The 108,920-nt window shown below is 42.2% G+C and overlaps 5 protein-coding genes across 7 annotated transcripts; 1 reads left to right on the top strand and 4 right to left on the bottom strand.

The window, feature by feature from the left end:
- Positions 1 to 1,521: 1,521 nt before the first annotated feature.
- Positions 1,522 to 78,405, bottom strand: nell2a (neural EGFL like 2a). The gene is made up of 20 exons (XM_088287207.1): positions 77,992 to 78,405; positions 77,720 to 77,848; positions 66,308 to 66,458; positions 64,409 to 64,582; positions 63,094 to 63,190; positions 60,664 to 60,736; positions 60,068 to 60,150; positions 59,329 to 59,457; positions 57,127 to 57,229; positions 54,703 to 54,794; positions 51,820 to 51,925; positions 50,329 to 50,457; positions 35,557 to 35,682; positions 25,251 to 25,373; positions 24,605 to 24,700; positions 10,213 to 10,353; positions 9,036 to 9,229; positions 6,194 to 6,370; positions 2,883 to 3,107; positions 1,522 to 2,164 (listed from the first exon to the last, which is right to left on the bottom strand). Exons 1-20 carry the CDS (start codon positions 78,041 to 78,043, stop codon positions 2,123 to 2,125), a joined length of 2,442 nt encoding a protein of 813 aa, XP_088143333.1. The 5' UTR covers positions 78,044 to 78,405; the 3' UTR covers positions 1,522 to 2,122.
- A 2,901-nt stretch (positions 78,406 to 81,306) lies between these two features.
- LOC148315858 (DCN1-like protein 5) lies at positions 81,307 to 85,161 on the top strand. Its single transcript, XM_088287167.1, has 9 exons — positions 81,307 to 81,380; positions 82,134 to 82,272; positions 82,417 to 82,516; positions 82,791 to 82,926; positions 83,006 to 83,099; positions 83,438 to 83,544; positions 83,659 to 83,763; positions 83,838 to 83,940; positions 84,858 to 85,161. Exons 3-9 carry the CDS (start codon positions 82,449 to 82,451, stop codon positions 84,911 to 84,913), a joined length of 669 nt encoding a protein of 222 aa, XP_088143293.1. The 5' UTR covers positions 81,307 to 81,380; positions 82,134 to 82,272; positions 82,417 to 82,448; the 3' UTR covers positions 84,914 to 85,161.
- A 525-nt stretch (positions 85,162 to 85,686) lies between these two features.
- On the bottom strand, positions 85,687 to 88,136 carry LOC148315857 (prolactin-like). Its single transcript, XM_088287165.1, has 5 exons — positions 88,054 to 88,136; positions 87,810 to 87,982; positions 87,237 to 87,338; positions 86,594 to 86,797; positions 85,687 to 86,023 (listed from the first exon to the last, which is right to left on the bottom strand). Exons 1-5 carry the CDS (start codon positions 88,061 to 88,063, stop codon positions 85,814 to 85,816), a joined length of 699 nt encoding a protein of 232 aa, XP_088143291.1. The 5' UTR covers positions 88,064 to 88,136; the 3' UTR covers positions 85,687 to 85,813.
- Positions 88,137 to 89,528: 1,392 nt separating this feature from the next.
- On the bottom strand, positions 89,529 to 95,788 carry szl (sizzled). Its single transcript, XM_088287164.1, has 5 exons — positions 95,705 to 95,788; positions 90,973 to 91,355; positions 90,720 to 90,886; positions 90,151 to 90,243; positions 89,529 to 89,842 (listed from the first exon to the last, which is right to left on the bottom strand). The coding sequence occupies exons 2-5, from the start codon at positions 91,251 to 91,253 to the stop codon at positions 89,529 to 89,531; spliced, it is 855 nt and encodes a 284-aa protein (XP_088143290.1). The 5' UTR covers positions 91,254 to 91,355; positions 95,705 to 95,788.
- On the bottom strand, positions 91,307 to 106,835 carry mov10l1 (Mov10 like RNA helicase 1). Of its 3 annotated transcripts, none has more exons than XM_088287162.1 (27): positions 106,469 to 106,835; positions 106,199 to 106,317; positions 105,939 to 106,126; positions 105,202 to 105,361; positions 104,984 to 105,096; positions 104,040 to 104,227; positions 103,039 to 103,179; positions 102,134 to 102,403; positions 101,778 to 101,978; positions 101,059 to 101,173; positions 100,816 to 100,993; positions 100,661 to 100,731; positions 100,300 to 100,391; positions 100,181 to 100,236; positions 99,877 to 99,971; positions 98,947 to 99,022; positions 98,696 to 98,877; positions 98,425 to 98,571; positions 98,238 to 98,359; positions 98,056 to 98,155; positions 97,381 to 97,527; positions 97,110 to 97,283; positions 96,874 to 97,023; positions 96,141 to 96,248; positions 95,905 to 96,045; positions 95,705 to 95,796; positions 91,307 to 91,355 (listed from the first exon to the last, which is right to left on the bottom strand). In XM_088287162.1, exons 2-27 carry the CDS (start codon positions 106,284 to 106,286, stop codon positions 91,352 to 91,354), a joined length of 3,399 nt encoding a protein of 1,132 aa, XP_088143288.1. In that variant the 5' UTR covers positions 106,287 to 106,317; positions 106,469 to 106,835; the 3' UTR covers positions 91,307 to 91,351. The 3 variants fall into 3 exon arrangements, with proteins under 3 accessions (XP_088143288.1, XP_088143286.1, XP_088143287.1); XM_088287160.1 differs by lacking the exon at positions 91,307 to 91,355 and adding an exon at positions 94,242 to 94,415; XM_088287161.1 differs by lacking the exon at positions 91,307 to 91,355 and having other exon boundaries at positions 95,701 to 95,796.
- Between the last annotated feature and the right edge of the window lie 2,085 nt (positions 106,836 to 108,920).

Here is a 108,920-nt window from a genome sequence, read left to right as displayed (position 1 = left end):
ATTTTCTGCCATTGATGGCTAAAGACGTCAAAGATCCATTTTATTTACTCGGCTGGTAGTTGAAATACAAGCACCGTCGACCGGCAGAGTGTGTCATTTCTTCACATTTGATTTAATTATGATCATGTCGTTATGAAGTTCAATTTCGAGTACACGTTCCAAAAATATTTTGTGGGCGTCGTCTGATGGCATTTCTATTCATTTCAATGGGGAAATAGGATTTGAGTTGTGAGTCTTTTGAGTTACAAGCTTGGTCAGTGGACCTAAGTGAACTCTTATCTCAAGGCACCATTGCATATTTTTTTCTATTTTCAGTTTTTATTTATGTATTTATAATTGTTCTATATTTTCCAAAATGCCCGCTCCACTTGCTTTGGAAAATTCTTTCCTTTTCGCCAGCTTATGCCAACCTTCTCCATCAAAGTGGAGAAACACGCTTTTGCCTTGTTCCAAAGTGCCTGCTTTTGGCCTTTTTCACCCCATTTGGTGTCTTACAACGTGTCTGCACATTTATTTCTTGGAAATATTGCTTTTGATATGCTGCAACATTTCTATTCGCTCGACGGCTTTCCGCCATTTTTCTCTCTTGTTTCCCCTCCATTTTAACTCTTGAGCTAAAAGACGAATTTGCAGACATTTGTGACAAGCTCATAGAGAAAAAAAAGTCGAATTTAATAACAAAACGTATTACTCACAGACACAAGTGCAATAATAGGATTTGCTTTTGCATTCATCTGAATTATAATGCACTCCAGCATAACACTGTAATATTCTGGAATGTGTTTCCCTTTTAAAAGGTGGCAAAAAAAAAGAATATATCAAGAAACATTCATGCAGTTACGGGAATACTAACAGCTGATTAAATATTGACTTCTGTGCCATCAAAGCACACACATACACACACCCATATATATATATATATATATATATATATATATGTGTATATGTATGTTGTATGTGTGTATTCACGTTTGTAGGTAGGTAGGTTATGAGCATGTTCTTTAATTTGCAGGTCTTTACATTTGAAAGAAATTTCATCAGTCAGCTGCGACGAGCCTTATTTTTCATTTTGCGTGTGTGTGTGTGTGTGTGTGTCCATGTAGTGAAGAGCTGGCTGTTTTTTCCCATTCATATTGCGGAAGCGCTCGGATGTGTAATTTAAACATGAAACGGCCCTATGAAGATATTAGAGAACATTTTGCAGGAGGCGTTTTAATATGTTGCTAATGTAAAAACATGTTTTTTGTTTGTGCATTTTTTTCCCCCCAACACAGGCGAAAAAGTTGTCATTGTTTGCTTGATGTTTTCAAAATGTTTGCTGAAGCAATAAATTTGTACATTTTTCGATTGGTTTTACGCTGTGATTTTTTTTTTTTTAGTCATTCTCAGGGTGGCGCTAGAGCGAGCGACTTTCATATAAATTAATATAATGAATACACGAGCGAGAACAACTTTCGATCCTAAATGTTGAACAAAAAGTGAAAAATATTCCTCGCACTTGAATCCACATCACATGAAAGGCAATGTAAACGGAAATACTTTATTTCACTATTGCACAATAACAAGCTGTGAAAGAAAAAAATAAAATAAAAATAATAAAAACTAACAAACGTGACCAAACGAGAGGTGCAATAAAAAGCTACAAAACAGCACGAAATACAGACGACTGGTAAGTGGCAAAAAGAACGCTAGCAGGCCGCTAAGGGATTCATCATCAACGTCATTTTATCAGTTCAGAAATTTGCAAAAAGAAATGTTTGGACATCGAGCACAATCATGCCAGTTAATATACTTTACAAGATTCCTGTGGATGCTTAAACAAAGAGTGAAGGCCATCATCATCATCATCATCATCATTTAGTTAGCAACATCATGTTAGCCATCATAAACATTTGGTAGAAAGATGACTGTGTTTTTTTTTTTTTTTTTTTTTTTTTAATGGACGCACCAAACCTGCTGGCATTTACAATGAAACAATAACAATAAATTTGCGCCCTAAACAAGCCTGACGCGATCATTGAGGAGACATTGAAGTGGTGGTGGTATTTTTGTCGTCTTCTTTTATTTCTTTGCCTTGGTTGTATTTTACACGGAGAATGCTGTACAGGTGCCTTCGCAGCCACTAAAGGCACATGGGGTCCACTGAGCAACAGATGTGTCCGTTCTGTCAACACAAAGACCAAGACAAAAAGCGACATGCTTGCTTATACACATGGCTAATAAACAAGTCTTACTTACTTGATAAAAATGTGTTTTTTCTTTTTAGCTCATTTTTGTTAGACAAATGCTTATATTTTTATAAATTATGTCAGAATTGTGTCTACATATTTTCTATTTATTTTTTTATTCATCTGTTGTTATTTTTACTATTTTCAATATAACTAATTTGTCATGAAAAAAAATGTATACAATTTTCGGGGGGGGGGGATTAATTAAAAAAAAAAAAACACTGTCAACCAAACGTTAAATTGTATGATCACTTCAGTTAAAATTGTCTCATCTGTATGATGATAAAGATTTATTTTTGGATATAATTGTCAAGTTTGTGTGCAAAACATTTTGTCCAATATTTCTTTTTAAAAGAATTCCATTAAAATTGCACGTTTTTTTTTGGGGGGGGGGGCAAATTTGTTTGATGTGATGAAAAGATGTCAGGTTCTTTTTGTTAAAATTATTTTGATTTTCTTGTAATAAATTTCTTTTATTTTTGGGTGGGGGAATTAATGGTCCGCTGTTGCTTTTGTGAACTTAAACAAATTGTCTTGACAGTCCAGAATGGTTTGATGCATTGGATAACATTGTGCTTTATTATCGAAGTTATATTAATGAAAATTTTCTATTCAAGTGAATCTGCAAGTGTTTTTTTTTTCGGCGGCCATTACCTTGCACTGGCACAGGGTGCACTCGGTGCCGTGTTTGACCCAGGAGGAGCCACTGAAGCGCGAGAGGCCGTGCTCGTCGGCGCAAGTCTTGGTGATGTCGTTGCGGATGGTGTCCGCCTGGCAGGGGTCGCTCACGCACCGAGGGCAGCACTCGCCCTCGGGCACCGCTGTGAACTCGCAGTCGACGGGCGGGCACGGCAGCGGCCAGCAGTCCACCTGCCCCTGCTACGCGACACAGACACAACACACCGATTAATCATAAAAAAAATAAAATAAATAAATATATATATTTTTTTAAATAAAATAATAAATAAATAAATATAAAAAATTAAAATTCAGACATTTTTTTCAGATTAATTAAGGGGGTGTTGGATTTTGAATCAATCTTATGATGTAATGTGTTACAACGGAAAAAACGGCAAAAAATCTGCATAAATATTAGCCGATTTTCGACAATTTAAAAAAAAAGCCGACATCAGCCGATTAATCCGTCTGGCCCTCATTTCAACCCGGCAGTAACATGATGTACAAATTTGTACAAACGTGGCCGAGTGTGCTGTGGACCTTTTTGACTGCAGATGATTTCTATTCGTTGTGCTTATTAATATTGCGCAAGGTAAATAACTGTCCAATCGAGTTGAGTCACACATGGCTATTTTCAAGAAACGAGTCCCTAAGAAGCCCGATGCTTCAAGTCAGACTGCAGGTTGCAGAACGCATCTCCGCAATGAGACCCGCTGACATGAACCATCAAGCTTCCTTTTCGAGCTCGCACAGCTGCAGATGCGAGATAGGACACAGCAGGACACTTTTTGATTATCTGGCCATTTCCTTCAAATTGCAAATTGCCAGCAGTTCGCTTCCTGGTAATGGCGAGCGTCTTCTCGGACTTTACATGGTGACACGTCCTTATGCAGATGTGCGGAAGCTGCTAGGTGAGCCACCACCTCTGAACTTTCTTGAACTTTTTAGAATGTTTGTAAACAAGACGCGCCAGAGCACTTCCTGCAGCACAGAAGGTTGACGGCCGCTAACTTTGCAAAGATGAACGGTAAATATTCATGTAAAGTTTGGAAAGTGCTTACCTTAATGCTAACAATGCAAAATCCATAAAACGGGCCAACAAAATTAGCTGGCGGGTCACCGTGATATAAGACTTTAAACAACGGATATTTGAACACAACAATATAAATTTTTTTTTTTTTAATTGTGTCACTACAGCATGTTACAAAATGTGTAGTCTAGTGAGCTAGTTTTCTTGTTAACAAACAATCAGACGGATTCATGGCATTTCTATGTATACATTTAAAGCAACGTGTAGTGGCATTTTACACCGACTCAGCTCATCATTATTTAATTCCACATACTTTTTGTGATGTTTTTATAAGGTGGCATAATAATTCTAGACTAAAAAAACTGTGAAAGACCACAGAGGTGTCCCTAATGAAGTGTCCAGTCAGCGACTAGCCGATCGGCGCGTTACTCATCAGACGGCGCGAGACACAAAACGTGGGAGTGACGCAGCGGCACGTCAAGCGTGACTTTGCCACTTGCGCATTCAACAGGAATCCCTCACGGGGACCGCCCACGTGCTCCGTCTACAACGGTGGCAAAAGGTCAAAGCCAGACGAAAAAAGGAAACACCACGCGCTTGACCTGTGAAAAGAGTCACGTGGCGATCAGAGTTTGTTGTACAAAGAACCCTCGGAACACACAAGCTGGACGAACACAAAACTTGGTCCCGCCCACACTCTCGTCTTCCTGCTGTGGAACTTCAGAAGCGTGTTGGGCCCATCAAAACACACGACAGTGCAAAAAGGTCATTTGGAATCCTCCTACATGTCTCCAATAACTCCTCTTCCCTCGCGCCACACACCAAAAGCTTCATTTTTTTCCCCCTCCCCTCCTTTGACCTTCGCCAAAACTGGAAACGCTTGCTTTTACTGGTTTCTATGGCGACAGCAGCGTTGTCAAGTGTTGCAATGTGAAGTTATTTTTCGCAGTTAAAAACAACGAAATCATAGTGGAGCTAAAGCGGGCTGCCTTCGGTGCCAGTGTCAGGAACCCCCCACACATTGGGCCCTTGACTCGCGACTAATATCATTTCACATCGGCGACACAACCGGAAACCTCAGCAGACACCGCAATGACACGTCCGACGTCCCAAACAGAGCCCCCTACTGGCAGGTTTGCAGTCAAACACACAAACCATAAAATCAAGTCAATTTAGTCGTCTTTTTGTTTTTTTTGGAGTGCCACCGTAGGCCTCCCTTGCCTGGGGCGCAACCGGGGAGGGGGGGGGTCTACCAACACCTCTGAGCGCAAACATCTGCGCTAATGTTGGGCTGCCAAAATGATGACGTAATGACTTCTATTCTGGTATTCAGGAACTCCATTGATTGGCTTGTCGTTTTTACCACATTACATTTTTTTCACTTGTTCCACAGGGAAATTATCTTATTATTTTATTATTGTCATCACTCATTCATAAAGTATACATGCAGGAGAGATATTATTACAATCAGTCTATTTTATTAGTTATTATTGTCATTGTTATGCATATTGGAAATTCTTTATTTAATAAACAATATATGATTTTATTTTTTTTATCTTTCCACCAGGTAATAGTATAATTATGATAAAATATGCATTATTCAGTATAATAATAATAATAATAACGCTCAATTAAAAATGTAACCAGTCGTAACATACATGTAAATAAATTTCCGTTCCGTTTTTAGAATTGTTTTTTTCATTTATCCTAGAGAGGAAATAATAACAATTTATCGCGATTAAATATTTCTATTGTTATAATAATGCAATTATAATTGCAATGATAATTTGTATATGTATTTTTTAAAATTATAAATATATTTATACTAATATGTACATTATTCTTCCTTAATATTATTGTTGTTATTATTATTAAAATTATTATTATAAAAAAATCACAGTAGGAAGCAGAAACTTACCAAAAAGAATAATGAAATTTGTATTCGTATTAACAAAATAGAAAGTATAATAATAATTAATGAATAAAAAATAATAATGTTGATAATTGCTATTAATCTGTATTCAGTAATCACAATTGTGTGCTCATGTGTATAACACGACTGCTATTATGAATTTTTATGATACTTATTATTGTTATTGCTGGCATTTCCACACTCACTTGTTTCTGGTGGCATTTCATTTACTATTTTATGTTAGCCGCTATGCTAATAGTAGCTTTGAAAAAAATCGTAGTTAAGTAAGGCTTGATTGCGATGTGATACGTCCACTCCTTTTGTGATTGGTGGTCACGCGCTCACCAGGCACTGGCACTGCTGGCAGTTCTCCACCCAGGTGTCGCCGCTGCCGTAGGTCAGCGCTCCGTTCTGGTGCAGACACTGGCTGCTCAGGCGCGGGTCGCACTCGGGGCAGCAGAAGAGGTCGGCGTTGGGGTTGTCGCAGTCGCACACCATCCGGCGACACATCACCTGGCCGGCCTGGCCCCATAAAAAAGAAGCAGAATCGAAGGTTCGGTGCTCACAAACAGATTGTTGCGTTACGTTAGTGAAAACGGTGTGAGTGATCAGGTCGCCGGATCGGGCGATGAAGCCTTCGTCGATGTTGACGGGATCTTGACGACAGCCGCAACGGAGACGATAACTGACTGAGCAATCTGTGTGACTTGTGTCTCCCTCTGGAGGGTTCATTTAGAGATGTGTTAAGAGTTAGCTCAAGAGATTAGAGTTGTAGTACGCACACACACACACACACACATCTTGTTACATTTTTCACAAAGCATGTCTGTGTCTGTATTTGCACACTTGAAGTACCAAGTCAAAAAAAAAAAAAGAGTGCCTAGTGAGTAACTTCGGATACATTACATTTTCTCCCCAACGTGCAAGTCTGAATCTTGTTGCTGAGGCATGAATTCCGAATGTCCTTGCCACCAATGGAGCATAGTTGGGACAGGAGTTTTCAATCCTGTTCCTCGACGTCCGCTGTCCTACCTGTTTTCCAACTCTACCTGCTGCAATAGTCTTGATTCAAATGCTTGCTGATTATCTGATCATTAGAATCAGGTGTGTTGCAGCAGGCAGAGATGGAAAACAGGACAGGACAGCAGACCTCAAGGAACAGGATTGAGGACCCCAGTTTTGGGAGTTGCCATCCAGCCACCTCTTCCTCCTCCTTGTTCCTTTTGCCTTTCATCCAAGGCAGGGGTCTTCAATCCTGTTCTTCAGGTTCGCTGTCCTGTCCCGTCCTGTTTTCCATCTCTGCCTGCTGCAACACACCTGATTCAAATGATCAGGATTTTTATCCATCTACCTTGCTGATTATCAGATCATTTGAAACAGACGTGTTGCGGTAGGGAGAGATTGAAAACAGGGTAGGACAGCAGACCTAAATGGACCCCAGTTGGAGAACCCCTGCAAAGTGTTACACACGTGTCAATAAAATATTTTGAGAGAAGCAGCCACCTGGGGCCGGCGAGCAGATTGAAATGAGCGACCATTTGCATACGCGGCATCCTCCATCTGGCCCGCGTCCACTCGCTTTTGACTCCTGGATGATGTTCGACCTTCTCGCCGCATCTCATCCCTTTGGATTTGCAGCCGCGCCCACCCGCCCGCCGCCTCGCAAACAATAACTTGTTTACGGCGAGCGCTCGGTGCGTCTAATTTTGACGGGCAGCCCTTCCATCTCGCAAATCAATTAATACGACTCATTCCATTAGGGAGCCACTCCTGCCCCACTCCTTTGTCATCAAATGAATAATTTGCCGCTTGATCATTCGCTACCGACACTAATCCGCCATAATCGCCTTTCACTCCCGCCAGACATGGCATTAGAGTGACTCACATAACTTCAGAAAATATACATCTTTAGGGAAATTAAAAAGAAAAAAAACACATTTTAGCAAAACTTTGCATAAAGGGACGCAGGAACCGAATCAAAATTTGGCCAATCAAAATTTGGCCAATTATAAGCCTGAGGAAATTCATTTGTGGAAAATGCTCCAAAAAAAAATTCGAGAAGTTTTTTTTATTTACCTCGGGGGTGCATTCCAGAGCAACAATTGTTTTGCTCCTCCCAAACAAAAGTAAAGCACACTTTTTCAACGCATTAAGATATTCCAAACAGACGCACAAAAACTGCAAGCACAAAAAGTACGTTGTATGTTTTTGATTAGATATATGTGCCTTTGAGAGGCGGGGCCCGCTGGGGTGTCCTGTGACATCAATGAGTCTGCGTGTGAGTGCGCTGCCGTGAGCTGTGGTCAACAGCAGCTCCCGCGTGAGTGAGCTCATCGTGTCTTTTAGTGTCATCATAGAATTCAATAAACAGCTGAAAAAACGCAGCGGGGATTGTGGCTCTCGATGTACGGTAAAAACACCAATATCACTTATAAAAAAAAAAAATACGAATAGTCAACAGCGATATAGCCAGGAGATTTTGGAAAATAAATATTTGACTCAAACTAAATGAATATAATTTTGGACATTTTTTAGAGAGACAATTGTTTAACGTGTGTTTGTTAGGGGTGCGTACGGCCAGATTTTCTACATACCGATTTGTTGACGATGACTGAACATCATTTTGGTCATGAGCAATGCTGTTTATTTTAGCAGCGGTGCTCAAAGTGTAGTACTAATGCGACTAAAGCTATATGGGCTCCCTCTAGTGGCCACAACGATTATCGCCACCGATGATAGCACGTTGAACATCTAAAATTGGAATAAAAGCAAACAAAGTGGCCCGATGTCAGCTGATGTGTGACATTTTGCGAAGAAAGACCACCGCTCGCGCATCGTAAAGATGCGCTTCCTCTCGTGCGCACACAAAGAGATGACGAGCTGCAACCTTGCAGCTTTCAACGCGACACAATTCGCCGACGTTGTTCTTTTTGCACCACGTATTGTTTTAAATGTCACTGATTGTTTCAACGGGAAGGACAAAAAAAAAAAAAAGACATTACAAGTTGGCATTTGCTGCTGATTGGCCCGGCAGGACACATCATTCATGCTTCTTTATTCCGAGAGAGAGGAAAGTCTCTCTTTCAGCGGTTTGGCACAAATAATCAGTCATCGTTTGTTTTTTTTCCCCCCCCCCCGCCCTCTGTCGTCTTGCCTGTGGCAAAAGTGCTCGGATGCGTTACCTCACCTGGCAGGAGCACACGGAGCAGCGGTCGCTGTCCAGCACCCAAATCTGCCCGCTGTGCTTGACCTTGTCGTCGTGGATACAGTCGCCGGTGCAGTTGTGGCCATGCGGGCAGCGACAGTCGTAGCCTCCGTCCAGGTTGAAGCAAACCGTGTCGTTGGCGCACGTGTTCCTGCCCGTCTTGCATTCGTTGATATCTGCTCGGAAGAAGGAAGAAGATGACCACAGCCTGATCTTTAGATTACCGACCTACATACGTACTTACACACATACAAAATGGACGTACACACAAACACACACGCATACATGTGTGAAAGCTCGCAAAACAAAAGTGTCCCAATATTTTTGCTCGCAAAGAAACCGACATTATTGTTCAAGAAAAACTAAAGCTTGTTTTTCCTTTGATGTGTTGCCCCAAACTGGCGCACCCCCCCCCGTGAACTCAAAGTGACAGAGGCAGGATGGGGTCAACGAGCGGCACAGCGCCAGCACTGTTGTTACAGAAGACGCTTGCATGTTCGTCAAGAACGGTGGGCTGCCTCTTGACAGCTGACACATCTTTAGACAGACTGCGAAAGGAGCAATTTCGGGCGCTCTGGGTGAATTCTTTCAAAAAGAAAACGTTTTTGTGTTTTCAGTGACTTGTTTTATTTTGAGCTTAAATTGCGTATTGACAGCCATTAATGAAATCTCTATTTTTTTTATTTTTGTAATTATGTCACTGATTTAATATAGAAATTGTATGTATCAAAAGTACGAGTGGTATCGGTTACTTGGTATCGGAGAATACTGAAGAGTTTATGTACTCCAGTGGGTTTAGTCTGGAAAAAAAAAAGGGGTATCAAACATCCCTGAATAAAATATTTACAAAACTAGGAGGGATGTAGACAATTTTGCGAGATACTGCATGACATTTGGGACGTTTTGTTTTGACGGTGTGCCATAATGTTTTTCTAATGTCAAATATCCGTGAAAAACAAAAAGCACAACACATCTTTAAACCTGAGGAGAATCAATGCCATGACACACATTTGAGAAAAAAAAGAGGAACTTCCGAATGAGTCCCCCTCCCTGAATGCGTCTCGTCAGAACTCCTGAATGGCGAGAAGGAGCCACTGGTAGCACACTCACACGTTTGCGGCACGTGCGACATCGTCTTTGCGCAAACGGGCCGACTCACCGACGCACGACTCTCCGTTGGCAGAAAACAAGCCGTTGTCATGGTAGCCGTCGCGGCACTCGCAGTGGTACCAGCCGGGCAAGTTGACACAAGTGGATTTACTATCGCACTCCACAAAGCCGTCCGCACACTCGTCGATATCTGAGGAAGGAAGGACATGACGAGAGGAGTTCAAGACGCAAACAAAATGGATTACTTACACTCCCCGGCCCGGTGGGCATCGTCGACATTGAGCCGTTCATAATTTGATAGCTCAACGTGTCTCGCATTGGAGAGAAATTCATCTTATTGATTAAAGCGCAGCTGCATTGTTGCGAAAGAAGGACGTGTACGCCAATAGAAGACGGCAACTAATAAATCGAATATTGTGTGAGGGCAGAGATGACGGAGACGTAAACGAGTAAAGTGGCGGAAAATACAACTCAAAATTTCTTGACGCGTCAGATTTATTTTCGAACATTTGAATTTCTCTACCCGGTATTCAGGAGCATGCGTGAATTCAGTATTGATAAAGACGCAATATGCATATTCTTGGACTCTGCGGCGTCGCAGTGACGCCAGATGGCGTATCCAATAGGAGAGCGGTCGGCGGCGTGATTTCAGAGTGCTAACGGTGATCAGCATCCTTTCTGCTTCCCGCAAGCCCTTCCATATATGGGCATGTGTTCACCGGAGCGTGGTTGTCCCCGCACGCTAACTTGATGTTAACACCCAAAAAAGAAAATAAAAAATAAGTGCAGTGTGAAAAGGCCTGAATGCTACCGGCATTTTTGCATGGAATACTCAAAGGGTAAATGAGGTGCTTATGCAGAAGTGCTTTGGTTATAAGTGAAACAGTGGCTGCACTGAATCAAAATGATGAGAAAGAGCAAAATAAAAATGAGGTCAAGGTAAATGGAAGTGAAAAAAAAAGAGAATCTTGAAAGGATGGCAACCAAGTGGAAGGAGACGGAGGGGCTTTTCTCCAGCTCGGTCGACAAGTGTCTTTTTGGAAAGGTGTCAAAGAGTTTTACAAGGCAACGCCAAATAATATTTGGCGGTGACAAAGCAATTCTAATTTCTAATTGGAAAAAGTGAACTCATTTGTCATCTGTCACCTTCATGAAACATTTATGAAGTAAACAGGCAATGTTTTGTTTAAAAGGAGGAAAACAGTATGAATATTACAGACATTTAGGTTGATTTATTCATTTATTTGGAAAAAGTTAATTTTTTGGGAGGCAGGGGGCATTTTAATATCCTTAACTGTCGTTCAAAAATCTAGACAACATTACAGCGGCATTAGGACCACAGTGGGAAGGGGAAAAAAAATAATATGACAAGGAAATAAACAGAAACACATGAAAAAAAAAAAGATAACAATCTTAATATTACAGGGATGAAGTCATTATTTAAAGAGGGAAGTCGGAATCTTGCCAGAATAAAATGACTATTTTTAAGGGGAAAAAGACACTTATGAGAATTTATGTCATATTTTCCCTCCCAAAATACTCAATCATGAGGAAAAGAAATCCAACAAAAAAAAAAAAAAAAAAATATATATATATATATATATATGTAAATTCAATAAAACAAGTTGAAGGATGATATGTTATTTTTTCTTCTCTCTTGGAAAATATTTTGCAAGAATAAAATAGTTTTTTTATTAAAAAGAAAAAAAATCCAATTTTATTAGATTTTTTTTTTTACTTTATTCACCCAATAGTTTGCCTGATTCCTCAATAATTTTGCTGCACCCCCCCCCAAAAAAACATAATTTTGCCGTGCTGTAATTTAAAAGTACAGCATTTGGTCATTAAAGTTAACGTTTAAAAAAAAAATGACTTTATGTCAAATTTGTTTCAGCTGTCATGATTTGACAGTCGCGCATGATAAATCATCTCTGGCCTCAAGAAAAAACACACGTCTGAGGAAAAACAACCAATCAGAGATTGAATGTGTGACTTACAGATGTGACAAAAGATGAGTTTTTATTATATATATATATATATTTTTTTTTTTTTAAATAGCAAACACCCCCTTCAAGTTCCCAAAATGTTCACTCCCTTTCAACATTCACCTCAAAAACATCCGCTCGGACTAAAATAGAGCAGAGCCCCGATGCTTCTCCGCAAGGTAAAAATAAACACAGACCGACACCACTGTGATGTTGGCCGACATTTAATTAAACTAAGGGCCGGGCCCATGTGAGATGTGAGGATTGGGGGGGGGGGGGAATCAGTGGCGGGGGCTTCGGTGGGTGGGGGACTAAAGCCAACAGGCTCAGACATGTGCGCCGATTAAATGTCTGCACAGCTGGCTTTTTTAAAAAAAAAAATAATTTTTCACCATGCATGATGCCCTCCTCTCATTATAATAATGGCACTGTGTGGCATGTGACCTTCGCCGCGTCGGGCTGCATCCGCCCTCACCCCCGCCGAGGTCCCCCGCCGCCCAGCCACTAATGGGATTAAGATCTATTGGCTAATGAGCTCTCAGCCTTTTAATAGAAATTCTGCAGCAGATTAAGTGTTGATCAAATGTGCCGCAGATTAGGGCCTTATCTATTTCAAGATTACCAAAATTCGTCTGAGACAGTCGCACCGACTGGCTGGAAACCAAATCAGTTGAATTCAAATGAATAGAAATTCTCCAAACACCTCAAGAAAAATCCACGCCAAGTGTATTACCTCATCCTCGTCTCACTACTTTCTAGCTATTTATAAGATTTAGCAGTGTTTAAAAATATGCAAATTGGATTATTTTCAGACCGTGGCGGGGTTACATCGGCGACAAAAGCGTTCTCTTTTCTTCTGCACAAGACTCGTCAGTTACAATTAGCGCAGAACCACGTTGTCGTTTGGGACCTCACGCGCGGCGAGAAGATGACGTTGGAAGGTCGGCGCGTGAGCATGAGCGGTTATCTTGTTCAAGAATGGTCGTGTAAAAAAAATAAAAAATAAATAAATAATAAAAATATTGGGTCGGATCAAATAAAAGTGAGGGAAAATTTGCAGCAGAGGTCCAAATGTCATCCCAAAATGAAAAGAGCAAAGCAAAGACTCTTCGAAACGACTGTTAAGAACCCAGGCTAAATTTTGAGACGAATCACTTCAAGATTTAGTGATGGCTTGACATAAGAGTTGAATTCATTCTGACACGACGCTTGTAACTCAAAACGCACATCTCCAAATCATTTTACCCCATTGAAATGGACATGGCCCCAACTTTTTTGCACTTTCTGCCGTGCACTCCTTGGCCACCGGAGCACAATGTTTCTGACCATTTTAATAATTGCTCGATCTTGGCGGAGGAGAAAGAATATATGCCTGTAAGAATTGTTATTTTGTCCGTCTACTTGTAGCAATCTAATGTTTGGGTTCAAATATCTGTTGCTTGAAGAATTCCAAAACTGCCACAGAGAAGTTAATCGTTAGCATGTCCATGCCGTTTTCAATTGTATGTTAGCATTAAGCTAACGTGGCCTTTTTAGATACTTGTTTGGAAGACACCGTGACACAAATTAATTGTCCATTTCCAGGTAACACGTAGAAGCAAACAACGTTATGAAGACGTAGTAAGAGGAGAACGGGGTCAAGGCTGGCTGAAGAATGGAATGACAGCGAGGTAGATAGATGACGGCTTGCCAAAGTCGTTCATCTTGAGGTTATGGCGAGTGGCAGCTTGGAAACGAGCGCGCCTTTACGGCAGCTTCCCCCGAGATAAACCCAAAGCACTAAACGGACGCTCATTTGTCTTTGCTTCCACTTTGCTGCCTGTTTCCCTTTTACCTAAGCTGTCTGTCATTGTCGCACCGAAGGCAAAAACAGTCATCACCTTTGCACCCTGCAGTTTGCCTTGAGGATAAAACAAAACAAAAAAAAAAAGGAAAAAGGCAGGTTAGAGTTTTATTGCGCTCTGCCCGATACTTTTTTTTTTTTTTTTTTTTTAAATCTCGCCCTTTTATCGTCCTTGCTGACCCGCTTGACTTTGTCGTTCTTTTCCTTTCCTGGGAAAGTTAAAGATTTCCTTTCATGCTCTCCGTGCGTTGACTTGCAGATAGCGCTGCAGGTCGAGATGCGGCTGCACTGCAACATTCTGTGCAGATCTCATGACTGCTGCCATACGCTAACCGCCCCGCCTCCCCCTTTCACTATCCTGATTTGCAGTGGCACAGAGGAACACCTGATAATCCTGATAAGACTCCAGCAGGAATGACAAAAATCGAGCATTTCAATGGAACCATTTCCTGTGCCTTCCGAGTTGGAATGGTCCGATTTCATTGAAACAGACGGCTGGGTAAAGGCGACGATAATAGGCATGCACGTCTTTGGCATTTTGGGGCAAAAGGAGCCGAGCCCTGCCGCAAATGCATAAAAATGTCTGACCGATATTAGCAGTTCGAACCCTAAATATACCACAAGCTATGATCGTAAATTTCTTTTCTATGCATCTTAAGCCTACCGAAAAATAAAAAATGTCGCGCTGTAGTGCGGGAAATTTCTTTCGAGCCTGCGGGAATGCTAGGTGCTAAGCTAGCTAGCGATGCAGAAGCGCGTTTTTTTTTTTTTTTGTACTATATGCAAGTCTGTGAAGCAACGAGTTGTGTGATGCGGATCATCCCCTCCGTGGTGAAAAATAAAATATGCCACTCACAAGTGGAGGCGAACAAGGAGTCGCTAAGCATGCTAATCGCTAAAGTGAAATACAGAGTCGGAAAAGACCCAAAACAAGTGCTTGGGTGTCCAGTCGACTTTTAAAAAAACGCGTTAGGGTGGAGAGCCAGCAGCTAAGAACAGAAATGTTGCATTTCAATCGATATGTATCGAGACATAAAATAAGACAAAAGCTACACTAGCAATTTAACAGACGCTTACAAACCGGAACACGGAAACGACTGAATGATATATTTTAATCAATTCAGCTTTGCTAAGGTACAATGATTTTATTGAGATATAATCTGACATTTATGTACAAAGAACAAGTACATTAGTATGAAATATAAAACGCTTTGGGAGGTAAAAAAAATTTCAAATACACAATTACACATAAAATATAAAAGATACTTGATGGAAGGTAGTTTTTAAAAACTTGAGAAAGAAAACTGCCCCCTCACAAAACCTCTTGCGTGCATTACTACAGTTTATTATTCCATGAAAATCGCAAATTAAATCGAAATCAGAAAAATTGCAAGGCAATTATCGCTCAGCCCTACTTGGAACATACAACGCGCGCGCGAAAAGTGAAAATCTTTGCAAAGTGCTGAGCAGCAACGAGTGCGCCGAGAGCGTCTCGCCATCGAGGTGCGGCAGCAGGTTGCTCTGGGCTAAGCGACAGCCCCCGCCATTAGCGGCATCTAATTAAGACACACTAATTACGAGTGATGGATGGATCCCTTTGAAAGGCCGTTGCTAAATAAATAATGAATACATAATTATTGCGCTAAAACAAGCCACTTGAACTTAAACAGCCCCCACAAGGCCTCGGAGGGGAGGCAGAGAGCTGCGGCGTTGAAATATTCACGTGGGAGGTGGCAGCTGGGATGTTTTCATCGGGAGCCACGCGTGATATGAAAAGCAGACGCGGTCAAATTCCCTTTTGACAAAGACACACTTGTAATCATACTGTCGCTTTGGGACTTGTGATTCCAAAGCAAATGGTTCGCCGGCACATGCTGCCCTTAAAGACTCATTAACAACGCCCCCCCCCCCCCTTCTTTTAGTTACTTTGTGTATCTTATTAGCGTCTTTGCCCTTCCTCTCTCTCATCCCCTTTCATCTCCACCTCAAATTACACGTTTATTAGATAGCCAATGTTTGGTCCATGTTGGTCAAACTTATGTGAGACTTCATTACCCAGGACCGAAATTCACTAAAATATACAGCGGTATATTCTGATTCATTCCAAGTTGTATATCGGGATTATTGTAAAAATTCTAGTCGGGGATCAATTGGGGAAAGTATGAACTGATGCGCAAATTTTTGCGGGGAAACCTATTTTATTCAAATTGTCACTTACCGCCAATGACCAACAATGGTACATCGACATCGAGAAACGAGCTGTCGCTCACATGCCTTTTGTTCCGAGTTACGAGCGCTAACTACGGTGGCAGTGAATTTTACAACAAGCAGCCGTGAAGAATTCTTGAAAGAAATGGGCAAAGTGCTTTCTTCAAGCTGTTTATTGCAATTCCTAGTTGAAGTATTATGTCAAAATAATCACATCTGGTGTATTCAACCAATGCTAATTTGTCTTTAAAAAAAAGTCTGCTAGCTTAATGCTAACACACAATGCAAAACGTCATAGAGGTGCTAACAAAACTAGCCATCTTGCTGTGATTATAAACCATTAAATAACAACTTTACTTAACTTGAATAAAACAAATAGCAGCAACAAATGCAGATCAAAGGTTATTATAATAATGAAAAGTTGAAAACGTCGTGAAAATGTCGGCCTTTTTTTTTGTCTTGGTCTAACATTAACACAAAGCGCCAACGTTGAAGTGAGTTACGGCGCTTCTTTAGACAAAAGTAGTGCTTTTCCGCCACCTTACTCACAGAATGAGATTATGAATGTTGTTTTGTCACCGTGTATGCTGCCGCTCGTCACCGCCAGCTGGGACAGGCTCGAACTCCCCCGCGACCCGAATGACGACAAATGCGCCGCAAAATGGACGTGAGGTGTTCGCAGTCGTCATCTGTGTCGTTCGCCTCTTTGCCAAATCAACAGTGCGGCTGAAGACGAGTGCTGCTCGAGCCTGACAAGAGTGAGTAGGAGGCACGTGCGCGTCTCGGCCAAATCATAGACCGTAAACGACATTTACGGCTCCGTCTGCCTCAACGCTTTTAAAGTGAACAAACTAAACCCGTTCGGAGCCGCTGATAGAAAGTGGCTGCGGACGATTCGAGAGAGCGACAAGATGAAAGACGCCCGTCCGTTTTTCGGTGATTTTCTGATAGACTTTCAGCCACCTGAGAGGCTCGCCAGGGACTTATTAACAACTTATTAGTTACAAATTGTATCATCGGAAAGAAAAAAAAAAAAAAACGTCAAAGTTCATCGCTCATAAAATAAAGAGTAGAGACTTCAGGTTTTTATGAGCTCCTCCTGTACACTTATCTGAATGAGGCAGAGCAAAATGCTTCGGTGTGTTGGACATCGTTTCCAGGCCAGCCCACTGGCGTAAAAATACTCATTTCAAACTTTTCTCTTTCAACGTTTGGATTTGGGACAATTTCATGACGGAAATAGCTAAATAAATACGCATATACACTTAAAAAAAAAAAAGTCTCCCGTTCAACCGAAATGAAGCTTTCCTAACTGCAGCCTTTGCAGTTTGAAAATGACATTCTACTGCACTGCAATGTCGATTTGATCAATTATTCAGCCCTAATTCCCACTCAAGTATTCACATCCATTGAACATTTAGAATCTTCACTCGCCCTAATATGCATGTGGGAGGAAGACGGACTACCCAAAGAAAACCCGCGACACCGAACAATTATTTCGGGAGTTCTGATATCAGTTCTCGGGCGGCACGATGGCCTCACAGTGCAGAGGTCGTGGGTCCGATTCCGGCTCCGTTTGCATGTTCTCCCCGTGCCTGCGTGGGTTTTCTCCGGGTACTCCGGTTTTCTCCCACATTCCAAAAACATGCGTGGCAGGTTGATCGGACACTCGAAATTGCTCCGAGGTGTGATTGTGAGCGCGGATGGTTGTTCGTCCTTGTGTGGCTGGCAACCCGTTCAGGGTGTGCCCCGCCTACTACCCGAAGATAGCTGGGATAGGCTCCAGCAACCCCCGCGACCCTCGTGAGGAGAAGCGGCTTAGAAAATGGATGGATGGATGTTAGTTGTTCATTTCACTCTCAAAATATCGTGATAAATAGCTAAACTGACCACTTTGCAGTGGTCTAAATTCTTTCCAGAGCTTTACAAGAACATATATAGGACATGGCGCCGCGTTGCCACCCTGACTGGGCGGTTTGTTCGGGGGCAAGCCGTACATGGCAGCTCCCTGCGTACATTTATATCCTTAACTTGCATGTGCGTGTGGGGGTGTGTGTGTGTGTGTGTGTGTGTGCCCTGCCTCTGCTGCATCCTGCATAATTCATAGGATATCACACTTCTCCGAGCTAGCGTCTTGTCTGTCAGCAAAATACGCACACACATGCACAAACGCACGCGCACACCACGCAAAATGGTAACGACAAATCACACAAACACGACAATTCCGACACATGAGCACCCTTACACGTAATTACGCAAACAAAACACGGGAGAACAATCTGAAATAGCAACTCCGACAAGGCGAGCATTTTTTGTAGTTCAGCACGTCTGTGTTTTATGACGGGCCGCCAGTCTGCAGTGGGACGAGTCTCAGGGGAGCCTTCTAAAAGCTGCCAGGCTCCTGAGAAGAAGAACGAGGGAATGGATGAGCTCGGACTCCCCGTGAAAGCATTTCCATGTTCATCCACCCGGCGCCGCCCTTTCTGCAGCCGGCATCCGGACGTGGGAGGAAAGCGGCATAACCCCTCCTGACCTGTCAATCTGCGCAATTCCCATTCTGTCACATCGGGAACATCTCCGTCTCCTCCGTTCCACTTTGGATACTCTCACGATCGTTACTTCCATCCGTCACCCTTGGCGCACATCTCCATCTTTGACTCAAATTAATTCTTCCCAGTGATGTCGTCAAGTCGGCTTGTTGCAGAATTTTTGGTTTGTCTTTGGGTGTTTAGGAAATAAAGTAGGCGATTTAGACAGGAACTAAGAAAAAAAAAAATCTATGAATGTAATTTCCTGAGTATCAGACAAAAGTCATCCTTAAACAGCGTGGTTTGTTTTTTTTCCCCCCTCTGTACTTGTGTAAAATACCCCAAAAAGACAAAAAAAAAAAAAAACGCCGTCTAAAATAAATTTTGATCAGGCCCTTGTATAATACTAGATCATTTCTTTTTGCAAAAACATTACAAATCCTTCAAAGGAAAATACGGTGTTTGAGTGATCTTAAAGAAAGTAAAGCAAGTCCAAGATACCAAGAAGAGCAAACGAGGTTATTCTCAAAAACTTCTGAGCACGTGTCGATCTCGTGACACAAGGACGCGTTTTGCAAAGCAGCCACCGGCAAGTAAATGAGAGCTTGCACTTCCCTATCTGAAGGACACGTGTCCAAGGTTTTCCATTACATGACTGTCGAGTTACAAAAGCATCTCACTGTTGACCTGTTTCGACAATTTTGTCCAATCTAGGGAAACCTTGCTTTGAGGGAGGCGAAAAGTGCATCTCGGTCAGATCGCCGCTCATAAAAAAGGGAGAAACAACAACCGTAAAATGTTGTGGCAGACTGAGTTGACATTTGCAGTAGCAGTTGGGGATTAGTTCATTTAATGACGGTTTATAGCAGGGGCGGGCAAACGTTTTGATTGGCGGGCCACAATGGGTTTTAAAATTTGACAGACCAGGAGCAGATGGATGGAGTGTTTTGGTAACCTCACCTCATCAGAGAAAAAACACACAACTGTTGACACACAACAGTATTAAGAAAATAAAACATTAACAATGCTTAATCATTTTATTTATTAATTATTTTAATTTGGCGGGCCGGATTAAAACATTTAACGGGCCGCATGTGGCCCCCGGGCCGTAGTTTGCCCACGCCTGGTTTATGGCGTCGTCAATGTCCATCCATTCATCCATCCATTATCAGTACGGCTTCTTCTTACAAGTGCAACCTGTCATGCATGTTTTTGGAACGTGGGAGGAAACCGGAGTACCCGGAGAAAACCCACGCAGTCATGCAAACTCCACACAAGAAGGCCGGAGCGGGAATCGAACCCACGACCTCTGCACTGTGAGGCCATCGTGCTAACAAGTCGTCCACCGTGCCGCCCTGTCGTCAATGTTTCCTTTTTAATTCTTCGCACTCTTCTTTCGCACTGAATTAAGAAAAGAAGCACTAGCAGCGCTAGCAAGAGATGTTGATGTTTCCATCTTTTGTGATATACGGTTTTTTTTTTCTCTCTCTTTTCTCCTCATGTTCCAGCAACTGCTGTTGTCCACTTTTTGTTACAGACTTATGATCTCTATTTTTATCTTCATCCATACGCACCTCAATCCTGCCCCCACGGGTGTTATTTTTACTGCATCATTTTGTTGTCCCTTTTGTCTTTTCCTGTTCCATCTCAAACCACAAACCGTCCGCCAGGGTCGACTTTGTAACTTCATATCGACGTTAATACCTTTATGACAATCAGTTTGACAACTTTGGTAGCGGCGCTGAATATAAATCCGGATCCCGATAAATGGACTGCAGGAATCAAGATTTCTCTTCCCTCGCTGGGAGTTGCTGTCAGGCAGACAGAAGACAAAGAAAAAAAAAAGACGCCCCTCTTGACCCCTCAATCGAACTCAATTGTGCCAGAGGCTCACATGATCCCAGGTGGTGCTACGGGCGGTGGTCCAGGACATTAAAAAACACAAAAATAATAGCGCACATGGGGATGCTAGCTGTCACGGAGCTGACGAGGATGAACTTGAGGACAAAAAGACGTGTTGGGCAGGCAAACATGTCGCCTGAGGCGCAACAAGAAGCTCCGGCCCGCTCAAATGCACACTTGTTACTTTAGTTTGGTGTGATTTTATTTAAAAAAAAAAAAAAAAAAATTTTCAGTATTTATGGACAGAATTTGGACATTTGCTGCTACAGACAATTTATTTTCGAGCAAAAACACGGCAGTTGCTTTCATAGGACGTTCGGGGTTAGTATCCATTTAGCGCATTTACTATCCATTTTTTTTTTGTATTTGGCTGAATGTGAAATGATGTGGTTTGCTTTGGATCGCAAGCTTTTGTGGTCCTCTTTGATGCTTTTCTCGTCATCTTTTTGATCGCTCGTTTGTTGATTTTGACAATGACGTCTCTCTCTCCCTCCCTCCCTCCCTCCCGTTTTTCCATTAACGAAAATAAACAACTGCGATAAAGTGGTTGCACAAGTGTGCACACCCGCTTATAATTGGAACGTGGCAGGCTGTGTTCAAAATGAACCAATTACATCCAAAGTCATTCGAAATGGGAGTCAACACATACCTCAAAGTTTCTCTGATTAACCCTAAATGAATTTCTGCTGTTCTCGAAGGCCTTTCCCGGAATTTGGTTCTTTTTCTATCTGAACCTTGAAGCTTTTGTGCTATCACTGACTGTGTTCAGGGCTCTTCCTAACGACCTCCATTTTGACTAAAGCCCAAGTTCCAGCTGAAGAAATACAGCCACAAAGTATGATGCCGCCACTACCAAACTTTAATGTAGACGTCGTATCTCCTGAAGAGAGCTTGTTTTTTCTTTTTTTTTTTCGGTTGAGTGGTATAATTTATGGGTTACATTGTAGAAAAAAGTTTTGCAGTGATTTGTCTTGGTCTCATTTTTCTGCCAGAAAAAGCTGGCATTTGAACACGGGTGTGTAGACCGTCCACTGCATCTATTAACATTGTACAAGTCAGTTGTTTAAGTACTTTTGCGATGGCTCGTAAATGGTACGTGTCATACTTTTTGAGAAGCCTTTTTCGTCATTCAGCTCGATGACGATGTGAATACTTATTCCAATTCGTTCCTATAATACACACGTTTATATGCTTGTTTTTGGACTAAGCTATTAAAGTGTTGAGTGCAACCTGTGCTCTCTCGTGGTCAATAAATCTGAATAACCGGTTCAGAGGTCAAATCCTCAACACTCTACTTTAATGAAAGCGTGATTTGTTTTCTGCGTTGGGTTTGGTAAAGGAAAATAAATCCCCTACAACAACTCTCTCACCATGTCCAACTGGAGACGTTGCTTTCCACACCGTTCAAATTGCCAATTGTGTGGCGTGTTGCTAAAAGCGCCACGACTGTGTAGCTTGTGGAAACACGTTAATAAAGCTGTCAAATAGAGAGCCTAATATTTCCCCCCGAGAGTGCATAAGTGTAGCGTGGCTGCAGGAAAAGGGGGGCTGAAAATGACACCCTTAAAAAGCAAATTATTCTTTGTTTTTTTTCCCCTGAGTGTGAGGGGCGGCTTAAAACGGTTGAGCTCCGACTGAGCGATGTAAAAACTAATTAGCCGTCGCGTGAACAGCATTATCGTCGACAAAACGGCCCTACAAAGAACAGAAGTGGCCATTTGAAGGCCAGCCCATCAAGTGTAAACAGAGCTAAAAGAAAGGACAACGACAGCCGCCTCGGACATCCTCCGCTTCTTCACAGCAGTAGCGGGAGAAAATTCATTTACTTTAAGACGGGCAGTAAAAAAAAAAAAAGGAACGCCCCATAAAGAAAAAGAACCTTTATGTGCAATCAATACCTGAAACAACGAGCGGGGCCGAGACGCTCGCTTGCCTTCACTCAAGTGCAAAGGGAACCGTCATGACTTGACTTTCTATTAACGCCGCCGTTTGTCTCTTGAAGGACATTCCGGCAGAGGTTGAAATGGGATATGAGAAAGCAAGTGATTAGACGCGGGCCGCCAAGATGAGATTTTTTTTTTTTTGCTTCCACACGGACGAAAAAGCACACGGTTAATTTTCTGAAGGGAGTCGTCGTCACGGAGTAGCCGCCTTGCTGGGTTGATTACAAAGTGAGGGCTGGGCCGTTTTTGTTGTCTACCCCAACACAATGCTCAATCATTTCTTCCATTCTGATTTCGGTTCCTTCGAAATAACACAACACACAGCCATTAATATTCACATCGTTGGCAACAAAATCGAGTACACCCCGAAGTGAAACTATCCAAACTGTACCCTGAGTGTCAATAACAATTCAAACTATGGCAGGAATTGAGCGTCCCCCGTCCCCAATTTGTAGAAAATGAGAACAAACCCAATTGCACCGTACACCAGAAATCACAATACACGAGCCTGAAAATTCTTTCTCCTCACACTCGTGGTGTTGAATCTCACTTTTTGCGATCAGTTCCAAGTCGAAACCTTAATAACAGAAATAGTGCTCTGCGCAATTTGCTAAATTAACGCCCTTCGCAGCAGATTTGAGGAAATACCCACGTCAACAGTTCCAATTTTGCACTTTACTGCGTGCAATTCTAGTTGCTGCTGTGCTGCTGTTGTGTAAAAAAAAAATTCCCCAATAAACGCCAGGATCATTGGCGATAAGATCTGGAGCATCAGGACCATGGCTCCGGTTGTGATCAGGTCTTAGCGCAGAGCCGATGAGGATGAAGTCCACGCTGATTAATGCGTGATATAGAGTCATTCCCATACTGCTGCATGTGCACTGCAAATCCTCCATCGTGGCAATAAAAGAGCTACAAGGCCATTACTCACTGAGGAGTGTAGCCGCGCACACACACACACGCACGCACGCACGCACACACGCGCGCATACATTACAGATGAATGGCCAATAAGCAGAGCAGTGTGTGCATTTATACATCAAGCATTGAGTGCACGGGTGGGGAACCTGAACCTGTCAGGGGACATATCAAGTCCAATGATTGAACAACATTTGTTCTATCATTGCATCATATAGTTTTCATGCCTCATAAAAATGTTCATAAGTACAAATAAAAACACGTTTGATGTGTATTATTGTATACAGTTTGGAGCATTTTGGGGGTTTTACGATGGCAAGCGTGGTTTTATTAGGGCCGCAACAGCAAGGAAATCATTTCATTTCTGATTACAAAATTGCCTTTAAAAAATAAATAAATAAATAAATAAATGCAGCAAAACTCACCAAATGTGTATCTGGGTGTCAGACAGTGTTAGAAAATCAAAGCACATGCTAGCAGTCTGTCCGGTTGATAAGAAAGCCGGCATGCATGTTAATTATTATGCATTATGATGCACAAAAAAAAAAAAAAAAAAAAAACAACGGCTATTTTGTTTTTTGTATTTTAAAGTGACATACCGCTACTGTATTTCCGAGATTGGGTTAAAGTCCATTTTTTGTTGACCTCTCGCATTCCACAGACTGCAATGATATTGTCCCACATGGCCACACTGCAAACGCTCAGCTCGAAATAACTCGTATTAGACAAGTAGGACGTTATTTTGAAGGATTCTTTGATACAGAAACAGGAAGTAGTCGAAATTCCGGTAAACATATAGACGCCTCCTAACGATTAGATGCGGATGAGAACGAAAAGGCATCACGAGGCACGCTGTCCATTCGAGAGATTTTAAGAGCGCCTTATGGTCCGTAAAAATACAGCATGTGTCTCGGTTCAATACAGGTTGGGAAAATCCTCTACTAGACAGATGGGCCTCGCTAAATTGCGTCATTTTTCTGCCTAAGCTGGAGAATATTGGCGGAGCATGGCGTCAAAGTTTGACCATCATTTCAAGGATGTACCCTAAGGTTATATCTTCCCCGCCTTTGGTGTGGTTGATGTCAGTGGCAGACGGAAAATTGAACATTTCTCACCTGTCTCACATCGCTTGCCAGTGAACCCTTGCGGGCAGGCGCAGTTGTTGGGTGAGAGGCAGGTCCCCCCATTCTGGCACAGCCCGTCACACATGGCTGAAAAAAGAGTAAGAGGAGGATGAGGGAGAGAAAAAAACAAACAAACAAAAAAAAAACAGTCATTACTCACTGAGATGCAAGAACGTTCACTATGCACTTAGTCCATGTATTTGCATACGGAATAAGGACTAATTCACCAACATGATTCATGATATTATTCCACGTGATGAATGCATCTCGCCAAAATGTTCATAATGCACGCTTGGGCTGTTTGTTAACGTCCACAAGCTGGTGGAATGCACTGGAGAAAGATGAATAACACAGACGTCACGTGCCGCTAGCTCGGATGAATAAATATTAAAACTTCATTTGGGGTGAGCTTCAAAGTGCTGCATTTTTTTTTTTTTTTTAATCTTCGGAAGTCTACGCCTAATGTGCAAACTGTGTGTGTGTGTGTGTGGAAATGGTGCAAGCTCCTCTCTAAACACATTTCCAATCATGAGTGATCACGCATTTCATTACGAGACAGAGAGGGGGAGCTTGTGGGAACGTTCTGGTTCCCCCCTCATTCACCTCCGCGGGCGCCGCTGAAAACGACGCTGCGTACCTTTGCAGACGGTTCCGTTGCCGGCGTAGCCCGGCTTGCACGAGCAGCTGTGTCCTCCGACCATGTTGAAGCACAAGGCGTTCTCGTCGCAGTCGTGGAGGCCACTCAGGCACTCGTCGTGCTCTGGGAGGGGCGCAAAAGACACGTTTTAATTTATTATTTTATTATTATTCTTGATTTTTTTTAAACGCATGCAAACACGTGACAAACATTTGCAAGCCGTGTTGCGTTAAATGACTCCTGAGAAAGTAAATAGACATTAGTAACATTGGCGGATGACTCATTTGCATCGCTTCTATCGTGATCTATGTGAGCGGCTTCACTTTAATTCGTTGTTATGGTTTGGAAGCTGACAGAATGATAAATCAGCCGTAAATGGACTTCTTAATGTGCGCTAATGCATCAATGAAGACATCTGTTTGGCGTTGTCATTTCCTCAATGAGCCAATGGCTTCTAAATGCGAATGTGTTTATTTACACTGTCAAGACAAGTGTTTTCCGCAGATTCACAAGCGCTTACCACGAGCCGATGCAAGATTGGACTGTACATCCTAATTAGAATAAAGCCCAGGGGCAAAACTGTACATACACGTTGAGTACAGCTACTCTTCAGTACACAGATGTCATCGCAGCACAAAAAAAAGAAGAATCTCCTCAGATACTGGACGGGAGCGTATAAAAGTGGGTACACACGTACCGATAAGTCAGCAAAGGCCAGATTGTTGGATTGCTCAAAAAAAGGTCATCCTGAGCAATGTGGTCTGAGCTATGTTAGGACGGATTTGTCTTTCCTTTATTTGCTCACGCTGGGACTAATACTCGTAAGACGTTAAACCGGATCAATGTTTACGATGACAAATGTGTCTGCGTGTGGGCAACACTGATTTCGATCAAGATACTGACTACGATCGTGAAGTGACTTTTTTTTTATATGTAATTAACGTTTAATACAAAAGTTAATACAAAGTAATTTTCAAGAGAACTTGACAACAATAACCTTCAGCAAAAACTTGGATATTTCCAGTTTTCCTCCTTTCTTTCAAACGGCCACAAACTTAAAAGTGTGCTGCCATCTAGCGGTTGATGGTGGAATTACACCCAAAATAAACAAAAGGCAGTGCAAAATAGTTGCTAACCTGGAACCGAAATTATTATTTTAATTGTTATGAGTGGTTTCCTGACAGTGTAAAAAAAACAGGGCATTGACAGTACACACTCTTTTAAATTAGGACGACTTAAGTAAATATGAACAGTCACACAAGCAAAAAAAAAAAAAAAACTCTCATAGGTAGTAAAGCACTTTAAAAGGAAGTACCAAGTTAGTCTTAGTGAAACTCGGTGTTGCATTTAAATTTAAAGGCTACAGATGGCCTCATGCAAAGTAATCTTGTTTAGTCGCCGCCCGCAGCAACTTCTTATAAATATTTTAACAATTAAGGCGTCCCGCACTTGATTTCTCCACAGAAATGGAACATCATTTAAAAAGTGGCCTCCAGTGGGCTGTAAATGAGACGTTGGGAACATACAAAGGAAGTTGCGCTGCTCACATACATCGATTCATGTAACGTGACGACGTTTGCGCGTAAACGCAAACATTTGCGTCATTTATACGTCCTATTGCACTGACACAGCAACAAAACTGGAATTAAAAAAAAAAAAAAATCAATTTCCCGTCTGTTTGCGGCAGCTGGAAGAATACTGCGGCTCTTTTATACGAGGGAGAGAAACAATCTGCGCCCACTTAATGAACTCTTATCCTCCCAGGCCTCGGCCGTGTTTGCTTACAAGGTGAAATGTTTCTCTTGTCTCTCTAATCCCCTCCGCAGCGGCTTCATCTGAAAACCTTATCTTTGGACCAAAAAGTATAGCGTCGGAGAAATGTGAAAGCATTTCAATCCTCTCCTTGAGTAATAAAGAGGCCCTTTAATGTCTATCCTTCATGTGCCCCTGAACGGATACACATCATCGTACCTTGGAGATTCACAAAAGTAGAAGCCCGGCTTTGCCCCGGAGATTTGCGCAAATATTGCTCGTGGAGATAAGGGAATGCTTGGTGAGTTGCAAGTCAACGTCTTGGACTTGCTTTGACCTTCGTGAAGGCAAATTCATCAAAGGTGCACCTGCACTGGAATATTTGACGACCGTTAAGCACTACAGTCCTTGTTGTAATTATTAGAATGAGATGTATAAATCAACCGGAAAGAAAATACTTTGAGAGTGTAAAGTAAGTAAAAAAAAAATAAAAATAAAAAAATCAAGAGATAAAATCATAACTGGGTGTTAAGAATCAACCAGATTGTCTTCAAACTCAGGCAAATTGTGAGTCAGCATAAAGTGGCTTTGATTAACTCTCAAATACATTTCAGATGTTCTAGTAGGTTTTCTAGTCGGATTGTTTCACATTTTGTGTGTCTCGACAATTTTTCTAAATTAGGGCAGAGGGTCGAGCCCGGATGGGTATCGAGATAGCAACCTGAAAAAAAGAAAAAAAAGGGTCAAGTGCCCAGCTCTGTCTGTCATAATCACGACTTGATTTGATTTGTCATAACACAAGCCTTATATTTTCTTAAAAAAAAATAGGACCATATTCTCGTAATATCAAGACTCGCCCATCGCATGAACGATTTAACTGCAATGACTCGGTCCTCCGTGAAATGACATTTGTCTCTTCACATCCTTTTTTTTTTTGCCCCCTTTGCAATTTGGACCTCACGGTTGCATCGTTGCGACTTGAATCCATTTTCAATCGCTCCCCGATTCGCCGTAAGAGGGAGAAGAGTGCTTTCCTGCCTTCAAGGTCACGTCTGCCCTCCCGACTGCGGCGGGAGCATGCGAAGTGTTCCTCTCCCCCGAGTTCCGTGTTTTAGGTTATTTAGGTATTTGGGGATATTACATGTGTGCACTGGGAGCGCTGTAGGTGAGCCGGGAGGTAATTGCTCCCTGGCTACAGCTCCTGCTGCTCAAGGCGTAGACAGACAAACAATCAATTATGTTCAGTCAGTCAGCAGGGATGCGTCTTCTCCTGCTTGACTCACTCCATCCGCTGACAAAACAACAACCTTGGGCCGCCCCCGTGCAAACACTCCATTCTCATCTTTAACTGGCGTGACAGCAGCCCCTTTTCGGAAGTGCTGCGGTGAGGTGACACGTACGCGGGATTTACAACGCAGGTCCAAGGTCCAAGCGTTCAATTCCTTTTATCGATTTATTTGAATATCGATATAGATTGTATACATAAAAATATAAAATGTCATATAGCATCTAGTTCAGGCGTGGGCAAACTACGGCCCGGGGGCCACACGCGGCCCGTTAAACGTTTTAATCCGGCCCGCCGAACTTGAAAAAATAAATTTTTTGTGTCGTTTGGGCAGACGTGGATGTAGTTTGATCACGTTGATGGGATGTATACAATTTCCGTGGAAACGCTGCGCATGCCCTGAGATCACATTTCTTGCACAAAGTTCCGAGTGACTTCATCTTGAGTATCCATTGATACCAAATCCTGAGTCGATACCTAAGCGATTGATTCTGAATCAGTCATTATGAATTCTATTTAAATGTATCCCAAAGCCCAACGCGATGATTTTTATACGGCTAAAATCTGGAGCAGTTCAAATTAACGAACACAATCTTTTAATAGCATATCAGCGATGCGGCACAAAATAATGATGTAATCAAATGAAATTTAAATATCCAGTTTTAAATCAACAAAATAAAAAAAGTAGGAAATGAAACATCCAAAATGGGTGTTGTAGAACCGGTCTCAACAACAAGCTTTGTGTAATATAAAATTAACTTATTGTTTGTTGTTGTTTTTACATATTCAGCGGAAAATTGCGTGATGGCACCTAATTGGGGTCCGTCCCAATTCAATATTTAATTAGTAGTGGATTTTTAATACACAATTATAAAATGCTTTATTCTGATCTGAGAGAATCTTTTTTTTTTTTTTATACACCGCCATGAAGCAATGATGCCACTTGAAAGCAAACAAGTGGGAAAATCCAGCCTTGCAGTGCAATAGAGGCAAAACTCCCTCTTATTTCTTGATCCTATTTTTGTGCGCGAGTGTGACAGCAGTGTGAACACAAGAAGAAGAGTCAAGAGTACCAGCATGTGAAAACAATCACTTGTGGGGATGGGATTAAATATGTAATTATCATATCAGACCGCCTTTACAATTGCCGCCGCACAGTTTGGAAAAGCCAAGCGGTCCAACAACCTTCCCGCAGTCACCCAGCCGTCACTCTGTCAGATGTTATGCCTCGGGAAAGTATGTCCGCTTATCTCGGGATTAAACAAGGACACACAACCAGAGCACGACAGCATACACACCTCCGGAGAGCGTGCTTTGATAACAATCAAAGCCAGCGCAGAAGCGAGCGTCCACCTTTTCATGGATTAACCACTAATCGAAGCTTTTGGGTAAAAGATGAAGAACAGAAGTGATGACCTTCAGTGGACGAGTACGGGGCCGTTTTTAAATCTGGACACTGCGTCTGGGCAGAGTAGGAGGAGCCCATGCGGTCCAGTCAACCTCCAGCAGGGATGTGAACCAAAGACCCTGCCACAGCGCAGGTGGCCTTGCTGTAAAATACGCAGCGCAGCCAGACCCCCTGACAAGCCGAGAAGAAATACGACTTGGGCCCCGTGCTGTTTTGTCTGGGATTAAATTTGCGAATCAGCCCTTTAATCCGACACGTAAACACTGAGCCATGGAAATGAACCGGCGTCAACTTAATCCTCTTTGCTCGGCGGCCTCGCGCGGAAACCTGGCTCATCAATACGGCGACATTGTTTCGGCTGACTTTGCAATCTGTTAATTGGCCGGAGCAATTGAGGGAGATAAAAACGCTCATACATCATGTGAATGCGCAATGTCAATAGGTACCGGAGGGGCCGGTTTTAATGTCTCTCTTTCGCAGCGGTAATATTTCTTGCGCGGTCAATTTGGAGCCATCAGCGCTCCCTTTGGGCTCTTTTTCAAACACAAGCAGATGTCCAATGGATTTGAATGCGCCGCAGACTCCGGCATGCGGTATCTTAGCATCATCCCGTGCTTATTGTCAATTACTGCCACCGGTGCTAAAGAGGCGCATCGGCGTGCATAAAGAGTAGCACCCCAGTGTGCGCTCTATTATTAATTTGAACTTTTAACGATCGCCCTGCGTGATGTTTGCTTTCAGTGTTTCTGACAGTTGCGTTAAGTGTATTTACTTCGCAAAGGCGCTAATGAAACTGACACGTTGAACCACGGTTGTCCAAATTTGGGATCAGGAGCCCGAATGGGCCGTCGCGTGCTGACTGCTGTTTATAAGGTAAAATGCCGGAGGGTATTTATTTTCTTGGCAAGGAGCTTTTTTTTTTTTTTTTTCAGAGGGCTGAACAACGAGGGAAATATAAAACTAGTTCTCTAATTTCTTTTTTGTTTTGCAATTTGCAATTGCAATTTGAAATGCATAATCTGTTTTTTTTTTCAAGACTTGAAAGCTGAACATTTGAATCCGGTTTGTTGGAGGAGGGAGACATCTAAAACTGTCTGGATAGGGGTTCTGGAGGACCGGACTTGGGCACCCCTGGTCGATGCTGTGCCACCACATTGGCACAAATAGAAACTATTTGTTTCTTTAATGCAAGTAACTCTGCGATTCCCCATTAAAAGTTTGATCCGCATGCTTGATTGTGCATTTGTTATCAAGCACTCCGAGGCCAGCTGCTGCATTAAATCAGTTCAGAGATAACAACTGTAATTCGGTTGATGCAGGGAATGAGTCATGACATCAACCCCACCCTTAAGTATGAGCCGGGTTTAATCACACATATTGACTTTCATAAGGAGATGTGTGGGCCGTGCACTGATTTGAAGCCGTTTTAATAGAGCCTGCATACAATACAGTACCGCAATTTAATCTACTTGGTTGAGAGGAGGGGGGGGGGGGGGGGTTGGGTATTAATCTCCATGGAGAATCTGGGGAATGAGCACACCGTGGCAGAAAACAAGTAGAGTGCGGAAATAAAATTTGCTAGCGGCACAGATGAAAAAGTAGTCGAATTGCCGGTTCAGTGGCGCTCTATTGTTCTTATTAGTACAGCTCGGAGATGTTTTGTCGCATCCGTTAAACGGGTCACTCGGAAGTCTCGCTGATGTCGTTCAGAGGTGCGCCGCGATGTCAGCCGTGACTTTGATGAGGACAAGAACGACAGAAAATGGATGGAAGATTTTTTTTTTCCTGATTATTATCACTGATGCAGGATTGAAAAATTCCACAGAAGATCAGCATGGAGCGACAAATTCAAATTCTCAAACGACACCGCTCAGGGTTGGCCGACAGGAGGTCAAGGGGCATCCTGCGCGTCACTCGTGCGTTCGTTTGTATTGACAAACTGCCTTTTTAATTACAATCCCTTCCTCGGACGACGGGGCGCACAGGGGGGTGGGAGGAGCGACTTAGCGATGCTTTCCGACCACTGGGGTGGAATGAGGTGAATCTGCCTGCAGTGACATTGTCTTGTTTTCAGATGAAGGACAGACACGGCTGACTGGCTCAGATGTTTCTTGGATTTTACGCGATATGTGTGTGTGTGTGTGTGTGTGTGTGTGATCCCGGATTTTGCACTAAATCAAAGCGAACAATTCAAAATGGGCAAAAAAAGCCCCAACAAAGTGTGCCCGTGCTCCCGCTGCCTGCACGTCAAGTGATGTTAAACCAACAATGAAATGTAAATTCACAATTTGACGCAAACAAAAAAAACACTAAATGAAGGAAAATGAATGTCCCTCGTATATATTTCTCAGTATTTTAGCTATCTGGAGACTATTGTTCTCTAATAGGTTTAAACCAGGAGCTCTCGGACTTTTCATATGCAGGGAATTATTTTTACAAGTTCTGGCAGAATAAAAAAATGCAGGCCTATGCTAGCAAGCAAAAAAAAAAAAAAAGTCAGGAAAAGCCTAGTAGAACATCTGAAATGTGTTTGCGGTCACTCAGAACCGTTTTAAAATAATGGCGGGTGGGCTCTGACTCCCATTTGACAGTAAAGAATGTGATTGGTTAATTCTGAACACCAATTCTAAAGGGTGTGCACACTTTTGCACTCTCATTATCTCAGATATTTGTCAGCATGTGCTAATATATAGCTCAGAAATACTAAAACTGATTAGATTTATTAATCTGAATGTAATTTGATATGACGCCATCATATCTCGCCGGAATGGCGACAAAATGGTGGAAACGATTTTGGCACCATATGTCCGCGTTTATTACGGCACAATTTTTGCTGTGTACTTTCGCGCTAGATAATTTACGGATAAAGTGGCTCTCACCGATATGGATGAACGCTCTGCTATCGACACAATAAAGCACTTTTTGGACCTTGTCATGTAACACGTCCGGACATCATTTCCAAGATTTTTACTGAGCGTCGACAACAAGCCTTTCACAAAAACAAAAAAAAAAAATGTTTCCCTCCGTTTCATGAACTGCATCAACTAAGCAAATGTGCAAGCCTGTCGGAAAAGGTTGATCTGGTCTTAAATGTGTTTCTCGGCAAGAATAGATTTAAACTCCTGCGACTGGTTGCCAAGCGACTTCACGTCACACGAAAAGATTGGAAAGTAACTGCGACAAGAAACAGCACCGCCTCGAAAAGCAGAAGATGACTTTTGCTGTACTTTTGTCTTTGCGCGGATTAATGCCGCCTCGTGAGAGGATTGAGGAATTGAAAATGACATTCAGCCCGAGTCAAATGGCGGAATTATTTTTAAATTGAATACAGGATAGTTTTTGTGGTGTGCGTTCAGTGGAAGCGGAATATAAAATGTTGCTGGAGTGACAATCTTTGGCCTGAAGTTTTTTTTTGTTGTTGATCTTGTGGTTTGGATTGACCTTCGTTTCAACTCAGATCAGAAATAAATGGCACTGTCACTTCCATCACCATTCTCCTCGTTCTCAAGTTGTCTGTCATTTTCTCTCCCCTCAGAATAGACACACACGCACACACAAACTCCAGAATACAGCGAATTTTCACACATCAGATGAACAATGTCCCCACACACACTCATAAAAACATTTTCTACAAAGTTTCTCGCATCATTGGGAAACATTCCGATTTTTATTGACACACTTCAGCTTTCACGAGGCCTCATTCACTTGAGCCTTCACAATTTCCGTCCTCTGTTTTGTTTGTCTGTGCGCGTACAGCCTTGCAGTCAAATGTTTATTGGCATTGAGGGGGCAATTAGTTGTCCTTATATGGGCAACAAGAGGGACATTATCACTCGCACATCTTAAGGGGGAATGGATTTACACGGTGCCAGCAATTCTGCACTTCAGTGGCGCTTCACGAATCCGATACAAACTTTTCTTAGAGCGCAATTTATGTTGAGCGAACACGTTGAAGTTGACACAAACGACAAATGGAAGGATGTGGGGGGGCTTTTGTATTGGCTTCTCAGCAGTGGCGGTTTTTTGGTATGTGCAACATGCACGGCTGCATGGGGCAAGAAAATGCCGTGTGAAATGGTTTTCTACTTACATAATGGCTTGTAAACCGCTACCATTTCCATTGTAAATTTTCATCCTCACACGGGGCACCAATTTAGCGGGAGTGTGATCCGCTTCACCGCTTCATTTTAGGTGACATGCAAAACCGTAAACCCAATTGTTCCCCTTCTTCTGTTCAAAACTATTCATCCAATATATTAAAAAAAAAAAATGTCTTCCAATGTGATAGTAACGATGTAATAAATGCCTCATGATTGAGCTACACGTCCGTTCCATAAAACAAACACAGTGCAGCTCAGCCTCTGGCTAGCAGATGTCCTGGCAAACAACTAGCTTTTGGCGGCACATCAAAATTGTTCACGCTATTGAAATGGCATCACTCAAATGTGAATTTCAGTGCGGCAAAAATAAAACCAAACTAGCATGGCGCAAACATGAGTCTTGCAGTGACATTTCAACAGCCCCTTGCGGGCTCTTCAGATGGAGGCAAAGCCTTAACAAATGCCACTGGTGCTTTTGTATCATAATCAGACTGTTCAAACTGTTGCACTTCTGCAGCCTTCATTTTCAAAAAAAAAAAAAAAGAAAAAGGAGCGGCAAGCAGTGGTATACGCCACCTGTATAGTTTTGGCTAAGCATGCTCGGAATCTGTGGCGGAGCAGCAGTGTTGGGCAAATTACTTCCAAAACTTGCATTTGAATAAAATAGAATGAAATACATATTCAACTTTCATGACCGACAACTTATGACAAGTAATAAACTCTGCTCATGGTGATTGGTTCATTAAAAAAATCTAAATTGTAAATGCTTTAATGGGTCACTTGCTCATCCTGCATTAATAATGAGGACAGGGCGCAGCACACTATGAGACGCGTGCTAGCTCGCGCGAGCTAGCTCGCGCATGCTAGTAGCTTTGACAAAAGCAATACCACAGACACTGTAGGAGCTTGGATGACAAGATAGCCGATTACGATGTCAAGGGAGGGAAGTCACAAGTTACCACACTCGTTAGAGTCACGGTTTCAAATCAAAACAAAAAATTTGCTGAACAGCATACCGGCAAACAATGATACAAAGAAACAAAATTAACACAAAAGATGCATCTCTCATGATATTAATATCCCCCCCAAAAAAAAAAATAAATAACACAAAAAGAGTATTGCAATGCATTCTGGGAGCCTATCAGCCTCAGCCAATCAGATGGCTGGTTAGAGAGATGTGAGTGGTGTGCTTAAGGCAGTGTGTTGGGTTTTTTTTGTTGTTTTTTGCAGAGTCTGTTGTCTAAACCTGTGACGTTTCTTGCTTGCAATAACACGAATGATAAGACAGACAACGACATCGTGGACAGCAGCTCTTTTGTTGTTATATTACTTTGTTACAGCCTAAATGTAAAATACTACATTACTGTAACGGGTTACTTTTGTCACTTTTTTTTTTTGAACACGTACCCCTCAACACTACAGATCAGGTAACAGCAGTTCTTCAAATGTGAGTACAGCCGCACAAAGAGTTAAAATACCCAAAAGTCTTTTACTATTCTCTACAATTTTGACCTAGATAATGATATCGAGACACGAAAGAAGATGGAAGCTCATTTTAAACATGGAACAGACCTTTTGTGCCCACGATTGGCATTTTGCCGCCAAATGTGTCAAGCGAAATCCTCTTCGCATTTATTACGTAGCTGTCAACGTTTTCTTTCATTGGTCAGCTACTCTTTCAAATTCTCTCCAGTGCAACCGTGTCGCAGAGCTCTTGTAATTACATTGCAGGCTGCCATTAAGGCAGGCAAAGGAACTCACCTGTGCAGGAATAGTCATCGATCCTGATGTAGCCCGTATGACAGATGCACATGAATGAGCCGGGGGTGTTAACACACATGGTGTTCTCCCGGCAATAGTGCTTCCCTTCAGCGCACTCGTCAATATCTGAAAAAGAAAGCGGGAGAGAAAAAACCAAAAAAAAAACACAAGGCAATACTGGGTTAGATTGGATTTCTTTCAATCAAAGATCTGCAATGTCCATCTAGCAAGAGCACCGAGAGTATTTGGCTAATCATATCGTAAAGAGGCCCGTCCATTGACCTTCATGTAAAGAAACATTCCAATTATTGAATAGCGGATTACAGTTTTGCTCTTTCTTCTAGGGCGCATGTTAACTTGTTTTAAGTCAATATTCTGTTAGACCAGGTTCGTGATTCGTTATTGATTTAACTTCCACTTTATTTTGTCAGCTTGAACTAAGCAGAAAGAAGTTTCTTACATAATTGCCTTCCTCTGGAAATAGGGCATATTTAACATCTTCCACTAAGGTCTTGGAGAACATTTTTTCAGGTGTTAAAACTTTAAAAGTCACGTTAATTTCTTGGACTGTATGAAAGTGTTTCAAAACTAATTTAGTAGCTGAGTTGAATATATTGCTTTTTGCGTCAGGGCTGCCAGACTCATTAAAGTTCAGGGCTCACATACACCCAAATGTGAGCTAACAAGATATGAATAACAATTCCAAATGTTCCTGATATTTTTGGTAGAAAAAATAAAATACAGCATTCACATTGGACACCCCTGGTTTAGAAATTTAAACTTGAAGGAAGCACAAACATGGGTAGCTGAGCGGGTTCGTGGTTATCACATTTTCTGCATAGTTCTAAGGTTGTGGATTTAGGCCTTCCTGTGTGGAGTTTTCCCCAGGTACTTTCACATGAAAGGACGCATTTGAGGTCATTCAAAAGACTCCAAATTGTCCCAAGGTGTGAATATGAGTGGTTGTTTGTCTACATGTGGCCAGTCCAGGGTGTTCCCGTCTGCCAAAGTCAAACTGGGACCGGCTTCAGCTCATCGGCGACCATAATAACGACAAACGCTATAGAAAATGAACACAATCCTATTTTCAACAGCTCCGATTGAAATTATTCTATCCCTTCGCAATTTGAAGGTGTCTTTTTTGGGAAATATTCTTCTTGAAGAGAGGACCATCCTATCATGAAAAACCACCTTGTTGCTTCACAAGATGGCCTCCTTGGCGCTCAAGCAGCTTTTGGACCCTGTGCAGCCGTTCGGTGGCAAAAAAGCCTTCAGATTCCCCAAAAAACGAATGAATGAAAGAACGGCAGACAAGGGACGGAATGCAGATGGTCCATTTGCATTCTTTCCAAATGAAGACACTCAGACAGTGTCTTGGTCCTTTTCAGAGGCGTGTAAGTAACTGTTCATAAACCAAAGTTCTTTTGGGTCGACTGTAATATGAAGTGGCTCATGTGGCTTTAAGAATGTCATTTATTAGTTCGGCCTTCTCGCGCTCACCGATCCGATTTTTGGGATGGAATAACAGTTGCTAAGGCAACAGCTATTCCTGGGCTTTTAAAAACGGAGAATCCACAATCTTGCTCACGGTATAAAGATGAATATCGATAGTGCGATGCAATCGAATGCAATTAGAATCAAATCAACATTGAACGAAAACAAACAGCACGGTATTATGCTCCAAGGTTTTTGTCCGTGTTGATTCCGCAGGTCAATTGTGAGAGTCAGTCTCCACAGTCCTTGCTATTATTAATCATTATCAATCTATTATTCATTTATTGGAATCCGTGTCTGCTTGGGTGCACAAAGACATACAACCTTGAATTGGTTCCATGCCAGACGCTTTTGCTGGCCTGCGCACTTGAAGTTGAATTTCAATAGATTTGCATCGGCAGTATCTCCGCTTACGTGTCCTTGCACAAAGCGAATAGCTCAAGCACTTGCCCGCAACGGTACCGTTCACGTTTCCTCATTTCACACTTTTCCATCCATACAAGCTCTTCATGCTATTGAAAAGCGTTTGGGATAAATGCAGCACACAAACAATCTCCCCACCGATGAAGGTACGTGTGTCTTTCACGACATGAATGGAGGCTGAGAGAACTGGCCTTGTGGAAACCTGGTGGTAAGAGTAGTTGGGAGGGGGGGGACAAAATAAAGCAAAGGGCAAACATCACAAGACCCGGGAATCAAGTTGAGAATGAAAAAGGTGCCAAGTGAGAGATAAAGAGCTAAGAGAGACCGCCGTCCCAACGAAAAGGGAAAAAAAAAAAGAATAAATCATGGATTTAACACAAAAAGTGAGAAAAAGGATGGCCAATTGCAAAATCTGTCACTGGTCACAAGGGAGAATTTTGGAGGTGAAAAGAAGAAACTACGAGACCAGAGAGACAACGCGTGCAAAGTAAAAAGTAAACAAATGGCTAGTTGAGAATTCGGTCACTAGCCTTGAGTAAAGTTGATGAGTTTTGGAGGGAAACGGAAGAACAGGGAAGGGTGATATTGCAACCTCTGAGAGAAAAGTAGAGGTTGGAAAGTGAGAGATAAAGAAGTAAGAGACAATTGCATAAAGTAATAACCGGGGTCTTAACATCATAGGAAAATAAATGAATGTCCACTGTTGCTCGCCTTCAGAAAAGTTCAGAGTTTTGGGGATAAAAAGAAGTTAAGGTAGAGGACAAATTTATAATAGCAGAGAGTAAAGGGTAAAAAAAAAAAAAAGAGTCTGTGTTGAGATTGAACTAAAGACGAGGGCAATTGTTCAGAAGAAAGAAAAAAAAAAAAAAAAACGCATGACCAATTTAAAACCATCACTGGCAAAGAGAAAGGTTGAGGGTGAAAAAGTTAGCAAGTAAGAGATAAAGAAGTAAGAAGGATTGTCCTTTTCAAAAAGGGCAAAACCCATGGCTTTAACCTGCAAGATAAAAAAGGGAGGACCAATTCGGAACTCTGTCACCGGCCTCGAGGAAAGTTGAGAGCTCAAGAGAATTTTGAGAAAGAGCAGCGAAGGGCAAAACCACAAGACTGATTGTCCAAAAAGAAAAAGGGCAACACTTTGGATTCAGCATAGCGTGGAAGAAAACAAACGGCCACTTGAGTTTTGCCGTGACAGAAAGTAAAAGGGAAGTGCAAAACCACAAGACCAGAAAGACAAGTTGAGAGTTGGCACAGACGTACGAGAGATTGTCCCGAAGAAAGGCAAACAAGGTGACTTTTATGACCAAGAGTAAAAATTTTTAAAAAAAAGCATTGCAAGGTGGGAAAACGAATGACCGATGGAAACGAGGGGTCACCGAGGACCACCGGCACTTGGAGGCACGATTTGTCACTGAAAAGAAATTCGTTCCCGGCTGTCCTCAACTGCGACAGTAACCTTCAGCCGAGCTCTCGAGGCGACAGCCTTCTTCTTCTGATTGGCCGAGCCCGACGACAGCTTGATTTGGAGCCTTATAACGGTAAGACGCCATCCATCCCACGTGTGGCGGCAGCCGTTGGGTTTGCTCAAACAATACATTAAGGCGCTGAGATGATTGGCGCACCGACAAATTGCTGTCTCTCCATTAGGTCGCTCCATTTTCTTGATTGGCTCGTCACGCGGAGAGGAGAAAAAGGCTGACCGGGAGTCAACGGGGAGCATTTACCACTCGTCGAAGAGATCAGGGTCGATCTGCTCCCTCGGCTCGGGATCGGCCAGAATTCAATATTCGTACAACGGGAGCTTGACTTCCGAGTTGGGATGCGCGTCTCGCTATTAAAAGACGTTTCGATACGTCTCGACTTTCCAGGCTCTGTTTTTGCCGCCACAACCACCGGCACAGTCCGTCACATTCATGGGTGAACGTTGACACTCGATTCGGTGACCACGCTGTTCCCAAAGTACGGCGACCTGGAGAAAAGCCGGAAAATTCCTGCCTTTTTAATAGGCGGCGTTAAAGCGGACTTGAACGAAGATTATAATTGTTCTGACATTTTCACTCTCCCCTCTCGGGCTCATTAAAGTTATCCCAATAGGATATAAATAGAGGCTTTATCCGTCTTCATTTGCATGGCATGTAGCTTGCAAGAGCGCCCTCGCTATCTTCTGTCCCATACTGCACACCAGCAAGGTCTGGCAGAAGCGAGATAACGCTACCATCGCCTTTGGATATCCCACAAAGAAGTGCGATCATGTGCCATTCCACCAGACGGCCTCCTCTCGCATTGTTCGCCTAGCAACTCACTCAAAAGTTTTCAATATAGGCCGCAACCCTTCTGCCGGGCCTGCTGGAACGTCTTTCTGGTATTTCTCGGTACACACTTAGAGCAATCAGAATGAGGTACACGGAGACAAAGAGTCGAAAGAGAGAGAGTCGCTCAAAACAAATAATCGTTCCAGTTGGCCATGCTTCATCGAGTCATGCGGAACAATCGTACAAAGTTTGGATTAAGTGGAATTTCTGAAGTTGTACAACTACCACCATGCAAGATCTTGGTTTAGCACAATCAAACGATTGATTTTTTTTACAATCAAGGGCTCGAATCATCGAGTTTGAATCTTGGCTCATTGTGTGTCGTGTTTGCGAGAAGACAAATTCCTTGCGTGTTTTACATACTTGGCCAAGAAAGATAATTCTGTTTTACCGTATTTTTAGGACTATAAGGCTGGACATAAGCCGCAGTAACTCTTTTTGAAAAAAATAAAATAAAAATTATATACAAGCCGCACCAGGCTATAAGCTGCAGTTTTCTATGTCGAAAAAAAAAATAGTTGTTTACTGCATGTACAGAACGATTTTGTACTGTGAATGCCCATCAAGGTACATCAACAGATTCTTAAAATACGGCTTTCCTTTTAACACGGCAACAACTTTGCAAATTAAAACAGAACAGACCGAAAAGAAAAAAAATAAAATAATAAAATAATCAAGATTTATTGAGCGTATTTTCTGAACTGTAGAGCGCCCCCTACCGGTGAAAGAAAAATCCACAGAAAAGACGCAACGTTGTATCGGCCACATGGTTCAGAATCGAGGAAAAGAGTAGCGGCTTATAGCCCGGTAAATACAGTAAAACATTTTAAAGACGCTTAGGCAACATGGTGCCCTTGTGCTTCGAATTTCAGCTCCGGCCTTCCTTTATGGAGTTCAAAAACGGGCTTGTTAGGTTCACTGAATGCTCTATCGGCATTATTCGAAGTAATAGTTTGTTTGTCTATATGGGCCTTGTGATCGGCTAGGATCCCTCCAGGTTTTACTACCGCCTCTTGCCCCAAAAACAGCTGAGAGAGGCTCCAGATCACACTACAATAAATGGCTTGAAACTTTTTTTAGGCTTTTCTATGATGCTTATTACGGAAGAAAACTTCAGAAATTGCTATTAAAAGAGAAGAAAGGAATAAAAAAAGAACAGAAACTGCATCAAGTATGTCACAGTTATAGTTAATAAGATTCATAAATTGTCTGCAGTTCGTTTGATTACAGGTCACAAACGTCTTGCCATGTTGAATTAATTGCCTTTTTAGTTTCAGATGAAAGATCATGCAAATGTGCGTTGTTGTTTTTGTGTGTGTGTGCGTTATCGCTTTGTTGCTGCATGCAACATTAAGTAGCAATTACTGTTTCCATGTCTGTTTGAGAGAAAATACCGACGTGTTCAAATTTGACAAAATGAGCTGCTTCGAAGTGAAGCACAACAAGTGATTTTGCATGTCATTCCCTTATCATGAACGTTTGCGGCAAATTTGGAAAATGGCTCCCAAATGAACAAGTTCAAAAAGCCCCCAAAATGTGTGGAAAAAAAAAAAAAAAAAAAAACAATAACAAAAAAAAAATAAAGCAAAAAGCTTCACAGGCAATTTTCTGGAGAGGAAGCAGGAGCCAATTAAGATGACTGAGTGGGAGTAACGAGTTGGGAATGTGCATTCGGAGCGCGGGGCTCCAAATTGTCTCAATAACGTGCGCTCGCTGTGATCAAACGCTCCAAATGTGCTCTCTGACTTGGAAGGATGCATCAGAAGAAAAAAAATCCCAGGATGGGTGCGTTTTTGTTTCCACGTGTGAGAAAAGATGTTGCCATTTTTTTTTTTTTTTTTTTTTTTTTTTTTATAAACGCACCAGAGCAGCATTTCACATAAGCAAAATTTATAATCTCAACACATTCGTGCGTAACTTTAGCTCAGCATCATGTGAGTGACTGACTAGACATGAAGAGGGTTTACCCAAGTGCCTGGTTTATTCACTCCCCTGACACCTCCCCGGGGTTCGCTTTCTCCATTACTGCTCTCGTTCATCTTAGATAGATTTTCTCCTGCGTCTTAATTGACAAAATGTCATCATAAATCACTCGTTAGGCGAAAGGGTGCAGGTCAAAGCGATGAGGACGATGCGCTTATTGGACAACTGTGCTCATTTCGAACGGTGTCTCGGAATTGACGTGTTTTTTTTGTAGTAACTGCGTCAATATAAGGGAATACAAGAGGTGAAAACAAAAATGTTTGATGATTACATTGCGGTTGAAATCAGATTTGAGCATTTCTTATACGTTTATATTCCTTCACTGGAATTTAAATGTTTACTGCCACCGACGAATATACTCGAATTAATCAAGTGTGTTTTTCAACAGGTGGGCATGGAAGAAATTCAGGTAGCTAAACCACTGTGATGACTAACAAATCCCCGTGAATGGCGGCGTCGCATCACTTAGGATTTGTGATCAGCACTGCTTTTGAGTTGAAGATAAAAATTAGGCGGTTCATTTTTGCTCGTCATGTCGATCATGAGGAAGAGAAATGACAAAATGTTGGAAGTCGTAAACAATTTAGGCACCTCACATTTGAAGAGTATACGTACCGTATACAAATTAGGGTTGGGCATCTCGCCGATAAAAGATCATTTGACGTTCTCTCGATACATGGGGTGCAATTACACGATTCGAGGATGGTACATTTAAAAATGTAACCATTCAGTTTGAAATTGGTGAAATGCCTTTTCCGATTCAAATCGTTTTTTTTCATGATTTCTACAGCGACACGCTAGGTTAGTAATACACTACATGCAGATACTGAGAAAAAAAAACCTTTGATGCTCTTTTTAGGCACGCTTTTTGTGGAGTCCTACATGGAGATAATATATTCTTCATGATATGCGGGCCATAATATTAATTCAGATTAAAATTAGACTAATTAGGTAATTATCTATCAAGTACACATTCACTTTTTTTCTAACCCAGTTCTCAGTGTGTGGAATGAATATAACTCAGCATGTTAAGCTCCTTAAAAGTATTTGAAGGCATGTCCATCTTCGACGCTATCTCTGTGAATGAAGCTCGTCTCATGTGGCATTTGGAGTGGACAGATACCGTTATTTACACACTGGGGAGTGTGTGTGTTGTGAGTGTACAGTGTGATAAAGGGCCGCAACATCTCTTTTGGGTGACATTTCAGCGGGGTCACGCAGGTGAAGTGTGGGCAAACATAGCCAGACGCCGGCAGTATGTCAACACTCGGCTGTGTGAGTGTTATTGCCGGGCCGTGATTGAGTTCTGGAATTGGCCGAGCTGTTCAGTATGCGCCAATTAGCCTGCCGCCACCCTGTGACATTCAAAGGATAGCACGGGCAATCATATTGGGTGCATGTTTACGTATGACATGCACACACACACGTTGATGATTTTAATGCATCACTGTGGGTTATGTATCATGTCTAGTGGGATGAGGGCACCTTTTCTTCGGGAAAAGCCCCTTTTACACTGGCCAAAAGAGAAAGCTCCAATGGGGATGTAACAGATTAGGGCTGGGTATCGATTCAAATAGCCAAAATCGATTCAATCCGATACACTGATTCGATTGGGTTTTCGATTCACTTTGATTGATTTTCGATTCAGTCAAGGATTTCACGCAGTGCATTAATAAAATATTAATAATTGCATTAAGAATGGAAGCCAATGCAGTGACATGAATCATGTACGTTTTATTGAACATGACCTGATCGAAACGATCAATACATCATGCATTGTTGACATCACAGCTTCCGCCATTTTGTTTTGACACGCGACTTTGGCATAGTGACAAGATCGCGCGTCACGTGTCATGTAAATTTATTTATTTATTTATGTTACTAAAAGTAGCTATACATGGTTTTATGAATCGATATCGGGCTATGGAAAGGCAAATTGATTAAAATCCATCGATTGATTTTTTTAAACCCAGCCCTATAACAGATCCGGAAGGATCGGACAATAAAAATTGTCAAATGTTTGCATTCATTTGGGAATAAAATGTGCTGATTGCTGAAAAAGTGCAAATGTGGGCAAGATGGGAAAAATGTACAATGAATGTCCTGAATGAGCTCCTTAGTTCAAAATTGATTTTTTTTTTTTTTTTTTTAAATCAGTCGAGAATTGCGGAAGGATTGGGTACATTATTAAAACGCCTCCATTCATTGAGAAAAAGTTGTTATGCAAAATGCGAAATACGGAAAGAAGTGGGGACATTTTGGAATGTAGAAAAGACATCTTGATGTTGAAATGGTTTGATTAATAATCCAATTGGAAGAGAAATACGGAAGGGACTCCAACTTGGAAAATTTCCCCACAGACATGAAATGCTTGAAATAACTCAAGTAAATTCACACTCTCTCTCTGTTTGTGACGACAAACTTCTTAAATGCGACATTTGTAAACAACTGAGTCCGCGTTTCCTGGCAGTCCGTCCTCTCCACGGCACGGGGATGAATAATGGTATTATCTCAACATGTTGAACTATACTGATTGTTCAATTTAGACACAATCACGGAGGCTGTCACTTCTCCTCAGCACACCCCTCCGTCTAATTCCATGTCGAAGATGCGCGTGTCGAAAACAGGTTATGGGGCTGCGGAGGCAGGCCCGTGAGTGCCAATTTCAATCTTACGGTCAACACAACTAACTGTCTTAAGTGTTTTTTATTCCTGGTTTGTTTTTGTATTTAATTCATGTTGTGTATACATTTATGACATTTTGGATGGCTTTATTGTTTTGTTTACCCACAAATGTGTTTAACACTTCCGATTGTATTATACGTTTATATTTATTTATGATTTACAGGGAATCGTGGAACATCCAATGTGGAGTACAATTTTTTTGACTGGCAAAATGTGTTTGCAGGTAAACAAACATTTTTAAATAACTTTTTGGTTTTTAATAGTTTTAGTATTAGTTTTAGCTTTAAAAAAAATATAGAATTCTTAGGGGCAAGGTTAAAAAAAAAACTTTTTAAAACAACCATCCACACATCAAATACAGGGAATGTATTACAGTCCGCAGATTTTAAGGAGTCCGGAGAGAAGCCGGTCACTTTTCAAAATTAGACATTTTTTAGCCTCAAATAATAAATAAACCACAAGTACTGCTAGTCTTTTTTTTTTTTTTCCTCCATCTGTGTGGCCTGGTCCAAAGTGGCCGGTGGACCGGTGGTTGGGGACCACTGCAGTAGCTCACAAATGTGGCACTTGATCGCAAATAAAAAAATAATTGCGTCATTTAACCATGAAGAGTAAATCCAGCCACGGTGAGGAATGAACGTCGGAAAGAACACGCTCCATTTCCGTGGAATGCATGCAAATGGACACACGCGCACTCGCGCACACTTACATTCTCCAAGGCTGTGCTCGCATCCCCCTTGAGTTTTGTCTACTGCTGCTTCGATGAAAAATTTACACACAAGTGATGTCATGGGCTATTTTGAGCGCATCTCTGACCTAGGAATGTTTTAAAGAGCTCGAGTCTGCCTCTGCTTTTTATGACATATTGTGAGCGTGGGCTTCTGTTTCATCATCTCCTTGTTGTTTTCAATAAACACAACTGGAAATCGCAACGCCCCGCAATATGGAAAGTCATCCAGAAAGGAGAGTGGGGAGAATTTCAATCAGCATTTTAGCAACTCCACGAGGGCAGACGTCGCCACAGTCGACAGGATGTTTTGGCAAACTTATTCTACATTACAAACAGAACAGATGACAATCATGTAGCAAATGACTTCCCGAGAAATAAATTGTTTATGAAAGAAGTGCAAGAGCAAAGGGGAGTCATTTTCCATTTTTTTTTTTTTTTTTATGTGCCGGAGTAGCGTGTATGACGCAAACAATCACGGCGAACCCCGGCAGCCTATTTCAGAGCGAGACTCAGCCGCCTCTCGAGACGAATCGTGCGGCTCTGAAGTGTTGATGTTGGAGGCGCCAGTCTCACACTGGTAATGGGATGGGTCGGACAACAAAGGCCTGCCGAAAAGAAAGCTCGAACGGCGCAGGTTTAACGGGAGATAAAAACAAAGAGCTACCGAGCTGCGAGCGGCCTTGTTTTCGGGGTTGTCAGCAGGACAAGGGACCAAAGGGATTGGGAAAATTCGCCATTACACCAACACAAAGTGAAAAGGGAAGAAAAACATTTCTGAATTTATCCAAGAGGAAATAATGGAAAAGGAATTCTTCTCTTTCACGAGCTGAAAACACAGATTAATTAGAGAAGCAATGTTTCAGGTCAGTGGTTAGCATGCCTGCCTCACAGTTCTGAGGTTCACTGAAGACTTCAAATCAGGGGTGCCTAAGCAGTGGTAGAGCTAGATTTTTATCCTGGGGGGGGCGCAAAGGGGGGCCAAGGCTATCCCAAAATCTTCTTCAGAAAATGCTGATAAACATTCATTACCACTTGTGTCCAAATATGGTCGAAACATTTTTCATATATTTCAGGGGGGGGGGGGCAGTGACCAAACAGCCAACAAAGTGCCAAGTACTTCTTTGAAGAAGAAAACAAGAAATGCATCGACTTGATGAAAGAACTCATGGAAAGCATCAAATTTGGTGGTTTCCAACCTCTCCTTCTCACTTTGCCGTCTTTCACACGCCACCGAGAGTCGAGCTGCCATGACGTGTTTTGTTTCATGTTTTCCTCGTGTCCCCTTTTGCATTCGTTGCCTTGCACGGTCCGTTTTTGTTTGCACCTGTTCTCGTCAGCCCAATCACTCGTGTCAGCCAATCAGCTCCTTCCAGACACTCGTGTCTCATCATTGCTGCGTCTCATATTTTGTTCCCTGTTTTTTGTGTCTTTGTCGGTTCGTTGTTATGAATATTATTATTTTATTTTATTTTTTTAGTCCGACTTTTTGGAATCACAAAAAAATCAATCACAAACGCTGTATGTGTTTCGGACGGATGGTGGATCTAATTTACCAATTTTAGTCGGTTTCCAAACTGTACGACCTTTGCGGTGTTAACTTGTTTTTCTTTGTCGTTGCCTTTGAAGCTTAAAAGACCGCAGACATCCTAAAAGGTCATGGCGCTATTCCTCATGCTTCAACCCCGTTAACAGCCGGACCAGGAGCAGATGGATGGAGTGTTTTGGTAACCACACCTCATCAGAGAAAAAAAATACATTTAAATTGAAATGAAAGTGAACAAAAGCATCACAACACTATAAGTGTCTTTGAAAAAAAAACACCAAAGTATTTAATAAAGTAATAAAACATTAACAAGGTTTATTCATTTCATTTTTTTCAAGTTCAGCGGGCCGGATTAAAACGTTGAATGGGCCGCATGTGGCCCCCGGGCCGTAGTTTGCCCACGCCTGTCATAGAGACAGTCACACAAATTAGCTCTAGAATACTGACACTCTGACCTACTTGAACCAAGCCGGCAGTCTGGCACAGAATTCAACATATAATATTTAGACAGTATTGCATCATATATAAAAGCTTTTCCTGGCTCTTGCTGGATCAGAAAGACTTGAAAGTAAAAAAGCAGCTTGAGGCAAAACTTTCTGGGGGAAGTTTTGTTTTTTCTTTGCAGCATTACCTTTCACGTGTTGTATGAAAAGGAAAGTATGTATGTACGAGAACATCAGAGGAATATTCCACGACAACAACAACGAGGTTAATCTTTTTGTTCACAAACAGCGCATCACGTGAGCTGCACGTCTGCCTGACGGTAAACAGGGACATTGTTTGGCGCTCAATGACAACCTTCAACCCCACGACGTCACTCCTCATTTATTCGAAGCTAGATAATACCTCCAATTATGCAGATTTTCCCGGAGACTCCGTCATTATCTCGACAAGTGGAAGCTTTTCACACCTAGTGTGTTTTGCACCTAAATGTGTCCCCGTGTACAGAATGTCGGCGGAAGATCAACACGAGAGCGGATGTCAAGTATAACTTTCATGCCACATTTTCTCGTGAAGCTCAGAAAAAGCGGGGTTGGCCATTATGACATGATGTTTACTACATACCCAGATGAAACGGCATTGCGGATACTGTAACGCTCATGACTTTTTAATGGCATAACTGGCAGACATCCAGTCAATTGGGGGAGGGGTGGGAAATGGTTTGATGCAATCAAAACAAAGGCTTTTTTTTTTTTTTCTTAAAAAAAGTCTTTGAACCAGCGGCGGGAAATGTATAGCCGGGGATCACATGGCACCCTCTCCATTCTTCAAAGCACGTTTTCCAAGAAATGTTGTTCAGGGTAGGGCTGTTTTTTTTTTAAAGGGCTCTTGTGCCCCACGCTCACAAAGCAGGTCACACTAACCAGCGTCGTACTGATTTAAAAAAAAACCAAAAAAACAAAAAAAGTGTCGCGCTGTCACCCGCAGTCCCGGAAGTAATTTATTTCGCCGCTGCTTGAATGCTAGGTGCCAAGCTATCTTGCGCCGCAGACTTCATTTGTATATAAGTCCGTGCACAGCTGCGTGATGTGGATCATCTCCTCCATGGAGACAAATAAACGACCCCACTAACAAGTAGCGTTTTAACCCAGGAGGCGAACGAGGAGTCGTTAAGCGTGCTCATCGCTAAAGTGAAATGCAGAGACGGGAAAGTCCCAAAATAAGTGCTTCGATGTACGCTCGACTTTTAACAAAAGTCTGACTCGAACCACGTGAGGGTGAAGAGCCAGCAGCTACGAACAGAAATGTTGCATTTCAAAAAATATATAATCAGACATAAAATAAGACACAAGCTACATTAGCAATTAGCAGACGCTTTCAGACCAGAAGACGCAAATGGCTGACGTCTTCATGACGAAGAGGTTCGATGTCAAATGTATATTAAATATTTATCATTTTAAAATCTTGAGAAAGAACTGCCCGCTTCACAAAACCTCTTTATTGCCCTCGCATTATTATAGTAAAAGCTTTTATTGTTTTTAATTATATGATGGTAATTTCATGTAATTTCAAAATCGCCAAAAAAAAAAAAAAAAAAAAATCTAAATCACAACATCTGTCAGAAAATTCTCAACAAAATTTTTTTCTTCAAATTGTTCAGCCCAAGTAAAGGGTGCTCCTATTTTGGCATTCAAACAAGTCCATGAAGGGCAGTGCGTTGGTTGAATGTCAATGTGTGCAACATGGCTGGCGACATCTGGCCCTCGCTGATGCTGGACGCTCGCCCCAGTCGAGAGCGGACCGGGCGCATACAAACACAAAGCTACGCCGCTGAATCACAAATTAATCAACGGAATGAGAGGACAAACGCCGACCTCTCAAATTCTGTCTGTGAAGCACTTAGCGCGTGTTGTGGGCACAGATAATGAGAGGATTACCGTCTCCCATCTCGAAAGGATTACGCGATACATGCACAAAATCAGGGGCATTCGACTTTTTTTTTTTGTTATGTTTTAATTGTTTCCTCCAGGATTAGCACAACCAAACCTATATTTTCAAGTGATACAAAACAACAACTCTGCTGCAGCAACTGGCATTAGCCTTCCCGATAGTTTTCATTTTTCTTTCTTGAGTGCTTGAGGGGCAAACAGAACCGTGCCCCTCCAGATCTCGCCGATGCCTTGTGATGAAAAAGGTTTTCTTACAGTTGAGCTTTTGGAACACTTCTACTGTCAAGACTCCCCAGAGAAATATGCACTTTCCAGAAAAAATGACATTTCAGACAGAAGCGGGCAGAAAGAACGGTGTGCAGTAGTATGCCCTTGAAGGTTGCATCCGCCATTGCAAAGTCACACAAAGAAATAATGCACAATCACAGAGCAAAATTGAACCGCTGCCAACGAGGACAATACGAAGAAGCAACATTACTCCTGTGAAGATGGCCCTGAATGAATAGTCCTATACAAACATCCCTCACATGAGCACCTAGCTAGCCGGAGTAGCCTCATTAGCATAGCTAACAAAAAATATAATCAGTATATTGATTAACGAGCAAAGCATTATTCTTTTTTAGCGATACAGTAGTCCATTTACTGTAAATGCATTGCTTAGAGACCAGTGCTTCTCAATTATTTTCTGTTACGCCCCCCCCCCCCAGCAAGAGGAAAACAATTCACGCCCCCACTACACCACCCACTATACGGCGCAACTATAAATAATAGCATATTGGTTGCAAAACAAACCGACACCAAAGAGTTGATAATCGCTGCGCACAATAGGCAGGGAGGGCGCCGCTGCCATCTACTGGAGTGGATGTGCAATTACACTTTATTGTAATATGGCGGGGGGGGGGAAGCATGTTCCCCAGGGTCATACGCGCCCCCCCTCACCTTTTTGAGTTTTCGTCGACTAAATCTGACGAAAACTAATCAGCTTTTTCGTCCAAATGCCTAAGACTAAGACAAAATCTAAAATGCCTGCCAAAAACAACACTGTTGGGAACCTCTGTTTTAAAAGACCAAAAACATGTCCAAATGTTTTTTTTTTTAGATTACAAAATGTATGCTAAAATTAACGAGAATGCTTCTAGGAAAGTGTCAGCGCGAGTCCATCTATGCGTCATAGCAAAAGTGCCAATGTGGAAATCATCGGAGAGGCTCTACCTTCGCAGTAGGCGTTATCATCTCGCAGGGGTCGGAAGCCATCCTTGCAAACGCAGCAGTCTCCGGCCTCTAAGTTGACGCAGTCCGAGTGCTCCGCGCAGCCGTGGCCCTCTGAGCAGAAGTCGTGACCTGCAGAAGGCACAGACAGGAAGAAGACGCAATCGATAGCAGGCGAGTAGTTTATCCCCGCTCGGGAATCAGATCACCGGCTGCGTTGTTTGACTGCTGATATTAGAATGGTTTCCTATTTTGCCAGCTGTCATTGATTTGTTTCATGGTAACGAAAAGAATTGCTGCTCTGGGGGGGCCGTCTAGCCGTGATGCTTGATGCCTTCGAAGATTTATGCTGTCAGGAAATCAAATGTAGAGGGCAAAGAATGAAGATCAGATGAAAAGGTCAACGATTTACAGCCGGTCTGCTTTAATCTTGGCATTTGTTTTTATCAACAAACCAGCAATGGGATTTTGTTTCAAGCAATTCTTGCTACCATCTGTTCTTTAACGGCAGAAAAACCGGAAGTAACTCAAGCTATGGCGTCCGCAATTAAGGGAAACAAACTTTGCCGTCACGACGCACTCACATGAAATGAAAAGTAAGACGTTATCACAACTAATTTAGTGAAAAAGTGGAGATTCAAAAAATATCGTGGATGGGTGAATTTGCAAATGCTGAACCACAAAAACATGGCTCGATTGTCAAAGGAAAAGGAAATTCTGAAAGTCCCAATCTGTGACTACATCTGTGCATTTTTTGTCAGTAGGTGCATGTGAAATTATGAATTACATTTTTGATATTGCGACGCTCTTCAACAGCGATATAGCGGCCAACGGCAACCTCTCATGAAATCGAGTTGACAAACTCAGCACGTTGCGCAACAGTTCAGTTCGGCTTCCGCTGCGTCGCAAGATGTGCAGCGGGCTTTAGAAGGATCCCTGGAGACTGCCAAAAAGACCCTGAAATGGCTGCCTCAAACCAGACTTCTTGTATCTTTCAAGCTAGGGTTTCTTGAGGCTTGTTTTGTGGTTCTACTTACGTTCCATAGTGAAAATGGCTTCAGCCGATCAAATATTTATTTAAAAAAGTGGAGAGGGGGCCTTATTGAGCCAAAATTTCCACCTAAATAAAAGGTAATGAGTATGAAAAAGCCTTCAACAAGGGGATTTCTTTTAGTTTTCTTACAGAAAAGCATTATCTCCACCCTAACACCCTGAACTTTCTATCTTACCTTCAAAGGCTTGCCACCCACTCACTCCACTCAAACAGCTGCTCCAAATAAACCACTTGATTGGCTTTAATTGCCACGCTGGAGAACGTGTTTACGACCGTAATGAACAGAAACGACGAGTGTAAATCCCGCAAAAGTTGCACTTTGTCGAATTAATATCGATGTCAATCTATGCAAATGGGACGCTAATGAATAGCGCTGGCGTCAACATCCCCGTTGTGACGCTTCAAACACAAAGACGTGACAAGGCTTCCTCCTTACTTACCTCGACACACTTTGCAGCATCTGTCGCTCAAGGTGATCTGTTCTGACTCAGGACATTGGAGTTCGGGACACGGCTCGCCGGGGACCACTCGATGCATCGTCCTGTCCTGTGCCGGGCGGAGAATCGTACATGAGATACTTCCTCTCATCTGCCCAGTGTGGCCTGGACGTAATTACGCTGCTAATTATTCATCTTATGCGTTTCCTCTTTCTATCCCCCTCTCACCCTCCTTCCAAAAGCAATTACTCACTGGTCAATAGTGGTTTTAAGTGAACCACTGCTGAGGACGCAAAATAGTTCTTTTTCAGTGTTTCACATCATAGTTGATCATGCAGCAGTGAATCAGCCACATGAATAATTTCTGTGGTGAAGTGTTTGGTGAGAACTACTGTACAATGGAATCACTTTGCCAGCATGCTTCAGCTTCGTCAATTCGATTCCCTTCATATTTCAAGAAAAATAATAATATTGAATAAATACCTCTGAACCTGTGGGTGAGGAGTAATCAAGTAGATTTCATATCATTGGGATTGTGGAAGGTATTTTTGTACAAACTATTCCTTCCAATGGCTGCATACAGAAAAATGAAAGAATGCAAGGCCCGCTTTGACACGCTTCACCTTGAATTTATTTAAAGATCAAAAAGAATACGTCAGTGTTGGTAAGAATATACTCTCCAATTACATTTTGTGCTTAAACACATTATTTTTATTTATGAAGAAAACTAGCTGGGTTTTGAAGCAAAAAAAAAAGTGAAGGATTTTTTTTTTTTTTTTTTTTCAGGAATTAACAATGGGCCTGTATTCCATTCAAACATATCCGCTCCTGCGTTGAGCAACAATAGGATGACTTCAGCTTCACAAACAGAAGCAAAACAAGAGCATTCTGCACGAAGCTTTAGCTGACCTTGGCGTCGAGCAGAAACTGGAGCAAACAATCGCTGTTCAAGCTATTCGCTACTGTAACTGAATTATCTTTTTTTTATTGGGACATTTTGAGAAGAAATGCGATTACTATGTTTATTTCCTCTTCTTCTCTTCCCCTGCTTACCATCCCGTGTAGAACGTAAGAAGTACAATGCAAGCCAATGACATGGGCTTGTCAATTGTGAATATTAGCTTGTGCCAAGGGCCGCTAAAAACTGGGCGGTGGGCTGCAAATGGCCCATCAGCCGTAGTTTGGACACACCTGGTTTAGTGGGTTGGCTGAGTATTTTAGCTTATTATTGACTGAAATAGCGATAGCTAGTCCATCCGTGATCATGTTGACGACCACTCCTATTTTTTAATCAACTTGTCAATTGCTGCAGTCTCGCGTTAAGGCAATTTTCCTCTTTCGCTTAAAATTTCACGCATTAAAACTACGGTGAAGAGGAAGGCTAAACCCCGCCCCTTCAACCCGGTCGTCAATTGCTTTACATTAGTCAAATGACATAGGATTGTTTGTTGTTTGTTTTGAGCGGGCAAAACTTGGCTGAAGTCTTGCAAATCGCACCAAACAATTCTTGCCGCCCACCGGTCCCAAACTTGCACCCCCGCCATGCAGTCAGCAGGCGGGGAGGAGATGAGAGGCATGACAAGCATCTGTCAGGGGACGCCTGCAGCAGCGGGCTGACTGACAGTGCTCCTCATCCTTGTTTCTTTGATCTGCCAGGGGACCGCCGGTCTGTTTAGCGCAGGCCGCAGATGGGCCAGGTGTGGGCAGGGGAGCCAGGCAGCTGTCGGCAACTGCCGCTTCTAACGGCGCTTTGAGGCCCGCGTGGGGGTCACCGGTTGATACGATTGAGTTAAGTGAACAAAAAGCTACTAATTATATTTTTTGGTGATTGATTATACACCGCCTGGCAAAAATTGAGAAGTAAAGTTAATTAACGGCAAATGCAAACCACTCCATCTGTCACACTTGACAAGCTTTCTGAAAAAGTGCATAGTGACTACAATTTTAGAAAGGGAGGGAACAATGACTGCCGCATTTCGGGTTTTTTGTCTGAACGTAAAGTCAATTAGCAGGACTGTGACGGAATACATTAAAACACAAAAGAAGAAGATGAACAGGCGTGATCAATACAATTCAGATGAAGTTTCTCGAAAGCTCAGATTTGAAGAGCAGTAAACCTCTAATTAGGGCCCAGGACCAGCCTTGAATAGCAAAAAAAAAAAAAAAATCGAAGAGCAATTGACGACCCGTCCCCAAAAGTTAGAATTTTAATACCAAAAAATATTCTTCACAGACATTTAAGTAAAAAAAAAAAAAATCGTAATCAATTATTCCTCACCTCATTAAAGCAAAAAACATGAGCAATTGATGCCCCGTCCCAAAAAGTTATAATTTTAATATAAAATTAATAATTCTGTACAGACATTTAAGTAAAAAAACAAATTTAATTTAAAAAAATGAAAAAAACAAATGCAATCAATTATTCCAATGAATCCTTACTTATTTGCAAATAAAAATGATTTGTGAATTTTGGATGCCCTCCTAAAAATGTTTATATTGCCTAAATTAATAGTTTGACCGCTAAATCTAACACAAATTACGATCCCAAAACACTATCACGTGTAATTCATATTACAAATGACCCTTTTAAATAAATGATCCCTCAGTCGAAGATGTCCCACTTCAACAGTACTTTATTGACACCAATTATTACTTTTCTATAAGCCAAGGAATATTGTGGAGACCTGTGGCGGGCTACAGAAAGAGCACAAAAATACGCAAATTGAGTTTCACAGCAAATATCAAGAAAAAAAAAAAGCACAGATTCATGAATAGCAAACCAAGACTAGGCGAGGGCGAGGGTTCACTGTATTCTCTCAAAAAGCGGCTTCATTGAGAGAACATTTAACAAGCCGAAGGAGATAAAAAAAAAAGGAATGGACATACCTTGCACTCAAATAGAAGACACCTGCCCGAAGAGTCACGTACAGCCTTCTGATCGCCCTCCACTAGCTCCCTTCCACCGAACAGGCACACAGCTGTCATCAAAAATAAAAAAAATGACATCTGCCATATATGATTGTCGTCATGAGGTTCATTCGTCTTTTCAAAGCTCAAATTCAAGCACAGTATGCATTTTATATAATGTGTAAGCTATACAAGAATGTGGTCACAAAGTTATTGCAAATGTTACAAATGTATTAATGTGAATTAAGGACAACACATTTGTAATATTGTACGAAAAATGTTTCAAGTGAGAAATCTTGTGATGTATTAACGTAATGTTAAAAGAAAAATTTCATGAAGCCACAAAAATATTTTTAACGTGACGTTAATAAAGTGAAGTCATTTGCAATTATTAAGAATTAAGTTAGATTTTTTTTTTATTTCTAACACGCACTCAGAACGCACACAAGTCTACAATATAAATATTCCCCCCCCCCAAAAAAATAAAACAATAAAAAAAATTCAATTGCAATGCTACTCGAAAAAAAATTTAATATTACTCAAAAAGTATTTTGTTGAAAATGTCACAATCTCACATGAATAAACTTGCAATGTTATAAACAAAGACAAAAGTTACAAGAAAAAAGCAATATGAGAATCAAGTTGTGAGAATAAAATTGTAATATTCCAGGTATGAAAAAAATTAAATGCTAAATTAATAAGATCATTGACAGGGCTTAACTTTGTATCAGATTTACAAATTCATTTGCGTAATTAAATTAACTCGTTTACTGCCATTGACGGCAACAGACGTCCTTTTTTTTTTTTTTTTTACTCGGCTGGTTGTGATTGAGTTAAAATGACCCAAATACTCCTTCATAATGAGCTTATGAAAAACACTTGACATAATGTGCTTGTTATTTATTTAGCAGTTCACAGACTGCACTTGAATAGTTAAATCAGTGTGTTTAATAACAAGAAACATGAAATGATGTGGACCATGGCAAACACATTGCAATAACGCTGTCGAAAACAACAAAAAAAGTCAAAGCTCCTCCGTGCACAGATTTCGTTTATCAAGCCAACCGTGTCTTTGTCGAAAGCATTTGTAATGAGATGCGTGTTTGTCTATCTCGTTGAGATAAGCGGTCATGTTAGGCGTTGTGGTTATTAGAATCACCCACTATTTTTTTTTTAAAGAGGCGTAACACCTCAGAAGATTTGGACTCGCGCGGTGCACACTAACCATTCAATCCAGCGCTAATACTTAGTCCCTGATAAGGAATTGCGTCACGGCTATTGTTTGACGCTCGTGCGTCAGCCGGGTGGCCAACGGCGGTGTGTGTGGGAGTGTGTGATTGGAAAGCTCTCAAGTGACGTCGCTTTGCAGATCAGACATGCAGAGAAATATTCAAGCTAATAATCAGACGGCTTTTCAGCATTTTTCCCTCGTCATGCTCAAGTTTAAAAGGTTATCCTATCTCAAAGGGGGTTTTTTTTGTTGTTTTTTTTTTTTTGTCTGTGGTTTTTTTACCAAATTTTGCTGAGCCACAAACTGAGTGATTGTGACAGGAAATGTAGCGGTAGCTAATTAGGGAGAAACCAAAGCTCACATTGTTGCTAGATGAAAATTAAACAGAAACTGTTTGTTGTTGGGTGTGTATAACATCCCAGAAATAACTCGCTGCAAAAAAAAAAAAATGACAAGGAGAAGGCTTTGCAACCACAACGTAGCTAGCTACCAGATAAGCTAGCAGTTAGCCTAGCTCCATCTATTTCTACTTCAACTCTTGCTTCTTTGTATTTTCCGTCAGTCTTAGGAGATGTCCCGTGGCACCATGTTGCGATATTTTCTTCATCATGTGTGAGGACTCTCTCATTTTCAGTTTTAGAATCAACTTCCGCAACGTTCAATTTTAAAGGTTCTGTTGTATTTTTTTTTTTTTTTTTTCACATCCATCCTTTTCATAATCTTATCCTAGTCATATCGATAAAGCTAAAAGCCGCCATTCAGTGTTGAACAAGACGATATTTTAGAAACGGACAGGTTACCCTGACTGCCTTTACACCTCTTTTAATTCGGGTTAATGGAAGACGAACGCAAGGGTGAGAAAAGCTAATATCCTTCGGAAATTCATTTTCATTGAGCGGGGAATTGGGAGCTTGTGTGACGGTGAGGGGGCTAAAAAGAGTTCATTGACCCTCCAAAAAAAAAAAAAAAAGGAAAGTGGACCTTTTTGTGAAGCGATGTGAGGAAAAAGAATTATTTACCCAGTGGCGAGGTAGACCATGCACCTCCATGTTATATATATAGTTATATATATATATATATATATAAATATATATATATATCTCAATCAAGTGTGTGCAATCGTGGCGGTGTGTGGGAGGGTGGGTGTTTGGGGTTAAGAGTGCTCCACTCACGCTGACACTCCTTGCAGCAGGCGCCCTTCACATAGGCCGGCAGTGTGCCCGCCGGGCACTGAGGAGGTGGGCAGGAGATGGCCTCGCACTGCACCGTGCCGTTCTGCCGGAGAAAAAAAACAAGACCACGCATTGTTTGAGGAGAACATTTTTCACCGTTGTGGATTTCTGCTTAGTGTGAAGCAGAGTTGGTCGTGCAGTTAGAGCACATATACATACATACATTTGGAGTTTCTTTTCCGTTTTGATTTCCCTCCAATGCATTTCAACAGGCGAATTTTCCATATTCGGTCCCTAACCCTCAAGGGGGTCCACTGTACTCTTATGTAAAGATATTTTACTTTCAATTTAAAAATAGCATTCATTGTGATGTGGAGTTGAATTTGATTCCTCGTATCTCAACTTTATTTATAAATGATCAGTATGGTAATTCTTTAATATAGTAGCTCTGCTTACACTCCAGTAGATTCAAAGCATCACCCTTGCATATCTAATTTCATTAAACACTATCTCCAGTTCTGACTGGGCCTGCAATTAGCGTCACTTCTCCGGCGGAAGGCCCCGCGACAGCAACATCTACGAACCCGCTTCACATAATTGCTAACATCTTCTTGCATGACCTTTACATTTGAAAAGGTCACAGCTAATTGTCGCGCGCCAGGTAAAGAACATATCGCGGCTAATTCCTTAATTGCAGACCGATGCGACCGTTCCCGGCGAACGAAGCTATTCCATTGGCTGAACGGCCGAAACAAACCCCTGATGATGATTACGTCTGTCAGGAGCAATTAGGTGAGCGGCGTGTAGAGATGTGTGATTTCCTCGTTTGGAGCGTGCAGGGTAAGGCAATTCAGGAGCTCCGTTATTTTAGTTTCATTATCCAAAGCTGAGAAGACTGACAGGGGGTGAAATGTTTGCTGATGTGCTACAAGCGCCACATCGCCAACTGCTTATAATTCTCTTTTTGGCCAATTATTCACACTTGCCACGGCGCAAAGTAGACCCTCGAGAAGGCTGGAGCGTCGCTAAGAGCCGCTGTTGACGTGTCTAATCTGGCAAGCAATGTGGAGGTTGCGGGCATCTTTGCCGGGGTAGCTTAGGCAACGGTGCGTGGATGAAATGTGGTAATGATAATGAAATACAATAAAAGACAAGGCAATACCACACGCCCGCAACCTGCTCAATACGCTTGATGAGCGGGGGAGCAAAACACACAATGCTGTGAATATTTGTGCCTCCATCCCGTTTCTATAACGTCAAGGTAGCATCCATTATCGATTGCACTGCATAATTTCATTTGTTCATAGGTAAATACTTTGTGGATCCTCTAGGGGGCGCCTTATAAGTCAAGATCTATTTAAATAATAATCAAGTCATTAAATGCCGTGGACGTTTATATTCGTCATCTTGAAATCTGAATATTTAACGCCACCAATGTATATGTTCGTCAAGTATGTTTTTCAACGTGGAAGAGGGGTCTCCCAGCTTTTCCGTGATAGTCAGGCTTTTAAACCACTACAATGAATAACCGTTACATCAACTTGGTTCTATGCTTACATCGTCACACAACAAAGCATTCTGAGAAACACTGTTGTAAAAACAGCTGGCAGTGAATGTGTATCTAAATAATGCCGATACATTTTGTAATGCAGCTAATGAACAACTATTACCAAAAAAGTATTTTATTTTATTAATTCATTTGTTCAGATTTTTTTTTTTAGATTTTTTTTTATTACATCTGGTTACACAGATTATTTAATGTTGTTTTTTTTTCTTTTGATACATTTTCTCATTTATTATAATATTTTTATTCATTAATATTGTATAAAATGGAATGAAAAATCACTCAGAATGTTCTGAATGTCTACATCCATGCGTTGTACTATTGGATTGAGCCTAAAAAGTACAACTGAAGTACAACTCCATTTTTTCCCCAGCCCATAATTGACTGGAGACTGAATCAACAGCGCCTCTGCTGGTTGCAACCAGGTAATGCACCGCCTTTTCCCCCTCAATCGCGTCAAGTGATGATTAAAGTGAGGCATCCGACGCTGGTTAAGAAACTCACACACACACCCATTAACTATACGACACACTTGCTTCATAAACACAATACGACCAGCGCATCGTTACAGACTAGAACAAACATTCTGGCACTTAATTAAAAGTGATAATACACTAGTCAACATGTGAAGGGCTCACCATGCAGGTGCAGTTCCTGCAGCCATCTGTCCAGCCCTCGTCTTCCCGGTAGACCACCCCCTTGACACTGCAGGTCCTCTCACAATAGCAGCCGTCCAGCCCATTCATCTTCTCCTCCGCCCTGGACAGCTGCTCAGGCAAGACAAAGACAAAGACAAAGACAAGATGGAGACAACGTGTCTCTTGATGGCTGGATTTACATGCAAGTCTAAGTGACCTGTTAGCCCCAATAGGATCCATAGAAAGGATAGTTACATGGAGTAGAACTCTCTCTGCCTCCCTCCCTCCCTCCCCATTGGAATGAAGATTGAAAATCAAAATAAAGCATTAGACACATTAAACACACCTCAATCAGCCTGTTGATAGGACGATTAATGACAAGCGAGCAAGCCATAGTTAATTCATCTCACGTCGTCGGCAATAGTAACAACGTCTGGGAAAGCAGATTACAGTTTCACAGCAAACATGAGCTTTGACCTCATGGAAGTACATTTCACCAAGTCGCTGCGCAAATTCCCTGCGGCCGTTCCCGGGGAGAATGAAACAAACTCGCCGTGACCTTGAACTCTAACCTCTAATCGAATCTCAACGCTGGAGTGCAAGGAGGTATTCGTTAGACATTTGGAAAGTCTCCCTCCAGGCACGTACGAGAGAAAGACGCAAGGACAAAGAGAATAATGCCCACGGTGGGAGCGCAGGACGTTGTAATTACCGTGGCTGACTTTGCGCTGTACATTACCTTACTGGATGTTTTAGCGAGGATATCCTGCAGCTCCATGATCTTCTGTACAAGTCCGTGAAAATCATTGCAGGTTGGGCATGCTAAATAAGGATGGAAAATTCAGTTAGGTTTCTTATTTATTTGGATGGAACATATTGAGCATATATATAAAAAGTCATATATATATATATGCAGTCATTATTTTTTTTTTATAATCAACATTTTTTTGCCCTTCAATGTATACTGTGCATATCAGCAAACTATATTTTGTTGTCTAGAAATATTAGAAATATTTGCAGATGAGATTTGGAAGTGTGGGGCGCCGTGTCGTCGGAATCATAGTAGGGCTTTTGTCTGCTAAAACAGCACACTTGAATGAGTCCGCTTTGTTCAAAATGCATCGGTCGGAAATTCGCTGTCGCCATGTGCGTAGATTCAGCCTTTGAAAAGCACTCCGACAGCACTCGTCGCTAGCCACTATCGCATTCAAGACAATCGCAACCATTATTCCAGGAACACGTGGCCACATGCTGCAAAGGCAAACTTCAAAATAAAAGCTATTGTGTTGATGTCTAGGTTTCATTTGGAAGACTTCTCTCCGATGTTGCACTCACTTCTATTCAGGTCTGGACACTGGGAGATAAATCCTTGTGGCATGACCACAATTTCAACATCCTGCATCACCCCCTGAAAATACACACAAACACAGACTCGCACACATGTAATAGAACCGAGTGATAGCAAAAAGAGAAATGTGTTTTGCCCACTCTGGAGCGTGAGATGACGATAATAAAGCCTCCGAGGAATAATCATCTCCCCGGCAGGGGGTTAAGTGACAGCGACTATGGTTGCAAATTCTATTTCACCACTTTGATTCTATTGATTGCTGTCCAGCCTCTGTCCAAAGCCTGAAAATATATGTTGGGCACACACAGAAGCAATGATATTCTGTCTCCATGGTAACCATCAATCCATCTATTTTCTATCGTGTTTGTTTGTCCTCAGCAGGGTGTCATTCGTTTGAAATTTTTTCCCAATTAAATCATACTGGGATCATACTGATTTATGAACATGTATCAATCATTTTGGAGCATACTGGAAGATGTTCTGGCTACTTGATGACCAAATTGTGGATGGGAGTAAACCTATCAAATCAGTCTACGGAAGGGTTCAGGGCCCCAAAAAGGCAAAAAATATGCTTGGAGAATAATAAGCACAGCCATTCAAAAAGGCCAACGCACCAGCATGATCGTGTTAATAATTTCAGCTCAGAAGCACATTCTGAGATTAGCAATTCGTTATGTTTGTATGCGTGTGCATTAATTAAGGAGCATGTTTAAAAAAGGAAATAATTGGCTCCGGGCAAATCCATCAAGGCTCAAGAGACTCATGCGGAGATTGTATTGGTGACCTCCAATCTTTTTTTTTTTTAATCCAACAATGAAAGTTAGTTAAAATACAAATTAATATCCGTACACTCACAAATAGTCAGGGTTTTGTTACGTATCGCGACTTGTCTTACGTAACTTGAAACACGCCCACCTATAAAATAAGTGCTACACCCCAAATAAACATCTTTGCCTTACGTTATTTTATAAAGACCTAATTCTTTTAAATGACATTATTATGCAATATCAAAAGTTGCACGTTGCTATTTTATAATTTCCTTTGATTAAAAATAATAATTCACCAGTTTTTCAGTACTTGAATCGTCTTGACAGAAATAAAGGCTTCCTTAAATTATTAAAAAAGATGAATGCAAGATTTTTTTTTGCGGCGGGGGCGGGAGTTAATGCTGTTAAAGTGCTCAATCATGAGTATGAGGAAAAAACTTCACACTAGAGATTGACTTCACTTCGGTTGGCACCATTTGTGTGCAGCATAACAGCCAATTGATGCTTCACCATGTTTGCTATCTACTTAATCTACTTCAATCTTTCTCTTAAATCTACTCTAATCTTGCTCAATTAATTATATGGATTACTACTGATTTATATTATCCTCACATAGTACGACTCTTACTTGAGCGCAAATTTTGGATACATTACCCACCTCTGATTATTTTCACACAATTAATTGACAATGAAGCTCGCCACTGGTATTTATGCTGCTTTTCGACAACAAATGTGAGGAGAACTCCTACAAAAAAACTGAAGTCTGCGGATCTCGAAAACATGAGCAAAACTTGGCGAGCATGCACACGGATGACTTGTCAAACGTACAGAAAGTCACTGTCAGAGAGATTAAAATAGGTATCGTATATACATTGATGATAAAAATGCGGCGCTCTCCCAGTCAGATCTGTCAGCGCGTTCCACTCTGTTTCCGTCCTACATCTGACTTTTCCTTGAGCCGGATTCATTTTTCACTCATCAATCACAGAAGAGCTAAAGCGTCTAATCTCTTTTAGAAGCTGATGCCAGCCCACTGTTTTTTTTTTTACCGCAAAAGTGCACCGGAGAGCCGTAAAACAAACTAGAATGTTGACGAGACACAGCTCCATAAGCCTCGACATTGCGAGTTGTTGTGCCTGCGGTGCTGATTGGCTAATCGTTAGTCTCCTGCAGAGCTCATTGAATTGAGTTTCGCTCCACCGAGAAACTGCCGCTTAAGGTCATGAAAACCAGACAGAGGTCTGCACCCGGGAAATGTGAGCAAACATTCAGCCTTGTCTTCAGTGTGTGCGGTCCAATCCGGGGAGGTTGGTTGATTGATAAAAAATACGATAGAACAAGCCTAATGAGCGCGGTCCAGAGGCTATTCAACGATTTCTCCCGAATCAGCATTGTGGAGGTTTGCTGAGGTAATTGCATCGGGTTCATAAAAGAAAGGAAAAGGAAACAAACAATGCTGATGGCAGGCAGGGCGGCATTCAAATTAAAAATGGCTAAGCCTTGAAAAACGCTCGCAATTAAATCCAGCTGCTCCATCATAAGTAAAAACCAAACAAGGAAGAGGCGAGCACTCGGGCCTCACAACATTATGAGTCTTTTATAACACAGCACATCAAAATTGATATCCTGAGCGTGCACTTCAGCGCTTACCCTAAAGAATCCATGAGCGGAGTTCCGCTGGCCGAGCCAGAAGGAGGCGTCCTCGGGTACGTCCATGTCGGGGGCCTCCACCACCCGCTCGTAGATCCTATAAAAAAAAAAAATTTGAAAATTAAAAAAAAAACATCGTGGAATTCAAGGTATGGGATTTGGGGTTTTTTTCAGCAAGTTATTTCCCAATAGCCTTGCCCTGATATTCTGTATCTCTGCATTAGATTGTTCCCAGGCCTACAGCTTCACATTGTAGGTAAAATACTTCCCAGCGGGAAGTGAATATCAGAGTGAGGGTGTTGAGCGATTCAGAATAGCAACACTTAAACACCAAGAGATGTGATGTGAAATAACGTGCGGTCAGGGAGTGCTGCTCGGGCATTAAATGCGAACCTGGAGGCACGTCATGACTGACTGGCCATCACGCAACAACAGCGCCATTGGGCCTCATTCAACCACTGTTTTTATTATGGACAAAATGCGCTTGAATCAGACAGCCATCGATTTTCTATCCTAACCCACAGAGAACAAATGAGGCTTAAAGCAAATATTTTCCAGCTCATCTTCTGGCCACCAGGGCTAGCTAAAGGATTTAGTGTGTTACAAATAGAAGTTAAACATGATTTTTTTTTTCTTTTTACAAACGGAGGGTGCTAAGAGCCTGTAACATATGGACGACGACTTGCATTGGTCTAAAAGAAATGTGTGAATTACGTTTGAATAAAGGTAAAAGTAATGTTAAATGATCAATGAGCCATTTGTATTGTATTTGTTAATATTTTGACATGTCTGGAATGGATTAATTGGATTTACATTCATTCCTATGGGAGATTTTGCTTTGGTTTTCATACATTATGCATTTGGTCAGAGAGGTTGAGCAGGAAAACCAAGGTTTCACTTTACTATTCTTGGGCTTTTTTAACCACAGTATTTCATTGCATTCATTTGTGTCCCAAAACGATGTCTGACGTTGCACTTCCCCAACGAGAAAGGATTTATGCTTTTTTTTCCTTCTAAATGTCTTTCAATCTGTTTGTGTTGACACAAAACATAAGCAGTTGCTTTTGCATTTGGTTCCCGAACTATGCCTGATGAGCATAAAACCAACGTATGTGTCGAACCACAATTTTTGGCATATCTCGCGATAACACATTTACAATATGTGGTTTCAACGTTGCAACAGACCCAGTGAGGGCAACCAGAACTATGACGTTTGACGCCTCGGATTTTGATCCTTCAATGAACTTAAATGAGATGGAAGCACCAGAACACCGTGCTTCTGCCCTCGAATCATTTTAACGCAAAATCTCGTTACCTATTGCAGTCGACGTGAAGGATGACATGAGAGGCGCTGACGGCAACAGAGACTTTGTGCCACTGGTCGTCAGCCAGGCTGTAGGGGAAAACCTCGGTGTGGGCCTGCAGGCCTTTGGTGCGGTAGTGGAGGCGCACCTCGCTGCGCTGTCCGCTGCTCTCGAGCTCGAGGAACCTGTCAGGGGAGAAAAGAATTGTGCAAAAAAGAAGAATTGAATGTTCTCAGCACCGCGTTGATTGGCAAGCGGTTAATTTTTAATCAACAACAGCAGTCAAGCGCAGCGCGACGATGGCAGTTAAGTGCGGCATCATCGGAATAATAGCGCTATCCTCATGTGACGTTTTGATCATTTATGTCGGCGTGAGCGATAAAGGCAGCTCATCATCTCACTGCCTTTGACATGTTACAAAGTCAGCACGGTCCAATTTATCGGATGTCTCTAAAAACCATCCTGAGCTATTATCCTGTTTTGTTAGATGTGTGTTAAGAGGAGGGGCGCTACAACGTTAGCACTGTGCGATGACGGTTCTAGCTTCAAGTCGATTACTGGCAAATTAGACGTCTTGGCATGAACAACACGAAGTCAACAGGTGGTCAATGTGTGTAGTGAAAGCTCTCATTTCATTTCTGTTTGAATTTCAGGCAAGATGACGCACTTCATAGCTTTCTGTTACAGCCTGAAATTTACATTTCTTTCTTTTTCTTTCGGTTTTCTTTGATGTTTGTAAGGATACAATGCTATGCAGAGGTGTACTTTTTACAGTTTTATCAAGGGTCATTCAATAAATAATATCAATGTTTCGGTTATAAGGACTTCTAATACAGATTGACGCTTACTTTTTTTAAAATTTTTGTTTTACTTTTTTTATACATGGATTAAATTCGTTTTGCAGATTAAAAAAAAAAAAAACAGAGTTTTATCGACCACGTTGAAAAAAATAAGTAAGCTTATATCTGTGTTAGAAGTCCTTATACCGAAATATTCCCCATATTTATTGAATGCCCCTCGAATATTGAGAAGCTCTATCTTAGGGTAACTACAAAATTATTATCAGCAATACAACTACAATTAATATTTCAGGCATTCTGAATAGTTTCTAGCACCATGCTGCCTCTCAAAAGATAGCCTTGGTACTGTGCAAGACATCCATTTTGGGGGAGGAGCTTTGTGATTGCAGATGTTCCTCATGTGTGGGGTCTCTCACCACGTTTGAAAAATGGGTTAAGATGTTAAAAACTGATATAGTTAGTATTCAAGGGAATACCAGGCATGCACGCAAGTGTAAAAATTGGCTTGATTCATCTCCAGACCTCATCTAATAGATTTACTCTTCTGAGGTCATGCATGCGCGAATGACACCAAATTAGTCACCGCCATGCATTCAAAAGAAACCGGGCTGCTTTGCCGCATGCAAATGTTCCCAGGAAGGCTAATCAGTGTCGAAGAAGGTCATTAACATCCCAGCGAGCTCTCTCTTCTCAGGACTGACTTTAATGTACAAACTGTTCATTCGGGGCATTATGCCGGATTGCCGTTGTGATTATCCAACGGTTCAGCTAGCTCAAACTAATGGGAAACATCGGGCAACTAACTGCGGTTAAGAACTCATCAGTTTTCCGTGCACGATTACGGGCTCCGTGTTTGGCTCGTTGATGGACTGTGAATTATACATTAGCGAACAGGATGATTTGTTCTGTTTACCCGCCTGCCTTGTAAAACATCGAAAAAGGGACTGGCAAATGAAGATATTAAAGCTTCAATCAATATGGAAGCAATTGTGCTGACTCGTCATTGTGTCAGTGGTATTATTTTTTTTGTTTGTTTTGTTTTGTTTTGTAGCAATTCCATTTGACAAGCTACTCCTGCAAACAAGCAGCTAGAGAATAGCTAATGCCAACCTGTTTTCCGACTGATGAATGGAGAGGATGACCCCCGAGTTGAGGGGCTCCTGTTTGAGGGTCACCAGCACGCTGAATTCGCTTTTGCCTCTCAGCTTGCGGACGATTTGCTCCGAGACTTCAGCGGCAGCTTTCACTTCCCGGGAAGAACCTAAGTGGCAAAACAAAACCAAATTGGATACTTTACAATAAATGAGGTTTCAAAATTATAACCTAAACAGCCATCGATACATTTTCTATATTGCTTATTTTGTGGAGTGTCTTGGGCGAGTTGAAGTTTTGTCGCGCGTGAGACGAGACCACCATTCAAGGATTATTTTAGTTAACGAAAACTAACGACATTGCTACAACTAAAATTAAATTGTTTTGAACAAGGCCAAAACCAACTGAGACTACATTTTACGTACGAAATAAAATGTTTTGAAAAGGGCGAAAACCAACTGAGACTACATTTTACGTACGAAATAAAATGTTTTGAAAAGGGCGAAAACCAACTGAGACTACTTTTTACGTTTATAAAACGAAACTAACTATAATCATCACGAAAATGTTTGAATTGAAACTTTTCGTCATTAGCAATTAATTGAATACACGAACCTGCAGCGGCATGAAGAAAAGGTCGAACAGTTATCTGGGAGTTGTAGTTCTCTTAATGTGTGTCGCACAGAACAGACGTTGTCAAGCAGCAGCCGATTGTAAAGAGCCAACAGATGACGTCACCCCTTCGAGGCGAGTTCGTGTGTGGTTTTGGCTTAAATGGCTCCCCTCTTTATATTTAACTCCCCAAACGCAACACTGGGTAAAACGTATTTTCCATTTTTGCTTCATAGATGGAAAAAAATATATACAGTACCGTATATGTAAAAAATATTCCACTGTTCACCCGTGAATAATAAAAAACAGGCTACAAATCCACTTTAGAAGTTGGCAACTTGGAAAGCAAGGCGTCCTAGCTTTGTTTAATTAGGGTGCATGTATGTTTGTGGACTATCAAAATGTATCATGTTATCAACAAATTTTAAAACAACATTTTTGCTTTGTTACAGCTCAAGCTGTTGTGAAATCCGATATTAACATAAAGTTGTATTGTATTATATTGTATTGAATTTTTACTACACAATTTCAAACCATGGCGTTTTTTTTTTAAAATCCCGCACACAAATAAACATTTTTAATACAAAAACTAATACTGAAACTAAACTAAAACATGTTTTAGAAAAAAATTAAACTAACAAAGAAACTAATTAAAAGTAACTAAATTAAAAAAATAAATAAAATGAATTAAAAACTAGCTGTAATACAAATTGCCAAACGATACTAACCCTGCATCATTGTCACAGTCACTAAATGGGAATTGAAAGTGCATGCACAGAAGTCAAGCATTGAAATTACTTCACCATCCTTGACAACACCACAAACACATTGACTCAATTGCACAATGCCTGTCACAAAAGATCAAATTCAACCAAGTCCTATCAAGCCAGGTAAAAAGAAGAAATGCAAACCTACCAAAATAAAATCAGTAACAGCAGTGAACACAAACAACACATTTCCAATTTATGACAAATACCGTTTCCAAATAATCCAATGTACATTTTCTTTTATGCAGCTGAATACAAAGTACAGCGAATGACTGTTCACTGTGGTTTCTCTCCTTCCAGCAACAAAAACGGTCACGTGAGCTTGCGTGACTCCCCACTGAAGTGTGGCAGCGTCACATTGCAATAGAAACTCTCTGCAGCTGCGACTGTATTCAAACTTAATGCCCTTCATTCATTATTTACCCAAAAGAAAAAAGTAATTATGGAAAATATCACATTGCTTATGACACATAACAAAGCGTTGCTCAAATCTATTTCCGTTGATGTGAAATGGCTTGACGTTTTTCGGGGAAATGTGCCATCCAATGCAGGAATTCACTAGCCATGAATATTTGACACGCTCTTGATTGTGACTGTGGAAGAATATGAATTCATAAATGAAAAATCAAAGCCAATAATCCCCCAACTGGTTTAAGTAAAATATTTGTATTTAAAAAAAAACTGTTATAGCTTCAGTCAATATTTGATGCTTTTGATCAAACAAGTTGCAATTAGCTCGGACGAGCGACAGAGTCACAGAGAAGAAGACGTCCAAGGGGTCGTGCAGGTTCTTGTGTGGGGTGGACAGGTCGTCCTTTTCAGTGCGGTGAGATCGCAGGCTGCTATTCCCACCAGCGCATCCAGTTGTCCTTCCCCAAATCTATTCCGACTTCTATGCTACTTTAATGGAGACATCAATAAATGATGACGTTTCTCAGAAGCCATCACATCAACGGGTTCGCTTCCAGCCACGAGATGCATGCAGGATGCCACGGCACTCTTTGGTGCTCCAGGAAGCTCGCGTGGAAGTTTGATTTGCAGGTGGTGAAAGGAGCCAATTAATACAACTGCAATAAGACACGAAATTGATGTGCGACTTCATCTCCACACAGGTTGTGTTTTCATCTTCATATATATATATATATATATACGATTTAAAGTATAAGGAAAGTAAAGTAAATTTCATAAAGTACATTTTTACTTGATATATTTGGCCCCAGAGTAAAATTTAAGAATAAAATAGTCTGCGTAAAATTCTGCGGCAAATTTACTCTTTGCGTGGGAATATCCGAAAGCACCCTTTACACACACTTCTGCGCGTACGCACGCTTGATAAATGACGATGTCAAAATCGAGTGGAGAACAAATGAACTGATTCCAAAAGTACAACTCGTGCAATTTGATCGCTGTGAGAAAGCGATAAAACCTTTATCCAATCCAATTAGAAAATGAGAGATGATTGATACACCACACACGTCTTCAATAAAACATTTACCGTATCTAAAATCATTTCCTCAGACGTGCATTTTCAGATGAAGCAAGAAACCTTCCCAGAAGGAACAAGTTGGCCAAGCCATCAACTGATTAGCCGCACTTCTCGGCCACAGTTTTACGACGCAGTGTCATTCCCGTGTCATTGGCTGAGATAGGACAGATGGCCCAGTTACTGCAACACGAGTTTGGCTTGGCAATAATCTGCTGCGTCAACAGATCCCGCTTTAAAAAGCTCAATGCAAATGACCGCTATTCGCTCTAATCCGGAAAATCGATGACAAATACTTCCCGCCGATATCCCGAGCCCCGATTGATGCTTTTCAGCACAGTTTAAAACACTTTGAGAGTCGGTCGGATCAAGTGAGACACTATGTTCCGTTCAGCGTGTTGCCACGCCAAGTGTTTAGCAAACAGAGAGTACGCCGACATTTGCGAAACAAGCGCAGTGGGAGCAGGTGTCGGGGCGGGTCCATACGGTGTGAAGGTTGATGAGGCAAGCGGTGGGATGGGGCTTTGCTGGTGAGGAAGCGCTCGTGTTGGGCGGCGCCCCAGCTTGGCAGCCATGAGTCTTTGATCTATGAGTGGATGACTCTCATCAGCAGGTTGAGAAGGGAATTGGGGGGGGGGCTGCCTCGAAAGGGACTTAACGGGGTCAACGGGTGGAGGCATTTTTCTTCATTGGGTTTGACTGATGAGAGTGAAAGGAAGGAATGCGTCGCAGGGACAACATATGATGGTTACGACGCATTTGTAACAAAATACATGGACGGGGAAGTCACTGCTTTATCCGTATCATAAGCTAATGGATAATCGTCAAAAGGACGGAATTGGTGGTGTAGTTCACAAAGCTCATCCCAATCAATTCGCTAATCCTTCGTCTTGTGATTGACTGGCGATCAGTCCGGGATGTTTTTTTTTTTTTGCGTTTCAAACTGAGTCAGCCAGGCAAGAAATGAGACAAGCCCTTCTGAAAATGGATGCAAGGATGCCTTGTTCGACATAAATGACCTGTTGTGGTCGGGTTTTGGCTCCTCATCCCCCCCCCCCCCCCCCCCCCCTCTGCCAGGACACCATTGTTTGTCGATTGGCAGGAGTTTAAAGGGAGCGGCCACCTGCTCTTTACAGCCCTCCTGTGGCGCAATTCCAACCATTTCCAGTGCCATGTAATGGCACTGCCATTTTGCCATATAAAGGCTCGTAGTACGGACTATCGGGACAAGCGTCTACCCGCTAACCCGTCGTCTCAGGCTCACTCTAATCAGGTGAGACTTTGGGCTCCAGCCTAAATCGTATGTCTTCAGGGTGCTTTAATGGTTACACTCAGGAAGCAATTTCCATCCCTCCGCTAGACTTCTAATCTCACACTATCCGATGTGGTCTTATTTCGTCCTCAGTACCGGCGCCTCCCATGCCTGCTTCCTCGCAGAAGCGTGTTGGCAACACGGCGCCAGACACAAGCCCCGCACAGTTTGCATTTAGAACAGGTGCCCCGCAGCACAGCTTGAGAGTCCAGATACGTTGGGCTTTGCAACAATCCTTTTCTCACACATTGCGTCCGCCTCTACCGCTATTTACAGCACGGGAGTTTTGTACTTAGGAAAGGAGAGGCGAGGCAAGGAGAAGAGAGGAGAGGAGACAAGAGAATCTCTCTCTCTCTCTATCTCTCTCTCTCTCTCTCTCTCTCTCTCTCTCCCTCTTCTCTGACTGCATTTCCTGCTAAGATCTATATCTCCAGTAAACGACTATTTGATACGTATCTCGATATATTTCAAAGTAGAACCATTCAATTCAGTTTGATTCGATCCACTCGAAAATGGCTACTCATTTACGAGCATCTGTTACCGAAAAAGCCCAAAACATCCGGGCGGCATCTAAGAGTATGAGACAAAGCAAGAATATTTTTTGTTATCTTCTACAGAAAAAAATTGACTGGCGCCCAAGCCAAGAATGGTGAATCCCAAATTGTTGGGAGTTCATTGTACTTGTCTTACAAGGCGTTAATCAATTCCAGTTATAATGGTGACGCAGGAGTTTTGCTCAGTACTGTTTATCACCGTCAATTTTAAAGACCAACTTTATAGTTCCCACTGCTTTGAAGCATTCACTTCTGCACTCCATCCATTTCACCTCCAGCGAAGAGTCAGCAAGATGCACTTAAAGAGGCCAAGAGGGGTCAGGGTAAACACAACGATGCGAACGGCGGCAGAGAACGCATTACTATGATGAAACCGGGAGAGTGTAGTCTTCATTGCGTAATGCCGCCCATTCCAAAAATAACAGCGTATATTTCCGACAACATGTTTTATGTGTCAGCCTGAGCCAAAGACGAGGATGTGAGTAGGAGGGTTCGACGAGAGAACATCTCTCCAGAGGGATTAGAGTAATGATCAACTACTCCACCTGCAGCAAGCTCCGAACCGTTCATTTGCGTAACACACATGCAGGTGTGGGCAGAGACTCGGGCTAGCCCAGAGCGCCGACTGAAAGGAGGCCACGGTGATATACAGCCCATTCGCACGCACACTCTCCTGCCCGTTCCGAGCCAATCTGCATTTGTCGGGCCGAGCTTCCCCCGCTGTGCTTCCACTCTCCTGGAACAAACACTAAACAGAAGCAAGGGCACCTCCAGGAATGCTTTAGCTAGCAATTCCTCCACAATCCTCAGCGTCGCCTTCCTCAATGACCGCCTTGCTTGACATTCACACGCGCGTGACACGCAAAGCTCGGCGCGGCGGCCGCCCAGCTGCACGACTGCCCCGGGAGGACGGAAATAATGCCGCCGCGCAGCGGTCACCGGAATGCATGATTAGGCTCGCCTCACAGGGCAGCCGGCTAAACAGACTTTGACCTCAGGGTGGTGGGCAGAATGTCACCAAGCAGTTTGGAAATGTTGGGTAACTTTTGGGGAGAAGCCAGATAAAAGAATGAAGGGGAACAATGGGGTTTTGAACCCGCAACCACGCCCCTCCGCTGTTGAGGCATCGGTTCACCGCTCAAGGGGCAACTATTTGGAGGGGAGCACACCGGTGGTGGCTTTCTCTCAACGGGGCCAAATGTTTGCATTTCGGGACTACTGAATGGGATTTGAAACAGACGCCCTGCGGTCAGATGAATTGCTGCCACAGCGAGCCACCATCAAGGAATACACACACTAAAAATTGGTGTGTTGAATTTGATCAATTTTAGTTCAAGAAGCGGTTGCACAAAAATTTGGTTTGCAAATGTCTCATTTTAATTATTCGCAAAGACCATCAGTCTTCTTTCATGGAGGATGAGAACATTTACTGTTATGAGAAGCTGGAATTCTGGGGATGAAGACACTTTTAAGTTTAAAAAGGTCTCAATGTGATTATCAAAATAGTTGTCGATTAATTTGATAATTAATGTCAATTAGTTCATTCTCTAAAAGCGCCGATAAAAAAAACAACAAAAAAACTGTCAGGCCTGCGGTCTCTGTGTGTGTCTGTGTGTGACGTGATATTTTCTGAGCCGCCGTTTACAAGCTTGACCCTGTTAATCAGATAACCAGAGATCGATGTACACATCACGTGATTTATCAAGATGGAGTCCATTCATTTATCTAGCACAGTATTCGCGATTCTTTTAACACTTTCATATATGTATAAATATATATATATATTATATAAAAGCAAGTTATCAGTAGTTTAAAACAATTCGTGTCGTGTCCGATTACGTCACTACGCATTTACGTCAAGACTGAGCATGCGCAGACCGGACGCAGCCGGGCTATTCCGATTGAACTGTTTACGCGACACTCGTTCGGATTGGCAAAAGGAATATAGCACCCCGATGAATCCGAATAAAAGTCCATTCGGATTCAAGCCTTTTTATTCCGAGTGGGGTGTTTATATGTAGCATTTTCATTCCGCTTGATTATTCGAATGCTTTTTAACCGGAATACATGGTTCCAAGTAAACCCGTCTCGTGTCTGGGTGACACAGCAGCTCCTGTGTGAATTTACGCGACGTGTGTTTTAATCTTTTAATTGTCCATAGTGACAAATATGAGTGTGAATGCATGTTATGTGCCTTGCGATTGGCTGGCAACCAGCCCCGATTCTCTCTCTCAGCTCATTTGGAACCGCAACGAGCATGAGTGCGACAAAGATGGGATTGATACACGTTTTAGTTTGGCACTAGGCAGCAAGATAAATGTGACATAATTAAAGGGAATTATTTTCTCTCTGCTTCCCTACTTTTGATGATTCATTAATTCATTTATTTATTTATTTACAACTGGCTCTAGTGATGTTTGCATTTGGGAATTTAGCCAGGCAGGCAGCAAAAAATACATTGAAACCAGGCAAAAATAGCAACACAGTGCTCTATTTTGGCTGTGGCTTCTTTCCAAATCAATTACTGTAAAAAAAAAAATACATCAGGAGGATGTCGACGTGGACCTGCTGCAACACAGAGGACACCACACGCCCCTTGAAAAGCTTACAAACAAAAAGACACAAATTATCTCCCACTTTCTCCATTGCTTTCTATGGGATCCCGCTAATAGCTGGCAAAAAAAAAAACACCTCACCACAACATTCCTATCGAATTACCTTTTCCAAACACATTGTAAGTCTTCCTCGCAGAAGCGGAAGAATGGAGCGTTTGCAAAACACACACACACACACCGGGCTGTTTTATTATAAATTTGTCTCTTCCCTTCTGCAGCACTTCAGAGTGAATGCCGTTAGGGACACACGCTCACGCACGCACGCGCGCACTTGGAGATGTAACTACAGAGGAGCCTTGACAACAGCAAAAAGGATGCTCGTGTGATGCTTGCACCTTGAATGAGTTTGGTCCGCACGCTTGAAGCCGGAGCCGAGTTAATAATATTGAGGACTGTGGGGGGGAAGGGAGGCACCGCCGGGTGTGGCTCCGGTGCTTTTTCTTCATACAACACATGTACCTCGATACTAAATGGCGCGTGGGGGTTGCTAATGTTGGAATCATTTGCTATCACCTTGCACCCGGGAGCGCGGGTCCAAGGGGGTGGCGCCTTGCGTAGCCTGAGGGCTTTTTTTCATGACGCCTCGCTCTGCTCTGTTGCTCTGACAGCTACTTGAAAAAGCATCAGCAGGGGCGTGCTCAACAACTGCGATCGACCCCTACCCCCATCCCGGCCACCAAATCTATAATATTGTAGCTAAAGCATGATTAAAAAAAAGAAAGAAAGAAAAGCAAATAGTTTAAACAAGCTCTGCGTCGCAGACCAGCTCTGGTTGAAAGCCAACATTTTCAAGCAGATGTCAAATGACGGAAACTGAAATGGAATATCAACTGTATACTCGTCACCTTAATGAATACCTTACAGCAAAAAAAAAACCCAAACAATTAAGGTACTGGACTTTGTTAATTACTTGATCAATTCCCGGTGCTTCATTCACATCAATGGAATGAAAAGCAAATGAAACTTCAGCTTCTTGCCAATAGTGATAGTATAGGACCACACATTTTCTAACCAGATGGACAAAAATGACATTTCAAATATGAACAATACTGTGATTCAACCCAGGACAAATAAAGTGCTTTGGTGTATAGAAAGGACAATTCAAGGATGGCACAAAACTACTGAACAGCAAACCAGCATTAAGTGTCAGAATCCATTTTGGGCATTTTCAATCAAATTAAAAGGAAGTGATGACTGCCATCTAGTGGTGAATGATAATATTACAACTTAAACCTTTTTTTTTTTTTGTGACAGCCTGACAAGACTTTTTTTGTTGAATGAACCGAAGAGATGCCCCAACAATGGTTCAGATTTTAAGATGTGACACGCGACACCAAAGAGATGCCGTCTACCGACTTTCCAACGGTGAATTGGTGTGTAGAGGCATTAGGACGAAAACAGACGGTGACGAACGACGATCCTACTTTTGAATATGGACGAAAGTGTAAGAACGGAAGGGTGCCCAGATCGTCCACAGAGAATTCAGAATGGACCGGAAAAAGAGGGTAAAGTGTCCATCCTTGGCAAATAGACTCCAGAAAATAACGTATATATTGCACAGTATGTCCTCTCGTCGCCTCCGCCTGCCTCCAGTCAGGACAGCGAGATATCAGCCTTCCCTCCGGACAGGCAGCAGGCAGGCCTCACATTGGCCCAGCCGCGGAAATGTTCTGCCTGCAATCTAATGAGCGCGGGAATGTCACCGCGGGCCTGTCTGCCGGTGCCGGCCGCCCGCTCGCCTAGAACATCCATACATGTTGAATCAGCACAGCTGGCAGACGGCGCTTCCTCTTCCATCCCTTTCTCTCCTGCTTTCTTCCTCCTTCAAGTCCCGTCCCGCTCGCCTGCTCGCTCGCTCGCCGCGTCTATTTCCATCACAAACACAAGCGCAGGCGTCCCTCTCACCCCACACCATTAAACTAAACGCAGACATCCCAAATGTCTGCCATAAATAAAACGCCACCTTTCCATGTCTGGGCGTGTGCTTAGTGAAGATGAGGACCAGCGTGGGAAATGAGAATAAATGAGAATTATTATTTTAGAGTTTAATAAGAGATAGCATCTGCTTTCTTTGCACACCCCCCGCCCCTCCGCCCCTCGCTACCTGCATGGATACTTGCGATGTCTGTTTTCCGTCCTCAAAAAGGACATCAAACGGGCCGCCTTCACACAAACGGCTCGCTCGCTCAGATTAGACGATATCAACCGGGAAGGAGGAAGACGACATATAAAATGACTATCCTGGAAAAAAAAAAAAACATTCTCACTCGTGGACATCTTTCTAGCGAACATGAGCTTTCTTTCTGACAGATAGCTTTGTCCTTCTCGCGATGGATCTCGTGATGGTCTCATTAGATCAACCATGGAGGTTTTTATCAACACTGCTCTATGCATCCTGTCAACATTTTTCTTTTTGTTATCAGCCTGGATTTTTTTTTAATGATGGATGGTGCTGGCCTTCCAGGGACATTACCATTCAATGCACACAGTGACGATGTCATAATGAAGGAACGCATCGACATCCGCCAAGGTCGACCAATTTTCATTTGCATTTGAATCCTCAGCAAAAGCATCCATGCATCGTGGGCTCATGCCGGAGCGACAAAACAACACTTATATGTTCCCAAAATGAGCCGGCTGGGGACTATGGATTCATAAATATCTATTTGGCGCGTGGCTATTTTCTAAAAGGCTGATTCTCCAGCATGGCCAAGTTTTGTCCTTAAAAACCGACTGTCCAAATATTTATTTGTGGGCAAACAGTGTTGTGGATTTTGATTTTCTCCCAGGGTGCTGATGTAAAACATAAGTGCATAATTTGTAAATGTAAATCATCAGCCAATGCTGCTTTTCTGAGATTTTAATGTACGGTGAAAGAAATCCTCAGACTCACCCAAGCCTGATGACATTTTTTGGCAGGTTGCGCTTGTACGATGACATCTACCACACACATCCGACGAGCTCAGAATCAGTCAGCCTGCGCTTCGACCAAACCCCCCAAAAAACTCACATTACGCCTCCTGCGCCACAACTTAGACATGCTCCAAGCCCGTCTAAATTTGAGTCTACTTTTTGCCACCAAATTCAAAACGCCATCGGTCCATCGGAACCCCAAGCAAGACGCCACATGGAAAAATGAAAATCACGCTGAGTGCATGTTTGCTGGACTTGGGGGGAAAAAATTGGCTTTGAGTACACAGGATTTTCAATCGAGTTCATTTCCACCTCTGTGTGCTTTGGCTTGGTCTGGTGTGAACATGGTATAGTTGCAAATGAACCACATTTTGGTTACGGAGAGGAAATGATTTTTCTAGACAAATCATGAATCCATCAAACAAAACTTCTTCGGGTTTACATTCTCGCCAACAAAGAAGAGCGACGATCACGTTGTCACCTGGACTAGACTCCAGCTCCAGATTTTTTTGTTCCGTGACTATGCTTGCGACTCAAAACACACGTGTCTGACATACAACAAAACACAAAGAAGAACTTCACAACTGACTTAGCTCTGCTGTAATACGCCTGCGAAGATTGTTATATTGTCTAATGTGCTGATGCACCCCCGGAAAAAAATCCACTGCATAAGTGGCACAATTACCAATACGCTAATGCTAGTTGCATTAGCCCGTCTATGGTGTTCTGCAATGTGTTTTAGCATTAAGCTAGCAAATTTTCCAAAAAGGCAAAGTGAGGATGTTGTTTCAAAGACACAACATTGAAACGCCACCGAACAGTTTGAAGCAAGCACACTTGGCTTCTTTTTTGAAGAAATATTCACTATCCGCCAAACAGGAAGTGACCACAGCTTCCAATACGCCAATGTACGATTGTTTAAGTCCTGTTAGAGGGCCACCTTCTCTGAGTGTTTGGAAACTCCTTTCAACTTGGAAAACGTTTGCGAGTAATAGAGAACACACATCTTTTATCGACTGTCCAACAGCAAACATACGGCACAGCATCACACCAGGAGCTGACTTCTACAGAGTGTTGGATGTACGTTCCTCACCCTCAACCCGACCCACAAACCTCCCTCCAAAACTGCAAATAAACCACATACAAAGTAAACCAGTTTGTGTAGTTGCCATACCTTGGAAGTGGAACGCTCTTGATTCCCTATGGAAGCCTTGGACCTGAGTAACTCCATCAAATCCATCACCGGCCATGAGGTCATCCAACACGCTGATGCGAAGAGCTGGGTCGACCCCAAAACCGTGCACTAATTTGCAGAGATACAAACGTTCATTGTTAAAGGTGGGCGGCGGATGCGCTGATTTTGAGAGGTCTTGCTTGACAAACGCTTTAAAAACAACATATGAATTAATCATGTGAGGCAACATGGATGGATGGCAATGTCCTTACCTGAGCGAGCGCAGAATATGCAGGCAACCCCAAATAGCTGTAACAATCCCATGGTGAATGTGTGTTTTAAAAGAAAAATGAGTCCATATTTTTGTCCACTTCTGCTGAGAATATTAGCAATCCAGGATGCTGAGCGGGGGCATTATCCAAACTTTACATCCCCAGCGATGAGGAGGCGTTGACACACACACACACACACACACACACACACAAAGCAAAGATGTAAGTCCAGTATTGTTATTATGACTCCATGTAGCGTGTGTGGATGTGCTCCATGAGCGCCGTCCGCGGGCACAGGTGGATGCGCGGAGGATGCACAAAAGGAAACGTGACGCTGCCTTCACCAGCTCAACAGACGGTCCTGCCGCGGCGCGGGAGGAAGGGAGCTGCTGCCGCCCAGGCTGGAGGGGGGAGCGGGGAGCGGGGAGGGAGGGTCGGAGAACTCCCACTGTCCTGGAAGAGAGAGAAAAAGAGAGAGAGAGAGAGGAGGAAAGTGGGGAAAGCGCGCCTCCTGGTGGTGGGACGTGTTACCGTGCCCCGAGGTAGCAATCAGAATCAGAATCAGAATGCCCTTTATTGCCATTGTACTCAGTGTACGAGATTGGAGAGCTCCCATCTTCAGTGCAATATCACAAATAATTTAATTAAATATATCAATAAAATTAATATTTTAATATTAGTGGTCCCCGCAGATTTTGATTTTATTCTCTCTCTCTCTCCATTTTTTATTCAAAGTTCCGTTTTCCTTGAAAAAAATATTTTAAAAAGTGTATATTGATTGCTTAATAAAATTAAAAATTAATATTTTAATATTAGTGGACCCCCTGGATTTTGCTTTTATTCTCTCTCCCTCTTCATCTGCCCTGTGATTGACTGGCGACTAGCCAGGGTGAACCCCATCTCTTGCCCAAAGTCATCTGGGATCGGCTCCAGCTCACCCGAGACCCCTTGTGAGGATAAACGCTCTAGAAAATGGATTATCTTTACCCCTCTTTGAAAGCACCTGTCTTTTCAAAGCGCACAGTCAAATTTTGCATGCTTAAGGTATCCCATCATCACTTTTGTTCTTTGACAAGTCATCATCATCATCTGCTGTCAGCTGAGCTTTGTCTTTTTGACACATAGCAATAAACTAGATTAAAACGGGCTGCTTGGCTTCCTTTGTGACTCACTCTTTTTTTTTTAATAGAGCCCGGGTGCTTTGAATATTACTTCAGTCACTGTTGAAATTGCATCCTCCTCGACCATGGGAACACTTACCTTTCTAAAAGAGCCCTTGTGAGGTTTCTTGCAAGGAAACGCTTTTTCTTTGCTGATCAATTCTCTGCCAGATGGACAGGAACAGAAGTGTTTCTCTATAATGCCTTGTTCAGAGGCTAGCCTAAATTAACAACACACTTCAGCCAATCCCTGAATGACTTGGAAAGACTTTTGTTGGCTGCGCTGGCCATGTTGAAGTAGCTTGTCAAGTGATTCTGGGGAGTGTTCCAGATCTCTTCCTGTGCTCAGCTTTTTCCTTAGAACCTCCTAAAGTATCAGCATTTGGTTCTCCATCTTGCTCCACATTGTTTCCACTCCTGCCAACAACATGGTTTGTGATCACTGGGTTTTAAAAATAGATGATTAAAAAAAAGGGGGGGATAAATCTGTGGCGTCTTGCATTTATGTGCCCCCCCTGCACTCTATATATTATTAATACAATAACATTTTTTCTGTGTCCACCCAGGAAATGTAATTACTTTGTATTGCCCACAAGTTGTCATTTCCCGCAGCGCCGTGGGGAAAATATGAGCTATTGAATCAAGTCCCCAGCCAAGAATGAAAAGTAATGAGATCTTTACTCTTGACGAGCGCACACGCACTAGAGTGGGGGTCACCAACCATTTTGAAGCAGACAACTACTTCTTGGGTGCAGGTTATTGCAAAGTTATATCCATTCATTATTTGTAACGCTTCTCCTCACAAGGGTCGCGGGGGTGCTGCATCGAGCCTATCCCAGCTGTCATTGGGCAGTAGGCGGGGGGCACCCTGAATTGGTTGCCAGACAATTGCAGGGCACACAAAGACAAACAACCATCCGCTCCCACAGTCACACCGAGGGACAATTCAGAGTGTTTGATCAACCTACCGTGCATGGTTTTGGAATGTGTGAGGATCTACCCGGAGAAAACCCACACAGGTGCGAGGAGAATGCATTCAAACTCCACAAAGGAAGGCCAGAATCAAATCAGATAATCAGTAGGCCTCCATGCCGCCCTGCAAAGTTATAATTACATTTAATTCCATATTATTAATCATACAATACAATACAATTTTATTTATAGGATAAGCAAAACAGAAAATGGATGGATAGATTCACTAGAGTCTCTCAAGCCAAGGACAGTTCATTTCGCTGAACTCAGAATTTCAGATAAATTTGCAACCATGTCCCTTTGTCCAAATACTCTTCAACCTCTTTTCGCAGGAGCTGATCTGGACTTTTGCATCTTATAGTAACAATTGGCGTTTGTGTTTTGTCATAGTGCTATCTTTTAACGTGTGCAGCACTTTGGGAAGTATTTACTGTATTTTTATATGTGCTATCTAAATAAACAATGAAAATCGTACATAAAATAGCTGTCATTCCTAAACGTTAAATTCATTAAGTAAAGCTGGAAATTCCGCATTTTAATCAAATGGTGACTGCTTGTTTAGAGGGAGAATGTTGCTCAAACTAAAGTGTTGTCAAGAAAAAGTGCTTCATAAAGATACTGTACATGATTATATTATTCAATTCCTATGCGTCAGCGCCATCTTGTGTGGAAGATGGTGACTTGCAGTGAGATTTTTTTAACCGAGACGATTTTAGTAGCCGGTTATGAGGTATAACGTGCGTCCATTTTATTTCAAATCGTATTTACCTTTATTGAATATCAGCAATTATAGCTGGTTGGTTCAATGGCGAGCTCCTCCTTGGATATGAATGGACATCAATTTGTACTACCTGCGTATAAAACACAATGATCGTGTGATAGTAACATAAGAATAATACAATAATCGACATATGTTACGTGACTGCCAAAATAAACCCTTCCACATAATAAAAAAAACACGCATGACCTTTTTTTTGAAGTGCCTAAACGGAGGGTGTGCAGCACTTTAAGTATTCACTTTCGTGCTTGTCATTTCTTAAAGACAACCGTATTTAATTTTCAGAAAATATATACTATAACTTTTTTTTAGCTCCATCTAAATATGCGCTTAAAAATGGAAAAAAAAACTTTAGCAAAATTGGAATATTTATTTGCCTTGCCACCCCTACATGAGTAGTGGTATCGCCCGCTCCCCGGAAACGTCAACCACAAGCCGGCGAGAGTGTTTTTTTTCTCCCTCTGCATAAAGAGAAACAAGTAAGTACTTATTGGAGCGCAATGCCCCAAAAGTTATGGTATTAGCAAAATATAAAAGTGACGCTATGTGTCAGACAAAGTGTCCCAAAAGGAGTTTGCCAGTATCTCGCGCGTGTTGAGAAATTAGCATTGGGCTACTGGAAGCTCTGTTAGCTGAAGGAAAAAGACGCTTAGTAGCGCACACAATAAATGTGTGCGTCATTATTTGAAGACCAGCAAGATGCCGTCGTGATTAACATGGTTTTGCACCTTAAAGCACGAGAAGGTTGTCTGATACTGCTGTCATCTTTCTTATTCAACAAGTCAGACAATCAGTACAATTCGGAGGTGAAGTGAACCTTTTAGTTTATTTAACATTCTAAAATTAAACCGTCAGTGTAGGTAAAGATGTTCAAAGCATTTACACATTTTTTAACATGCGACGTGTGTTAAAAAAAAGTTCCGAGATTAGTGTCACAATGTATTCCAAGTTAGACAATGACAACTGTGTTCAGTGCGCGAGAAGAGGCGAGAGTTGTGACATGTCAATTTGTGACTGCGTCACCATGACAACGCCCCTGCTCGCAATCCCCTAAGCATCCGACAGTTCCTGGCCTATTCACCTGACCTCTTTTTATTGTTTGGATTTGAAGTATCTTTTGTAACACTAGTCCTGCAACATTTCGGACACACTTTTTTTGTTTATAATTAGCACTCTATCATAATTGGATTGTAGTTTTGATGCATTAAGACGAACAAACTGTCTTTTCACAGGAAAACTGCAAACCCGTTCAGAAATTGCAAGCAAGTTTGGCACAATTTCTCGTCTTGACTGAAGAAGTTTTCACCCGACATCCATTATAGTCTCAAATTTTACGATATTTGAATGGACAAGGCAACCACAAGTGCACAGGTAAGACCCACCTCATTCATATATGATCATCAGCGCATTTGTACGCACATATTAGAGATCCAGTACAGTGCAAGTGTACCTAATGAAGTGTTTGGTAAATCTATCTGAGTAATGGCTTTCTGCGCACACTTTTGTGTTTTACAGTCCAGCTAGTGAATCCCCTTGGACGTTGAGTGATGCCCGTGAAGAAGAAAAGAAAGCTCCCTGATCCAGATGATCATCAACTCAAGCGTAAAATCACAAGGTAAACAAACTGTGCACAAACCGTGCTCTCCTCAAATGCAACGTTCTATTTTTTAGCTCACCTGTGTTAACCAGCATGCTAATTCTTACCATCTGATAACTAACCATAGAAAATGTAATTATTATTTATTCGTTGTTTGGTGAGTGTTTGCTGTGATTTTCTGTCCAATATGTGCCTTGTCTCAAAAAAAGGCAGATAATCACGGCATTAAAAAATATTGAGAGGTGCGATTCAGACCCCTGCACAGAATAACATATTCTTTTTTTACCTGAAGGCACATCTCCGCCAACAAGCCCTTTTCTGGCAAAACGTGCCTGGCCTGGTTCTACGAGTACGCCGGGCAGGATGAGGTTGTCGGCCCCGAGGCCATGGAGAAGTTCTGCGAGGATGTTGGAGTCGAGCCTGAGAATGTGAGTCGACTGCGCGAGCGCCCGGTCGGGACGTGAGCCACCACAAAGCGGCGGCAGACGTGTTGCCTTTGTGTTGCAGATCGTCATGCTAGTGTTAGCGTGGCATCTGGAAGCGGCCAACATGGGCTTCTTCACCCGGGACGAGTGGCTCAAGGGAATGACGACGCTACAGTAAGGCAAGCGGGTTCATTGAGTGCACATATAGCAAAAAAAGTGTTGTAAAAATTCAATTAAAGTGGACTTAAATATCTGAAAACAAACTGTAAAAGATTAAATGCAAATGTATTTTCCTTAAAAGTTAAATACAACAGAGCTGTCGGCCAGCGTAACATTATGCAGCCTGAACATTTATTTCAGTGATTTTTGCGCACCACTAGAGGGAGCCCTTGTACCAGCAGTAAACTTGGCACACTGAGAAACTTTGAATCACTGTTTTTCATCCAGAAATACCAATATCCCGACAATATTGTGAGCAGTTAATCATTTCTTTTTATTATTTTGTGTATTTGGTGTGAATGTACGGAGGGCTTAAGAAGCAAACTGGATTACCTGCGCGCTGAGCTCAACGACGCCTCCGTCTTTAAAAGCGTCTACAGATACTCTTTTGACTTTGCCAGGGTGAGTTGACAGATGCTTTTTCGTCATCTTCACATTGTAATGCTTTGGTTGTAGCCGTCCGCCGTTCATTGTTCAACACGCTCTCCTCCGTTGTCATCCGTGTTCTACGATCAGGATAAAGACCAGAGGAATCTGGACATGGACACGGCCAAATGCATGCTGACCTTACTTCTGGGCAGAACGTGGCCTCTCTTCCCCGCCTTTCTTCAGTTCTTGGAGGTAAGTCAGGCCTCTCCTGTGGGTATCGTTTGGTCATGAACAAAGAGGTTGACGTCGTCGTGTGTGTTTCACAGCAGTCCCAATACAAAGGTGTGAACAAAGACCAGTGGTACAACGTGTTGGAGTTCAGCAGAACCATCCGCACAGACCTGACAAACTACGACGAAGACGGGGCTTGTGAGTCTTTTCCCACGGAGGCGCCGTGTTCTTAGAAATGACCGGTGTTTGCGCCAAACAGTTTAAAATGATCATAATTGATTGCGCTGTTTTGATTAGAAATGTAATTGTGTTATGGATTTATTTGCCAGCCTGTCAAAGTTTAATTAGTCATGTATCAATTTGTCTTCTGCTGCTGCTGTTACAAGCAGATCATTCTTCATTGCATAATTTCACTTAAAAAAAAAGTTAAGTTCTCATTTTATTTACATTTTTAATCCAACATGACATGAAATGAAATGTGACGGGTAAAGTGTTCTTAATTAATCACAGCAAGAAAATACATTGAGTTCTTATTCATATATAATCTTATAGTTTTAATTATTTAACTACTTTATTTTGTATTCAATTAATACCCTTGGTGCATTTTTCAATTATTTTTTATTATTTAACGAGCATTTTCTAAAAAAAAAATTTAAATAGTTTTATTCATTACTTTATACATTCTGGGAATTCAATTAAAATTGTAATAACATATTAAACGTTCATTTTAAATATTGTACTTTGACAAAGTTGTGATCATGGCTTAACGTTCTCTGGCAGAATTTGCCAAATGTTTCCCATTTTGTTAAAAATGTGTTTGGCCTGATCACTTGTTTTTCTTATTTTTATTCTAATTAAACTATAAATCATTTCAGAACAAAACAACCATCCTAAATAATTAGACGGTCTCTGTTTAATTATATTTTCCCAAAAAATTGCTAATAATTCTGCCAGGGAAGGTAAAATTATGCACACAACTGTATATGAATCAAAACCTTTCCATGTTCTCTCATATGTGCTACTGCAGAAAAAATATTTGAAATGTATTTATTTATTTAAAATAAGGACATTTTAATGCTAAATTTGAAATCCCACTGTCTTGCCCCATTCCACAGGGCCGGTGCTTCTCGACGAATTTGTGGAATGGCGTAAAGCTCACTTGGTCTTGTAGCAGACGACAAAATAACGCTCAAGAAGTGGAGCAGGCACAGACAACGCAGGAAGAAGCTTCGCATAGGTTTAAGAAAAGGGGAAAAAAAAAAAAGTCATCAACCACACTGATGGACTGTGACTGCTCACACAAACGCACGCACACACGGACTTGAGAAGTTCTTCAAATGAGAAATGCCCTGCAAATTTTGTTTCCTTGACGATTATTTCACCCTCATTTGATTCTTGTTTATAGATCACAATAATAAAAATGAATTGAAAAATAAGTGTTTGTCTTTGTGGTTTACATTGATGGTCTGTGGCAGAATTGATTGTTCAATGAAAGCAGTCAAATCTTTCATAACGTACCATTTTTCAGAATTTTGCCCCCCTGGGTTCCCCACCCTGCCCCTTTTCGATTAAAGGACAGTCAACTCATGGCTTATTCTTTGTGAGCAATTTCCACGTTGCAAACGTTGCTTCAATGGGATTGTTTTTTTGTTTTGGTTTTTTTACCGGCGTACGACAAGCAATTTGGACAACAGATGGATGGGAACGGTCTTCTCTAACTAACAGCACATCTTTCGTGAGTTAGAAAAACATTGCCTAAAAAGGTGCCAAAAGTCTTCCATTTTGGTTTGACGAGGCCATTTTAGTCTGATTTTGTCCATTTCCGTTTGCCCTTCAAAGACAACCATTCCATTTTGTCCTACTGCTACTAAATTTGAACCACATTTGCAAAACAAGACGCTCAATTGCAGGAAGTTTCAGTTCTCATGAGTTTTATGACTGCTAAACACTATCTTACATGATTTTTTTTTTACTCCTTTTTTTGTATCAACCTTTTCAGTACATTGCTCAGAAGGCAACCGCTGTTACTACTAAGCTATACTAAACGAGGCTCGCAGCGCCATGACGTGACTTAACAGTCCAGTCCCGGCAGCGTGGAGCACTGGAGGATGCGCAGGTAGTTTTTGACCTTGTCAGAGTCTCGACGGAGGCAGTAGAGCAGGTCATTGCGGTCCAGCGAGTGCAGATCTCCTCTTTTGTAGAAGGTAAAGGCGGATGAGTGGAGCACTCCCTCAGGTTGGACGGGAGCGAGCGTGTTACTGAGCACGCCCTGAAGCTTCATCTAAAGGTGGACGGGAAAAAATTAAATAAAAATTTGACTTCATATGTCAGTTGTGTTTCACTTTTAATTTCAATGCAACTCCTTTTATGTATTTATTTTAGTTATTAAAAAATTTCACCATGAAAAGTTGATGTGCAAGAGATAAAACGAGGCCAGATTGTTAACTCTGATTAAAAAAAAAAAAAGGTAAAAAAAAATGTTGACCATTGATAAAGTGATGCTTTTCTGCTATTTTTTTCCCCAACATTTTTCTAAAAAAAAACAAAAATATTTGTTTTCCACTTCACTTTTTTTTAGCTCTTAAAAATAATTTTAAGTAATTTGGGGTTACTTAATTTAGTTTTTTTTTTTTTTTTTTAAATGGGCCTGTTTAGTTTTGACATTTTGATTTTTGTTTTCATTTCATTATTTCTCCCCCTTTTTAGCTTTTTAAAATCCATTTTTAAAGTATTATGTTTATGTGTAATTTTGTCTAATATTTAGCCATCACATAGAAACATTTATTTAAACGGACAGTACACTCCTCGTCAAACCTCCAATCGAATGCTATCCAATCCGATCCAAGCTCACCTTCTCTGCCATTTTTAAAACTCCATCTCTCAGTTCTTGCATCACATCGCTCATCTCCATCGCCTTGTTGGAGCTCACACGACTGAAGTCCCGTTCACGGTTCTGGTTCCGATTTTGTTCCTGGCGCATGCTCTGATGCAGCTGTGACAAAGGGTCGCCCCAGGCCCCCAGCAGCCTCAGGATCACCTCAGTCAGTTGCTCTCTCTGCACACAGATTGTTGGATTGTTGTTAATTAGGGTTCCACTCATGTTCTAGCATAAATATAAACATTTTTTTTTTTTTTTTTGCATTAGCATACATCCATGCAAATTAGACAGCTCTCCTTGCCCACACGAGAAGTCATCCCAGTACATTTTTTAAAAATTATTATTTGACTCGAGCAGCGACGCATTTAAAGCCTGCCGGTACCTTAAATTCTGTCTTTTGACGCATACCTAGAAGTTGTGGCACTTGCAGGAAATCTTGCAGGAATGTTGTACTAAAATAAAAATTCCCCGGACTGATTTCAAATTCCTTAATAAAAGGTAATTGGTGCTTTTGTAACTTTTTCATTCATTTCTTTTAATTTCCAAAAATTACCACAATTTCATAATCCTCTTAATAATGCAAATTATTAAGTTTGTGTACAGTATATTTACTCACGTCGAGACTTTTTGCATTCTGTTTGTCACCTGGCGTCAGGATGTCATGTGTGTGGCATTTCCACTTTCTGAGCGTGTTGCGGCTGGGGAACAAGTAGTCGTCCTGTCGTAGGGAGGGAGGGGAGAGAGATAGACAAAGTGTGAAGGAGGGGAGGAAAGAAGGGAGAGAGGGTTGGAGTGAGAATGAGAAAGAAAGGTAAAGAGACAGAGGTGGAGCGAGAGAGCAAGAGGGAGAGAGAGAGAGAGAAAGAGAGAGAGAAAGTGGGGGAGAGAGAGAGAGGATAAAAGAGGGAGGGGGGAAGAGAAAGGGAGGATGAGAGAGAAAGATGAGAGAGGACGAGGGAGCGTGAGAGAGAGGGATGGAGAGGTAGAGGTCAATTATAAAAGGGAGAGAGAGTGGGCAAGAGAGGGAGGTGTAGAGGGAAAGATAAAGAGAGCGTAGGCGAGAGACGGCAAAAGAGAGAGGCAAATAGAGCGAGAGATTGAGGATGGGGAAGAAATAAAAATCCAAACATCCCGAACTTTTTTTTTTTCGTGAGTAGCGGACGTAATGTAGCGAGTGAGGTTGGCTCACGGTTTGCGAGTGCAGGTCACTGAAGATGCCGTGCATCCTGGACGACTGCTGCATGACCCGCTCGAAGAGGTCAGCCAAGGTGGGGAGGGGGCAGCCGGCTTGTCCGTAGGCACAGATGGGTGCGCTGGCCACGCTCAGGAAAAGCAGCGCCAGTGTCACCAAAGCTAATGAAACTACGGAGAGAACAGAAAGTAAGCGTTCAAACTCCCCATTCCATAGCGTGTAGATTCATTCTAAATCCTACCTTTTGTCATGGTGGCTCTGTTGCGACAGCAGATGTCTTCTCGAAGGGTTGCTTCGGTCAACGGGGCGACTCGTTGCAGTGACGACGCTGATTAGATAAACTCATTTATATACTCGTTTAAACGCATAATGTCACGTGACGCGCATATTTGTGCGCTTTGTAGACAACCCAGGCGGAAGAGCGGAGACAGCCATTGGCAATTTGTCCACTGGACTGAATGGGGCATTCAGGTTAAGGTTAGACTAGATCCATGCATACAAAAGTCTACACACCCTTGTTGATGAATTTGGGATACAAAAAAATGACAGCAAGATAAATCATTTTAAACTTTCTTCACCATAAATGTGACCAATAAACTCAACAATTGCTGCATACACAGTCCAGTACATGGAGTAAAAACAGTCATACAATATCAAAGACGGTTAAAAACAACAAACCAATAACACAAATGCAGCAAAGACCATAAAAGACAAAAAACAATGTCAAGCCTCGCGCCGACTCAAAATTTTCTCCAGACAGGACAAAATTGGCCTGAATGAGAAAGTGTCTTTTTTGCTCAACATGTTATACTTTTGACTGTCACTCGCACAGCAGTGGGAGGAAATTCCAAGTTTTAAGACAGAGGGGCAGAAAATTCAATAAAAAAAACAAAACAAAAGGGCCCCGAAATTGAACCCAGTGGAACGCCATACGACAGAGGAGCAAGGCTAACATGAAATGTTGTCTGCCAAGCTGTGAAACTTTATTGAAAAGAATAATTTTAGAGGGAAAGTAAAATAAGTAAAAAGAGGTTGCACAAGTGTGCACATCCTTTAAGAAGTAGGGATGTGGCTGTCAGGCATAAACCAATCACATCAAAATGTTATATGGGAGTCAACACACATTGACCCCAATGAAAAGTTCGGCTGTTCTACAGGCCTTTTTTTTTTTTTTTTTTTTTTTACATTATTAAAGTCAGATTTTCAGGACAAGCCAAAGTCGTACTTGGAAAGTAGTACTTCCTGACAATCAGAGAAGTCTTATTGTTCAAAGGTATCAGGCCGGAGAAGGGTGAAACGACTAGACGCGCCTCCAAAATGGGCGGAAAATCCGTCAGGGAAATTGAAAGCAACAGAGAAATTGCAGGAATTTCTTTTTTAATGATTTATCTTGCTCCATTTTTTTTATATCATAAAAATATGGCACGCATAGCAGGGCGTGTGGAGGCCATCTCCAGTAGTACTTGAGTTAACGACAAATAAACAGTGTATTCTAAGGTGCTGTTCAAAATCGGAGTGAAATCGCAATCAGTACCTAATACTTTGTCATCCTTCTTAAATAGAAAATAGAATCTAGAGTCAATATACATATGTACAAGTTGGAGTGCATTCTAATACAGTGTGCTATCGGAGCCGAGATGAGGGAGCACAGTCCCCCTCGCCCGACCACCCCCTTCCCTCAAAATGGCAAGAAACGCTCCATGTCAAGATTTGCGCTCAACATCTGTGATGCTTCCACTTGCGCGTGGCCACGGCCATGTTGGCATCTTTCTTGTGCCAGGGGAAGAAGCGGGCGATGGCGAGGGTACCGTTAGGCCGCACCGAGCCCGTCAGCACGTAGAGCTGAGAGCGTCCGGGCCGAACCAACGCGTGGGCGCAGCGCAGGTTGATGAGGAGCCACTGGTGCAGCAGGTGGTGGGTGTCGTAGGGTAACAGCGGGCCCTGGCGGATGAACTCAACATGGCCCTCAACCTCAAACTCGGGCTGGCCCGTCAGGAGGCGGCGGCGGTGGTGCAATTTAGCGGTCACAGCTGCGAAGGAGGGGGAAAGAAAATGTCAAGAAACTCAATCACGCACAATTGGCAATTGATTCAATACCAGCCAAGTAAAGAAAATGGATCTTTGACGTGTTTAGCCGTCAATGGCACTAAATGAGTTAAACAAAATTCATGGAAGGGTTCAGTGTTAACTCCGTTAGTCACCACACATTCGAATAGCACTACAAAGCAGCAAACTCCGTGTGCAGAATGCGCTAGATAGTGGGTAGGGAATTGATCCCCAACACAGAAGGCGATTCTATCAAAACGGAAACGATATCAGAATGGTTTCCGATTCTTACCAAAGTCATGTTGGCAAAAAGCATCCAGGATTGTTTTCATAGCCCGAGCTTCTTCCACCAAGGGACAGTTTTGACAGGCTGCTTTGGGCAAATCTGCAAAATAAAAAAATATATATATCATTTTGTGAACATGAAGATACAACAAACAAATAAAACTTTTTTGTTTCTCTTTTAAACAAGCCTTTTATACACTTATAATACATAATGTCGTCAGGCAATTTTAAATGAAAAAAAAGAAAAACAGACTTCCACACAAGTATTGTTTTCTTAATTTTCATTCATTACTATACTTGACCTTATCATTTTTTTACTTATCTCAACAATTTGTGCTAATGATCATCTGCCAATACTTTCACAAATTTTGTTAAAAAAAAAAAAAAAAATGGGGATATAATGTAAATAAGATTTCAGAGTATCACACATTAAATGTATTCCTTTTTTCCCCAAATAGAAATAAAACCAAATTTAATGTAAAACAAAAAAAAATGTACATCATGGGTGATGATTTGTTGAAAATGTTCTTCCTATGCGACACCATCTTTGTTTTGTGTCAACTTTGTGGCGTTTACCTTTAGCAAAATGGCTGAACTTGGCATGCGGAGACAGGCACATATCTTCCTCGGAGGGGAAGCGGTCGCAGTCAAGTGCTTGGGGCCAAGGGTGGCCCTGGCAGGCGAGAACGGGGGCACAGCTGTCCCTCACGGCCACGCACAGACTCCGACAGGGTTGGATGAACCTAAAGGCGGGACGAAAGCGCCGGAATGTCAATCACGAGCGTGCGGGGAGGCCCGAAGCGGAGTCGAGGAAGGAAAGCCAACTTACGTGTCGAGACAGACGGGTGCGATGAGTGAGCAGAGGAAGGCCTGAGCTTGAGGGTGGCAGCCAGTCTGCAGCAGGGGCCTCCAATCTTCAGAGCGGGGTACCACTTCGCCCTCCAGGTTGCTGTGGCCCAAAAAGTTGGGGAGGCGCATCTCTGAGTAGCCCACATCTTGACACACCTTCATCTGGTTGGGGATGGTCACGCATCGGGTGGACTGGCCCAGGTCGAAGGCCTCCAGTGGGGCCAGGAGAGTCGCCGCGAGGATGACGATGATCACGGCCATGTTGAGAGCGGATGACAGGAGTGTGGCGGAGGAGGCCGCGGGCGGCTTTATATTCACTCGCGAGAGACAGCCCCGTCAGTCTGTAAGTCTCTTATCAACTACCTATCAAAGACGGCGAGACGATGTGTTTGGAGACAACGGCTTTTTTGTCATGGCTGCAGACAGAGAGGGGGGCACGTGAAGGAGGAGGAGGCGGGGAAGGGTGGGGGGGGGGCTGCGTGTGAAGCTCGGGGAGACAATGGGCAATCACAACCCAGCTTTCATTGAGCTGAAAGCCAACCAAAGAAGGAGAGTGTGGCGACACGGCTTGGGAGAAAACAAATGCTCAATTGCTTTTGCATTGTGTTGGTTCGAGGCGTTTCATCTCAAATGAAACACATCATCCTGCCCAAATTTATCAATAAAAAGCAAACCTAATCTTAAATGCACCAATGATAAACGCAGGTGTCAAAATGGAGCAATGAGAAAAATGTCAAAATTGATCCTAGAACCGTGGGAAAACACTCATGTCCAATGAAAAATACTCATGTCCAGTATACCGTGTACCCTTGGCCAATGAAAAAGAAATACAGCCAATCCTTCCTATACCATAGGTCATAAACTATTGATTAGGGGAAGGAGAAAAAAATGATTTCTCCTCTTGTGGGAGTAGTCAGGAAGTCACACGATAAATTATTACAGAAGGTCCAAATGTACCACATGGAAATATGTGCATCTCCAAAAGTAGACGACGCCCATGGAAGACACACTGCACTGGTTGCATCAGAAAGTGCATCCAGGGATTAAAAAAATGTGAATCTGATCTTGGGCGGGGCAAAATCATTCTCCCCCCCCCCCCCCCCCCCCCCAAAAAAAATAATTATATATATATATATATATCTATATATAAAATTTACTCTGGTCTGATGAATGCACCACAAATGAAAAACACTCCTAATGTAGCATGTATTTAAATAATGAAAGAGACACTTGTCAAAATTCACCCCGGACCAACAAAAGAAAAAAAAAAAGAAAAAACAGCACTAAAATTGACCGAGGACCAAAGAAAAACATGCATGTCCAAATATAACCTGTTCCCTAAACAAAAACAAAATGTCTTTTCATGTGAAAGTGAACTTGTGCTTTCCTCAACTGAGAATGGACCCAAGCCAAGTGAGCGTCTCACAGACAGACAGTCTCCCTCATTTTTGCAACGGCCATCCTTAATTGGACCTTTTGTGCGCAAAGCAACGTCTCCTTGTCTTTTTGGCTTTGATCTGCCCAATTTGGATGCTTGCGGCCTTGTTTTGGCCTTGTCTGAGCTACTCGCCTGGGTTTAATGGTCCGACCCTCATTTGAAGGCAACCCGCGTTTTCATAAATGAAGTGGGCGGACATCCTATTGTGATGGACAAGCAGTGTTGACTTAGTCTTGTAATCCATCAATAGAATGACAAAAGAGCATCTTAGCTTTGCTTTGTCATCGTCTGTCTCCAGATGTAGATGTGCATCTCGAGCCTGCGTGCCCCTGGGCCTTTCAGGACTTTCGCCTCTTGACTCAGAGGACTCTATCCCCAGCGGGCGCTTTTTATTGGGACCTGACTTTTAATTTGAGCCCTCCTGGTGTTCTTGTTAAATGTGGACCAGCGCTACCTGGCTGCGGCCAAGGTTTTACAGCCCTCCTCCGATGACTTGGTGGCTGGTTCCAGCTCGGGTAGACGAGCACGGCCTGTCGGAGGGGACTAACTGGGCAATTAGAGTCACGGACCAATTTGGGAGAACAATGGCTCCACATATTTAACACGAGCAGCCCAGCGGGGATGTGTTGTTGGGCTTAATGGCTGCCCTGTAGACACCCTGTCTGTCGTGGTAATGCACCGCTTGGCTAGGAACAGACACTTGTCGACTACACTTGCAGACAAACGAGGCTCAAATGAAATAAAACACACGGCCCAAGTCAGATTTCATTAAAATACATCTTGAATGTCAGCAAACCTGAGCCCAGACCTAAAACACGGCAAAAATCGGTGGGATACCCTCACAATGGGCAGTCAAGATGTGCCATGCTGATAAGACGTCAAAGCAGCAAAAAAAATTTAAATAAATGAAAATATACGCTTTGCCTAATTTGTTAGAGAGCATTTAAAAAAAAAAGTGCAGTTCATTTTAGAACAAAGTCATTCTGACATTCCAACATCCTTATTTCACGTGCATTAGATTTAACTAAGCGGTTCAGAAAATAAATAGACAGATATTAGGAGAGTAAAATGGTGTTGAGTGTCAAGAGTCATTTTTTAAGTAGGTGTACAGTATACTTAAAAATTGCCTCTGGATCCAGATTTTATTTTGCGCAACTACTTGATGAAATAAAGTTGAATAAATCCAACTAAAAGTGTTTTTTTCAGTCTACATAGAATCGTCCGTGTTAACTGGCCAGCCTCCACACCACTTTCCAGTCTCGTCATCAATTCCCCCCGACCCTCCGCATTTTACTAATATCAACTCGCTCAATTTTTTTTTCACCTCCCCCATTTCGGCCAACAAAGCCACATCAAAGACGGCGGGCAGCTGTGGAAGAAAGGGGCAGCTCACATAAAAGCTGTCTCCTCCCAACATATAAGAGACTCATTAACTTAACAGATTGAGCCCCCACCCCTCCTTTGCATCCTGCTGGGCTCCAGCGGGACTGACAGTGCCGATGCAGACTGTCACTCACACTCAATTGTCACATCCAGTCTCCGGGGGCCTCACGGGCAGACGCCGCCACGCCGAGACGGACAGACGACAAAAACGCACCTCTACTCGGCAGACGTAAGGAGACAGTATTATTATTTCTCGTCGTTACGCAACGCAATCCGACCTCTCCGGTGGGCGCCGGAATGACGACGTCATTTTAAAAACGTGCGACCGGCGGAGGCTCGGTGATGCCGATTTACGCAAATGTATGCGTAATGGATGATTCTTCCGCGCGGTCAAGTGCGTCGGTTTAATAAACACAGTGCGGCGCGTGTTGCACAAAAACGTCATATCTTTATTTGTGGCCGCTTTAGCGTCCATCGCTCTCTCACGGAAAAAAAAAGCAAAACAACAGTCGAATTGACGTCACTCACTCGCTTGGAGGACGAAATTAACAGAAGCCAAATGCGGGAACGTCTGTCATGCAGCACTGTGATTCGATGCAGCTCTGTCGACAAAGATAGAGTTAAAGTTATTATTTAGGCTAATATAGTAGTTGCAGTACATTGCTGTAGGACACTACAAGGTTTATTAGGGACAAAGTGACAAAAAATTATTCCGATATTAATTTGTAATATTGTGAGAACAGTTGTATATTTGAGATATATTTCATCTTTTGCAAACAGACGATATGATAACTGAGACAAAAATATTGCAGTCTCATGGTATTAAAATTGTTGCTTTTTTGAGGGGGGTACAACACCATTTGGTTTTTGAAAAAAAAAAAGACACTTTCATCTCAAATTTCTGACTTTATTCTCAGAATTCTGACTTTAAACTGAAAATAAAGTCAGAAGTCTAGTTGCAAAAGTAAAACATTCGAAGTCATTCGGATTAAAATCCTGACCGGAATAAAAATGCGTCATGTACACACCCCAATTGGAAAATTCTGACCCGATCAAGACCATTATGATCAAGATTTTATTCCGAACGAGAGCGGAGGTTTATGTCGATTGAAAATCTGATCAGCGTGCATAAAACCATTTGCTGCCAAATTTTGTGATGTCCGTTTAAACGTTTCCGTTATTACCGAAAGCGAGTAGAAGCAGAACCACCGGACACGGAGGAACGTACGGCTAGCCACGTCTTAAAAAAAAAAAATACAAAAGTGCGGTCTGGAGGACACATTGCAGCTCATTGGGAATTTCCTGACAGGAAGAAACAGCGCAAATGGGAAAAACACGCAAAAACAACGCTAACGCTTAAAGTATAAATGGATTTTTCTTCTACTTCTTTTGCGCATGCGAAAATAACTTGCTCCAATCGAAAGTGTGATGCATGAACACACAAGACCGAATCGGATCCATATTTTTAGAGACCATGAAAACATCGCACCCGATCATAATTTCAATCTGAACTCTGATCAGATTAAAGAAATTGTGTCCATGCAAAGATAGCCAATGATGCAAAAAAAAAAAAAAAGTCTCACGAGAATAAAGTCCTCATATTTTTGAAACAATAGATTTCATATTAGATAAATGTATACTTAAGTCTTGTGAGGGATCCTACCCCTCTATCATAAACTTCAAAAAGTCCCTGAATTATTCTAGTTTTACTCTCATAACATACATATATTTTCTCAGAACTCACTGTTTCTTTATTTGGCCTCATTAAGTATTTTTTGCCCGTGTGTACGTTTATGTTCAAGGTTGAACTGTTATCTCTAAATAATGACATGTATCCCTGCGTTATTATCATAGTAATCGTGTGGAATCTAATAGGATGGAACACGCTTACATGGGAGAGTCTCTAATGGAGGGAGGGGGGTCGCATCCCAGATAGGCCCCGTTGGTGAAACAATAGTGAAGCAGCGCCCTGAAGCATGTATCCTGAGGAGGGAGGCAGGAGAAAAAAAAAAACCATACATTTAAATGATCAACAATAGAGCTAATGGCAAATTTAATGATTTTATTCGTATTTTTTTCCTGGGCACTCACCCTAATGAGAATGTGCGGGTTTCCAATGATGAGCAACAAGGCTTTGGCGCGCGTGATGGCCACGTTGAAGCGCTTAGGGTTGGTCAGAAAGCCCAGCGCGTTCTGCAAATCGTCGCTCAATACCAATTCGTTAGAGCGCACCTAAAGTGTCGTGCACACGAGCGCAAACTGAAAGTTGACCACAGAGGATTTCATCGATTCGCTCTTTGGCCCAAATATGGCCGTTTTGCGCCTACCGTTGACATAATGATCACCAGGAATTCTTGTCCTTGGAACTCCTCTACGGAGCCCACCTTGATGTCGGACAGGCCCACTTTACCCAGAAGGATGCGGATCTTCTCGCACTGGAGAACAAAAAAAATGATGAGATTAGTAGATTACTGCATGTGCAATCAGATGGATTGATACTCCATGTTTTCTGGCACAAGGAATTATTCAACGTTTGTGAGCAACAAATTTCAGCATCATCAATATATCCCAGTTTTTTCTTCTTTATTTAAGTGAAGTGTTAATGTCCAAATATTACAGTAACTTGTAATACCAAACGGAATTTTGAGGAATAAAACTACCATCTTGTTTTTCAATGAACACTTAGACCTATTACGCTACTGTACTGTTTAGCCCAATGGTGGAATTTCAAGAGCTAATTTTCTTTTTTTTAGGTGGTACTTGGTGTCAAAAGTTTGACAAATACAAATATGGTCGAAACATGCCATATTATTGCAAATTTAGAGGCTGCTGTCATTTAAACGTACGATTGTTCGTATTTATGTCATATTTACTGTTCCAGTAAGTAGTGACGAACCAGCGTTGACGATATAGACGTTAAATTGGACTTGCTCATTTGGACCCGCAGTGAAAATAGAATCTTAATATAAAACAGAACAGACACAATAGACGTCTAAAGTCGACCATAAGATTTGAAAGGAGAAGGAAAAAACGGCAGTTGTTATCAGATTGCAGTGTTACTTGTTTCCTGTAGGGGGCAATGATTCCTATATGGGTGGCGTCAACCGGGTTGTAGAGTTTTTTGGTTATCTGGCAGCAGTACAACATGACCTGCACTGCCTCTGCTGGGTTGAACCACGATGGGCTGTTGCCTTCCCTCATTTCTTTGCCCTAGAAGACAGCATCCTTGTTACCTCGGTAGAGGGAAAAAAAAAAAAAAAAAAAAAAGGTGCGATGCGCATTCAAGACTTGCTCACTCGGATGCCATGAAAGAGGAGAGGAAAGCCCTTTTGGGGAAGCGTTTTCCACTGGCAGAGGGAGTTCACGACGGCTTTGGGGGCCCTGGCGCACAGTTCTCCGTGATAGAAGAGCTTAGAGGGCAACGTGATCAAGGCCTCGTGGGATCGGTAGTTGTAGATCAGCTTTGTCACCTGGAGATTTCAACGACATCATTCAAGTATACTTTGACAGCAACGTATGCACATCTTTTTCCAAATACAAGTACAAGTTAGTAGCAAGCGCGCCCACCAGCTTTGGGTTGTACCCCCACTCCTGTTTGGCATAAAGTGGATTGGCCATGAGCCTCTCCAGCAAAGACATGCCCAGGCCAAAGGCGGAGGCCGTCTTGGACTTCACGATCGGCCCCAGCTGGCACGGGTCGCCGGCCAACACTACCTGAGCCCGAACATAAACACAAAGTTAAGTCAATTGATAGGATATTCATCTGGGAGAGGACTGCACAAACATGTTTAATTAGTCACTGGAAATGAAAAACGGAGACAAACAGCGAGATGTGCCAGACAATTTAAGATTGGCAAAGTGGAGTTTAAATTCAGGAAGAATTCAAGGGGAAAATAAAATGAGTTCTACCAGAGACAAAAGGTGGTAAAACGGGGACAACAGAGTGATCGCAGCCTATTCAAGATCGCTGTTTTTTTTTTTTTGTATGACATTTTTCGTTTTTTCCTCATTTTGGGACAAGCAGAGTTGGGCTGGTTTGTGATGGATGCTCAGTGTAGTACTGCCACCGCTAAAACAAACCACTTTAATGTCTAAAATTTCTTTTGGTATGATGACAGGTACAGGACCAATCTAGATGTTTTGGCTCAGTACTTTTGTCCAAATAAAAATGTGACAATTGCTACTTTCTCCAGTTACAGTCCCCACGACCTTCGAGAATAAGGATGACAAGTAATGACTGACCTGTCCGTCTCTCTCTGAGATTAAGCTGATGGGGATCAGGGATTCCGGTTCCGTTGCTTGGCCTGCCTCATCCAGGAACACATGAGTAAAATGTCCGATTCTGAGGATGAAGGGGTGGGGGGGGACACACACAAAAGTTACAGACGTAAACCTGTAGATTGAGGATGCTTACTGGGGCTTACTGGAGTCCTAGATTGTAGAACATGCCAGCGCTGGAGCAGGTGCTGACCACTATGCGGTGGAAAGAGGCGTGACTGAGGTCCTCCCCGGCCTTGGAGTACAATTTCAGCACATCGGGGATGTACTGTCGGAATGATAAATATTACAACAAGGATTCATTTACCAAGCGATGACAGCCTCCTTTCATACCTTCTCCTGCCGGTAAGAAGCATTGACACGGGCCATGCTTGCGGCGTGCATGAGACCGCTGTCGTGCAGGCGGGAACAGATGAGGTCGGCCGCGCTGTTGGAGGGCGTGCACACCAGGACGCGGCTGTTGGGGAGAAAGTGGTACACCTGCGAGGGGAAAAATTTGACAGTCAAGCAGGAGGCTTTAGTTTGAGCGAAAACAGGAATCGATTCCTATGAGATGCCGTCAAAAGGTAATGAGCACAATCTAATTGAACCGGTTAGTGCTGACCTGTAGTATGACCTCGATAAGGGTGATGGTCTTCCCTGTGCCGGGAGGTCCAAAAAGTACGTAAGGGGTGGGGCGACACTCTCCGGCCAGGATTCTCTTCACTGCCTCCCGCTGAGCAGGGTTGAGGTCAAGATTGAAAAAGTGGCCTGGACGAGGGATGGGCTTCATTGTCATGGCGCCATCTGAAAATGAATACACACACTTAGGATGGTGCAAACACTTCCTCGGGGAGCGTCATAAGGCGCGTGTACCTTTAGTTTGTGTGCCTTTTGACTTCATGTCGACTGAAATGTTTGGTATCTGGCCATTTTCCTTCACTGGGGCCTGCTGATAAAAAATTAAAAAAATGATCCTCCTCAAAAATCAAGCACTTTGCGCTTCCATGGGGTCCTTGTTTTTGACGGCGTGCATTATGTGGTTTCAAGGTGTGTTTGGGGTTATACATAAAAAAAATAATAATAAATAAATAAATTTTACCCCCAAAAAATAAATGCATTTTAAAAACAAAAAGGAAAATACCATTAGATGATTAATAACAGGCACAAATGTTAGTTAGCCTGTCAGATGTAAATGCAATCAACAAAGAAGAAAAATGAACATCAGGCCAATATAAAGTAGACACCATATTGAGAACTGTTAATTTCTACAAATAATTTCAAGACCTGCTTTGCAGCCTTGCCACATAATAAAAATTGATTGATTTTCTGAGTAGCCACCATCAAAAAATCCGTCAGCGATGCCAATCAGCCAAAAGAGGGCAGTAGAGAGAATTAGTTGGGAGGTGGAAAGGGTGAGTCATCCTTAGGACTTATTTGGAATGATTTTTTTCATATTAAAGTCATTGGCCATTGTTTTGAATTTCAATGTATAAGCCTACTATCTCTTCCATTTTAAGCGGTAATAAAAAATAATGTAATTTATGTTCAAGGTGATTTTTGAGTCCCTGGCGTCCTTCGCATCTGCCGAATGGGCAAGTTGGCCCCATACACGGAACTGTTTTTCATTTCATTGTTCCATATTTATGACAGAGAATTTTTTTTCATACAAATATTTCCTGTATGAATTGACAACTAGTTAGAGTCGGTAAAAAAATGCAATCTGCCTTACGCACAATTTCAATTAATTCGGAAATAACGAGGACCCCCTGTGTATATATAAGTTATAGTGTTTGTTTTTTTTACCTCATCTCCATCCGGTGTTTTGTTTTGGTCGTCTTCATCGAACCACTTCACTGTCCACAGAGGGCTCCGAGCAGTAACTCTGGAGGGGAAGAAAACTACACAACAAAAAAGACAAGGATCATCGTCATGCAAATTAGCTAACGATGGAAGTCATCTAGAAGCCAACATGGCGCCCGCAGGAAACAAGTAGCCCCAAAGGACCACATGGCCAGTTAAAAAAAAAAAACTTTTTTGTAAGAATTTGAAAGTTTTAATGCTTGCAGAGATTTGCATTGTGCAGTAATAAGGAAGCACTGGCACTTACTCCCCGCAAAGGATTTGATCTGTTCAATTGCGTGGTGACAGCGCCTCATGGTCACTCTGGTGAATGGGAGAGCGCAGAGAATAAGGTCAAAGAATCAGAGCGATGCGACGCTTTCTCACCTGTTGTAACAGAACTCCACATCGAGAGGCTCGCCGAGGTAACCGCGATGAAACTCCGGGTTGACTTTCAGACTCACATCATCGTCGCTGATCTAGAATTATAAATAGACTTTAGCGTAGTTGTATTTTTTTTTGGGGGGGGGGAACGGATATAGTGGTACCTTGACTTGAATCGGTTCTATGACCAAGTGAACATCTGCTCCTTGCAAGTGATGTCATTTTCTATTTGTGGATTTGACTGTCTGATTTATTGAATAAACGTCTGAAAGCGCCTTGGCAACTCACCGGAAAAAAACATCGACCAAGCAACGGCTCATAATCGGCAAAATCTAACCTCAAGGTACCACTGTAGATGTTTTACCTCAGCAACACAGCTCAGATACTCCATCACGATGCCGTTGCTCTGAGGACTCTTCAATACAATTCTGTCACCTGTAAAGCAGTGAAAAAGAAGAAGAAGGTACTTTAGACACAAACAACACGCTCTTCTACTGCAGTTCAAAGCTTATGACTGGCCTAGATTGAGATTGGGCCTCCCCTCGGCCAAGTCAAGGACCTCCAGGTGAAGGTAGACGGCCCCTCTCCTCAGGAGCGCTCCTTGGATGGTCAACTCTCCCATCTCTCTCTCGGCATGAAGTTCCTCCAGCCACAGCAGAGTCGAGAAACGGGCCTGTGCGTTGGAGGCTGACAGCACCTGGTGGAAGCACACGGAACGAGTCAAAATCCAGTTCATGTATGGGAATGTTCTGGAATTCTAACCTCTCCTAAGCAGGGCTGGACGACCAGGACGTCTCTTTGTCCAGCCGCGCACTCTCTCAAATCCTGCGGCACCACGTAGGAAGGCAGGAAGCACGGCAGGCGCCGGTTAGGAAGCCTGGGGGAGGGAACGTTAATCATCACGGGCCTTCCGTCATTCTGTCGGTTGATGAAGATAAATTACTAATAAGTGCTCAAACCTTTGGCAATTAGATTTCTTCATTCAAATATTAAGTATTTTTGCAGGGGGTACTTTACTGGCATGAGGTTTTTTTTTGCCACATTTTAGCATCATTACAGGTTGAATGAAGACAAATTTTTAATATGCTGTATATAAAGTATAAAGGTTTCTATAGTGATTGCAAAGTGATACTACAAATATACTAAACTCATTAAAACCCAAGCTTCAAGTAATGACTTCAAGTATTCTTATCTGCCAGTTTTTTGGAGCAGCAACTGGAAAACAACCCAGCAGTGTTCAAATGAACGGCAGATTCATGGATTGTCATTTTAAAACCTTCATTTTGGAAAATGGGATTTGAAAGACTGATTATCAATATTGCTCATTGATTACTTGTACAAGTGGCCGACAATTTCCTTGACCCCCCCCCCCCCCTTTCTCTGTTATATTTTGGCTCAGGTTCTGGATGACTGTTCCATATTATCCTCTAAAGTTAATAAAAAAAAAAATACTTCAATAATATTTTTGCTGACTTTGATACCTGAATGTGGCGTCCTGAGGAGCAGCGAGGGTGATCACATGAGAAGGCGCCACCGGTACCGGCTTGGCTTCAGCGGGGCTGTAGGGCGAGCGAGGTAGCAGCAGACTCTCGTCTTTGCTGCACACTGTCACTTCCAGGCGCCTCCCGATGACGAACGAGGGGAAGTGCAGCAACAGCAGCTCGGCGCAGCTTCCCAGACTCCTGAGCAGATCCCCACACGCGACACGTGAGACATGCGAGCGGAACTGATTTGATGCGACGGGGCAGCACGCCCGGACTGAGGTCGGAAGCGAAGCCAACATCGCTCGTCTTCTTTAATGTTTGAAAACCATTCAAAAAGCAGAAGCCTAACTTACTTCGCTTGGCAGCCGACGACAACAGACAGTCGTTCTCCCGGAGGAAGATCAACCTCTCTTTCTTCCCTCCTCACGCCGAGCGAGGGCTTTGTCTCCTTGCCATTCGCCTCTCCAACTTGACTTGCACGTTCTTCCGCATAAACACAACCAGAGTGGGAGCCATGTTGTCCTTTCGACGCCGTCTTGTTTGTATTCAGAAAGAACTGTTCTTCCGAGTCCCAGCCGGCAAAGTCGCAGTATTTAAGCCGGTGTGTCTCTGAGCTTTTGTTCCTATTTGGGAAGCAGGAGCACGATTTAAGTCCACCGGATTCACTCAAACAGCCCAAATGACTTTAAGAACTTATAAGTAATTTCTGACAGAACTTTTCTGAAAGTACAAAAACATAAGTATAGAGTACTTGTTGGCCATAAAAAGACATCAATGTTGGATTTACAAGAGAGCTCCCAGCACCCATTTACAATAAACGCTTTATCTGATTTTCCATTAATTTCTTATATTCTTACAATTATCCAATATTTACTGTCATGAAATACATGATACAGCCCGCATGCTGAGAAGCACAAATTACAAATGAATAACTGCACAAGTGTCTAAACCGAGCAATAACAGAAAAATTAAAACATGACACAGGGTTTAGTGAGATGCAGGCATTTTTGCCGCCCACTTGGGGTTGCCATCCTCACATTCCACACTCTAATATTTGACTTTGAGTGTGTATGGCTTTGAAAAATAGACTACATTAAAATGAACCAACAACGCTACCTTATATTGACAATCGTAGCCAACTGTTGTGGTACGTCAGTTAGCTCAGCTCTCCAATCGGCACAGTATCTTCTTTTATTATGAAATATTGACTTTGGACATTTTCCGTCAACACCAATTCCCTTCTTATTTGCTCACTTACTGTATCCATAGCACCAGTTTTCCGTGGTCTCCCATCAACAAATCTCCAAACTGGCCATAACAAGTCACATCCAGCCCTCCTTTGTCTTCCAATAAGCACTCGAGCGTCGCATTGGGCATGGGAGTCAGGGTTGGCTGCAAACTGCAAAAAAATAAATAAATAAAATAAATAAATCAATCAATCATTTGCATTCAAGCAACCCAATCAAAAGGACAACAAAATTATCCCAACATGACACATTTTCTCTGGTTGGTGGAGCAATGAATGAAACCAAGCACAATACTAACATGCTTTTTATTGTTGGCACATCGATTTTTGAGGTGGAGTCTTAAATTAGTTGTGTTAAGTGCTTTTCCATCATGCAAAATGCTCAATTTGCCCCTTTGTCTCCAGTTCCCACCTTCAAATATTTTCAACCTGCAGAAATTTTCATTTTAACATGACGCCAGCTTCACATAAGCTTCCCGCGAATGTTCCCCCACTCGCTGTGTTTACTTCTGCCGATTCCGGCTCTGTTGCCATGTTGCATATTATAAAAGATTTTTTTTAATTGTTTTTGCAATATATATGTGTTAGAGTTGTTGTTGTTGCTTTGCAGCCCTGCCTTTAAAAAAAAACATTTAAACCCAATCTTTTTCCCTCGATTCTGATCAAAATTATGTGATCAGGAACAGTTTACAATCGCTTGATTGGGACATCCCTGATTGCATGCATGTTAAATAAAAATTATACCTAAATAAATGTTAGAAACACAGTTCTACAAGCTTAAATGTCATTTCTATTGTACCTCAAACTCAACTGAACTGTACTTAACAAATGTATTAGACTGAAAAAAAAAAAATGCATCATTGAAACATTTTTGCACAGTTGGATTCGTGATATGCAGCTCAGAGCTCACATTGAGAATCGCTGCTCTCCTTTTTACGATAAGCCATCAGACCGCACTTGGATGAGGCAGTTTGATTTTGTCACAGACTGGAGGGGCAGCCGCCGTTTCATACCTCTGAGTGCAGGGCGCCATGCACAAGGCCCTCCAGCGGTAGATGGACTGGCTGCTCTCCATCATCACCAAGTTGACCATGTGGCCCGGCGAGGGCTTGTAGTAGGAAGGCAGCAGCAGAGAGTCCAGGGAGAAGAACACTCTCTCAGCAACCACACCCTTGTTCGCGTACATGCTGGTCACACACACCTGCGCACATCGGAAGGAACAATGTAACATAAACTGCAACAGATGAATACAACATAGTGATAGACCGATATGCTTTTTTTCAGGGCTGATACCGATTATTTGTAGTGATGGGGGCCGATATTCATTAGTGGAAAAAAGTGGAAATGGTGTCAAAATTTTGAAAAATAAAAACTCCAAAACTTGACTTAGATTAAATGCCTTTAAGCACGTTTATGAAACAACTTTAGCGATTCTCAACATGTTAAAGCTTTTTTAGATCTTAGAAAATAGAAAACTTAATTTTAAAAGTCTAACAAAAGTGTATGGAGCTCCCAGGCTCAGCTGTATGTAATATAGTTAGTGAAGACAAACGTCTACTTAAAGTTTACTACAGCAAATAGTTCTCTATTAGTTGTGATTTGTAGTAGACTGACATTTATTCAAATTTCGGCAAAGTCTGTTGTAGTGCATGTGACTCAAGGTGAAAAAGCAAACAGGCAGCTTATTGCAGATTGGCTGCTACCCACAACACAAAGAACCAATCAGATGGTGCTGTGGGCTGGCCAATCTACTTCTGCATGCAGGACCACCAGGACACCAGAGAGAGGGAAGTGTGCTGCAGCGAGCTAAAATAAACCAGCTTTTAATTAATCGGCCATGAAAGTTATTAAAAAGGCCGATGCATATTATCGGCAAGATGCCAAATAGCGGCACCCATAATCTGCCTGGCAGATAATCGGTCTATCACTAATGTAACACTATCAAGGAAGCGGCTACCTGATTAAGACGGGAATAGCGTAAAGGGGCAACAGTTTGAGCCTGAGTGGTCCACTGGTTGGGATTGATAAAATATGTTGCTTGGACCCAATCTCCTGTCATGGGCTTGTAACCTGAAGATGAACAAGATAAAACAACTTTTTAAACAAAAGAGTGCAAATATCACAAGGGACAGTTTCATGCACCACAATCCACCTTCAGATTGTGGCGGTATGTACCTTCGCATAGACTGGAGCGTGGGAAGTAAGTAGTCTGATTGATGTAGCCGCACTCGCCGTCAAATGACGTGACGTTGCCGATGAGAGGGCATAGCCGAGCGCAATCGTCCTCCAAAGACGCCCCTTCTCCAGCCTCCCACGCATCAGAACTCTTTGCAACCTAGACAGCACAATTCAAAAGGGTCAATGGAAACATCAACGCTATGACCCAGTAGGGAATATTCTTCTTGGTCTTTGTTAGATGACGTGTGATCACGGGAGATTTTTGCCCCGGAGGACTTATTTGGAATCAAATCCTTACGAGGGTGGTGTTCTCCGTTAGGACCACACACAGTACAACCATAACTGTTAAATGCTTGATTTTTCTATTATCCTTGAGTGGGATCAATAAAAGTTTTTTATGATAATAAAAATCCTTATGTGTAAACGGAGTTTAAGTGGATGAAGTCGCAGGCTGATTTTACACTTAACACAATTTGGAATAGAGAGATGAAGTAAAAATGGAGTTAAATGGATATTAAGTAGATCAAATGTGTATTTTCATTTTTGTGAGGACAAGCGCTTCAGATCAAGTTAAGTCTGTGAGCAAGGAGCTGATCCATTATTATCACCAGAGCGGTTTTAAAGTTAGTACAGTCCTTAAGTACAGAATGTGGCTATTTTTTACATCCCTGCATGCACTTGAGGCGACAACAACTCAAACACACAATTGTCATGCTAACATGAGTGCTGCTCACCCTGAGTGCTTTCCAACCACCTTGGGCTCCATCTCCCACCGCAATGCAGCTCACCACATCCCCAACTTTGAGCGGCACCCCACCCAGCACCACGCCACTCGTGAAGTAAATGGCATCGTCCACGAGGCCGTGGTCCAGGCCCAGTTGGGTCACCACGCCGTCGGTGAGTTGGCGAATGGTCTCAGAATCTGCACAGCAAAACAAATGAAACAGCAGGCATTTAGTGTCAAGGCGTTGGGAAAAGTGAAGCCAGAAGTTACCTGCTCCACCGCCGCCGGCTTCCAATTGTGCCGTACTCCACAACGGGGAGACCAGTTTGGACAACATCCATCTCACGGCTGAGAGCATTTTAACGAAACTGACTCAAGTTGGTGGAAACCTGCCGCGAGAGAGGGTAATATAGTCAAACATGTAGAACATGAGGGCAACAACTTTCTTGGCTCGGTGTAATTCATTTAACTAATTAGCTAACGGCGTACTTGGATTGAAACGCTAGCGCCCAGCGACAGGAGGACTGAATAAATTCTTACCTAAACAGCTATTGTTGTGCGCGTTGTAATTTAAACTGCGTTCTTTACGCACGATGTGAATTAAAAGTTGACGACGAGGATTCCACTCAAAACAAACCGACGCCAAAAGTGGACAGTTCAGCTTCAAAGTGACGATGTAGGCGCGTCGATCGACTCATGGTGAGGGGAGGAGCTGCGTGGGCCTAAAACTGAAAGCCCGCTTATCAATTCTAAACAATTTTTATAGTTAAATTGTTCTCAAAATGAAGTTATTCCAAATATTTATTCGCACAAGACACACTGAATAATCACAAAATACACCAGGTTTGAACTGCTTAAGCTAGCTGGAACATGTGACACTCGAACTTTAATGGAGCCGATGCCAACTACCATGCGAAGACGATGTTGCTATTTAAAGGCAAATCTATAATGTAGGGACGTGACAACATTTTTCGCCCGAATGTCACTCGAAAGACCTGGAACAAAACGGTTTGTAATTTTTTCCCGACATTTTAAAGGCTTCAAAAAGCGACCAAATGCCGTTAAGTTTCTCCATTGTTCCAATACAATGACTCGTGACTGGGTGTCTTGTGCGAACTGCGAAGCGGTGCGCGACTGTTAAGGGACGAGTAAGAGCACGAAGAAGTATTTTTAGTAGAGTCAAACATAGGGAACGACTACGTGTGCCATAAAAGCCACCTGTGCAGTTACTTCCAAAATGTAAGTTACTTCCAAAAGGTAATATTTCACATATGACATGTTACTTGCATGTGAAAGTAGTACGTTCCTTTACAATGATAATATGATAACCATCGAACGGGAAATTGGCTGTTCTTAAGATCACATACTGGTTTAACGTCCATCACTACCTGCAAAACGCCACCAGGTGGCAGTAATGTTCTACAAATATGTTCCCTTTCCCGCTTCAATACGTTCTCGGTTAATTGTTCAGTGGTTAACTTCTAACTTCTTCACATTCACACCTTGACATGAATGTTTTGGGGTTATATGGGAGAAATCCACAGAAAACCTATGTAAGCGCGTGAAAAACTGAAACGCCACACAGGTTTACTGTGTATTATTTGTGGTCTCTGTAATACATTAACATCACCATAAGAGGTCAGTGTTGGCCCTAAAAAAGAACGCCTGCCCAAGGAGACGTCAGCTTAAGCCATCGGTCCATGCGTGAATGAGAACAATACAGAACTCAAACAGCCCAAAACTGTTGTAATTTCCAAGACAACAACAGCAGTCGGACTTCCACATCCTTCGAGGATGTGGCTTTTCCCAACCATTAGTCTTTTTGTCACTTATTCTGTAAACAGGATTACACAAACAGTAAAATGATGACTTAAACAACCCAAAAAACCTCATCAGTGATGAGTGTGGTGTGGCTCAGGAGGAACCTATTAAATTTTGGGCTCCCCCGCCCCCCATACCCTGAACATTCAACATTTCTGTGAAAGCAGCTAATGTCATAATTTCATTTTCTTCGTGAGTGGTCCACCATTACACAATGTAGAGAGTATTTGTTGTTATGTAAAGTTATGTAACTGAGCATCCCTCACGATGTGGAAAGTTTGTATACATTGAGCTCCATCCTCAAAATGGGTGAGATCTCATATATACTCAATTATCTGAGAGTAGCTTTTGTTTGGTTAATTGAAAAGTACACAAAAAGTACTCATCTGTTGAGTGATCTGGAATTGTTTCATATTTCGGGGCAGCACGCTTTGTGAGGACTCCGCTGTTCGTTTTCCACTGCTTGAACCGAAAGTCGATCCAGGAAACTTATCGACTGTGAAGCAGGCGTGCCAAATAATTTTTGTGCTGTTCAGTTCGATGATAAGGCTAATTCCAGCCATTTCTGGTCGGGGAAAAAAACGTCCCCTGGTGACAGTGTCGCCCTTTTTGTTCACTCTCCATTGCTTGCCTGTCAGCTGTCTGTCTAGGGTGAGTAGTTTTACTTTATTTTAGTTTTAGGCCTACCAATTGAGAACATTAAAACGACCTGTACACATTTTTTATGATGGTGTTGGTAACTATTTAATTCCCTATATAATTTCTTATGGTGTGACATTTTTTTAAAACGTGATCAACCTGGAACTCAATGTCTTTATTGGACTCGGCTACCTTGTGCTGGCGTACCTAATGAGATGCCCGGTTAGTGTACTGTACACTCTGCATTCTGTGTGCAAATGGTTGGGATGTTCAACTTTTAGGTGAAATTTATAGATCAACAAAACACACCCTTTCCCGGAACTTAGTTTGTCCTTCTCTAAACTTTTGAATGTACACCCCTAACTGTTAAATCTTTCACAGTGACATGCGGTGTGGTTCATGACCGATGTGATAACTAGAAAAACAAAAGAATATTTAAGGTCAAGTGTTTTTTTTTACTGATATCTTTCTCTCTCTCTCTCTCCATCTCTGTATCTCTCTCTCTCTCTCTAAAAAAAACAAAAAAACATTT

The sequence above is a fragment of the Idiotropiscis lumnitzeri genome, unplaced genomic scaffold (assembly GCF_059441095.1).
Source record: "Idiotropiscis lumnitzeri isolate Australia: NSW breed Sydney's pygmy pipehorse unplaced genomic scaffold, RoL_Ilum_1.0 HiC_scaffold_35, whole genome shotgun sequence".
NCBI classification, from domain to species: Eukaryota; Metazoa; Chordata; class Actinopteri; order Syngnathiformes; family Syngnathidae; genus Idiotropiscis; species Idiotropiscis lumnitzeri.
Note: the sequence above shows the minus strand (reverse complement) of the source record. Positions and strands in the feature narration are given on the sequence as shown.

What these genes read in the sequence shown, in the direction of transcription:
- nell2a (XM_088287207.1), bottom strand. Translation starts at nt 78,043, where the DNA reads ATGGGATTGTTACAGCTATTTGGGGTTGCCTGCATATTCTGCGCTCGC. An exon ending in CATATTCTGCGCTCGCTCAG is followed by an intron (nt 77,849 to 77,991) that starts GTAAGGACATTG and finishes TCTGCAAATTAG; the next exon opens with TGCACGGTTTTGGGGTCGAC. An exon ending in GTCTTCTATTTGAGTGCAAG is followed by an intron (nt 51,926 to 54,702) that starts GTATGTCCATTC and finishes CGCCCGGCACAG; the next exon opens with GACAGGACGATGCATCGAGT.
- LOC148315858 (XM_088287167.1), top strand. Translation starts at nt 82,449, where the DNA reads ATGCCCGTGAAGAAGAAAAGAAAGCTCCCTGATCCAGATGATCATCAA. An exon ending in TTGGAGTCGAGCCTGAGAAT is followed by an intron (nt 82,927 to 83,005) that starts GTGAGTCGACTG and finishes TTTGTGTTGCAG; the next exon opens with ATCGTCATGCTAGTGTTAGC. An exon ending in CTACGACGAAGACGGGGCTT is followed by an intron (nt 83,941 to 84,857) that starts GTGAGTCTTTTC and finishes CCCATTCCACAG; the next exon opens with GGCCGGTGCTTCTCGACGAA.
- LOC148315857 (XM_088287165.1), bottom strand. An exon ending in GTGACCTGCACTCGCAAACC is followed by an intron (nt 87,339 to 87,809) that starts GTGAGCCAACCT and finishes TCCCTACGACAG; the next exon opens with GACGACTACTTGTTCCCCAG. An exon ending in TTTTAAAAATGGCAGAGAAG is followed by an intron (nt 86,024 to 86,593) that starts GTGAGCTTGGAT and finishes GTCCACCTTTAG; the next exon opens with ATGAAGCTTCAGGGCGTGCT.
- szl (XM_088287164.1), bottom strand. Translation starts at nt 91,253, where the DNA reads ATGGCCGTGATCATCGTCATCCTCGCGGCGACTCTCCTGGCCCCACTG. An exon ending in GCACCCGTCTGTCTCGACAC is followed by an intron (nt 90,887 to 90,972) that starts GTAAGTTGGCTT and finishes TCCCGCCTTTAG; the next exon opens with GTTCATCCAACCCTGTCGGA. An exon ending in TTTTTGCCAACATGACTTTG is followed by an intron (nt 89,843 to 90,150) that starts GTAAGAATCGGA and finishes CCTCCTTCGCAG; the next exon opens with CTGTGACCGCTAAATTGCAC.
- mov10l1 (XM_088287160.1), bottom strand. Translation starts at nt 106,286, where the DNA reads ATGCTCTCAGCCGTGAGATGGATGTTGTCCAAACTGGTCTCCCCGTTG. An exon ending in GTGGTTGGAAAGCACTCAGG is followed by an intron (nt 105,362 to 105,938) that starts GTGAGCAGCACT and finishes TGTGCTGTCTAG; the next exon opens with GTTGCAAAGAGTTCTGATGC. An exon ending in AAACACCGGATGGAGATGAG is followed by an intron (nt 99,023 to 99,876) that starts GTAAAAAAAACA and finishes ATTTTTTATCAG; the next exon opens with CAGGCCCCAGTGAAGGAAAA.